This window comes from Panthera tigris, chromosome X, assembly GCF_018350195.1.
Source record: "Panthera tigris isolate Pti1 chromosome X, P.tigris_Pti1_mat1.1, whole genome shotgun sequence".
Taxonomy (NCBI): Eukaryota; Metazoa; Chordata; class Mammalia; order Carnivora; family Felidae; genus Panthera; species Panthera tigris.
In genome coordinates, this window is record NC_056677.1 from 33401902 (window position 1) to 33529806 (window position 127905).

The 127905-nt window shown below is 40.1% G+C and overlaps 1 protein-coding gene and 1 pseudogene across 2 annotated transcripts; both read left to right on the forward strand.

The window, feature by feature from the left end:
* Positions 1–14530: 14530 nt before the first annotated feature.
* Positions 14531–76553, forward strand: OTC (ornithine transcarbamylase). 2 transcript variants are annotated; one of them, XM_007085475.3, is made up of 10 exons: positions 14531–14692; positions 26637–26775; positions 28486–28567; positions 37819–37906; positions 56294–56447; positions 58523–58645; positions 64459–64512; positions 64589–64738; positions 68081–68218; positions 75218–76553. In XM_007085475.3, exons 1-10 carry the CDS (start codon positions 14616–14618, stop codon positions 75275–75277), a joined length of 1065 nt encoding a protein of 354 aa, XP_007085537.1. In that variant the 5' UTR covers positions 14531–14615; the 3' UTR covers positions 75278–76553. The 2 variants fall into 2 exon arrangements, with proteins under 2 accessions (XP_007085537.1, XP_042830233.1); XM_042974299.1 differs by lacking the exon at positions 64459–64512.
* Positions 39215–41578, forward strand: LOC122235515 (annotated as a pseudogene).
* Positions 76554–127905: the final 51352 nt, after the last annotated feature.

Genomic DNA, 127905 nt, shown 5'->3' on the forward strand with positions numbered 1-127905 from the left:
GTGGCTCAGTCAGTTAAGCATCTGACTTCAGTTCAGGTCATGATCCCTCAGTTTGTGGGTTTGAGCCCCCACATCAGGCTTTGTGCTGACAGTGTAGAACCTACTTTGGATTCTCTGTCTCCCCCTCTCTCTGCTTCTCCCACTCTCTCTCTCTCCCCCCAAAATAAATAAACATTAAAATTTTTTTTTAAAAGAAAGGGATCTGGTGATCTCAGGTGGCTCACAGACTAACTCAAGAGCCAGTTCCTAAAGAAGAGTTGTAAGGGAAATATGGCAGGAGTTCTATGACAAGGTACTTTCCTAGATGACTACTTTGAAGGATCATGTAATGTGATGATAATGGCTTGTACTCTTAGCTTTGTCAGATATCGGTCAAAGCACTCTATGTATTAATTATCTAGATCTGCATATTGTAGACGAGGAAACTGAGGTACAGTGAGGTGAAGTTATCCAACGTCTCTCGGCTAAAACGTGGTAGCTGGGGTTGGAACACATGCAGTCTAGCTCCAGAATCCATCCTCCTAACAACTACCCTATACTGCCTTTTGAGAGGCGCAGAGCAGTGGTCTTCAAACCTTTTAGATCGCACATCATTTATAGCCAGCCAGAAGCCAGAAGATGTGAGAGCTCACTGATGTGGCCGATGCAAATCAGTTTTCCTGGGTTTATACCTACACTCGACGCTACCAGCTGGCATGCAGAATCAGTGAGAAGTTTGAGGAATGAAGCTCAGAAAATACAAAGACAAAGATCAAGGAAAACTACCCAGCAGAAGAAATACATGTGTATTTACCTATTTGTCTGCATGTACTGCTGTACTCATATATTATTATGTATATTGTAAAATATGCACAAAAAGATTTCAGATAAGCTGATGAAAATGAAACAGAACCGAAAGTTCTAATATTTGGCTTGCTCCACCAAAATGGGTTGTCTCGAGCATCCCCTGGGGGCCGCGCACCTCAGTTTCAAAGCTAGGCTTGGACTAGCACGGCTGTGAATTATGGCTTTACCACTTGTTCCATGAATAATCTGGGAAAGTTGCTTACTCTGCCTTTGATTCTTCACCTGTTAAATCAGGAGAATAACTCCTAATTTGCAGGATTGTGCGGTTTAAATGAGATTATGTGTACACAATCTGTGGTGCCTGGCTTTCAGTAAGCTCTTCACATATTATTTGCTTTCTCCCATAACTTGAATTCCCGGTTTTTGTTTCACGATCCGTGCTTTTAGAATTTCATTACTTTGTACACAATGAAGCTGGAGGCAGCCCTGCAGTTAGACTTGGTGCATCTAGATGGAGCTAGATTAATAGCTTTTTCACGCTCATCATTGCAAACATGGCGCTGCTGTGTCCCTCTGACAGAAAAGAAAACTCTAGAGGAGACGTGTGGAAGAACCTATGTGCATTTTCCTTTGTGTAAAACACCACAGGAACTGGGAGGGAGGGAGGGCAGACTTAATGACTGTCCAGACACTTAAAAATGAATGGCCTGACTATTCAGCAATTGTACGTTTATGAACAGAAGCTTCCTTTTACATCAACTGTGAGCCATTGCCCTATGTGATTAGGGGTCAGGCTTGAAGACTGTAAGTGGATTCCGAGCTATTTTTATCTATGCCTTTCCATGGGTGACTTTTTCCTAACAGAGTCCCTTGGCTACATTCACTCTCATTTATTACCATTCACTGAAAATTTCACCTTTGACCCCAACTCTAGGCTTTTGCTCCTTCTCTATCCTCTTGTCAGAACGCTAAGTCTGTTGGGTTTCTTTGGCACAAAGTTAACCAGAAAATGAAGGTACTTGAAGGCATATCAGCTTGCTGACAAACAGATGGCACTCTCTTATTAGGATAATTGGAGAAAGGTTTATTTACAAAGGAACTAATTCCAAAGGGTCGGAAGGGGGTTAGGGCAAACACAAGGCATAGTGCTGACAGCAATAGAACTGTTACTATCCCTTGGCCCCAGAAGTTGAAGGCATGGTGAGCTTACTAGAACTCGGAAGGATCTCTCTCTCTCAAAAATAAATAAACATTAAAAAAAACTTGGAAGGAGAGAGAGTTATGTAGAGTAGGCCACCTTGAGAGGAACAGTTCATTTCTGTTAAGGAACAGCCAACCCAAGGTGACCTCATGGGAAGCCAGAAATATTACGTATTACATATCTAAACACATAAATATTCTGACTTCATTCTACTCTCTCCCTCCATTCTCCAGCTGGGGTTCCAATGGCCAAATCCAACCAGAAGCTAGAAGACCTGAGAGCTCACTGATGTAACCCATGCAAATCAACTTTCCTGGGTAGATAACTAGCACCTGAGGCTATCAACTAGTGCAGAGAATCAATGGAAGACTGGGGAATGAGGCTTGTGAAAAAAAAAAAAAAAAAAAAAAAAAGGCAGAGATCAAGGAAAGCTACCCAGCAGGAACAATCTGGCTAGGATTTCACTGCTAGACAAAGCCACTGTTTTCACCGTTCTTCTAATCTTGTCCCTTCGTCTTTTGGTCACACTCTTGAGAGAAAAGTCCTGGGTGGAAGCATCCAATTGGTTAGGGCTAGTTCACCTACTAGTTAACCCTTTTCGCCGAGGGGAGGGAGAATAGGGAATATTGCTTCCTTTGGTTTCCTTGATGGGAACCGGGCTGCTGCCTTCTTTCAAAACTCACACACCTGGGGATTTCTAGGTATCTGGAAAGAGCTCACAAGACAATTCTGTCTCCTCTTTAAAAAAAAAAAGACAAATCTCAATTAAAAAATGACCTCTTATGTATCATTTATTAATCTGTAACAGTAAGACTATCAGCGAGAGTATATGGATTTGGTTTTTATTTCCAGTTCTCTGTTCTCTCTCTCGCTCTCATTTCCTTCCATCCCTCATTCCCTGATCTTAGGAAGTTCCCTTTATGTCTCCAGATCTTTACACAAGAGAGTAGGAAAGGAACAAGATTTTTAAATCTACTTGAGGGTTCAAATGCTGGGAAGCCAAAAATATATATTAGTCCACACAATAGAATGCACTAATCACTGTTTTCCTAATAGAACACGTAAACCTCTTGGGCTGTTCATACCAAAGCTTCAATGAACACGTATTTCTCTCAATACAATTTTGGTGTTTTTCAGCTGCTCTTCATGTGGAAAACACTTGTCTTCAGTCTTTTTTTTTTTTTTTTCAACGTTTTTTTATTTATTTTTGGGACAGAGAGAGACAGAGCATGAACGGGGGAGGGGCAGAGAGAGAGGGAGACACAGAATCGGAAACAGGCTCCAGGCTCCGAGCCATCAGCCAAGAGCCCGACGCGGGGCTCGAACTCATGGACCGCGAGATCGTGACCTGGCTGAAGTCGGACGCTTAACCGACTGCGCCACCCAGGCGCCCCTTGTCTTCAGTCTTTAATCTTGTCCCTTCCATGTGCTTAATCATCTGGCCAAACCATTAACCACTGCTTATGAATGCGTATAGATCCATGCCTCAAGGCTTCTCTCCCTCCAAGTGAAATGCAAGTCAAGGTATACCACTTGAAGTTTTGCCCTTTGGGAGCATTTCCCTTCTTTATTCCTGAGAGTCAATATAGCTGCTCAATCCACAGTGAATCTTCAGCTGTTGGATCCAGATCAATCCAAAATTACCCGTCTCATCCTTGATCAAGCATACTTTTACTCTATTCTCATAGTCACTTGCCAGAGTTTTTCCAATATAAACTAGATCCACAAGTTCTTTGCCATTCTTTGCTTCAGACTTTGTCACTGCCATCCCCCTCCCAGAATTATGATGAGATCTGATGATCTTGGGGATTGGTGGGGGTGGATGAAGACAACTGCCTTCATCTTACAAGGTAACTCTCCTCAGTAAAAGAGCATCTTTGTAGCACCTGGGTGACTCAGATGGTTAGGCGTCTGACTTCGGCTCATGTCATGATCTCATGGTTCATGAGTTCGAGTGACACATTGGGCTCACTGCTCTCAGCACAGAGCCCGCTTCAGATCCTCTGTCCCTCTCTCTTTCTGCCCCTCCCCTGCTTGTGCTCTCTCTCAAAAATAAGTAAACATTAATTTTTTTTAAGTTTAATAAATGCATAGTCTCAAGTCTTTCCTTTTGTCTAATGAGTAGTTCTAAGTGGTCATTTTGACCCAGTTTCTCACTGTACGTGAAACTTCAACATATATCAGCAAGTCATAATATTTACGGAATTCCTCCTATGACTTTTTAATGTTTACTTATTTATTTTGAGAGAGAGAGTACAAGCTGGGGAAGGGCAGAGAGCGAGGGGGAGAGAATTCCAAGTAGGCTCTGCACTGTTAGCACAGAGCCCAGTGCGGGGCTCAAACTCACGAACCATGAGATCATGACCTGAGCCAAAATCAAGAGTTGGATACCTAACCGACTGAGCCACCCAGGTGCCCCAACATTTCATGTTGATTTTAATAGCTTCCTCAGTATCTCCCACCCAAGTTAAGAGGCACATAAAAATCAAGGTGAACCTTAGGGATAACAGTGGAAAAACAAGTTAATATTCTGGGAAGCCTTAGGGTCTTATCAAGGTTGATGCATCAGTTTTACTTTAAATCTCTTATCTATCTAATTATTTCACCACTTTGATTAGATGAAGCTAAAATTGGTATTGATGAAAAGAGAAGGCACAATCAAAGAAGCAGATAAGCAAATAATTGAACGTAAATAACTTTTAATTATACTTACTTAATAAAGTTAAGGAATAGTGTCAGATGCCAACATTACTTTGTTAAATGAAAGGGTAGTATCAGGATGAAGAAGAAAAAAATAGCACAGAATGTTCTGAAAACCGTGGTCAATTTCAAAATTGTTCCACACTTCTATAGGAGTTTGGTTCCAAAATAACCCTGAATTCTGGGTGGTGAATAGATCCAGACCCTGTAATGGAAACCCAATTCTTTGGATCCTTTGCTATGTCTTAATCATTTGTAGAATCATACTAAGGTCCCCAGGCTTCCCCAAACACAAAGAAATAGGTGGCCTTCCATGTATGGTGGCACTTACACCTAGCAACTCCAAAGTGCTGTCCCATTTGGAATTACAACAGGAAACTAGCAAATAGCTTTTACTTCAAGCTGATCAAACAGTTTGTTCTAAACTCAATAATGCATTTACTCTTTGCCCCCTACCTAACCTAAAGTTACCTGGATTATTTATCCTCTCTGTCCAGTGTCCTGTGCTATGATGCAAGGTGCATAAAAACACCTGGTAGTGATGTAAATTAACTCATAGGAGAGATGAGATGTGAACGGCACATTCACTGCAGAAAAAGAGCTTGTGGGTAGGTGGGGGGGGGAAGAGTCAGTCATGTCATTGAAAACCGAAGGTGATCATGATGTGTTATTATCACGTGAACTTCGCAAAATGTATTGCTGATGTCTCCAGACTCGTTTGTGTTCAATTGCTTGGGGACACCTGCTTCAAAATAGTGACTGGCTTGTCTTCATGTCCCTCGTTGCTTTGAACAAACAGGCAATAATTATAAATTTTAACTGGCAGAAGAGTAGTGGCCATGGAAGCAAAAAGATGTAATGATCCATTTTTGTTCCACTGTTTCATTATACTGGAAAGCAACACTGACTATTGGCATTTACAGAGTCCTTTGTATTAATCATTAATTACTTTATCTCATTTCCATCTCACATGGAATAGGTTGGTGAGCATGGCAGGGTACAGAAGGAAAATACTATCAGACAGTAAAATATTAGAAACATGAAAAGTCAGTCAGTTGAAGTACTGAGGGAGAACAAAGTCCCTGGTTTTCCCATCATTTAAGGGGAAAAGGAAAGGAGAGAAGAAAACACATCATAGGTCCTCACGGAGAAACATGTTTTGCTTCTTTCTTAATTTTGATTAGTTTAGAGGATAATGTTGGGGAGAAAAACCAGGACACCTCTCTTTTAGTTCCAGGAAAGTGACTACAATAAACCAACAACTGGGACAAGGTGTGGGGGTTCTCACTGCATGTTCTAATGCCAGTAACGAATAAAAGCCAACATTGCTGTTCAGTAAAGCCAGGTACAGTACTGTAGTATGGTATTCAGTAGCATATGTACTCTACATCCATTATCACATATTCATCCCCATCTCTGGATTAATTCTTTATATGGCTTCCCAGATGATTTCCTTATCTTAAAAACATTTTTTCCAATGTTTATTTATTTTTGAGACAGAGAGAGACAGATGATAACGGGGGAGGGTCAGAGAGGGAGACACAGAATCCAAAGCGGGCTCCAGGCTCCGAGCTGTCAGCACAGAGCCCGACGCGGGGCTTGAACTCACGGACCCTGAGATCAGGACCTGAGCCAAAGTCAGATGCTTAACCGACTGAGCCACCCAGGCACCCCTGATTTGCTTATATTTTAATGGGAACACACTGGGTAACAATTGAGGATGACCTGGGAACCCACGAACTCCTTGATTCTTTGGAAGAAAGGATGTTGGAAGAATTCTGGAGGCTGGAATTGGTCATGGGGAGTGCCTAATCCCCATGACCCAGACTCCAAATAGTCAACAAAGCTCCAGGGAAAGGACTTATTTCTCACTTTTGAGACAGGATTCTCAGAGTTTCTCTTCTGGACCCTGGTTAGGTCCTAGCTTTATAGGCCACAGAATTGTTACCAGGAGAGCAGCCTTAAGAGAAGAAGGCTGGGTTTCGCTTGTCGCTGAAGGTGAGAGCACAGCCCCTACTTAGAAGATGTGGTCAAATAAAACAATCATGAGCAGATAAAGAGGACTTCACAGGTTGTGTCTGGGGAGAGACACCAACCACAAAGAAGATTGTAGCTTTCATCAAGAACCAGAAAAGGGTGGGGAAGGCATTCACCACACAGTGATTTTTGAGGACATCCAGGAAATGTGTCCTGGGCTCAAGTGAGAATATTGCCATGGAAATTACTATTGGGACAGTGCTTCTAGACTAAACACTGGGCAGCGGGAAGCAATGCCAATAGCCTCTCAGGGCCCCCATATCACTCAAACTCTAGAAGTACCTGGCAGTCCTAAGGAGCATCAGGTACTATTGTCGAGGCACTTGGTGAACTTTCAGCCTCTGTGATTTCTCTGTTTGTTTAATTCCCAATAGCCCTTGCTCTGTTAATAAATCTTCTTTATGCACAGATTGACCTCTGTGCTTCCAAGGGGAGGAATTAGAATCAGCCTATGGGGAAACAGATGGCTCTAGGATTCTGGGTGGGAGCTTAAGCAAATAAAAGGGCACCCATGAAAGATAAACTCACCTTTTGCATCTCATGTGCCTCTGACACTAAGGTTGGATCATTAATCATATTTATTTGTCCTTCTCCTACCTCACAAATTGTGTGTGCATTTCCTAACATTGCCAGCATTTACCAGACCGCAAAATGAAGAGCACCAGGTAGGAAAACTTGAGATTTTTGTCCCTATCCAAGCTCTGAAAAATGCTAGGTCCTGCTTAAAATCACCAACTGCCAGAGTAAATGATTAACAGAAGACTGACTTCAATGGAAATGTGATTTTATGACAAGAGAAAAGAGAGATTACACTTGAATTTGATAATCAGCATTTCACGCTCTGGTTCAGAATTTTGGTTTTCATGGAGGACCCTGTCTACCTTCTTCACATGCCTCACTTGAAAGGATATGGTGGGAAAAGAGGTGGAGAGGGGGTCAGAGATAATCTCCACTGATTTCACAACCTCCCTTAGGGCCTGCATGTTTGAACAAATACTTAGTAGTGGTGCAGCAAGAAAACACCCCTGAATCAATATTTTGACAAAGTCCTATTACTATCTGTTAATTACAAAGTAATATTCCAAATTTGCTGTAAAGCAGGAACTCGGGGGGGGACATACATACAAGTGGAGAGAAAAACAGTAGCCAGCTGATAGATGATTTCCTCCACAATCATAATTCTAGCTTATTTTCTTTTTAAATATTTAGTTATTTATGTATGAGAGAGCACATGTGCACAAGAGGGGGAAGGGCAGAGGGCGAAGGAGAGAGTGAATCTTGAGCAGGCTCCATGGCCAGCTCAGAGCTGGATGCAGGGCTTGATCTCACGACCTGAGATGATGACCATGAGATCATGACCTGAGCCAAAATCAAAAGTCAGATGCTTAACTGACTGAGCCACCCCGGTACCCCTCATAATTCTAATTTATTTTCTCTTGTCAATTCCCATGCAGATCCAAACAGCATAAAAATACATTCTTACAATAGGACATAGCTTTATAGCTCATAGAGCATTCCAGGGACATTAACATAAATGGAGTTTTTGGATTCTTCAGCAAATTGGATATGACCTAGAACATAGAAGACTTTTAAGGAAAGGGAAATTGGATATCTAGATGTGTCCCACCCCCCACCCCTGCAAAAAAAACCCTCAACCTAAACCTCATACCTCAGACAAAACTTAACTCAGAATGGATCATAGATCTAAATGTAATTTGTAAGGCTGTAAAATTTTCAGAAGACATAGGACAAAATCTTTGTGACCCTGGGTGAGGCAAAGAGCTCATAGATACAGCATCAACAGTGTAGCCCATAAAAAGAAAAACCGGTTAAGTTGAACTTGATCCAAATTTAAAACTTTTGTTCCATAAAACACACCATCAAGAGAATGAAAAGACAAGCAGCGAACTGAAAGAAAATATTTGCAAATCACATATCCAATAAAGATCTTGTGTTAAGAATATATAAAGAACTCTCAAAACTAAATAAAAAATCACTCAATTAAAAAATAAAGTAGGCATTCTATATGAGATGTAGAAAAGTAAGAGTTCTTATCACAGATAATTTTTTTCCCTCTTTTATATTCTTTTTTTAATTATTTCTCTTTTTTTAAAATGCTTATCTATTTTTGAGAGTGAGAGAGAGCACGAGCAGGGGGGTGGGTAGAGAGAGAGAGGAAGAGAATCTGAAGCAGGCTCTGAGATGACAGAGGCCCAAACTCACGAACTGTGAGATCGTGACCTGAGCCCAAGTTAGACATTTAACTGACTGAGCCACCCAGGCGTCCCTCTATGCTTTTTATTGTATGTGTATGAGAAGATGGATGTTAGCTGAACCTATCGTGGTCATCATTGCACAACATATGTAAATCAAGCCATCATGTTGTATTAAATATATGCAGTGATGTATGTCAATTATTTCTTAATAAAACTGGAAAAAAAGTAGGCAAAAGATTTGACAGATACTTCAGCAAAGAAGATATGTAGATGACAAATAAGCACATGGAAAGACGGTCAACATCATCAGCCTTTAGAAAAATGCAGACTAAAACCACAATCAGAAGTGACCACACACTTATCTGGATGGCAACAATGAAAAATGCTGACAAGGAGGCAACGCAATTGGAGCCCTCATGCATTATGAGGGGAATAGCAAACAGGCAGAGGTGCTCTGGTAAATATTTTGGCAGTTTCTTCAAAAGTTAAATGTATACCTGCCATCTAATCCAGCCACTCTACTCCTAAATATTTACCCCAAGGAAAGTAAACTTATGTTCACACAAAAACCTAAATATAAATGTTTGTGACAGCTCTATTTGGAAGTTCTAAATGAGGAAACAACTCAATATCCTTTAGTGGGGAATGAATAAACAAACTGTGATATATACATATCCATGTGTATTTATTGCTGAATAGTATTCCATTGTGTGTGTGTGTGTGTGTGTGTGTGTGTGTGTGTGTGTGTGTGTGTGTATACAATAGTATTCCATATGGTATATACAATGGAATACTATTCAGCAATAAAAAGGAACAAACTACTGATAAACACAGTAATACAATCAATCTCAAAGGCATTACCATGAGCGAAAGAAGCTAATCTCAGAAGATTACATACTGTATGATTCCATTTAAGTTACATTCTAGAAATGGCAAGAGCATAGGAGAGAGAGAAAAGATCGGTGTGCCAGGGGTTGGGGGTGAGAGAAGGGTATGACTACAAAAGAATTTAAGGGGGAATTTGGGGGGGGGGGAGATGTTCTGTATCCTGACTGTGGCAGTGGTTACATGAATCTATATAGGCACTACAACTCATAGCTCTGTGTGCCAAAAAAAAAAAAATTAAGTTCACTGCACGCTAATTAAATTTTTAATTACAAAATATATGAAGTACGTGCATTTAACCAAAATTTAAAAAAATAAAGAAGAGAAAAAGAGTATTGTTTTTGTTTATAGATAAGGAAACTGACTTGCCCAAGGTCATTCCATCAATAAATGATTGGTTCTGAACTAGAACCCACGTCTTTGAAGGACATTATTCTTTCCCTATTGTTATATGAGAAATAAACCTTTAAAAACCTAAGCCAAATTGTGTATGAGTTAGCATGCGTTTAGTTGCAAGTAACAAAAACCTCAATTCAAAGTGACTTAAACAGTGGATGGTGCTAGAATGTATCTGCCAAGTGAAAGAAGTCAACCAGAGAAAGACAAATACCATATGATTTCACTCATATGTGGAACTTAAGAAACAAAACAGGTGAACATTCGGGAAAGGAGGGGGAGAGAAGAGAGGGAAACAAACCACAAAAGATGCTTAATGACAGGGAACAAACTGAGGGTTGGTGGAGGGAAGTGGGTGGGAGATGGGCTAAATGGGTGATGGGTACTAAGGAGGGCACTTGTTGGGATGAGCACCAGGTGTGGTATGAAAGTGATGGATCACTGAATTCTACTCCTGAAACCAATATTGCACTGCATGTTAACTAACTAAAATTTAAATTAAAAAAACCCAAAGTGGCTTGAACAAAAAGGGCATTTATTATTTTATAGGACACGGTGTCTAGTGGTAGGGAGGGTCATGAGGTTGGTTGATTTTGCAACTCAGTGATGTCATAAATGACCAAGATTCCTTCTTTCTTGCACTCTGGCAAACCACACTTCATTCTAAGGCTGCTCCTCCTCACGGTCACAGGATGGTTTCTGGTCTCACACAGGGATACGTGCTTTTTTTTGTTCTTATCTAGTGTGAGAGCACCAGTGACAATTTCATAGGGCTTGTAACTCAAGTGTGTACTGCATGCAAATGCTTTACATTTCCTAGGATTCTAAAGATTCCATACAACCAGCTATAAAAAGTATTTATGTAATTACTAACACTGAAATAAACAGAGTTTCTCACTGCAGTCACAGCCATATGTCTTATTTGTACAGAGCTCAAAGTTGCACTAGATCTTTGGCAATAGCTATGCTGAGGTTGTTAGACACTGCACTTCATGTCTGGTTATCATGTTAAAGTTTAGCAAGTAGTGTAATAGCTCACTTTATAAAACCTTTATTTAGACAGGTGAGGACCCGGAGGGTGAAAGGGCAGTCAAGTGATTGATTTAGCCAAATTTGCTATCTGTTAGCAACCCAGCCAGAGATGGCATTTGATCTTCAAGCAACCTTCCCATAATTCTTTACATCACGTTGATTCCCCCTTCGATGCCTGAGCTTCACTAGGGAAACAGTAGCAATTTCAAAGGAATATTTCAAGTTCATACATGATGCTTATAAGCTTTAAATGTCAATAAACTAACAGGGGTGCCTGGGTGGCTCAGTTGGTTAAAGCATCTGACTCTTGATCTTGGCTCAGGTCATGATTTCATGGGTTTGTGAGTTCAAGCCCTGCATTGGGCTATACACTGTTGGTATGGAGCCTACTTGGGATTCTCTCCCTCCCCCCCCCACTCTGTCCCTCCCCTGCCCACACTCTCTCTCTTTCTCAGAATAAATAACCTTAAAAAAGAACAACTTTTTAAAAGACATCAAGAAACTAACATTCTTTATATCCTCAATGGAACCATTTGGCCATTTGGAATTTTAGGCTCAAATGTCAAATGACAGGATACACTTGGAATCCTGGAGTCTCATTAACTTTACCATTTCCCTTCCCTCCACATCCTATCAGTTGTTCTGATAGGTGCATTCTAATCCCTAAATCTTTCTTGCACCCATCCTCTGTTTTCTATTTCCACATCCCCAGTATGTGCTCACGTCCTTGTTCTAACACAATAACCTTTGTCTCTGCCTCCATATTCTCTCCACCATACTTCTTACACAATGCTGCTGGATTCATGTTTTCACAATATGGCGCAGATAGTAACATATGTCCCCTTGTCTGCCCCAGCTCTAAAACTTTAATAATCTTCCTTATTTGACTATAGATTAAATTCTTAACCCCATAATCTGGCTTTCAAGGCCCTCAACAATCTGGCCCCAATATTCCTTTCCAAATCTAGAGAGAATCCTTTCCAGATAGGAGTTGTCGGCAGTGCTGTGCTCACAATGGCTTGCAAGAGCCCATCCTACACCTCTCCCCCAACTCCGCGTTCAGTGATGTCACTTTGGGAGCTCGGATCTGGCCGTGGTGGGAGCATTTACACGACACAAATCCATCAATGCCACAATGCAGAACTTTTTTTTTTTTTTTTCATTTTCTTTTCTGAAGCAAGGAAGCAGAGAACAAGCCCCTCCCCCTTGGTTAGAATGCCTGGCGTCAGAGCACAGAGACAAAATGGTTGACTCCGAGTGGGAAAGGATCGATGACTCCTATTTATCACTATTTCCCTCAGAGCCCACCTGGTACAGAGACCCAGTCTGTGATCACTGCACAACTGTTGGTGGTGGAAGAGAAAAATGAGTGCATGGAGGGCTGGGTGGAGAAAGGGAACTAGGTAGGGTGCCAAACCACGCAGTTGAAATGGAATTAGAGGAGTCATGGTGTGGGTCAACGAAAGCATGAACTCTGAGGATGAATGTCAAACCCTCTATGGTGCTCTTCCACATGTTACCCAGATACCGTCTTTTGAGGTTCAATGAAATTGCCTCTGACCTCATCCCACGTGTGGTGCACCTTTTATCTTCCAATCTCGCTAGGGGTTGTGGGTGGTTTCAGTTTTCTTAGTCTCCTCTGAGGGACTGAGCTCCTACCTCAGTAGAATTAGAAGGGTTTCTGAGTCGCTTTGGCATCTCAGAAATGCCACCTACTTTCTACACCACAGCACTGCAGACACTTGATTTCTCCCCAAGCACTGCTAACACGAGTTGTTTGTGTAGGTAGCACACTTGACTGGAGATATGGGCTTTACACTAGCATACAGTTTGACCTCTTTTCCCTCAATCTCACTGCAAACATTCAATTTCCTTCCTTGTATTACATAGAGCAATTTCACTGTCTGAAACCTATCCAACAACTGGCCTCTTTTGCCTCTTCAAAGATGCTTTACAGTCTTTTCCAACAAAGCAGACTTCTATTCTCCCACTTGGAACATTCACTCTATACCTTCTTACTCTTGTACCCTTGTGAACACTTGCCTCTGCCTGGAATATTCTTTCTGGAACAGAAGACTTAGTAAAGGTTTGAACAGTTCAGTCTTTCCCTCCCTGTCCCGCATCATTCTTTGTAAGTAGAAGGGAATAGCAATAAGATTTATTTCCCTGCTGACATTAATTATGACATCATAACCATTCCGGTTCCTGAAGTGGCCATAATTAATTTTTAAATAGCATAATTTTTTTTTGCATTGCATAAACTTCTAGCAAGTGTTTACCTGGGTTTGCTAAAGTCACATAAATTGATCAGAAGATGCAGCCCTTTCTTTCCTGCCTCCCACCCTTCCCAGCTTAGAGTACTTTTTCTTCCCTGTGATATGGTAGCGCTTTATCTGGACCTCTCCTACGGGCTTGTGTTATGTATGCTTATTTACAAATATTATCACACTTACTGAACTGTAAACTCTGTGACAGTGAGATCATCTTCTTTCACTGAAGTTCCAGCCTAGTCCAATATCTGACACAGAACGGATTTTGAAAATATCTGATTTATAACTGTGGATGAATGAATAAATGTAAAGCATTGGAAGACCTCTTAGTGATCTGGAGAGGCTACCCGGGGAGGAGCGTATGGTACCCCCTCCCCACTTCTACTGATTGTGGGTTCCTGCTAGAATTAATAAGCAACTACTTGCTTATCGAAGACCTACTATGTGCAAGGCACAATGGGAGCTCCAGGACTGAGATCTTTTTATTATACCTCCCCACTCCAGCTTTTTGCCACCAAAAAAATAGCTCCGGGGCATTTCTTTCTGTTTGCTTTTGCGGGAAAGCTGAGACTTAGAGTTACAAATGAAATACCGTTGGAAATACTCCGGGTTGTCATGTCTACATCTGGGGTTCTGCACTGACGATTCACATTTTCTCAGTGGCTTATTTCTACGTACCTTCACAGCAGCCAGCACTGAAACGCCCTGCATATATTATATGCCCAATGAGTACTTGTCAATTGATTTTGTGCAAGTATGTGACAGCATAAATATATTATGAAAAATGAGGAGTCTGGTCACCAAAAGAATCAGGATTCCTTCTAAACAGACACACACACACACACACACACACACACACACACACACACACACGCAGTGGTGGAGCCTGGCTTAAAGTGCAGGCATTCCTGTACCCTGACCTGCAGTATCTCTAACCAGGGGAATTTGATAAGGTAGTTGAAGGGTGATTTTACCTTTGCTCTCTCACTGCAGTTGAAAGCATTCGTAGCTTTTAGGTGGAGCCCACTGTCTGTCGACCTTGGTGAGGCGTTTTCAAGAGCATACAGTCATCTTTTTCATTATCAAAAGAAGATGCTGTTTAATTTGAGGACCCTGTTGAACAAGGCAGCTCTTAGAAATGGTCACAATTTCGTGGTTCGAAATTTTCGGTAAGTGATGGCCAGAGATTGGAGTCTGACTTAGGAACTATGGTGATAACTGAAGTTCTATTCTGCAAAGGAGCACAGCCTCGAAAAGGCGTCGTTTTGGAGGGTTTAGTGCCAGGCTCCACCCTTATTTGAGACAGCTGTCTCTAATTCCAGGTGAGCCTTCATTTCTCAGTCCCCTCTAATCAGACTTCAGAGCAGGCTGGGAGCAGGGGGCGCGGGGGTGCGTCACTAACCTCCTAGGGTGTAACAGGCTAAATGTTCTTGACATCTTCCATTTGTGTATGTTCTAAACGGGATCCTGGCTGAAGAAAAATTAGAACCAATTTACACAGGGTCTTCAGCTTGTGTTTGGATTTGCTTGAAAATAACACATCATTCTAGGGAGTGGGGATTAATCAGTTCTTAAAAAAAATGAGACCCCAAATAACAACCAGATAAATATTTACAAAGCTGCTGCCAAGGAGCCTTATGTGTGATGAGGATAATGAAATTTTTAAAACAAAATCCATGTTTGGAATCTATCCCTGAAATTCTTGGTAGCATGTTAAAGGCGGCTGTTTCCAGTGAATTCTTTATATGAGTTACATCCTGCTTTATAGTTATTGAGCACGCAGTGGGGGTGGTGTGGGGTGTGTCTGTGGGGAAGGGGATAGGGGCAACTAGCTAACTGAGGAAGCAAGGCCATCAAATGTGCACATCGTTGCCAGAAAGCTTCTAGAGTAACTGCATGTTAACAATCACATAGAATTTTCCCAGAGACTCTTTCCAACCAACCTCAAAACAACCTCATTGACTTCCTAAAAGGAGAAGCTTCTAGTCTGACGTTGTCTGAAGTTTTCTCCCACTGTGACTAAGTGGGTCTTTGACAGTGGCCCTGAGTCCCTCCTCTGGGCCACCTGGCAGCTCTGACCTCTCTGGACTGTATCATTAGCACCATTTCTTTGGTGAATAGAAGACTCTCAGAAGCCAGAATGACATTGTAAATGATACTGTAAATTGAGCTCATAGTATTAGACCTAGGTGGGACGTCAGAGCCACAGAATATTATTAGCCTTCTCTTATTTTACAGAGAAGGTTTATGAGGCCCAGAGAAATTCTGGGGTTTACCAATTAGTACTAGAGTTTGACCACATAACCCAAGTATGTGGAGGAAATCTCAGGTTTTGGAGTCTAAAGAACGAGATTCGAGGCCTGGTACCACCACTTTCTGGCTCTATCACCTTGAGCAAGTCGTTAAACTTTTCTGTAATGTTGCTTCCCCTATAAAATGGGAAAAAGAGTAATACCTGCTCTGCTTACATCACAAGGTGGTTCAACCATTCGTTTAATAAATACTTACTGAGCACCTACTTCTGAGCCATGCTCCTTGCAAGGTGTTGGAGATACAGTGGCAGAGAAGGTACTTCATACCAGACACATGAAGTCACAGTCTAGTGATAATCAGCGAGATAATGCGTGTGAAAACTGTAAAGTGACAGACCAATGTTCATTATTTTATTATTCCATGTCACTGCATTACATCAGATAACAGTTTGATGACATTTTTTCCCATAGTTTTTAACAAAGAATCATCACTGAGCTGAAAATAATCAACTGAATGAACAGCCAAAGCTTGAAACTTAAACTTCTACTCTTTTTTGAAAATTACAGTGATTATTGATTTTTAATGTTTATTTTTGAGAGAGAGAGAGAGAGAGCAAGTGCAAGCAGGAGAGGAGCAGAGAGAGAAGGAGACACAGAAGCCGAAGCTGGCTCTAGGCTCTGAGCTGTCAGCACAGAGCCCAATGCGGGACTCAAACCCACCAACCACGAGAGATTTTTTAAATAACGGTCACAAATTAAATGTTTGGAACTAAAACATCTGCCAAATGTTGAGGCTTCTTTGGTATTTACTAATATGCTATCATCTACATCCAGTAGTCAGACCATAATTCTCAAAGTCCTGGCTAGCTGTCTCTCACAGTGAATGGGGCTGAGGCTAAAGCCTAGCTAAATCAGCCCAAATCTGTACCTACTATTTGAAAATATGAGAGCCTCGAATCACTCATGCCATTAGAAACTTAAGAGCATAAGCCTCTCATGAAAATGGGCTGACTTTGAAACGGTGTTGTTCTCATGTGGCGTGGGTATTTTTCTTTCCAACTCTTTTCGTTAGCCGTGCTACTTGCCAGGTAGATGAATTCAGATTTGCTGAGGTCCAGTAAGACCTAAGGCCTTTGATGACCTCTCAACAACAGTGAAAACTCCCAGTCAACTCTGCCTGTATTGTACTTTGACTTTCAGCCTTCCACAGGGAGTCGAGTTCTTCCCCCCACCCCCGACCCATATCTCTTGGGAAGGGTGGAGGGACCTTGCTACAGAATATACCATGTGACCTTAACACCAGAGACTGATAAGAAATGTGTGGTCGGTGTTTGGCAATGCCATAAAACGGGTACCGCACCGTTTTGAAATGAGCAGCCATATTGCCATGGACAGGATAAAAATAACAGCTTAAGTGAGGCTGAAACCATTCATGCAGCCTCCTGAATCAATCATTTTTCGTCAATTATGATTTCTTTTTTTCCCCCAAATCAATAGGATCAGACACCAAGACTGCCGAGAAGACCCAATCCATAGGCTTTTCATCTCACAAACAAGGCTCTAGAGCCTGGCGGTGTTTGGATAATAGACAGTGTCCTGTGATTTGTTGCCTATTAGGGAAACCACTTAGAGCTTTTAAAGAAATCACTAAAAAAATCTCTTTCTTTATCAGAGAAGACCAATTTGTAAGTGCAGTTCAATTTCATCTCACAAATAGAAATTTCTTCAGAGAATATTGAGCTAAGCCACCCAATTTTGTGGAGGTTATGGATTGGAGCGGAGGTGACTGGTTTTCAGGTATTTCATTCCAGACCTCTCTAAGGGCTTACATAACTCATTATGTTCCCTTCATCCCACACCCATGCTATCTGTACGCGTGTGGACACACCGATGAAGTGATTACAGGCCATCCGTGCTCTTGCCTAGAGGAGAGAAAACAGTCCTCTGTGATTAGTCACGTCTTCTGTCCTAACTGAAAATGAACGCCCTGTTAAAAACATACTTCCCGGCTTCACAAAACTATACAGGGTCTGAGATCAGGCATGGAAGGGGGTCATGATATTTCCCTTGGCCAACAATAAAATTTGGGTTTATTTCCGGTTTGTTATTTTTAGTAATGTAGTGATTTAACTAAGATAGACAAAGTAAGGCAGCTACAGATTTTCAACAGTGTCAGGGTTCCAGACCTATAATAGCAGGTCTGCACAAAGCGAGCCTGCTTCGTTTTTCAGATGAGCGGAAGTTGCACCATTTTAGAAGGCTTACGATCTAAGATATCTTAGGAACCACCTAGTCCCCCCATTACAATAGTGATTTATACCACATGTGAGCATGTGGCAACAGTGAGAAAGGTTGCAAGTCAATTTTTAGTAATAAACTATTATTGTTAATAAAGTAAAGAAATTTGGACCGTTGGTGCTTTTTTTTTTTTTTCTTCAAATCAGTAGGATGAGATTCAAGGGTTTTGTGAAGGTAAAGTCAGTCTCCCTTGCATGCATTCCAATACTGAGATGGCAAGAAAGGGATGAAATTAAAGGCAGGCCACTGAGAATTCGGATGGCTCCAGTACGGCCTATGGGAAATCTTGTGTTTATAAACTTCACGAATGTTGCGGAAGACAAAGACAAGACAGATCACTGATTCTGAGTTCATTTTCTTAATTTTTCAGATAAAGAACTGAGGCCAAAGATGGAAAGTGATCGTCCCGAGGTCAAAGTTTGACTAGGACTAGAATTTGAATAATTAAAACCACTGCTGTTTTTATTCCACTGCTTTGATTATTTTGATCCTTCCAAACTGATAAAGTTGGCCATTCTACCCTTACGCAGTATCCTTTTTTAAAACACAGCCAAGATATCTTAGTAAAGAAAGAAAAAATAAAACCAAGAACATACACCTTAATGGTTGCATCAATCTGCCACATTAAAGAAACACAAAAATCTCAGCCATACGGCCCATTGACCACCCCCTTATGCCTCCAGAAGATAAAGTCTTCATCTCAAATTTTCCATGGGGATCAAAATATCACTTAACACTGAATTTTTTTTCCTATTCTGGCAGTCTGTTTCTGACTGACCACATTTTACTCAAATCAAGCACTTTCTCTTCCAACAAAATACAATTATACAAGGGAACACATCCAGGTCTCCTCCCGTGCTCCAAACAATTTACCAGAGTTAGAAAACGCAGACTCTTGCAATGAAAGGCTTTATTCTGCCAATACAGAATATGCTTCCATTTTCTAGCTAGGAAGATATTTGGGTAAAGCTAATACAAAGATCTACTATTACCTTGGCTTAACTTCTTAGCATTCAGTGATTTGGGGCTGAGAAATCTCTGTAATTATTTCTTCCAGGGATACAATTAATGTAAGGAACTAGTCTTGCCTTTTTCAAAAGCTCTGGCTTTAACCAGACTGCAATGACAGTTTTGACAGAAAATCTGTACGTGGTTCCCATTGTTTCATCCAGTATTGGATCGTCCCTATTATGTGTACGAGAAAACCAAGTATTTTTATGGGAACACTAAAATAGTGATTCTGGCCCTGGTTCAGGCGCTCGAGAACCAGGGTAGGCTGCCTCCAACTGAAGCATGAGGTCTCTATAAGTAGCCATTTATGCCAGTGGTTTTAGCTGGATAATTTGTGTGTGGGTTTATCACCAGAAAGCCAGAAATGCTTGATATAGACCAGGAAAAAAGCGGGGGGAGGCCTACGGCAGAGGTGTTTCCACAAAGGTACAACTGTGGACCTCTTCTGCTTTTCTCTACATTTTAAGCAGCTTAGGAAAGAGGTGTGGCAGCTCCATTTCAGAGCCAAGAGGAGGTCTATGAGGAGACAGTAAACAGGATAGGAACTTAAACTTGAACCATTGTGTTTGCTTTCCTTCCAGTGATAAATTTTCCTGGTTAGTTCCTGATATCTATGAAAAGCAGCAATTTTTCCTATGGGAACACTTCCTGCCCCACCTCCCGGATAGAACAGAGAAAGGCGGTGACTAGTCTAATGATTTTTCAATGGTGTAAACAGTATGACTCCCCTTCACTGGTTGAGATGCAATTAAAAAACATCTCCAGTTAATCACTCACATACCATGATAACCAGATGTACAGTATCTACCTCTCTACCCTTTTTGTCCCCAAGAGCCCTGGGGACTTAGTATAAAAGGGGCTTGTGGCGAGAGGGAACCAAAGTATTGGTATAGTTCACTATTACTGTACTTTGGGTTTGGCTCTCAGGGTGCCGCGGGCAAAAGTTTGTCCCACCAGATCCTCTCACCAGTCCTCCAGGTTTTTGCACTTGACTCAGACTGCTGTGCCTGAGTTCCGAGGTTATAATGCTTTTGCTTCATGTGCGCACGTCCAACTATTGTTCCCAGGAGTGCAAATACTACACCAGAGTCGTTGAGCCCTGGGGAATTTCAGCTTTAGCAACACACTAGGCCACAATCAGTTTTCCTCCATGACACTCAGGCCTTGTGCTCAGCCTAGGCTACAGCCCACACTTGCTCTTCCCTCAACATGAATTCTGTTTTGGGGGCTCTTGGTGTCTTTTTTTTGTCATCAGACTTTGATAAGGACATTGAAAACCCATCATGGAAAATCTCTCTAAATTAATTCTCAGAAATCTGCTGAATTCATTCTTATACAGATTGTTTTACTTTTGTCCAGACACGTAATATCATTCATTCACCCATTTACCTAGGAAATATTTATTGAATACCTACTATATCCCAGACATTGTAACAAGCGCTGGGTATACGTTAATAAATAAAACAGGCAGGATCCCTGCCATCATGGATCATATAGTTTAATGGGAAGATAAAAAGTAAGTAATATAAACAGACATATAAATACATATTTAAAAATTATGATAAGTAGCATGAACAACATGAAGGCAAAGTGGAGATTACTCAATACTGTCAGGGAAGGAATCTCCCAGGAGGTGGTGTTTAAGCCCTTGGCCTAAGGCTGAGAAAGCCAGCATCAAGAGCTGAGGGGAGAGTGTTCCGGACAGAAAGAATGGTATGTGAGGAGTTCTACAATGAGAAAGCCTTTGGAGGACAGGCTGTCCTTCCTTTGCACGGTCCCAATATGCAGGGATTTCAATTAGCACAGTTGAGTCAAATAACACCAGTCTTTTGAGTACACTGTTGATTTCAGCTGCCATAGTATATTAATTGTGAGCAGTTGCATAAAGGAAAAACTTCACTGCTCGCTCTTTTGTCCACAAATCACTATGTAAATAAGAGCTGCACATCATGATCAATGACCAATCGCATGACTTCTTTCAAAGTTTTGGTGGTTGCTCACTGGGCATCCGTTATTCAGTTTACCTACAAACAGCAACGAGTGTGGTTGTGATGGCTTCTTTTTTCCCAATGATAAGCTTATGTGCCACTTTATAAAAATGAATAATCGAAAGGAGGAATTGTCTGGCAGAGATCAACGTACAGAAGAGAAATTAAAAAAAAACCCACAACACTGGCAGTAAAATTTGAATCAAATGGGAATGCATTTATAGAAGAAATAGTTTATGGTGGTATTGTTGACCCTGCTAATTGTTTGAAAGGCTGCAGCTATGCAGCCAGAGGAACTTAGTGAAGACAAACTTACCAACATAAATGAGGAAAGCAGTTGTGACACCGAGTGTAAAGATGTTCCAGAGGAAGTGACACCAGCAAAGCACTTCACACTAAATGAATTCTCAGAGATAATTTATAATATTGAAAGTGCAAAGGATAAAATGTTGGCAGGTGATCCAAACGTAGAGAGTATGGCAATTCACCAAAGCATAGACAAGATGTTTGCTCTATAACATATGCTATATAATAAGACAGCATGCATGGTTCAAACTACTCTTGACCATTTTTTACAAAAAATAAAACACTATAATTCTCAATGCTTCTAATGTTTTAAATTATGGCATAATAAATATATTTCACTTTTGCTAATTTTTTCACTTCCCTACTCATTTATAACGGACAAAAGGAGAGTACTAAATGTTTTGACAAAAAATTAAAAGTCACAGAACAATTGTGATATTTCCCACTTATTAATAAAGTTGCTTTGCATGGTTGCAGATTTAATGGTCATTTACAGTCCCATACTACTATGCAAAGCCAGAACTATCTGCGTTTTATGGTTTTTAAAAAATGTTTATTTATTTTGAAAGAGAGTATGAAAAAGAAAGAGAGAGCGTGTGCGCACACGCAGGCATGAGTGGGGGAGGGGTAGAGAGCGAGGGAGAGAGAGAATCTGTGCTGATAGCACAGAGCCCCATGTGGGGCTCGATCTCATGATCGCACGAACTGTGAGATCATGACCTGAGCTGAAATCAAGAGTCTTAACCTACCGAGCCACCCAGGCACCTCATCTGTATTTTTTTAAAGCTTATCTGCTAACATATATTGGAGATGCTATCCCAGGACAACAAAAGTGAAGGCAATATTATCAGTGGCTGCCGTATGAAGATTGGAGTCACAAAGAGTTATTCTTCTGATTACTTGTGCTCTAAGAAAGAGAATTTGAAATAAGGTTTCTGTTGCTATACACATTTTTAAATGAAAGGTCCGGACAAAAAGGGAAGATTCCAGCAGGATGTTGGTGTCTTCTTTTTATTTTTAAATTTGAGTCTGTCAATGGAGAAATAACAAGAGATGCATCTCACAATGCAATCCCAACAGTAGAACATTAACCCATCCCTAATCCCAACTTCTTCGAGTATAAGGACAAATCTGAGAAAGACCCCGAGACTTTTTACTTCTCCTAGTCTGTCTTCCGTTTAGAGAGCTGAAAGTTGGAGCTTTTCTGCAGTAGTTGAAGGTGTTGTTGAGTCTCCTCTTTGACCATTATTTTCCTGCTTCCTTTCATGAGAACCCAGGAGAAAAATTAAGTTCCATGCATAATTTCTTTTCCTTTCTTTTTCAGTTCTTTTTCTCTGAGATTCAACACCGCCACCAACCACTACCACAATTCCAAGATCCGTGATATTCTCTTGAATAAAACTTGTAGTCCCGAGAGTATTTAGAAGGAAGTAGATTGAGGGGTGCCTGGGTGGCTCAGTCAGTTAAGTCCGATTTCGCCTCAGGTCATGATCTCACAGTTTGTGGGTTCGAGGCCCGCATCAGGCTCTGTGCTGACAACTCAGAGCCTGGAGCCTGCTTCAGAGTCTGTGTCTCCCTCTCTCTCTCTGCCTCTCCTCACCTTGCACTCTGTCTCCCTCTCCCTCAAAATAAATAAACATTAAAAAAAATTAAAAAAAAAAAAAAGAAGGAAGTAGATAGACACGACACAAGCCTGCAAAGGCTGAGAGTCGGGGAAGGTGTTCAATCCTTTAAGTTTTGCAGTTTGGAGACTCAGCTTTTGTGGACTCTAAAACTGCCAGAAGTCTGAACTTAAGCTCTAGGCAAGAAGTCCTCAAAATTAGCATACCAGTGGTTTCTCCTGTTGTCAATGGATGTGAGTTTACCAACTATAGTGGTGTTTCACACATTTCTTAAATCCTAGGGAGCAGGGGTTTCCAGCAAAGTTTTTTTCTCTGTTAAAAATAATACTGGAGGAAGTCTTAAGCCATGGAATATTAATGCTTTATTGTAAGACACACAGTCAGGAGAGTTTATCTTCTGTGATTTTATCTTACTTGGACCTCATTCCAGAAAGAAAAAAATATTTTCAAACATGCCCTAAATGTGAATTGGGAAAGTTTAAGCTGCCATGCCTCCATTTCAGGCCAGACATGATAAACTGTTTACAGACCCCAGATCCAGTTGACTCTAAACAATTCATCAATATCAGTCAAAGGGTTTACTTCTTAACAATATCGGTACTTGTATATTCCAAGTGTTGCTTAGTATTATCACTAATTAACATCAGAACCAGACATATAACCAAAATGCAAATGTAAAAACACATTTTCTGCCTAAAGGCCATGTTTTTAAAGTTCTCAGATTTCTGAATACTATCATCCAAGTCTTGGACATAGTTTTCTAAGATTTTTACTAGAGTTCTAATGGAAGGAAGAAAATGAAGGTCTATTCTAAAACGTCTTTAGCCAGCAAGATATTTTTTGTATATTTACGAATTTATTTTTAAAATTTTGGTTCTCCTTGATCTAAACGTTTACATTTTTTGTGTGTTCTGTTTTTTACACAATCTACCAGGGTAGTAACACATATACAAATAAGCAAACATACCTTGTGGATCCATGTTCAAAATGTTTTATGTTATGGGTCTATAATAAAAATAAATTGCGGACCACTGCCTTAAAGAAATTTCCATTTAGAGAGTAGATGAATGACATATTTTTACAAGTTGAAGACTATGGTACATCTTTGAAGCAGGAATGTTGACCAAACTTTTGATCCACATACAAGCTGAAAACACTAATTTCTACGGATTGAATATGGTATTGGTATCCTACATTAAATCAATCAATCAATCAACCATTAGCCAACTAACTCACAAAACTTCGATCTTTATGGAAGTTCCTTTCCTTACTAACTAGAATCTCTGAAGGGCTTAACATCACAAAAAATCAACTGAAAAAAAATACTCATCTGTAGAAGATGAAACGAACCAGTCAACTCTGCCAGAAAGTTGGGGGTTTAGTGAACGATTCTTTTGTCTACGTTATTTGATGTCATGCAGTGGAAACAACAAATTGAGTGAATTTGTGATTTTCCTACCTATCTTGTCACCATTGCAAAAAGACATATAGAAATTCCCACCAGAGAATTTACTCTTCATCTCAAGTAGCACAAACTCTTTTCTTAAGCTAGAATTCAAGCATGATCATTTTGTGACAATGGTTCTGCTTCTAGTAAAATTAATGTTTAGCCCATGTGGTGAACCACAATTTGCCCTTCATTATTCACAATTTCTAATGGCATACAATATAATTATTGTTAAATAGAGATAACACTAGGAATGACAAAAGAATAAATGTTTTCAATTTTAGATACTGATTACCCCCCAAAATAATTATTGCCATTACAATGTAACAAAGTGTTAAAATGGGACTCTTTCCGTCTCGGTTTCTGCTTAGGCCCAATAGGTGTTTTCTCTTCCCTCATTCCAAAGCGAGATGCTATGCCACTAAAACAGGAGCAAAGGAGATACACAAGAATTAGTCTTGCAACCCACTGGTGACCACTTCCAGCTTCTAAAATGTATTGCAGAAACCAAGAGATGGGCGTAGATTGGAAGAAGATTTTGAAAGTCTTACCATTGTATATGACAGGGAGAGGTACTCTTCCCTCAACTCAAGCCTAGGGAACGTGGCTCCAATGGCACTGATAGGTTCAACAGGAGAGCTTGGGGACACTGCACACCAATTTCAAGTCTCTACCTAGGAAATCTAGAGTAAGAGGGACAGGCTGCCTAGCTGTTTTGATGGCAGAATAAGAGATGCGTTCATACTGGAAAGAAACGGACTTTTGTCAGAGCAAAGTACATGAAGGGATTCCCATGAACCAATACAGATTGAGAAAGAGACTTAGCATGGTGTTGTTTCACATGATGGCCAAGAGACCTCCCGAAGGGTGGGGAGATCTCTGAGAAAGGAGTCTGGATGTGTTCCCTTGGATGGCAGGAGAAATGTAATTGTCCACCACCAAGGACTATTGTGAGAAATTTCCAGTGATGACAGAGTTCTCCCAAGGACCCTCAAAAGCACCCCAGAAGATGAAGTGTCAGCCTTAAGCACCTAGGTCAATGCTAAATTGCTAGAACAGAATCAGACTTTGCCTGACCCTTAACTCCTCACTTTCCCTTGGCTTTACTTGGAGCGACTAAAGGTGGGAAATAGAGGAAACAATTCATGGTCCCTCGTCCCTTAAGAGGAGGCCGGCTTGAATCAGGCATGAGGTGGAAGGAAGAAGGGTGTTAACTTGCAGTACATTTCTTAGAGTTAAAAAATCATTATTATTATTATGCATTATTTTACTAAGACTCTTTGGAGGGAATAAAGTAAGCACAGAGTTTTTTTTTTTTTTTTTTTTTTTTCTGAAAGTTACCAGAAAAGCCACAAGGCCCATTGTATTTGGCCAGGGACAAGTAAAGAACAAATCTCCAAAGAAGAGATTTGAAGGGTGGTAGAGGAAAAAGAATGAAAATGTTTTCTATGGTATGGACATTATAAATTCTGTTCATATAATCTAATGATTTCAATAATAATAGCTAAAATTTATCAAGTGCTTATTCTATGCCAGACACCGTCTGCTTTGCATGTATTAGATCATTCCATCCTCACAATGCTATAAGATTATTATACTCATTTTCTAGGTGAGAAATCGAGGTGCAGAGAGAGGTTAGGCAACCTGCCTGAAGTGGCACTACTAGTAAGTGGCTAAGCCACCAAGAGGGCTATTCCCAGCAAATAAGAATTCAACCTCTTTCCTCAAATTTTTCTTTTCTCTCCACATCCAAAATATTGGATATCAAAAATGGAGGGGCTCCTGGCTGGCTCAGTCAATTAAGTGTCCGACTTCAGCTCAGGTCATGATCTCACGGTTCGTGAGTTCGAGTCCCGCGTCGGGCTCTGTGCTCACAGCTCGGAGCCCGGAGCCTGCTTCGGATTCTGTGTCTCCCTCTCTCTCTGCCCCTTCCCTGCTTGCACTGTGTCTCTCTCTGTCTCAAAAAGAAATAAACATTAAAAAAAATTTTTTAAAAATAAAAAATAAAAAAAAAAAAGGAAACCACAGCCTTATCAATTTTAGCGCGTTAGCACTTTGCAGGAACACATGAGGCTACATGTGATTTTCTATGCTTTGTTTCAAGAATCGAACACCGAATCACCCCAGTTCAATGGGGTCTTTTTCTTAAATATCTATTTCTCTTGAATTTTCTTTTTTCTTTTGTGTAGATGTGGACAGCCACTACAAAATAAAGTACAGCTGAAGGGTCGTGACCTCCTCACTCTAAAGGACTTTACAGGAGAAGAAATTAAGTATATGTTATGGCTATCGGCAGATCTAAAATTGAGGATAAAACATAATGGAGAGGTATGTAGCATTTTCATTTTACCTTCCCCTACTACCAGCCCTTTTAAAGACAGCCTTTCCAAAGAAAGAGGGAAAAGAAAATATATTAAAATTCCTAAACAGTAGCTAAGTAATGAAACCACACAGTCAAGGTAATTGATTATCACTGAGTGTACAGGCATATAAAAAGCATAAAAATCAGTTATTCAATGACAAGTCATTGTGCTTCTCTCATGCGGAATGTTGAAATTCATTATTAATTGGATCAGAACCTAAGGAATCATTTCTCTGGAAAGATTTTATTTTTATACCTTCATTCTTTTCTCTGTGTGTTTTCTATCAAGTTAAAAATAAGGACAATACTTTTTTTTTTTTTCCTGGCAACAAATTTCAATTGTGGATGAATTTCAGATATATGATTATTAGGATAATGTCCAAAAATTCACAGTGATGTTACCGTGTTGAAAATAATTCAGATTAGCAAGGAAACAATTAAGTGGTAACCAAGTAGGAGAAGAGATGGGATATGGTGCTTAGCTGTAAGCATTATTCTGCATTTTGAGCAATTTATGTTTGAAACACGCTTAATTCATGCAGCAGTCTCATTTAGACTGCTTAATTGTGAAAGCATACGCGTTCCAAGCTTGTTCAAAAGCACTTTAAAGAGCTGGTGCCAGGCCAAGAAAGGTTTACACAACCTTGATTTTCTTAATCTAGTTCACCAGCTCTCCAAGTTCTGAGAACAGGAGTGACGCCAAGTGCTATGGGTTGACATTCTCATAGAAGACCTGAAATAAGCAGAAAAGGTCCCCCAAGATCCCAGGCCTGTTCTTCATACTTCATGTGTAAGAAGAGTTAGCTGGCAGGAATCTATTTGTTCCAGAACTCACCCTATCAGGAAGTCCATCTACAGAAGAGGAAGAAGGAAAAGCCCCACCCCACACCCAAACTCTCCAGATTGTTTCCAAAAGACTTCTAGAAACAAAGCCTTTGCGCTCCCACAAGGATGCATGAGAAAAGTGTAGCTGGGGCTTCATCCTTAGGAGTCTTAATGCCCCATGTTGTGACAGAGCAGCATTGTTTCTAGCTGAGAAAACACTTCTGAACCAAGCGTCTTCAAGGTCATTGAACATTGATAGGGATTTCCATGGATTTAGGTAAAAAGACGGTTCCAGTAAGAAATATTAACATACTTCAGAACAAGTGTTCAGGTTGAACCCAGAGCAACTAATATTTTGCAATTACATGCCCATAATCTGTAGTTCTTGTTCCCTTCCTCCTATTTGTACAGAACATGACAAAAACCACTTTTTAAAAAATTTTTAAATGTTTTTATTTTATTTTTGACACACACACACACACACACACACACACACACACACACACCAGTGCGAGCAGGGGAGGGGCAGAGAGACACAGAATCTGAAGCAGGCTCCAGGCTCTGAGCTGTCAGCACAGAGACTGATGCGGGGCTCGAACCCAGGGACTGTGAGATCATGACCTGAGCTGAAGTTGGACACTTAACCAACTGAGCCACCCAGGTGCCCCATGACAAAAAACACTTTAAATGCACTTTTACAATAACATTTTGAGTGCTTATTTGGATGGAAGCAGTGATTAGTTATTCTACATTTTCTGATAATGTAAGGAATAACTTTTGAAACATAATCTTTGATACTGGATATAAAATATATTTTTCATTTTAATTATATTCTTGTCCTTAATTTTCAGTATTTGCCTTTATTACAAGGGAAGTCCTTAGGCATGATTTTTGAAAAAAGAAGTACTCGAACAAGACTGTCCACAGAAACAGGTGAGTCCACCGACAAGGCCACACTTGTGCTGAAGAGGGGGCCAGAGGGCGAGGATCTGGGAGGAATCATCCAGTGGGGGAATTTGTGTCTCTTTAGCAACCACAAAGGGAAAACACTGTCACTGGGAGTAGCAGGGCAAGCCTCTGAATGCTCTTTCCAATTCTCAAAGAAGCTGTAAGCAGAAAGGTTAGTGTCATCTGTAGGAATCCCATGAACACTTGATTAGAAGTCTCCAAGAGCTTTTCATGTTCAGTAGAAAATGTGAGTGGACGCAAATTCTCAGCCTTCAAACTCACGTGGGCAAGAAATGTGTATTTTCCCAACACGTAAAGGATTTTCTCTAGCCTGTACCAATTTTGCAGGATGGTGGAAACCTAATCTTCGCAATGTTAGGCAATCCTCAGTCATTTCGGGGTTTACTTTGTCAATTTGGGTTCTCCTCTCCCTTTCCCCACAGTCATGGTTAAGTCCCGGAGAGTACGCGAGTAAGACATCTAGGGCTGTGGGGGTCTGGTCATTGGTCAGCAGGACATCATCATCAAATGGCCACACTGGAGTCTGCTGAGACTTCCGTATCCCCACTGGACCTTGGCTGTCTCCCATTCACTGTGGAGTCTGCTGCACTTGGATCATCACAAGACGTGAAATATTTCTCGGTTTGACTCTCCCAACCTCTTGGCAGTTCTCCTTGCCATCCTGTGTACAGAGAAACTGCAAGGCTTTCTCAACCCTTCCTTCCTCAATCTGGGCGCCACGGAGTACTATAACATGTGTTGCCTCCTAGAACTCTGTCTTAAAGGCAAGACACACATGTATCAGCTCTGGGGTTCCCCAAACTCATCTGAAATGTCCATCATGCATCCACCCTTCAGTACGTGGCCTGGGAGGACAGACGACAGGTACAGTGCCAAAGGTCCACCACTTTTCATTTCTTCTGCTGCTTCTTTCTCTTGCTACTCTTTTTCCCCTTCCAGTTCCCAGTATTGGAGGCTAGGTGATAAAGCAGGAAGAAAAAACTGGCTCTGACTCGCCAAGATGCCTTTCAAATCTACTGTTTGTGCCTGGAATTGTAAGCTATTAAAACTCAAAATTTCTCTTTTCTTAAGCTATTATCTCTGTAATGTTTCAAAAAAGTCCATTTTTAAACTTATAAGCCACACACCACCTCTTTTCTTTCTCTCTGCATTTCTGCTTTATCAGACCTCCCCCGAATCAATAAAACGACTGCCCAAATGGACAAATGGATAGGATCAAGTAGGAGGAACCACAAACAAAAACATTGGTTGTTTCTTCAAATAGCTCATCCCATCTACAAGTATCAGAGCTTTCTAGGATTTAGAAGCAAACAACTACTTCATGCAATACTTGCCTTGTAATGGCCAGTAATGAGGTTCATCAAATATGTAACAAAATAAAGTTCAAAGGGATTAAGTGACTTGGTAAATTCACTTACTTAACAAAGAGCACCAGGATTCAGATCTAAACTTCATTGTTCTTACTAATGCACTCCCCTTGCCCCTTGACTGAAGAAAGGAGGGTGAGGGGAAACACGTAAGGTGTCACCTGGTCTTTAAGTCCCAGGAAGAAAACAGATGAGAACATTTTGCTCTTTTAAGATGGCCCCTTTACAAAATATGTTGACATCTGACATATAGCAAAGGAAAAATGAATATTGCATAAACAAGTCAATAATTCTCAAATTCGGCTCCTTTTCAACAGCGGTCCTCTATGAGTTGGGCAGAGTTTATTTTGTCAGAACTTAAGAGAGGTGTTCTTTTTTGAAGTCATCAAAATAATTGATTAGTACATGGACATTTATCAATTTTAAGTTTTTTTTAATTAATTTTTCTTAGCTGTTGGTGTTTTATACAACTTTTCTCTGCTCAAATGCTATTTTTGATATCAAATGTCCCCGAATAACTGATCCGTTTTACCACTCATATATATTATATGGTAGTTAAGCTATTAATAAAACCAAGAGTGAAGGCTTCATAAGCCTTTGGGTGCAGACCTTGTGCCAAATGCTCTACATTAATTACATGGATTATCTCACTTAATCCTTACGACAATTCCGTGAGGGTAAGACCATTGAAGAAAATAGTCTGAAACTGGTTCAGCAAATGGCCCACAGACACACAGCTAATAAATGGCAGACCGAGGATCGGCAGCTATTATTAAATGTATTTTTTTAATATCTAATTTAATTTGAACAGGTAATTATCATGTTTTGTTCCAGCAAAATTGTTTCTGTGGATGGCATTAAGCATTTTGTTAAATGATGGCTTCCCATACAGAAGTGCTCTGAAACGTGCACAAAATTGCAACCTGTTATGACGAATACATGAGAAAAGGAACACGTGACCGTAAAAAGTTATGGTTCACAGAGTATTCATCATTAACCTCACAAACAAAAAAGTATCCATGGGTCTAATTGTATATGGCATCCTGCCAAACTCAACAGTAGGAGAATCAGAGTAAGTAGTTGCTTTAAATGCTTACAGAAACAGTAAACCTCAACCAAAACCATGGCAGGGCATTTTTATAATGTATATATGCATCTTATGAGTTGCCCTTCGGCACAATTTTCCATCAAAACCTGTTACCTTGGTATTTAAATTTTTTTTAATTTTTTTTTTTTATTTTTGAGAGAGAGACAGAGAGACAGAGAGAGAGACAGAGAGAGACAGAGCATGAGCAGGGGAGGTGCAGAGAGAGGGGGGGAGCCACAGAATCTGAAGCAGATTCCAGGCTTTGAGCTGTCAGCACAGAGCACGATGTGGGGCTCAAACTCACGGACCACAAGATCATGACCTGAGCTGAAGTCAGGCACTTAACTGACTGGGCCACCCAGGAGCCTCATGTTATCTTGGTATTTAGAACGAAAATGGGATGCAATTAAAACTGTCTATTATCGCCCCAGATTTGTGCCAGTCTCCTCATAGGAAAGTCCTTGAGGATCCTATCCCAAGCCTGAGTTGCAGAGATACAACAGTATTTCTGCTGATCTGAGGGAACAGAATAAAATTCATCACCCAACTTAAGCCATATTAATTGCTCATGTAATCTTTTTATTCAGTGTAAAACAGTTATAGAAAAGTGCACAAATCATTATGCACATGTAGTTCGATGAATTCTTACAGTAAACACATCCTTGTAATTAATACCCAGATAGAGAAATAGGGCATTAATAGCACCCTGGAGACCTCCCTTGTATCTCCTTCCAGTTGCCATTCCCCTTACCCAAGGGTAACCATTATCCTGGCTTCTAACATCACAGATTAGCTTTGCCTGTTTTCGAACTTTATATAAATGGAATCATTCAGCATATGTTCTTTTGTGTGTGGTTTCTTTTGCTCAGCATTATGTTTGTGAGATGTACCAACGTCGCTGTGTGTAGTTGTAGATCATTTATTCCTCATCCACTCTTTTGTGTATGCCTGCCAGGCAAGCTGCACAATTCTCCTGTGTGCCTACTGATGATTATATTCTTTTATTGCAAATTAATTGAGCAGATAGACGGATACATTTATTAATCTCGGTAAGTGCAGTAGCCGATAGAAAAAAAATGCACAGGGCATCCTAAGAGATGGTTCTTTTCATTATTTAACTTTGGTATCTCACTTTCAAGGTGACATAGAAGCTGGCACTTTCTAAGCTATTTCAAATGTATCATCTTTACAAATATAAAGGTGACAATATAAAGGTGACAATATAAAAAATGTGATGCTATTCTGCAGGTATGAAAGTAAAGCACAGAGAGGTTCACGACTGCCTTAGTTCTACCAGCAAGAACCCTCAGAGCCCTCATATTTCCAGTGCATGAATTCTAATTATACCCTTCTTTCAAAGCTTGCAGCGATCTGTGAGGAAAAGGGCAAAATCAGATGTAGTCTTATTTTCCCAGGAAGAAATTAAGATATTAACAGAAGAAACGCTTTGTCCAAAAATATCCAACTTGAGTGCATGAACAAATGACAGATCAAAGCAGGCTTCTCTGGATGAAGGGTAAAGAGAAAGGAGAGCCCTGTCCCTCTACCCTCCTCTCCTCAGCAACGGCAGCTCCTGGAGGCTTCTCTGAACCTCTGACCCCCTCCTGAAGCGCTTATCACCAGCCGGGTCCCGTGAGCTGGCAAATGCTTGAGCTGTGCTCTTACACTGGGGTCTGAGGTTCCTTTGTGACCAGAGACCACAATTGCAGAGGAAATTCCTTCTCGGAAGCAATGTCGCGCCATCTCATCTCCTTTGAGAAGTGCTGAAGGCTCAGACTCCTATTCTTAATGTTTTCTATAATCCCTCTTCCTACCCCTACCTCATCAGTCCAGGCTTGATGTGAATCTTCTTTATAGCACAGAGACAGAGATGAAAAGGCAGGAACCCAATCCTGCATTGTTATAGCACAATGACTTCTAGTCACAGCATGACTTGGAGCAGACCTGCCAGGAGGTCTTAAACTTTGTCTGAAACCTCCCTCCATAGTCTCCAACCCTCAGCGACATTCATCTCTGTGCGAGGCACATAGTAGGTGCACAAGGAATACGTTCTTGATGAATGTGCAGTATTCACCTTTGCTTAGGTGACGTTCCCTATATAGAAACAGATTTAGTACTCAAGAGTGATTAGTGATTATAATCATCACTCAATTCCATTAGCTCACTTCACACATAATAGAAAATTCCATTCTTTCTGTTAACAGCATTAGATGTTTGCAGTCAAAATCCCTCCTACATTCACTCAGTAAGTACTTGTTGAGCACTTACTATGTACCAGCATTTATTCTAGGTTCTCGAAAGTGATACACCAGTGAACAAAACAGAGGAAAATTCCTGCCTTCCTGGAGCTTATGTTCTAGCGGGGACACAGACAATAAACGATAGACATACTAAATAAGTGGGTGATACAATGTGTTGGAAAGAAGGAGAACAATGTTCCTGGAACTGAGGGCAAAACATGTACTCCCTTATTTGGACTTGGCTTTTACTCTGAGTGAAATGAGGAATTTTTGCAGGGTTTTGAACAGAGGGACATGATCTAACTTGCATTTTAAAAGGCTCTCTCGGACTGCTCTATGGAAAACAACCTGCAGGGATTGGGGGTGGAGACAAGACAGAAGCAGTGGAATATAATACATGGAGGCTAGGGCCAGAGTGGCAGCAGTGGAAGGGGTAAGAGGGACAGATTCTGGATCTATTTTGAAGGGACAGCCAATAAGATTTCTGATGTAGCAGGTAAGAGAGAGACACTAAGGATGACTTCAAGGTTTCTGCCTGAGCAACTGTGAGCAGGATGGACTAGGTGGAGCAGGAGAGAGGGGGACATTGAGAGTTCAGTTCTGGCAGCATTGAGTTTGAGATGTCTATTGGACACGTGAACAAAGACGATGAAAAGGCAGTTGGCTATTAGTTTGGAGTATGGGAGTGAGATTTGCCCTAGAGATATTTGCGAGGCATCAGCATATAGATGGTATTTAAGGCCAGGAGACTGGATACGATTATAGAGGGGATGAGTATAGATTGAGAGAAGAGGACCAAGGACTGGCCCTGGAGCACATCAACGTTAAGAAGTCCAGGAAAAGAGAAGGAACCGTCAATGGAGATTGAGAACGAGCAAGAAGGTGTGGTGTCCTGGACAGTGTTTGAAGAAAGTTTATCAAGCAGAAGGTGGTGAACAACTTTGTTTCTGCTAATTCAAGAAAAATGAGAACTGAAATAGCCACCTGATGTATCATTGGTAACCTTGGTGAGAGGAGTTTTGGTGCAGTGTTGGGAGGGAGGGGAGCCAAAGCTCTATGGGGATAGGTTGGAGGGAAATGAGAAAAGAGAACTGAAGAGAGAAAGACAAAACAAAGCTCTGCTGCAAAGGGAGCAAACAGTTAAAGGGATACTTAGCAGGGGGAAATAGGGACGAGAAAATGTGCCTTTTTCGAATGCGTGAAAAATGAGAATAGAAATGAGAATAGCATATTCATGATGAAGGTAGTGTAAGGGAGAAAGGGAAGAATTACTACAGCAATGTTCTTGAGTACACAAGGGGGTGTGGCTTCTAGTAGGCGGGGCATGACAAGTTCATCTATGCTTAAGAGGAAGGGAAGTAGAATATATGGGTACAGATGCTGGCAGGTAGGGAGGCAGGGTGGTGGAATCTAGAAGTTCTCTGATTGCTACATTTTCCAGTGAGGTATGAAGCAAGGTGTTCAGTTGACTGCTGGCTCTGCTTTCAAAATATAGCAAGAATCCAATCACTTTGTCATCATTTCAGCAGTTACCATCCTGGTCCAAGCTATCAATTCTCACCCAGGTTTTTGCAGACAGGTCTAGTGACAGGTCTCCCTGCTTCCACCCTTGCCCCACGACAGATGTTATATTAACACATAAGTCCATCATGTGACTCCTCTGCTCTAATCCTCCCATGGCTTTCTATCTTACTCAGACAAGTCAAAGTTGTTTCTTCCCCTCTACCTTCCTTCTGCAGTCTCAACTTGTACTGCTCTCCTCCTTACACTGTACCTTCCATACCAACCTTCTTGTTGTCCCTTGAACCCGGCAGTCATGACCCTTCCTGAGGACCTCAGGACATGCTCTTTCCACTGTTTGGTGTGTTTCAGTGTGGCTTCCCTGACCATACTAAAATTACAACTCATTCCTTATATCCCCTATCTCCCCTCCCTGTTCTATTTTTCTTATGGCACTTCTCAACAGCTAACATACAACATACTTCATTTATTCATTCAGTTTATTTTTTATTATTTTTTTATTTTTTTATTATTTTTTTGAATATATGAAATTTATTGTCAAATTGGTTTCCATACAACACCCAGTGCTCAGTTTATTTTTTAAACGTTGATTTATTTATTTTGAAAGACAGAGAGGGAGAAAGAAAGAGCATGGGTGCATGAGTGGGCAAGGGGCACAGAGAGAGGGAGAGAGAATCCCAAGCAGGCTCTGTGCTGATGTGGGGCTTGACCCCATGAACCATGAGATCATGACGTGAGCCAAAATCAAGAGTCAGGCACTTAACCGACTGAGCCACCCAGGCGCCTCCTCATTCAATTTATTACTTCTCTCTCTCCCCATTGGAATGTAAGTTCACTCGAAGCAGGCACTTGTACCCTGTTGTTTATAATGCTTTTCCCAGTACCTAGAATAGCACCAGGCACATTTTGTAGAATGAATGCATAAATTTCAGAACGATGCTGTGATGCCAAGTCCTAGTGCAGTCACTCCACAGAGGCAAAACGTGCCCTCCACAAAAATTTGGTTTGATTATTGACAGTGAGGATGCCACACAAGCACCAAGAGGGTATGAAAAGGTTTATTAATCACATAATGTGGCTTCTTGGGTAGAGCAGGACTGACTCCCATGCTGGTCTCAAAGTGGCATCAGAGTATGGAAAAATGATACCGTCCTGGGCTTTGTGGTTAGGAGGTGGGGCTGGGGTGAAGATTCCCATGCACTGGCCAGGTTTTATTTAGTTTGAACCTCCCGCTAGTGCCAAAGGAAGGAGTGTCTGTACATTCTTACCAGCTTGCCTAGGTACAGGGCAGAAGGAGAAGAGAGAGTGGTGGTTGGCTTGAAAGTTGGTAGCAGTTAAACATCATAAATTCAGTCAGACTCTTTATTACAGGACCCATACCAAGTAAGATTGTTAGCGTGTTTCATGTTCTCTGATTCTACCTGGGACGTAGCACATCACATCCGCAAGGGATCTTAAGGGCTCTAGGCAAATTGCCTCATTTTCCAGATGAAGAAGACGGAGTCCAGTTCCACTATGTTGTCTTGTCTTTGCAAATTCCTTTGTAAGTTAGCTCAGGGGCTGGCTCCCCTATGGCAAGCCCTGGGGCTATACATAGGCTCTTAAAAACAATCTTGAACAAGTTTTTAAACTCTTGACTCTCAGAACCCTTGTCTATGAAGTTCTTATAATAATATCTACTGTGCTCCTATTAGAGTAAAGTTTTCAATGGAAGAATGTTTATAAAGTGCTAGGACATGGTAGTGCTCTGGGAATAGTCATCGCGAGTCAGAACATAGTACCCTCTAGCTAAAATCCTAGTCTGGGCATATTTAAGTGAACACTCTTAACTAGCATAAAATAGGTAGAATAGAATTATTTCATTCCATTTCAGAAGCAACTACTTACTTTATTTTCAATTTTTAAAAAAATTTTTTAAATGTTTATTTATTTTTGAGAGGGGGGGGGGCGAGAGGCAGAAAGAGAGGGAGACACAAAATCCAAAGCAGGCTCCAGGCTCCCAGCTGTGAGCACAGAGCCTGACTCGGGGCTTGAACTCACAGACCGTGACATCATGACCTGAGCCGAAGTCAGATGCCTAACCGACTGAGCCACCCAGGCACGCCTCAACTTTTATAAACCTACTAACTCTATCAAAGTTTAAAACATTCCTCTTACCCTAGAAAGTTCACCAGTGCTCCTTCCTCGACAATCACCTTCTCCAGAAGCAACTACTCTTTTAATTTCTGCCACTCTATGGTAATTTTGCCTATTCTATGTCTTCATATAAATGGAATTATACATTATCTACTCTTCTGTATCTAGCTTCTTTCACCTAGCATAATTGTCGTGAGGTTCATCCATGTTGTATTCAGAGTTCATTCCTTCTTATTCCTGAGTAGTATTCCATTGGAATCCATGATATCCCACACTACATTTTATTTTTCCATTTTCTGGGATGGACATCATTATACATTTTAAAGAATCAAAACCAGGCATAGCCTCCAGAAGGGAACAATGCCCCATTATTGAAAGGTTCTGAACAACAGGGTAGATAAATGGGCCCCCATCTGAAGGAGTGTTGAGTGTCTTTACAGAAAATTTTATCTACCTCTCGCAGTCACTCATTTTGCTCTGCCTGGGAATTTCCTAGCAGAGACATTAGAGAGCTTTAAAAATTTTGACTTTTCAATTGGGATGGTGCCAATTCCTTATAATTCTGGGGGTTTTTTTTTTGAAAATTTTTTTTAACGTTTATTTATTATTGAGAGACGGAGAGACACAGAGCATGAGCAGGGGAAGGGCCGAGAGAGAGGGAGGCCCAGAATCCGAAGCAGACTCCAGGCTCTGAGCTGTCAGCACAGAGCCCGACGCGGGGCTTGAACTCACAAACTACGAGATCGTGACCTGAGCCAAAGTCAGTCGCTTAACCAACCTGAGCTACCCAGACACCCCAATGTTGTTTTCTACTTTAGTTCTCTTTTTCAAAATGCTTTCCCCCCCTTTTTTCTTTTATTGTAGGCTTTGCACTTCTGGGAGGACACCCTTGTTTTCTTACCACGCAAGATATTCATTTGGGTGTGAATGAAAGTCTCACGGACACAGCTCGGTTTGTAAATCTTCTTCCCTTCAAAGCTTATTTCAGAATTGATAAATTTCAAAAAGGAAATATGCTTCTCTTTAAATAAGGTTTTTCCCCCTCAGCATCCTTTGTACTGTTCTCCGTTTTCCTCCTCTCTTTACCTGATGCTCTGAATACCTCTCTCCTCATCCTCTGGTCAGTTTCTATGGGTTAAGATAATTTTCTTTTCCTTAGCAATTTGAAGAGGTTTCTGATTATAAAAATGTCAAACTTAGGGAAACTTGGAAAACATCAAGTGTGACTCATATTTTACAGTTGAAGAAACAGATGTCCAGGGAAACTGACATGTTCAGTGACTCATAACTAACTAGTTAGCATCAGAGCAGGTAATAATATTAACAGCTAACATTTACTGAGCATTTATTATGTGCTAGGCATTGTTTTAACTTATTTAATCCTATAACGAACCAAATAGATTGGCATAAAGAGGTGCAACAATTAGGAACGTACTAGCTACTATGACACAAAAATTTTATAATGTCAATGGCTAACGTAGTGTGGATGTTAGCCATTAGTAAGTAACTTAGTAAGAGGGAAATATTCATTATTTATGTGGCTTTTCAGGGACTCCAAATGAGAATGGCTCTACCATTTTCAATGTGTGGTGTCCAAGGTCATCCTGGGTGTCTACATCCAGCCAGGAGCTAGGGGAAGAGAGTATAGAGATGGGATACTTTATTCAAACTCACCTTAGCAGGGAAGTGACACAATCACTTGCACACACATTCTATTGTCAAGCACTAGTAGCTCACCCCTATCTAGATAGAAGTAGAGGTAGGAAAAGTCTCTTAACCATTATATTATGAAGACTGAAATATAGACCCCCCCCGACTCCCCATGAAATGCTGTCACCATTATAGTATGTTTGAATGAGAACTACAGAGCAAATGTCTTTGTTTAAATATTTCACCCTTGATATCAAAGACTAATGACTTTTTCCCGAAAATGATATGCCATAAAGTGTCCTTGCAACACTACTTTTTATGGAAGCTACCCTAGTATGTACTGGAGAATCTACCTCCTCTGAATTGCTAGATTTGAAATAACTCATCTTTAGACCTTTTAGCGATATTATATCAGATAGGACAATGTTAGTATTAAGAAGCATTTGTGTTCATCTTCTGGATGCATGGAACAAAAAGAATAAATAAACCTAAACAAGTTTTTCTTCCAAATATGCTGCCGCTGACTGGGATTACATTTGCCTAATAATTCTGCTTCCACAAAAGTGACCTATACTTCATTCCTAAGCAAATATTACAAGCTGGTTAAGGGATGAAGCCAGGGGCACATCCGGGGAGAAGTTTCAGTGGGGATCTTCCATATAGAACCAAGCGAATGATGGTAAGTCATGTGTGAAGTAGTGGTTGCAAAAAGGATAAACTTGGAGGAACAGCTGAACATCCAATAAAGAGTTAAGGGGTGCAGACTGACAGCCAGAAAAAGTTCAGGACCCGGAAATGAGTGGAGTGGGCAGGAGCCCAAAAGCAGGAGACAAATAACCAAGCGTGGGTTGAAAGCTGAGAATGAGTATAAACATGTTCTTTGCTGTGTTTGCTCTCCACACAACAATTCCCATGCAAGTCCTTAGAGGAGCTCTACGCAGATCCCGAGAACAACAATCTGCTCACAAGTTCCAACATAACTGGGACCTTTTAGTCTCTGTAATTAGTTCCATTGCTACGTGGCTATATGGATACATAAAAGTGGATCCATAGAATTCATTCTGATCATTCCTTCTTACCCAAAAGACTCTGAATAAAAATAATAGCTCCTCCCTAAAGGGTGGCCCTCTTGTACATTATCTCTAAATCTTTGTAAAAGCCTTACACATTAAGTATTATTGGTCCAATTTTATAGATGACAAAACCATGACTTAGAGAAGTAATGGAGCTTCGCACTGAGGTCAGCATTTAAATCACGTTTTGTTTTGGTTTTTTTTTTTAAAGGCCATGCTATTTTGGCTACCCCTACTGCCTCTCATATATAATCCAGGAGAGAGACGGTGAAATACATTATGGAAAGCATTGACTTATGTGTCTTGAGGTCCCCAACATCACCCCCCGTTTGATGATTCACTGGGAGGATTCACGGACTCAGCATACAGTCACACTCACAGCTGTGACTTATTACAGTGAAAGTACACCAAACACAATCAACAAACTGAAAAGGCACATGTCGCGAAGTCTAAGGGAAACCAGATGCAAGATTCCAAGAGTCCTTTTCATGGAATCACTCAGGGCCCGTTTAATTCCCTTAGTAACAAGTTGTGACAACAGGTGTGAAATGTTCCCAGCCAGGGAAGCTCCTTAGAGACTCAGTACCCGGGATTTTCACTGGAGGCTGGTCACACATTTGACATGTACCCAAATCCAGACTCTCAGAAGGAAAGCGGGCATTCACTTTAAACCATATTGTTTGTAAAAACAGAAACAAAAACATTCTAGGCACAGTGGGCCACTCTTATCAGTCCTGGAAACCCTCCCCAAATTGAAGTTCCCAGATGCCATCCAAGGGCCAACATTCCATGCAGGCCTTTAAAAGGCTAGCAGTCAGGCATGGCTTGGAAATCACAAGGCTCGAGACCTAGTCCAAGCTTTGCCACTTACCTACTGTGAGTCATAGGTGAAAACTTCCCCAGATCGTAGTTTCCTTTTCTATAAAGTGAGGGAATTCTGATCCTTAAGGCCCAATTTATATTCTCAAGTGCATGCAAATATATTAGATTATGAAGTGGTAGGCCTTCAACAGAGGCGTGTCCCAATGCAGACAAATGCAGAATTCTGGGCCCAGACTCAGAAATTCTAACTCTGCGGGTGAGAGCTCAGATAGTTTTGAGGAATTTATACTTCAACAAGCCCCTCAGATGATTCTGTTGCCTGGGTGGCTGGACCACACTTTGCAAAACCCCGAATTACAAGGTTGTGTAGTAATCCGGGGCTGTTGTGCTGTTAATCTACTGTGCTAGTGTGTGAGTTAAAGGAATGGTAAGGAAGGGACAGTTAATAAGATATTTCTATGGTTTCATGATAACCGATTGTGAAGGGTACGTTGATAGTGGAGGCAAAATGATTTCACATTGGTTATTCTTAGAATATCTGTGGATACATTAGCAGAAGCAGAAAAATGAAAGGAGTGTCTGCTTTGGAGAGAGGGTGCTAGATTAGGTATTAGACATAATGCATTAAAGGTTGAACTTCCAATATGAATGTCCACAGGCCACTGGAGATAGACCTTGGGGGAAGTTGAATGCTGGATAAATAGAACTATAAGCTCAGTGGTAGAACTGACTGTGGGAGAACTGCATTGTGGGAGAACTGCAGAAGGCTGAACCTTGTGGACAGGCACAGTTAGGGAAGGGCAGGAGGAAATACTTAGGTACAAGGAGACTGAGGATAGCGCAATAAACAGAAGAGGCTGAAATACAAGGCGGGGATGTCAGAAAGGGGGGCAGGGTAGCTACCGTGGCATCTGACTTTCTTCTGTATACCCCGTTCCTGCTTCCTCTGCCAAAATATCTGACAAACAAGATATGGCTGAGATTCCGAAATTCAATGAATCTAAACTGAAGAAGACAGGAGAAGTCCACTGCCTTTCACAGAAGCAATTGAACAGGAGAAGCAAGGAAGTGAATCTTAATGACATCTACCCTGCCAATATGCACCGTGAAATCCATAGCAATTGCCTCTCCTTGCTTTTTGTCGAAGTTAAACTTTGTAAGATGCGAAGAGATGGGATGATGTTTAAATGACAGTGCTGGCCTTTTCAAATCAAGAGAACAGTGCACACCTGACACTGACTGATGGCCTTGCCTCTCCATCCGCCTGTCTGGCTACTTTGGGGGCCCGGTGGAATAAAACAAAAAAAGTGACCGCCCGTTGGTGAGAGAAGAACCAAAGGGGGAATACAGTGAATGTGGCAACAGAAAAGAAAAAGGCAAAACTGGGCTAGCCTCCCGAAGGCTGTTAAGTGCAATTTCCAAAGTGTCAATTATTTAGTCAAATGATTTAATTATTCGTTTATTCAAAAATATTTTTTGAATGCCTAGGTTTTCTTCCAGGAATTGTTTTAGCACTGAGAATGAAACGCTGGTCAAATCAAACAGAATCCTTGTTTGCATGGAAATTATACTCTAGAGGGAGGGGGCTTTCACTATACAAGGAAAGCGTGACGAGACCAGCAGGTTGGGATGAGTGTTAGGACGAAGCAAAAGCAGGGTCATCCGTGGGGGTTACTTTAGATTGCGTGGCACCCTCAGCCTAGCATAAACCCAAGTTCTGGACTCCCAGGAGGAAGGGAAGTGTTCAAAATCATCCATAGTGTTTATACAATTTAGGCAGTGAACCATCCTTACTATTTCTAGGACTGGTGGAAACCCTCCCGAAGTCTAAGTTCCCAGACGCCAGCTGAGGGCCAGCCCTGTCAGTAGGCCTTTCGAAGACAGCCATGTCAGAACTGCTGTGTTAGCTCATTTTTGCACAACTGAGCTCTCATCTCTTCTGGAGTTTGCTAAATATCCTTTACCTAGATGCACCCTAACTGGTAAGGGAGCACATATTGCACCCATAGGGGGACAGCCTCAAGATCTGAACTGTTTCCTCAGTTCAGTGTGGATCCCTGTAGGGCCAAGCACCCATCAGAGAGAATCAAGCATTGCTCAATTCCCTCTTTTGAAAAGTCTCTCTCAGCAATTCTTTCCCACCCCGTAACATACCAGAAGACACAACAGATACGTATTTTTTCAGGTAAATTTACTCCAGCTGTGAGGGTGTTTTCAGATTGTGTCAATTCTCTGGTGCTCTCCTGGGGTTAAGAGTTGGCTAGTCTATTTTTCCCTTCACTGTGGGCTTGTCCTTTTAGATGTGACACCAGAAGTGACACCTTAGCATGACTGAGATGATGCATCCTTCAGAAGTTTGAAATCGGATGGAACTTAGCAACAGCAGTGGGGCATTATCACTCCAGTTTCAGGGCTTTCTCGTTCTTCCATAATCACAGCTGTTTATGCCTAATGTTCTGAGTCCATCAGTGAAAGGGGCATAATAGCTCCACAGTCATCTCACTGTAATACGGCACTTAGTCATACAGCTGCAGGAACCATGAGTACGAAAGGCTTCCTGTAGAACCCAACAACGTGATGCTGGTTCCACTCTACTCACTTTCCCTATAGCTGTAATTTACTTATGGTAGCAATCGCTAGAATGTGTTCTACCAATGGAAAAGTAGTAGAAAGGAAAAGCAGCATAAACCACTGTATTAGTCTCTTAGGGCTGCCATACAAACGAGCACAAACTTAGTGGCTTAAAACAACAGAGATTATTTACTCTCTCACAGCTCTGGAGGCGAGAAGTCCAAAACCAATGTGTCAGCAAAGCCATGCTCCCTCTGAAGGCTCTGGGTAGAATCCCTCCTTGGTGTTCCTTGGCTTGTAGCTGCATCACTCCAAACTCTGCCTCCACCGTCAGGTGGGCTGCTTCTCTGTATGTCTTTGTGTATCCCCTCCTCTTTTTATGAGGACATCCATTACCGGATGTTGGGCCCACCCTACCTCAGTATTACTTCATCTTAACCAATTACATCTGCAAAGACCCTACTTCCAAACAAGGTCACGTTCTGAGTTTCCAGGTGAACGTCATATGAGTTTAGGGGACACCATTCAACCCACTACATAATCACATATCCGCATGCCCCTGTAACAACACAGAAAGCTTTCAAATCGTCATTCTGACAGTTCAAATATTGGAAGTTATAGAGGGATTTGTGGATGAGACACAGTCCTCAAGTGGAGTGAACCGCTGTCATATTGAAAGGAATGTTTTTAAAAAGCTGGAATACTACTATTAAAGGTATTTATACCAGTGATATCAAGCCTGAAAAAGGCAATCTTTCTTAGGTTTCTTACTAAAACGTTTTAGGGGCACCTGAGTAGCTCAGTCAGTTAAGCATCCAACTCTTGATTTCAGCTCAGGTCATGATCTCATGGTCATGAGATTGAGCCCTATGTCAGGCTCTGTGCTGAGCATGGAGCCTGCTTAAGATTCTTGCTCTCCCTCTCCCCCTGCCCCTCCCCTTCCCCCTCCCCCCTCTAAAAAATGTTTTAAAATATTGGTACCTAATTAGGAACTAAGAAATTGGTGTGTGTGTGTGTGTGTGTGTGTGTGTGTGTGTATAGTGGAAATATGATATCTCCATGAATTTTTACAGAGGTCACCAAAAAGCTAGCAGGCATGACATTTGTATATCCTTGGGTGAATGGTAACAAAAGCCAGTCCTTCACAACATGAACTATGACCATTCATAGTATACAGGCAATTTGCCATACTGTAAACTGCAGAGGCTTTGAAGCAGAGCTGGGCTTCAGTTTATGTGACAGCTCGTACCACATTGGTCTTGTGGTTTAGACCAGTTGCCTCTGACTCTTAGGTTTCTCAGCTAGCAAATGGAGGTACAAATACTGATCTTAATGAGTTACATGATGATACATGAGATAATGTTTATGAAGGACAGGCACACAGAATAAATTCAAGTAATACTGATTGAACCAAATTATGGCCTAATTCAATCCCAGGACAAGCTCTGATTTAATGTGAGACATCACTCACTGTGGTCCCCTAGTCGGCGTACGGTGACCCAACACTGAAATTCCTATAGCACATTTTGAGGAGGTCATTCTCAATGCCATCATGCCCTACCCATTTATCCCCGAGGTCCTCAACACAAGGCATAATATCCAAGTCAAAATAATCTGGCCATTATAGAAGCTTTCATGAGTAAATTGCATGTGGCAATTATTAAACATCCCTGGGTTTCTTCCCACACCAGACCATTTGAGAGGAGCCCATCTAGGTTTGCTAAAGGTATTATTTTGTTTCCTCATTATCCTTATATTGATACAACTAAAATTATAACCTGGGTAGAGATATCAGAGCACATGGAATGTTGTCTCTCCTGGAGGGAGACTCTGTTAACAAGTTTATTCCTTGACCAATTTACATTGGGGATAAAGTCTATGTCTCCTCTAAGGCCTTGGCCTGCTTCACTAAAAAATAAAAATAGGAAATAATCCATTTTGTAATAATTACAGAGTTCTCAGTGGTGTCATGCACAGCCAAAAATTCCTCCCACTGTTTGCCGGTCAGCTATTCAACTGATTGGAGGTGTCACTGGTAACAAACTGGAATTCAGGGGGCACACCGCCTGATTTAAGGCAGGATAAGGACAAAAGGAAGAATGCATGGCAGGACCCTATGAGAACACAAGTTATGTTTGTCTCTGGCTTGTGCAATGCATTCACCACATTCCAATAGTTTAGGAACAACTCGATTTCTGACAGCATCAGGATGGTTATGTGATTGTTCATCTCATCAATATCCACATTTGCTCTTAAGATCTGGCCCAGAACACTATATATTGGTGGCTTTTTTTCCTGTTTTGTTGTTGTTGTTTGTTATGTTTGTTTGTTTGCTTTTTCGTATCTGTTCACCCGACCATACAGACTCTGCATCAGGCCTTCCTGGGGCCATGGGGGACTTTGCTTATAGTATTTTTTGCTTTGTTTTGTTTTGGCCTTCTGAGCATTTCAGTTAATTCATTAAAAAGTTTTGATCTTATACCAAAGGAAAAAATGTCAAAGAATAATAGAAATCCAAAGTCAGAAAGGTCTTTATGGGTTATTTAGATTAGCCATCCTTTTCATGCTGCCTCTACGCCATTTCCTCAAAATTGTCCTTGAGCTTGCATGGAAGCATCTGCTCTCAGGGCACTCTATACCCTGGGCTATCTTGTTTCATTCTGATGCAGTCTGACTGTTCTGATGAGAGTTTATACAAACCACCTGAGAGTTCTCTTCTACATTGAGTTGAAATTGGTCTTGTTATGACTCTTGTCCATGTTCTTCCGTTTTTTAGTATCTTTGGAAAGTCATGTATTTTAATATATTTGAAGGTTTCAATTCACTGCCGTCATTGTTCTTATTGGTGCTCAAATTATCCCCCATTTGGCCAATGTGATCTGTCCTCAAATTGGCTACTGGGTCATTTTGACATAACTCTATTAGCCTTTGATAACTCCCTTGCTTTTTGATATGGCACGATGTTCCAGGCTCATCTTGCTCATTTCTTTACCAAGGCCAAGAATTAGCCATTGCTCTAAGAAGCTCTAGTTCATTTTCAATTACTTGCAAAATCATGTTTGGAGGGAATTTTCTTTTTTGAAAGATAGGAGGTTTTTTGTGGTTATTACCGTAATACTCTTTTTGGTAGGAAATACTAAAAGAGATTTAAAAATATAGATAGAACCATCAATACTGCCATCAGTCTGAAGTAATCAATGTTAACATTTTATCTCCTGAGTCGTCTTTTCATTTAAAGTCCTATGCCATGTTTCTCCTTGTTCTACACAGTAAGGAAAGAGATGATGAAGGTGGGGAGGTGGGGTGGGGGTGTGGAATAGACCACATTTTAAACATTTAGGTAAAATCAAGTTGAATACATATTTTAACTTGTGGATTATTTTCAGACCCTAATATTGGCTATCAAACCTCCAGAGGAAAATGATATGTATGAGAAAGTTTAACGTTGGGTAATCTGGATTTTGCAAAGGCTGTTTTGCTACCGTTGTTGACAGATGCCCAAGATTGTCTACAAAACTGCAGGAATGCAACAGAAGGCAGACAGAACTCTATATAGGCAATGGAAATGAAAACAGACAAAAATCAAGTCATTATAGAGCCAGAGAGTATTTTAACTTGTCAGCCTTTCATTTGTAGCACATACAACACAGCTCTTACAACGTTTAAAACTGGGGTTTTCAATTGATGGAGAGCTACCAAAATCCCAGATTACTATTAATGGGCCCGTAAATCCAGCTCTAGGTATAGGTTTGTCATTGTTTCCAATGAAAAGTTTTTTTTTTTTAAAGATCTTTAGTAGCTTGGAAGAAGAAAACTAAGAATGGTGATTTCTTTATGATTTATCGTAACTTTAAACATAAAGTAGAAAGCAGCATTATTTGCAAAATAAATACGAATTGTCTACTTAAAGGTCTTTAACATCTTTATTTCCAAAAGTGATTCCAATGTGGAAACAATCTGGGAGTGGCTCCTTTTCCCCTGTGTCATTAATTCCACTTCACCATCAGCTTCTGTGGTGGAAGGATTGAAGTGGAATTTTCTTTACTTTTTTTTAATGTTTTATTTATTTTTGAGAGAGACAGAGCACAAGTAGGAGAGGGACAGAGAGAGAGGGGGACAGAAGGTCTGAAGCAGGCTATGCATTGAGAACAGCAAGCCCGAAGTGGGGCTTGAACATATAGACTGCAAGATCATGACCTGAGCTGAAGTCGGATGCTCAAAGGCTGAGTCACCCAGGCACCCCTTTTAGTTTTTTTGAGAGAGAGCAGAAGCTGGGGAGGAGCAAAGGGACACACAGAGAGGGAGAGAGAACCTCAAGCACAGTCAGCATGGAGCTTGATGTGGGACTCAATCTCAAGACCCTGATAATCATGACCTGAGCTGAGATCAAGGGTTGGATGCTTAACCGACTGAGCCCCCCAGGTGCCCTTGAAGTGACATTTTCTATCAAGCTTTTTTGCACTCCCTTTTGCCCATAGATGCTTTAATGTCCAGGGGCTTTTTGTGCCTAAAGGAATGGACCTACTTTTTGTACCTTGGTTACTGTCCAACATATTAGTCTCGTGAATTTATCAAGCATTTAGCATTCCTTGAAACATAAAATAGCTAACATTCCTTTGTGGTTCTTGAAATGTGGTCCCCAAACTAGCAGCATAAGCAGTACCTGGGGGTATGTTAGAAATGCAAATTCTGGGGCACCTGGATGGCTCAGTTGGTTAGCGTCCGACTTCAAGTCATGATCTCCTGGTTCAGGAGTTTGAGCCCTGCATCATGCTCTCTGCTGTCAGTGCAGAGCCCGCTTCAGATCCTCCGTGCCACTCTCTCTGTGCCCCCCTCACTCTGTTCTCTCTCCCTCTCCAAAATAAATAAGCATTAAAAAAAAAGAAATTCAAATTCTTTGGGGCCCCAACCCACACCTACTGAGAGACACAACTGGCTGTTTTCCAACTAGCCCTCATGGTGATTCTGATGCGCGTTCAAGTTTCAGAACAACTTCTTTAAACATTCACATACTACTTAACCAATAAATGAAATACATGTCAAATGAACAAAACAAGTCTCCTCAACCATTTAAACACTAATTGCAAACATAATCAAATGCTTTTAAACATTTAACGTAATCATAATCCTAGCATTTCAGATTTCCTTGAATGCTCTATACATTTTTAAAAGGAAAAGATATAAATAAAATGGCATATTGATTACAGAGCTGATTAATATTCTAACAACAAAACTGGCCACACCGCTATTGACATCATAGGTGTTGTTTTACATTCTTATCCCTACTTTTATTCTTTAAAAATTTTTTTAACGTTTATTTATTTTTGAGACAGGGAGAGACAGCATGAACGGGGGAGGGTCAGAGAGAGAGGGAGACAGAGAATCTGAAACAGGCTCCATGCTCTGAGCTGTCAGCACAGAGCCTGACATGGGGCTCGAACTCACGGACCGTGAGATCATGACCTGAGCCAAAGTCGTATGCTTAACCGACTGAGCCACCCGGGTGCCCCATCCCTACTTTTATTCTTATCCTTATATGGTCCTGGAATTTAAACTTCTATCAATTGCTGATTTGTCAGAAATTCTACAAAAGACTACTTTGATACCTTTTCAGAACTTATGTATGTAATTTTACCAGGCTCATCTGGTAAAAAAAAAAAAAAATCATCTCAGGAGGCTAGGAAAGCAGGTTGAATGGGTTGCTAAATACTCAATTTTGGTAGGTTCAAGATGAAATAAACTCAAGCTGCTAACCACTAGGCTGAATATATTTTTTATGACATAGTTTTCACTTTTTATCGTGGATCTATATGGGTTTCCTGTCGGTGCCTTAACATATTTAGTGACTTAAAACAACACAGATTTATTATCTTACACCTCTGGAGGTCAGATGTCTAAAGGTTCCATGGGGTTATGCTCCTTCTGGAGGCTCCAGGGGAGAATCCAAGTCCTTGCCCTTTCCAGCCTTCCTCTACCTTCAAAGCCAGCAGCCCGGCTAGCATCTTCTCTCTTTTCTGACATCTTGCCTCTCTCTTATGAGGACCACTGTAATTCTGTTGGGCCCACCCCAGGATAATCTGTCTCAAGATCCTTAATGTAATCATATCTACAAAACTCCTTTTGCCATCTAAGCTAACACAATCACAAGTTCTGGGTATTAGGGCATGGGCATCTTCGCGGGGCGGGGGGGGGCATTATTCTGTCTATCATAGGATCTCGATTTTCATTTTTCATATAAATTCTGACTTTTTACAAAAACCAAAAATAAAGTATCCTTTAAATTTGATTTTCTTTGTTTTTAATCTCTGGCAGACCCACTGTAATGTTTTTATGACATATTAACCTAGCCTGGTTGTGGTATTTTAAAGTATATGCCTTTCTTAATGACACTGTTTTAGAATTAGTTGGGTCATCAAGAAGTTTTATTCCCAGAGACACAGGAGGTGTCTGAAAATTTAGACTCTTCTTTAGGACAGTTAACTAAGTTATTTTGGAATAAATGGTTGTATCATCTTTCTAATTGGAAATTGAATATTGTAACTGGTGCTAGTTAACTGTTGGGCTCTTCCTCACTTTATATAAAACCACAAATGCTGAGGGCATCTGTCCATTTATTGTACAGTTTCTACTGTCTCTAGGAATTTGCTTTATAAGTTAATGCAATTCTTTGTGATTTACACATATTAAAAATGATATGCATCTATGCTTTATAAACAGAAATATACTTAACAATAGCCCACAAAATATCTATCTTTCTATCTATCTATAGTTATATAGAAGTTATATAGAAGTACTTTCTTAAGTAAATAAATTGAAGCGTACGTGGTAATACTCATTGTTCATTGATACTACAATTATATTTTTGTACATTTTCTTTATATTAACCCTTTTCTTAAGCATCATGGACTTCTACAAGCACAACTTGTTGTATTTGATGATTTTTATTACTATTAGTGATCACAACTTGACAAATAGGAGCTCCTTTAAGTAGATTCTTTTCCCTTTTAGCACTGCCTCTGCAATTTTACAACTGCTTTTGGGGGGCACCTGGGTGGTTCAATTGGTTAAGTGTCCGACTCTTGGTTTTGGCTCAGGTCATGATCTCCCAGTTCATGAGTTTGAGCCCTGCATCAGTCTCTGGGTTGACAGCGTGGGGCATGCTTGGGATTCTCTCTCTTGCTCTCTCTCTCAAAATAAATAAACTTTAAAAAGAGAAAGAAATATAAAAGACATAAAAATAAATAAAATTGCTTTTGCTTCCTGGAAACAACAGGGTGTTACAGACATATATTGATTTTTGTCCAGTGCAAGGACATAGAATTGACTATCCTGTAATAGTTTCTGGTTCCTTTTTTTTTTTTTTTAATAGAACAATATTAAGACCAAATTCTAGGCACTAGGGATACTTACAAGTGTTGAGAGGGAAAAGATTATAGCCACTGCTGCTGCCACGGGACTGTTCTTGATAGTGACTGGGCTAAAAGGAAAATACTTCTATAAGTGTATGAGATCTTGTTCTTTCCAGTATAGCATACCATGCTGTTACCCGTTACTTATCTTATAGTTTGAGATTTCAGCAACTACTAAGACTTTCCTCCTCCACATTGATCCATAGTTCCATCCAGCAGCAGGATATCCCACCGTCCCCCTCCTTCTCTCTTTGAGGACATTGGTTCTTAGTCTTATCTTCATACCGGAATGACTTGGAAACCTTCAAGAATATTCATGTGAATCCCCCACCTCATCTTCTGCTTTAACTTTTCAAAGGACAGAAGGTGGCATCAGGATTTTTACAGCTCCATAGGGAGTACTGACAGGTAGCCAAGGTCAAGAACCTCTTTTCTAGGAGGTGTTGGGCAACCTCAATAAAGCAGACCAGGTGCTTTCCCATAATATTAGGCCATACGGTTTCCAGGGATACCAACTCTGCATTATAAACAGGGCAAGTAAATTCATGTTTCCCTTTTGGCTGCTTTGCTTCGAGAGCTCTTGGGATTGTTCAAGGGAGGGAAGGAACTACAACAGCCCTTTTTTGATCTTCTTGAAAAATTCGTATCTATAGGGCATTGACTCCTCCAATTGCCCCCTCATGTCTCCCTCTTTTAGCCTCATCTTTCTTCATTCTTTTCTAACCTTGCTCTAACTACCTTGAGGTTTGCCAGGACTTGGTTTCCTCATCTATATGTTTAAGGTAACAGTTACATGCAATACCACACTAAATCTAACAAAACTCAACAATACACTGTAAAGTTCTTGAAACCATAAGAGGTTGGAGACCCATGGTTCTAGCTCCCCAAAATTATTTGAGAAGCTACAATAGAAGTAAAATCCCATTTTCCTTCCATGAGATTCCAGAAGGTCAACTGCAATGGTTAATCCAGATTTTTTTTTATCCTATTTGCATACACTTTTTAGGAAGTGATGTATATTTAAAGAAGTCTTTTCCAGTCAAACACTCTGCTACCTCTCTCTCTCATAGGATTTTAGGTATAATAAAATTAACTAATTCATCTGAAATAAGGAATTAATAATTATAGTTATAGGCCTTAGTGGGATATCTATCTCCATCTAACTTACTCCATCATGATAGCGTTAAAAGCCTGTATTCTATAGTATGAAGCATCAGTATATCTGTACTGTGGAAGAAATTTGTATTAAGATCTTGAAGAAAAGGAAGAAGACCTAAAACTCTTCTATTTTAAATAGAAGCCTATGCCTTAGAAGAGTGGTTCTCAACGTTTTTAAGGTTATCTGTGTTACCCAGGAAACTTGGTAATAGTACAAAGACCCAGATTCTCCCCTATTTCAGGAACGTGGGTCTCTGTAGTTTATTAGTTCTTGATTTAGTTCTGATACACACCAAAGTTTGGGGACCATTGCCTTAGGGCATCCGATGGGAAAGGGCAGCTGGTTATTCTAATGAGGAGGCTTTAGTGGAGTGGATTATTCATTTCTCAGGATTTGAGATGCTCTTTTTCCTTCAGTTGAACTAGAAAGCACTCCCTGCCGCAAGATTATGGACAAAATTCTCTGTTTCTGTGAGCTGCCATCTCTTGATTTTTTTTTTTTTTTTTGGCCTGGTTAGGGTTCCAAGAAAAGAATGGTACTTTTAAAAATATGGTGGCCTCAATTCTGTCTTTATTAGGCATCTCAAACTTTAATATGCAAATTAACCACCTGGAAACCTTGCTAAAATGCGGATTCTGATTCAGTGAAACTGAGTGGGGCCTATGACTCTGCAGTTTTAACAAGTTCCCAGGTGAGGGTGATGTTGTTGATCTGAGGAGTGAGGTGCTAGCTTTGGTTGTCAACCTTGGATGCGCACTGGAATCTCCTGGAAAGTTTTAAAAAATACCTATCCCTAGAGATTCTATTTTTCTGACAAAATTGATAAAGATTATGGTCTGGGCACCAAGAATTTTAAAAATTTTCCAGGTGACTTTTATATGCAGCAAATATTTGAAAACCTGCATCTCAAGTCAACCATCAACTATCACCTATTTTGCAAGAGAAAACTCTAAAGTGGCTCTTTCATTCACCTCTTTCATGTTACAACATACAATGTGATTAGATAGCTCAGAGCACTGGTTTCCAAACTTGACCCCTCCACTGATGCCCTGCCATGAGAAGTTTTTATCAGAAGTGGTAAAATAGGAAAAATAAAGACAATATAGTGAATTTCATAAGCTAAATTAATTCAATTCCAAGGATCATTCTTTGAGATTAGGTCATTCACACCTTTTTGGGTGTTAAAATGTCCTTTCTTTAATTAAATGAAGATATTAACATATTATATGTATATATTTGCTTCCTGTTTCATGCCCCTAATTTACTAAACAAAAAGTTGGGAATCTTATGTTGATCTCCATATTGCTTTGGAAATTTTGCTGATCCATGAAATCTGAAAATCTGGGAATTATGGATATGAGAAATCCATGAAAATTTGAAAAAAATCTGAGTCTAGGAGATATTGTTATAGGAATATGATTTTCAGTATTTGACTCTCTAATCTCTGGGGTCAAGGAACTTTTTTGTGGCCCTTGAATTTTACAAGCACCAATAATTTTCTAAAGATTGAGCAAAAATGTCTCAGATATATAAGAGGGACTAATTTCCCAAATATATGTGATAATTAAAATACAAATTTATGAAGACCATACTGAATATATACTAGCTTTAGTTTTTACGCATTTAAAAAGTTTTGTTTTTAATTTTTTTATTCAAGTATAATTAATAGTGTTATATTACTTTCAGGTGTACAATATAATGATTCAACAATTCTATACATTTCTCAGTCCTCATCAAGATAAGTGTACTCTTATCCCCTTTATCTATTTCACCTATCCCTCCACCCACATCCCCTTCTGGCAGCCACTAGTTTGTTCTCTGTATTTTAAGAGTCTGTTTTATTACTTGTCTCTTTTTTTCGTTTGTTCATTTGTTTTGTTTCTCAAATTCCACATATGAATGAAGTCATATGGTATTTATCTTTTTCTGATTTATTTCATTTAGTTAAACCACTAGGTCCATCCATGTTGTTGCAAATGGCAAGATTTCATTCTTTTTTTTTTTTTTTTGAGAGAGAGAGAGAATGGAGTGGGGGTGGTGAACAGAGAGGGAGAGAGAATCCCAAGCAGGCTCCACACTGTCAGCACAGAGCCTGACATGGGGCTCAAACTCACAAACCAAACTGGGAGATCATGACCTGAGCCCAAATCAAAAGTCGGATGCTTAACCAACTGAGCCACCCAGGTGCCCCTTGATCTCATTCTTTTTTATGGCTGAATAATATCCCATTGTGTATGTGTATACCACATCTTCTTTATCCACTCATCTATGGATAGATACTTGGGTTGCTTCCATATCTTGGCTATTGTAAATAATGCTGCAATAAACACAGGGGTACATATATATTTTTGAATTCGTGTTTTAAAGTTTTGGGGGTAAATACCCAATAGAATTACTGGATCATATAGTAATTCTATTTTTAATTCTTTTTGAGGAACTTCCATACTATTTTCCATAGTGGTCGCACCAATTTGCATTCCTGCAAACAGTGCGTGAGGGTTCTTTTTTCTCCACATCCTTGCCAACACTTACTGTTTCTCATGTTTTTCATTTTAGCTATTTGGACAGGTGTACAGTGATACCTCATTGTGGTTTTTATTTGCATTTCCCTGATGATGAGTGATTTGAGCATTTTTCCCGTGTCTGTTGGCCATCTGTATGTCTTTGGAAAAATGTCTCTTCAGGTCCTCTGTCCACTTTTAAATTGGACTATTTGATTTTTCAACTGTGTTGAGTTGCAGTTTCTTTTGACATGGTAATAATATCTACCACTTTTTGATCTCTTACCATGAATAAGCCATCATACTACATACTTTAAATAGGTAATCTAATGTAATTCTCAGAATAACTCAATAGGATAGATATTATTATGGTTTTACAGATGAAGAAACCAAGTCACAGAGAAATGAAATAACATGTCCAAGGTCACATAGCTAGTAAGTTATAGAACCAGAATAGGAACCCCAAACCAGATACTCTATAATTATGACTATATTTAACTACTATCATGAGAGGTTTTCCAATTTTTTTTGCCATTAAAAAGAATTCTTTAAAATTCAAATGGTTAGAAACCTTTGGATTTTGTTAAATGTTTATTTATTTTTGAGAGAGAAAGAGACAGAGTGTGAACTAGGGAGGGGCAGAGAGAGAGGGAGACACAGGATCTGAAGCAGGCTCCAGGCTGGGAGCTGTCAGCACAGAGCCTGTCGTGGGTCTCAAACTCACTAACTGTGAGATCATGACCTTAGCTGAAGTCAGATGTTTAACCGACTGAGCCACCCAAGCACCCCTGGTTAGAAGCCTTTATTGTGCGGGTTTCCCTTTAAATAATAAGAAACCAAGATTTTAAGCCAAAGGCTATCCTTGCTAGTTTGTTAGCTTTAGCTGAGGAACCACCATCACTCTGACACATGGAAAAAAGTTAAAATCTGGATCCAAGGCTCTCCTTCCAGATGTTTTCATGTGCAAAATTGAGGCAATGTGTTGTAATGGACTTTAGAGTTAAACTGACTTTAATTTGAATATGAGCTCCTCCAACTTGATTAGCTGCATGATAACGGGCAAGTTACTTTACCTCTTTGTGTCTTAGGTTCTTCTACTATAAAATGAGAATAATAACATCTATTTTTCTGTGTGTTGTTTGAATTCATGGCTACAATTTGGATTGTCTTGCTTTCTTGGTGGATTTTTGTGTTTACGATATTGAGTGCTTTCTGATATTTTCAGAGATGCCAATAGCTATGCAGAGTGCAGGGACAAGGGCTGAATACCTCCTCAGGCTCAGCCCCTGCAGGAATTTATTGTGGGCTGTGTCAGTTCAAGTTCATGGAGGAGCAGACTGCAAGATGGAATGAGACATGCAAGAGATCTGTAGGGGGAAACAATTGTGAAGGATCAAGGAGGGAGGAAGCAGGAGTAGGCAGGGAGAGCCTTCAGAGCACGATGCAGGTCTGACCCCAGTGAAAGAAGAGGAAGGAGGGAGTAGGGTATAAAGAACCAGAGACTGCAGCACAGCTCTGAGAAAGTCTCAGCCAGGCCAGTGGGGGACCTTGGAGCAAAGAGTGCCCATTGGAGCTCAACTCTGGTGCCCCCACTGGGAACAGCCTGGGGGGAGTGTGGCCTTAGTGGGAACACTGCAGTGTATCCCAAAAGTACAGCAGCTGGAGTTTGTCAGCTAATGGGACTCCTCCCAGAAGGTTCTCTCTTGTGGGACAATGTGTGTGTGCACCTTCATGGCTGCCACACTGGTACTTTCAATTTTATAGTGAATATGTGTATTTGTCTCTGGGATAATGCAAAAGAAAATTAGCCACATGCAAGGTCATTAATGTACCTTGTTTTTAGCCTTGTCCCTTAAAACTTTACCAACTGCCACTTACCAATTATAATTCATCATCATGACTGTTAGGCCCACGATTGCTTTGTAAAAAATAGTAAAATTAGCGGTCGCTGGATAAGACCTTTGGAACACCATCTGGCTTCTGTAATGACTACATGTTTACTATTAGCTTTTAAACCTGTCATGTTGATAGGTAGCTGTAACTTAGTAGAAATTCTAATTTATTAGCGTTTCTTATTCCTGTTTAAGACCATGTATTAAAGAAGGAATTAATAAGCATAATTAACTTAGATTATCTTTTCTTGGTTTGCTACAGCGTGTTGTCAAGCATGACAGATGCAGTGCTGGCTCGAGTGTATAAACAATCAGATCTGGATATCCTGGCTAAAGAAGCATCCATCCCAATCATCAATGGGCTGTCTGATTTGTACCATCCTATCCAGATCCTGGCTGATTACCTCACACTCCAGGTTGGCTCATTCTTTGCCTTCCACAAGAGCAAAATCATCAAATTGTTCCTGACTAGTTCTAAATAGAGCCATTTAAATCATGGTATTGATGTTTTGTTTTCAAATATCATCTTGGCAAAGAATTATAGCATATGTGTGCATACCAAATATCCAAGGATGACAGGACATTGTTAAAAACAGATCCGAAGATCCTTCTGTTCTCAACCCAACTCCCAACCTCTTTTAGCCCCCCTTTCATCCCCTGTTCTCTCAATTACTTTGCTTTTTGGTGACATATTTAACACAATGGATGAACAGAGAAGGCTGGAGCATGCAGAATGGAAAAGCTTTATGTAATCCAGCATACATCAGGCTCTGTGGCTTGGGAATGAAGACTGGTAGAGTATGCTTTGAATATTCAAAGTGGTCAACTACTAAATCGCTTTCTGAGAAGGAGGCCATTTTCTATCATTTTAATATACTGATTGTTTAGGAGTTAAAAGCATGTAGAATTTAGAGAACTGAGGCGAATTCAGCTATGTCTCCTTAAATTAGAAACTTGAATAACCTGGAAAGATTCATCTCTTTTGGGTTGCCACAGCCAATCTACACGGGCTTGCCACCAGGAATCCTGACAACCATGGTTTCCGTGTTGATGGACTATTCTGGGAAGACAGGGAAAACTGGATAGGTCCATATTCCTCCTTATTTGGATAAGCAACGCACATATGAATGTGAAGTTAAACTCGAAACTCTTTGGTGATGGGGATAAAATTCATCCAAAGATGATACAACAATGTAGGATACCAAGTGGCTGTTTGCAGGTGTGGCTTTACATATATGCCAGATAATTTAATGCTTCTGCCTGGGGCTTTATCCTTACTAGATTACAAATGTCCTATCCATCACACTGTCCCCTGTAGAACCTGGTGCAATGCCTTCATATAGAAGATACTCAAAGCAGGAGTTGAACGAAAAAACAGCAGCTTATTAAGAACACAATCTAAATCAGATGGGCTCGAATTTAAATCCTAGCTTAGCCATCTAATAGTTCTGCGGACTCCAAATTGCTTTGCCTTTCTCTTTTTTAAATATTATCTTTATAAATATATAAAATATGTGAAACCTACAGACACTTCAAAAAAAGCAAACAAACACCTTTGGGCCCATTACATAGTTTTGTCAAATGTAACTTCAGAATTTTTTAATTTTTAATGTTTTTTTTAAATTTTTTTTAACGTTTATTTATTTTTGAGACAGAGAGAGACACAGCATGAACGGGGGAGGGGCAGAGAGAGGGAAACACAGAATCGGAAGCAGGCTCCAGGTTCTGAGCCATCAGCCCAGAGCCGGACGCGGGGCTCGAACTCGCGGACTGCGAGATGGTGACATGAGCCGAAGTCGGACGCTTAACCGACTGAGCCACCCAGGCGCCCCAGAATTTTTTTGTTTTTAAATAAAATATTTCAAGTAGAGTTGAAGCCTACTGTGTAACTCTCCCTGATCCCATTTCCTCTCACCCCACAGAGAAATTATTATCCTGGTGTTTGTTTTTATAATTCCCAGGCATGTGTTTATACTTTACACATCTGTATCCATAAACAACCAAGAATATTGATGAGCATGTTTTTTAACTTCGTATAAATGGGAACACAGCCACCATGTTCCACTGTTCCAGGTGCATTGTATTTCCCCTTTCTAATACCAATGAATGTAAGCTCCACAAAGGCAGTGATATTTTTTTGTCTCCTTTCTTCATTGTTCTATCTCCAGGACCAAGGAAAGCCTCTAGACATTGATGGCACTCAATTTGTTGAATGAATGAATAAAAAAATACAACAAAGATTCAGATTTGAAATGTATGAAAATAAGAGTCTCTGTACAAGTTCATATGATGTCTTGGTTTAAGATATTAAGTTGTTTTGCTATTTCTTGGGATTGCACATTCATGTTATTGAATGGCCCTGTATAATGCAAAAAAAAGTTTATTCATTCCAACAAAGTATTAAAAACTATGTTTCCTTCATTTTAGCCCTAATAATTGTTTCACATAAGTGGACTTCCTCCTGGATATAATCTTCTCGCTTGCCTTTTAGGAACACTATGGCTCTCTGAAAGGCCTTACCCTCAGCTGGATTGGGGATGGGAACAACATTTTGCATTCTATCATGATGAGTGCTGCAAAATTTGGGATGCACCTTCAGGCGGCTACTCCAAAGGTAGGGAAAATCTCTTTGCTGAGACTAACTCTCTCTTAAATCATCCCAGATGCAATTACCCAGTGAAAGCAAACCTCTCTTCCATTCAAGGCAAGCACAGGTGAGGCCACGAAATTTAGTTTACGTTACCAACCTTACTATTACAGCTATCTGGCCTCTTGAGTGCCCAATTTCCCATCTCTACACTAAGAGATAATCTTGGCTCATGCCTTTCATCCCGTGAGTCTTTTTTAAAAGCCTGTCTGAATTATCCCTTTGAATGCCCTAAAACCAGCCATTATGATGACTGGCATCCTTGTGCATTGCTACCACAAAGACTGAAGAAAGCAATGAAATCCAGACAGCATACAACTTCCAAGGCATGGAGAGGATGTTGTCATTTTCTAATACTGCAATTTAGTAGAAAAATGTCAATCTAATGTGAAGGTCACAATGATGGCATCTACATCAGTTTAGTGTTTCAAACTCAACTCCAGGAGCCCTTTAGCTTTTTAAATCTGAGTCCTTCATGGCTGTGACAGTGCCCTCCATATACTTCCTACCCTGCTGCTAATCTCACACAGAATGCAGGGGAAGCATGACTTCTTTCATAGGTCCAAAGTAACCCTTCTGATATGTAAGAAGCTTGTAACAGTAGCTGCCTCTGAGAAGGGGAACTGGGAGGTTCAAGGACAGAGAAAGGAGGGAGACTTTATTTTCATGGTATATCGTTTTACATGGTTTGAATTTCTTTTTTTTTTTAACATGGTTTGAATTTCTTTTTTTTTTTAACATGGTTTGAATTTCTTAACGTGCAAATGTTTTACCTACATAATGACATAAATCTATAAGTAAATACACCCAAATAAAAAAGTGTAGATCTCCCAGGAGAAGCCCTCTGTTAAGATACCCCCAGCCTCATACAAAATAAATAGGCCTTTTAGAGGGTAAAAAATAACCCTACAAGAGACTCATACACAAACCAGTCCTGAAGGATCCCCACAGAACCTGTTAAATACCCCATTGCTACTGGATATTTCCCCCATAATATTTCTGATTGGCTACTAATATCCTATCAGGAGTCTTGGAAGGGAAAACTCTCCAAAACAGAAACCATTTCAGAAACAAAGTAAAAGATAGAACTGGCCCTCTTATTAAGAGATGAGTATTCACACTTAATGTGCACTAGTGTGCTTCTAACCAGGCATGTGTTTGCTGTTTGTACTCAGTGTGAGGGTTCACTTGGATAAGCTAAGGTATCCAGAGGGGAATGTGTGAGGCCTAAAAATTACTCCCTGCTTCTCTTTTTGAGTTTGAGATGTTTATTTGCCAATCACCAGGAACATGAGTTACACAATGTGGATTAATGGCTGAATTTCTCCAATAGGACATATCCAAATCCCCAAGGTTTTTTTGCCCTCTTCACCCCTTCCTGCACCACTGTCTTGGGCCAGGTTCCCCACGAGGCGACCCTGTGATGAGGATTTGGGTACAGGGGACTTATTAAAGAAGTACTCCAAAGGGAGACGGACAGAGAAAGGGAAGAATCTAAGCAAGAGGGCCATTTATAGTGACTAACCTATCCCGTTTGCCTAAGACTGAGGACTTTCCAGGGACATTGGACCATCATTGCTAAAAGTGGGAGACTGCCAGGCAAACTATACGATTTGCTCACTCTAATGCCATGTTGGGCACTATCCCACAGAAGGAAGCTTCCGCCTGATCCCATGGGTGAGCTCGGGAGTGTAACTTATGCCCCAGCATTGTCTCAACCCCAGCAAGGAAGGTGGGCCTTCATCCTTTGAATCAGTCACTGGTCAAGGGCAGCAGGGGGAGGTAGAGTGGCAAATGCCCTGGTGATTTTGGCAGGACATGCAGCCGAGAAGCCAGAGCGCTGTCTTCCAAAGAAGGGCTGCAAGTGCTGTTCCAAGCCTACTGAAATGGGGAGAGGGGGGAAAGCTGTAAAAAGGGATCCTAGGATGGCATTTGGGTACAGCACCAGCATCGTCTGCTGCATCCTGCCAAAGAAAAAGAAAACAAGATGCTTTTCCCCAGTGTTCTTGCTGAACCAGTTTGAGTCAATGCGCCCCACTGCCTTCATTTGCAAGGGCTGCCATGACAAATTGCCACAAACTGGGGGGCTTACAACAACACAAATGTATTATTTCACAGTTCTGGAGGCTAGAAGTCCAAAAGCAAGATGGTGGCAGTGCCATGCTCTCTGAAGCCTCCAGGAGACGATCCTTCCTAGTCTCTCTCCCCACAGCCCCAGGCCTCCTTGGCTTGTGGCTGCATCCCTCCAGTCTCTGCCTCCACGTTCTTTCCTTTATGTTCTCCGTACAGATGCCCCTCTTCTTATGAGGACGTCAGTCATGTTAAATTTAGGTCCACCCTAATCCATCTGCAAAGACCCTCCTCAAAAAGGTCACATTCTGAGGTTCTGACTGAGGATGAATTTTTGGAGGATATTGTTCTACCTAATACACTTGCCATAGAAGCAATGTCAGGCATGGACAATGGCATGTATTAGAAGCTGCCCTCTTATAGTCAACTCTGGGGACTCAGAGAGATCACTCTCTTTCCTTCAGCATAAACTGAAATAAAGGGTCAGATCTGACACGGGCTTAAGGCGGTTCCTGTTCACATTATGGAAAGAGCACACACTCTGGCTATAATTCTAATTTGAAGAAAGGCTCTGTATTAATGCAAACTATTATTGTATTTAGTTTTTACAGATAAAACGTATATTAACAATAATTGTTCCCTGCTAGAAGATGTTTCTGGAAAGGCTTTATTCTGTCAGAGAACTATATGATTTAAACATTTCATTGCATGTCAAAGATGTTTTATTAACACCAAAGGAAAAAATTCTAATATTACAAAGTGATTTCAGTATTGTTCTCATGCAGAAACTCATTTAAATGATAAAGAGTACTAAAACTTGGCTAAATTTCGGTGGGAGTAAGAGTTTTAAAAAACCTTCAGGAAAGTCTGATAGTACAGAAGTTGTTCCATTAATTTATAAGTAGGCCTATTTCCTTTAAAGATAAAGCTAGGAGATTTATTGTAAATTTAGGAAGCCCTTGAGGTGCCTGGATGGCTCAGCCCCTTGGGCGTCTAACTTCAGCTCAGGTCACGAACTCACGGTTCATGCGTTCGAGCCCCACGTTGGGCTCTGTGCTGACAGCTCAGAGCCTGGAGCCTGCTTCAGATTCTGTGTCTCTCTCTCTGTCTCTGCCCCTCCCCCGCTCATGCTCTGTTTCTCTCTGTCTCAAAAATAAATAAACATAAAAAAATTTTTTTTTAAAAAAGAAGCCCTGGAGTTCCCAAGGCCATAATTAATCTATTTCCCCATTCTTCAGCCTAGAATAACTTACATGTTCGAGAAAACATAATTTTGTCCTTGATTGTAAAATTGCTCCATAAACTATTGATGGTAATGATTTTAACATTGTTCTAAGTGAATTTTAGACTGAACTGGGTTTGTTAATCACCTTCTTCCTCTGGTTTTAAGATTTATGTAAAAGCCAATGAGTGATTTCGTATTGAAGGCTGAGCTGTGAGTAAAGAATTCTTCTTTGTATTCTCAGTCATGGCCCAGTGCGTGCAAGGTTGGGTGATTTTCTAATTCCCAAACCTCTCTGTTGGTTCTCTAAGTACTTATTGATTCCTTCTGTAAGAATGATTATATGTAAGGAGTATAAAACCTGCTGTCTAAAGGGAAGGCTAAATTTTCAGGGCAGGAGGCACACAGGGTATTGGCTAAGTCTCTTCATTTATGTTTACCAGTATGAATGGTCACGATATTAGTTACTAAATCAGCCAAGCCTTATTAATTACCTTCCTCAAATCCTGATAAGAAAAACCTCCAGAATTTATGGGTATTGAGGAGGTTAATAGCTTCTAAAATGTCTGCAGCCATCATCATCAACATCATGCGTAGCTGCTTTCACGAATTCTGTAATGAGAGAAGGAACTATGGTAGACAATTATGTGCAAATAGAAACCGGTTTCAAATGAATAAACCTTAACGTGCCTGCTGCAGGTTGAGGTACTCAGGAGTAGACTCTGAGACAGAGTCTCAGACAGAGTTTGGTGTACAGGGTATTTATTAGGACATGCTCTGGAGATCAACACCTGCTGAAGGGCAGGGAAGGAAGCAGGAATGGGCAGGGGAAGAAGCCGAGCTGCAGGGCAGGCCCAACAGCAGCCTCCTCTGGCCTTACTGAGACTTCTAGATCTGAGATGGCCATTTAGAGCTGCTCTGAAGTTGGGAGGAGGGAGGAGGGTTTCCATCCCCTCCTGTCAATCAGTCATTGAATGAAGGTCGCCCCTGAAGGGTATGTGACCTTGGATGAGTCTGCTATCTGCAGCTGAGGCGGTGCCCCAAGAGGGCTGACGGCTGAAAGCCACCTTCTGGCAGCACACCCAGCAGCTGGGGGAATAGGTCCTTTATTCATGAAGCGGGGATCCGAGTGGCATATCACAGTGTGCACCACAATGCTCTGCTGAGAATTTATAAAAACCAGCTCATAAGAAGTGCTAAGATTTGAGGAAAATGAGAAGGATGGAGGGGGCGGTGAGAATAATTGTGGTGTTCGGACTGAAAAGACCTCCATACGGAGGGTCTAGAGGTGAGGCTGGGCTAGAGGTTTGATGAAAGAGTAGCTGACATGTTCCAATGAAGACACCCAGGAGGGGACGGGGGCGGGGGGTGTTCAAGGGTGAAAGGCTGAGATGGCAGAAAAGGGCAAGGCATGTACAGGGATAACAATAAGATTGGCTTTCCTGCAGCAAGATGTTGAGGAGAATTAAAAGAGACAGAAACAGGGAATGTTGGGGTTGGGGTGGGGGGAGCCTTGATACTCTTAATCAGCTTTGACTTCAGAAACAAGTAGTAAACATTGCAGGCTTCAGAGAAAACAATTCTTGCTGCTGTGTACAAAGCAGATGGGAGGGTGAGGAGGGAGGAAGCAGAGTATCTGTGGGGTCTAGAATAGCCTGGGGGGCTTTAGTGCCCCCGCAACGTCCCCTCACCTGGAGTTGGGACTAGGCTAAGTAAGCAAAGCTCTTAGGGTGCACCATTTGTCCCCGCAAAGACCCTGACAGGCCTGCTCAGACTTTGTGTCCCAGGCATCTCGCTTGTCTCACCCAGGCCCCGACCCTGCTCTCACCAAACCGTCCCATTCACATATATTTGAGCAAAAGTAGTGTACTTGCTGTGTAAATGCCACTTCTAAGCACGCGCCCTGCACTCAGAACACTTGCTAGTGAGTACAGAAGAATAAGGGGTGTGCACTTGGCCTGTTAGTGCCTCGCTGGGGTGCTCTGGGAATGTTCTTCTGAGGTGGAAGTATTTGAGCTGAGACCCGAAAGCGTTTATCCGTAAGAAATGAGTGGGGAAAAGCACTCCAGACGAAAAAGCATTAAAAAAAAAAACCCACACAGCTCAAAGTGGAAAGACTGAGATAAAATTTCATTAGCATAATTAGTAGAATTATGTATACGATCCTCTTAGGCTATTAGAGGGACAAGAAGAGGCACTACCAAGAGCTGGGAAGCGCCACGCCCTGTTTATCTTGATAATTAAAGCTGTCAAAGATAATAAAAGAAAGATGGGTTACCTATTCAGTTTACCAATTTTTTTAAATTCCAAAAAGCACTATTAAGCTTTACATTCTAGATGTAAATTCTGCCGAATGCGCATTGAGCTACAACTTAAAGCAACAAAGGGAAGGAGAGCGAGAATATTGTCGAAAGGAAAATAACACATATATAAGACAGCCTAATACATTACAATTGCCTAACAAACGGTTGAATTCATCCCCCTGCAGGGTTATGAGCCGGATCCCAGTGTAACCAAGCTGGCAGAGCAGTATGCCAAGGAGGTATGGTCCTTATATGTAAAGTTACAATCGCCTTTCTCTGCCCCAGTTGTTTAACTGGCACGCTTGTGTATGCTAGAACGGCACCAAGATGTCGCTGACGCACGATCCCTTGGAAGCGGCTCGTGGAGGCAACGTGTTAATTACAGACACTTGGATAAGCATGGGACAAGAAGAGGAGAAGAAAAAGCGGCTCCAGGCTTTCCAAGGTTACCAGGTTACAATGAAGGTACAGATTGATGCCTCTCGGAAGGTTCATTAATTCCATTCAGAAAGGCCAGCACCATCTAATCACTCATTCACTCTGGGGAGGGCAGACTGTTCTTTCATTCCCTGTAAAGGACTCGCTGACTGTATCCTCCAGGGATTTCTCTCCTCCTGAAGATTAGCTATGTCCTTTGGAAAGACACTTCTGTCCTGGGTGAAGGAATCTGAAACCCAGGCAGAAGGAAGAAGCAAGCTTTTCCCTCTCACAGCAACGGAGGCACGGAGGCATTTTCTCTAGAGACACTGTTACTTCTTGTCGCATGCAGTTTCTTCGGATTTCTCCTCTAAGAGAAGCGGCATAATTATGTTCTTCAGGCTAGTCCTTGCCTCTAGTAGTTAAGGACTCTCAAGTCCAGTTTGGTTTTGCTTACTCCTTCCAGGGCATTCCCAGGGGGATCCTATCTAATCTGATGCCTTTCATTAATATCTGAAGCAAGCCTTCTCAATCTTGAAAATGCCTCAGAATTGCCTGGAGCTGTTAATACAGAGAGAGCAGGACCCCATTCCCCAGGGGGTTCTGAGTTAGTAGGTCAGAGTTGGGACCCAAGAACTGGCATCTGGACCAAGTTCCCCCGTGATACTGTTCCAGGGTCATACTTTGCGAACCACTGTTTTGGAGGAATACTCTACAAGGCAAGTGGACATTGGGATTTTGTCAGCAGAGCAACTAGTCTGTTTTGGTGGAGAAAGGGGTTGAGCAGTTGCAATAGGTATTTTATTGATAAAGCAATATATAAATATAATTTTTTTGATGTTTTTATTTATTTTTGAGACAGAGAGAGACAGAGCATGAGCAGGGTAGGGGCAGAGAGAGAGGGAGACACAGAATCTGAAGCAGACTCCAGGTTCTGAGCTGACAGCACAGAGCCTGACGCAGGGCTCGAACTCACAGACTGTGAGATCATGACCTGAGCTGAAGTCAGACACTTAACTGACTGAACCACCCAGGCGCCCCAGCAATATATAAATATAGAAGCTCCTTATTTATCCATGTCAATAGAATGAAGTTTGAAAAATAAAAAGTGAAAACGTCTTTCCTTCATTCCTTTAAGTGACTATTTCCAGAGGTAGCCGCTGTTCAACAGTTTCATGTGCCTCTTTGCAGACCTTTCCTGTGCATTTAAAAAATATATTTTTTAAGTAGGCTCCACACCCAGCACAGGGCCCAATCAATGAGGGGCTTGAACTCACAACTCTGAGATCAAGACCTGAGCTGAGATCAAGAGTTGGATGCTTAAGGGGTGTCTGGGTGGCCCAGCTGGTTAAGTGTCCGATTTTGGCTCAGGTCATGTTCTCACGGCTCGTGAGTTTGAGCCCCGTGTCGGGCTCTGTGCTGACAGCTCAGAGCCTGGAGCCTGATTCGGATTCTGTGTCTCCCTCTCTGTCTGCCCCCTTCACTGGCTCACACTCTGTCTCTCTCTCTCCTTCAAAAATAAATAAACATTAAAAAAAAAAAGTTGGATGCTTAACCGAGTCATCCAGGCTTTTAAAAATTAAAAAAAAAATTTTTTTCCTGCGTATTTATATATGCCTACACACACACACACACACACACACACACACTCCTACTGATTTCTCATAAAAGGCATATTAGATATATTATTCTTACTTTTTCCACTTGACAAATCTTAGATTTTCTTGTCCATTTATTTAAACAATTCTCATTCTTTTTAGTGGCTGCATAAAATTCCAAAGTATGAGTGGACCATGATTTATGTTGATAAACTAGGCTATTTCCAATTATCCCAACTACAAACAATGCTGCAATGTATATCCTTATACAGATTTCTTCGTTCAGGTATTATTGGAGAATAGATCCCTGGAAAAAGAATTTCTAGGTAAAGAGGTATATACTTTAAAAAATATGGTAAATGCTGCTAAATAGCCATCCAAGAAGAATCGATAATTTATACTCTCTCTGCACTCTTTCCATCCTTAGTTGTTACATACATTTTTTCATTTTTACAATCTATATCTCATGCTTTTAGAATTTTGCATTTCCCTGATTACTAATGAAGTTAAACATCTTTTCACGTTTATTGGCCATTTCCATGTGTTTTCCTATAAACTGTTATCATACCCTTTGCCCATTTCCTATTTGTTTTTACCATTTTATTATTGGTTATAGGAATTATTCATATATTATGGTGAATCCTTTGTCATATATGTGGCAAACAGGTAAACAGGTTCATGGAGAAATTCTAAATTCTTTGTGGTTTACCTCGCACTTGCCTTGACCAGCCTTAGGCATTTTTGTGGTGCTGGGACTGCAGGCTTGAAGAACATTCATCCCACTGATGTATGACTGGTTCAAATGTTATTCGTTTTCCATGTTCCTCTGCCATTACTTTAGAAATTCAGAAGGTTCTGAACCTAGAATAAGTATGGGAAGTAAAACAAAATTTTAGTATATAGGCAGTAATTTTGAGGTAAGAAATTATGAGGGAATGCAGTTTTGAATCTGTACGTGAACAATGGAAATGGCTGAGGAAATGCAGCTTTCAGGAATTAGTAGCTGGAGAAAATTAAAACTGTTAGGACTTTTGCATTAAGGAAACATCTAGTGCATACTACCCATAATCCTGCTTTGTGCACTCCTATCTCAGCATTCTTTTTCAAAGGTGTTTTAATTAATGATGAAGTATGCTTCAGCTGCTAAAATCCATAACTTGGAGATGAGCTCAAAATAGAACACAGTCCCTTAAGGGCGACTTTTAAAATATATTGGGAGTGTAATGGGTGACTTTTGCTATCAGCCACATACTGTACCAACAGGGCTCTTTACTGAAATGTCCGCAATCCCTCTAGACAGAGAACCATAAAATGAGTGAGTGGTTTAATTTGGAGTGATGATCTCCCAAATCAAAGAAAATGACGACAAAATTCCCTATGTTGAAAGTACCATTTACATTTCCCTTCCGTGCCTTGAGGTTAAACCATCACTCTGCCCCTTTGTCTCTGCCTTTGCATTTGGTCTCTGACTCAGTGCCATATGTATATCTAAATACTGAAGAAGACAGGGGCACCTGGGTGGCTCAGTTGGTTAAGTGTATGAGTCTTGATTTTGGCTCAGGTCATGATCTCACAGTTCCTGAGTTCCAGCCCCGCATCGAGCTCTGTGCTGGCGGCGCGGAGCCTGCTTGGGATTCTCTCACTCTCCCTCTCTCTCTGCCCTTCCCCTGCTCGTGTTCTCTCCCCCTCTCTCAAAATAAATAAATAAACTTTAAAATAAATAAATGACAAGACAAATTTGATAGCCACGTATTATAGTCAAAACACGGTCTTATCCCATCTCTTCTTTTAGACTGCTAAAGTTGCTGCCTCTGACTGGACATTTTTACACTGCTTGCCCAGAAAGCCAGAAGAAGTGGATGATGAAGTGTTTTATTCTCCACGATCACTAGTATTCCCAGAGGCTGAAAACAGGAAGTGGACAATCATGGTAAGCAAGCAATAGGGAACAGAAGCTAAGAAGGGGTTCTCTGTGCGGCCCTAACTTGGTCATTCATGCCTTTTGGTAAGTAATTTGCAACCAAGATTATCCACCTACCTGACTTGCTCATATGGCATCTATTTTTTTTCCCCAGGAAGTTCATAATAGATTATTATTGCTTATTAGCATTTATATTGCATTTTTAATGGTGTACAATTGATCCCCTTCCAAACAGATTTTAATAAAAATTCTGACTGCTCTTGATCAGCCTGAACACCAGCCACCATTGCCTGCCAACCATTATACTGTATAATTCTTATTTTACATTCCCCTTGTTAATGTTTACAGAAGCCTCTAATTCAGTCCTTGGCACAAAATGGGCATTCAAAGAAATCTTATTTCCTTCCTCTTCTCTTTCTTCCTTTCATGAGTTACCTAGGTAATTGTTTTGGTTCTCTACTTGACTTGGCCACATGGATATATTTGTTTTAGGTATTGAACTTTTCTCGAATTGCAACAAAACTAATCTTAGAAAACACTGGTCCCTTTAACATAAGTTTCATCTTCATTACTGCTATTCAAGGAAATATTAACCCCACATCTCTGCATTACAATACTATAAACATCACCTTCTTCTCTGGAAAACTGAATATCCAAGGGCCATAATTTCGTACCGCTTGTTAGTTTTTAGCAATTTAACTGATCTCAATTACTGGGGTCTCACTGGCAAATAGAGTCCACTTTAGGAAAGATAAAAAGGTAATACAGGAATTTATTAAAAGACATTTAGCAGTGCCCAGAAGCTCTGGGGAAAGAAGGTGCAGTGAATCATTCTCAGATACCACTTATTCAGAAACAACACAGGCAAGACAACTGCCCAGCAACATTGTGGTTTTTTAGTAGCTAACCACCACTGACACAGCCACCCCAAAGCGGGGCACCTAAGGGCCCTGAAACGAAATGCCAAACACTCCATTATAGCCGCCCCGGCTGAACCAGATACCCCCACCTGCATACAGAGCAGAAGATCCAATGTCCCAGAGGATGGCTTCCATTGCACATTGCACCCTTATGGCTCTAAGACTCGAGTAGATACAGTTGGGTGGCATGCCTGCACCTTAGTTTCTGGGAAATGTAGTTTTTATTTTTTTTTATTTTTTATTTTTTTCAATATATGAAGTTTATTGTCAAATTGGTTTCCATACAACACCCAGCGCTCATCCCAAAAGGTGCCCTCCTCAATACCCATCACCCACCCCCCATCAGCCCTCGGTTTGTTCTCAGTTTTTAAGAGTCTCTTATGCTTTGGCTCTCTTCCACTCTAACCTCTTTTTTTTTCCCCTTCCCCTCCCCCATGGGTTTCTGTTAAGTTTCTCAGGATCCACATAAGAGTGAAACCATATGGTATCTGTCTTTCTCTGTATGGCTTATTTCACTTAGCATCACGCTCTCCAGTTCCATCCATGTTGCTACAAAGGGCCATTGGGAAATGTAGTTTTTAGCCTTTAACCTCTGGAGTAGAGAAAAACAGGCTGGAAAAGACTACCCGGTAATTTTTTAACTGATCTATCAATGGGAATAGATAGGGTTATTGTGAGCATTAAAATAACACCTGTAAAGCATTTAGTATCATATCTAATACACTATAAATTTATTGTAATTATTATCGTCAACATCATCCTCATTGTTGACCTAATACAGTGACCAGCAGAGATTCAAGCTCCACTGTGGCTGCTTAAAAACCAATTATGACTCCCTTTGCAATGGAAAGTTATGGATCAGGCCTAAATTTGTCATATCTAATAAGAGGGATGATTTTTTTTTTACTGTACCTTCCAGCTTGCCACCTCAGGACACTAGCTTTGGCCAAAATGGCAATTGCTATGTAATCTAGACCAGTGCTTTTAAAGCTTTAATATCTATTTGAATCACCTAGGGATCTCGTTAAAGTGCAGATTCAGATTCAGCCAGCCTGAGATGGGGCCCAAGATTCAGCATTCCTAACAATCTCCAAGGTCATGCAGATGCTGCTGTCCTGGGGCCCACATTTCAAGTAGCAAAGAACTACACAAAAGAAAATGTGAGCTCTCCAACCGTACACGTCAGGAAGAGACATGGCAAGAAATGTTTTCCAAGCTCTAGTCTTTCTCAGAAGATGATTGAAGTTACAAAGATAAATCAACCTAAATCTGTTAAAATATGACCTCTGTAGAAATTCAGTGGGAAAAAAAAACTAAAAGAAAGGTTTCTAAAATATCATTTATGGAGATGCTCTGCACTTCTGCATTTTTGAAGAGCTTATTAAACCGCATCTTGAAATTGAATTCACTTTAAATCTTTTGTTTAAAAATTTTTAATGTTTATTTATTTTTGAGAGAGATTGAGAGACAGAGCATGAGTAGGGGAAGAGCAGAGAGAGAGGGAGACACAGAATCCGAAGCAGGATCCAGGCTCCGAGCTGTCAGCACAGAGCCCAACATGGGGCTAAAACTCTCGAACCGTGAGATCATGACCTGAGCTAAAGTCAGATGCTTAACCAACAGAGCCACCCAGGCGCCCCTAAATTGAATTTACTTAAAAAAAATTAAATACGTCTGTATTCACATGGTTGAAATGCTTACAAGGACATACACACACACACACACACACACACACACACACACACACACACACAGTGAAATCTCATGCCTACCTATTTTCCATCCATCTAAGTGCTACCACCATCTCTCCATATCCCACCTTCCTGAAGTGCCACTATCATTAGGGGAAAATAAATTTTATTTTATTTTTTTAAATATAGTTTATTGTCAAATTGGTTTCCATACAACACCCAGTGCTCATCCCAACAAGTGCCCTCCTCAATGCCCATCACCCGCTGGGAAAATACATTTTAAAGCAAACAAGAGGCATAGCCATGTTAAAATGAACACAGAGCATCTAAAATAGAAAGAATACTCACCTGGGAGTGAGAAGACTTGCACCCTGGTTGCATTCCTTATATACCACATACTTTATATACTTTATATAGTCTTTCATACTAGTCAGCTGTGCCAGCTTGGATAAGTATTACTTCTGTAGGTCATGGTTTCCTCATGTATGAGATAAATAAATCAAGCTATACAGATGGCAACTGGTTTTTAATATTAGGTCCTTAATCTCACCAACAGGCTACTTGGAGTCCTATGTTCAGAAGATTCTAAGCCTGCCTGTGGTCTCAGAAAGAAAGGGGCGTAACTGACTAGTGAAACTTGACACGGAATCTGGAAGGGAGGTAGTGATACACATGCTGCACTCTTCATGCCTCTGAACTAGATGATTGCGGGCCCCACTGAGTGAAGTTCATTTCGGCAATCATATACTGGACACCTATTGTGTGTGCCAGTCCCTCCGCTGCGCACTGGAGATTGTTTCAAAAATGAATAGTGGGCAGCCCCCACTCAGCCTGTATAGTTCATAGTAGTATGCCATGTTCAAGAGAGAGGAGATCCTAGAGATTGTCTAGTCTACATGCAAAGAAATTATTCTTAGATAGCTTATTTAGAATGGTGTTTGGGCTCAACACTGCTGAGATAGATTTCTCTGGGATGTTCTAAAGGCACAATACTTGTTTTCCTCTAGAACGTCCATATCCTAAGCAGTAACCACTAGGCACAGATGGCTATCTCAATTTAAATTTAAACTAATTACAATATAATACAATGTGGGTACCTGGGTGGCTCAGTCAATTGAGCACCAGACTCTTAATTTTAGCTCAGGTCATGATCCCAGGGTTGTGGGAATGAACCCCATTTTGGGCTCCATGCTTACTTAGCATGGAGCCTGCTTAAGATATTCTCTCTCTCTCTCTCTCTCTCTCTCTCTCTCTCTTTTTCCTCCTCCTCTGCCCCTCTCCCCCTCTCTCTCTCTCTAAAAAATAAATAATAGGGTTGCCCGGGTGGCTAAGTCGGTTAAGCGCCTGACTCTTGATTTCTGCTCAGGTTATGAACTCACGGTTCAGTGAGTTCGAGCCCCGAGTCGGGCTCTTCATGCTGACTGTGCAGAGCCTGCTTGGGATTCTCTCTCTCTTACACTCTCTGCCCCTCCCCCACTTGTGCTCTTTCTGTCTCTCTCAAAATAAATAAATAAACTTAAAAAAATAAATAATAAAAATGTAAATATAAAAAATAAAAATAAAATATAATACAATGTAAGAGTCAATTCCTCAGAAATACTAATCATATTTGTGCTCAATAGCCACACAGGGCTGGCGGCTATAATATCTGTATTTGACAGCACAGATATAGAACATTTCCATCATTGCAGAACATTCTGCTGGACAGGACTCCTGTCTAGATAATGATTTCCACACACAATTTCATTTAAAATCAGGATGGAAGAAGAAAGGAAAAGTACAATCTAGCCTCAAGTTCTAACATGTCCACAATGACTGATGGCAGGTATATAACTAAACAGGGTGGGGGGGGGGGGGCTTGTCCTAAAAGCACACAGCATTTTTAAAGCAAATGCATACTCTTTCACTACTTACTTAGAGGAGCTTTTCAAGGTCCCCATGCTGGGTGATTTCCAGCCATGCTGTTCAGAACACTCCAGTAATCACATTGTTCTCTCCATAGTGCACAGGCCTTTGAATCCCTTTGTTTTGTTTTGTTTTTAAATACACCCCCTCCTTCCCACAAAGCTTTTGTATTTTTCAATAATTAGTAAGGCTGTAGGACTCATAAAACGTCAGGTAGCTTTCTTCCTCTGCCTACAGCTTTTACTGTGGAGCTAAAGTAACCTAAAGGGACCAGGCAACAGAGTTGATGCTTCAAAGCACTGCCATCAGGACGGTCCTTAGATGCACAACACCCTTGCAAATGTAGTTCACAGTATTTTAGTCCTTTATTTCCACGTTCGGGGTGCCAGATCAAATACAGGACACCCAGTTAAATTGGAATTTTAGGTAAGCAACCAATAACTTTTTAGTATGGGTATATCCCGTGTAATATTTGGCACATACTTATAGTTTTAAAAAATGTTATTTTCTGAAATGCCTATTTAATAGTATTTATTTATTTAACCAAATCTGCCAACTCTACTCCAAGTTGACTTTCTAAAGTTTGACATGTGAAAAGAAATTTGACACGTGCAATTACCATTAACAATAAAACAAAACCTGAGATGTGTTCCTAGAAAGCCATAGAAAAGTGTAAAATATTTTACCTGGAAGATGTTTTTATCCCAGGGTTTGGGCTTCCTAGTTTCTTCTTGTCATTCATATCCCAATGTCATTCATTTTACAAGGCCTTTCCTGGCCACCCACTCTTTTTTTTTTTTAATTTTTTTTAACGTTTTATTTATTTTTGAGAGAGGGAGAGACAGAGCATGAACAGGGGAGGGTCAGAGAGAGGGAGACACAGAATCCGAAACAGGCTCCAGGCTCTGAGCTGTCAGCACAGAGCCCGACGTGGGGCTCGAACTCACGGACCGCGAGATCATGACCTGAGCCGAAGTCGGCCGCTCAACCGACTGAGCCACCCAGGTGCCCCCTGGCCACCCACTCTTAAGAGGTTCTCCAGCCTCTTTTATCCCATTTTTTATTTTATTTTCTAATGACATTTATCATGACTTGATATTTTCTTATTTGTTTGTTGCCTGTCCCCCTAATGAAAGTCCTTCGTAAGAGATTTTTTCTTATCTATATTCTTCATTATACCTAGAATGGTGCCTGACAGCCTAAATATGTGTTCAATACATTTTTGTAGACTAAAGGCAGTACAGGGTATTGCTTCTAGAACAGACTTTGAAGATCAAATTAAAATTCTGGCTCTCTGTGTGATCTTGGACAAGTACCACAACTTCTCTAAGTCCAGTTTATTCGTATGGAAATGGAGATGAAAACAGACCTAATTGCATCACTCAGGAAAAACCTACACCTTCCTCATCTGTATTTTATATGTCTTACCACCTCATGCAGTAGGGAAGGATATTAAATGGTATGATGCCAACATAAAGTACTCAGTACAGGGCCCGACACATGGTAACTGCTCAATGAACACCTTTAAAATATAAGGCTTGCACTTCTGGTATAGGCTAGGGACACGTGGACACTATGGTCAACAGGAGATAGTAAGTACCTGTAAGGCAGTAAAACTACCTCCTAAGGGTGGAGTCAGAGAAACCTGGATCCGAACCCAGTTGTGTACTACCTGCTGTTTCCAGGATGGATTTTCCCATCCATAAATTATAACAACAGAAGCTACCTTAGAAGACTGTGGTATTAAATGAGATAATGCATCGACATTTCTCTCTAACTCACCTAGCAGCACCTAGCACAGTGCCTGGCAAATATTTCTTAACTGACTAACACGTGATAAGGCACTTAGTCTGGTACATGGTAAGCACTCGATAAGCATTTGTCATGGTTGTTTCTGATACTATTACTACAGTCATTGTGGAAGTTGGGGAGAGTAAAAGTGAAAATTACCATTTGTGGGTGACAGCTTAATGGGAAGCTCTACCCTTGGTCATCAATATTCTTTTACGAGGACCCAGATTCAGGGAGACATTATTTGTTAGCTGAAACGATTTACTTTGATTACTCTACATCTGATTGATTCTAAACTTCTCTAGGTTACAAGTGACCAAACCACAGTGTAAACACTAGGATGAGAGGAATTATATTGCTCTAAAACCAGCCAATATCTAGGTTTCACTTATAACTGGAAAATCCAATCATGGCTACCACCATGGTATCTCATTCCAACTCTCTTACCCAGCAGTCTTGGAATGAGGCCCAAGTAAGCATGGTGTTTGTGCATATACTTGGGTCAGCCTGATCCCTCCTGACCTTCCAAATAAAAATAAATATTAGTTCTGAACTGTCCCTTTATCATTTTCTTGGGAAAACACATTTTAACCACAGGTCTTCAAAGCTGCAATCCAGTTCCTCTTCGCCAGGTCCCTAAACAGATTCTTGCTAATGTTTGCCCATTTCTTTCTTTCTCTTCCTTTGTTGTGTCTTCCCAGGCTGTCATGGTGTCCCTGCTGACAGATTATTCACCTCAGCTCCAGAAACCAAAGTTTTGATGCAGTGACGTTTGTCAAAAGAGAAGCAACGTTCTTCAGTGACCAAATGAGTCCGTTTATATGGAGGAAGGAGAAGAGAATCTAAGAAATAAACAAATCTTGATTCACAGTATAGGTGAATGATATGATATTGCTCTGCCATCGTGAAACCTTCCTGAAGGCCTTAATTTAAGGGCCAGTGCACTATAATACATGGATTGACTCGGTTTAAACTCTCTAATTCACAATTTCTGAGTTACATTGAGTATCATATTAATAGTCATATACATTTGCTTCAACTAAATATAAAATACTATGTTCATAATGCATAATGTCTAAGCCATTAAATGTAATCTATGCTTATTACCTTAATAAATTATCACCCATGCTAATTTATAAGTAAACATTTACCAGGCAGTCAGCCGCTGGTAGATCTGTGGGCTGTGTTTATATCCCTCAGGACCAACAAGGAAGCCAAATGATCAATCTTGCTGATGTAGTACAATTTTCAGGCAAATGAAGTAGACAGACATTCACTTATGGAGGCAAATGATGAAATTCTCAGAAAACAGTGATAACAGTGCCCAAACTCTGGAGTTTTTTCCAGGCATTTGTAGGAAGGAGGATTTCTCAAGAGAACACATTTCTTCTCTGTAACAAATACTTAATGTCAAAAGTCTGAAGAAGCCTTTGTGAACAAGTGGTAAAACCATGGAAACCTAGCTAGGAACATAAGATCCATTAGAGAGTGATATTTTCGTAGGTTCAAATTCCCCAGCAGGAGCGATTTAATTTTTTCATGTTTCTGCTTATCATGCATCTACTCACACCATACACTGGATAGGTCTATAAACCCACTGCTTGCCACATCTTAGTCCATTCTTTTCTCCCCAATTTCTGTTCTAGATAATAAAAATTTGCATCACTGGATTATTATAACGTAATTAAAGCTACATGCTTTTGTGGGTGACCCGAATATGTATTGTCCAATTATTATGATACAAATGGAAAATTTTTACTTAAAATGCTAAACAATGTAAATGGAACTGTAAGAAAATAATGTATTTTGCAGAAGACGAAAAAAAAAAAAAAGTAACTATATTTACATTCCACCTCCACTATTAGAAGAATGCTTCCAGGCTGGTTGACAGATACTCTTCAGCAGAGAGCTATGACTTAAATGAGTAAGAGATGAATTACAAATTAGATTTGCAATGAAGATGCAATAAAACATTTTCAGGGAAAAGAAGCCTGGTAATGTTACAAGGGAAAAATCAAATTTTCTAATAAATGTCAAGGTTGACTTTCTCGTCTATGGTAATTTCTTGGGAACACTTAAGAAAGAAAGAGTGGAGTTTCATGGACTATCTTCTTTCAGCAGGGTATAGGAATGATTTAACCAGAAGCTGCCATGTGGACTGTGGAGGCTCTCCCTCAAACTGCCTACATACAAAGGCCATAATCCTGAGTATCCTTCCACTCTCTAAATGGTAGCCCATGGTAATGACTTCTCTTTACTAGCTACTCTCTGAACTACATGGAAGGTATAATCTTCTTCCCTCAATCAGAACTTCTAATCATTTTCTTGTCAAAATGTAGTCACTTTACCTCAAAGAGCCCCAAAGCATTCTTTTTTTGTGTGTACACACGATTTAACATCTTTCTCAACCCAAACTGGTAGGAATTTATTTGCTTTCTTACCTTTTAATCTTAAGAAGACATAATTTATAATATTAAGAATAATGAAAACAGGGAAGGTTGATCTAGCCTTAATTTTTCCAAAGCCACTTTTTTTTCCTCACAGCAAATTTGTCATATTTTATTTCCCACTGCCTTCTAAGGAAAGTAAATTCTGGTATTTCAAGGAACTTCTCTTTATTTTTCTCCCTGTATTGGTCATTTATTATGACTGCCATTGATGTGTTTATTTTTATTTTATTTTTATTTTTTCATATTAAATATAATTTATTGTCAAATTGATTTCCATACAACACCCAGTGCTCATCCCAACAGGTGCCCTCCTCAATGCCCATCACCCGCTTTCCCCTCTCCCCTACCCCCCACCAACCCTCAGTTTGTTCTCAGTATTTAAGAGTCTCTTATAGTTTTCCTCCCTCCCTCTCTGTAACTTTTTCCCCCTTCTCTCCCCCACCATGGTCTTCTGTTAAGTTTCTCAGGATCCACATATGAGTGAAAACATATGGTATCTTTCTCTGCCTGACTTATTTCACTTAGCATAATACCCTCCAGTTCCATCCATGTTGCTACAAATGGCCAGATTTCATTCTTTCTCATTGTCAGGTAGTATTCCATTGTATATATAAACCACATCTTCTTTATCCATTTGTCAGTTGATGGACATTTAGGCTCTTTCCATAATTTGGCTATTGTTGAGAGTGCTGCTATAAACATTGGGGTACAAGTGCCCCTATGCATCAGCACTCCTGTATCCCCTGGGTAAATTCCTAGCAGTGCTATTGCTGGGTCATAGGGTAGATCTATTTTTAATTTTTTGAGGAAGCTCCACACTGTTTTCCAGAGTGGCTGCACCAATTTGCATTCCCACCAACAGTGCAAGAGGGTTCCCGTTTCTCCACATCCTCTCCAGCATCTATAGTCTCCTGATTTGTTCATTTTAGCCACTCTGACCGGTGTGAGGTGGTATCTAAGTGTGGTTTTGATTTGTATTTCCCTGATGAGGAGCGACGTTGAGCATCTTTTCATGTGCCTGTTGGCCATCGGGATGTCTTCTTTAGAGAAGTGTCTATTCATGTTTTCTGCCCATTTCTTCCCTGGATTATTTGTTTTTTGGGTGTGGAGTTTGGTGAGTTCTTTATAGATTTTAGATACTAGCCCTTTATCCAATATGTCATTTGCAAATATCTTTTCCCAATCCGTCGGTTGCCTTTTAGTTTTGTTGATTGTTTTCTTTGCAGTGCAGAAGCTTTTTATCTTCATGAGGTCCCAATAGTTAATTTTTGCTTTTAATTCCCTTGCTTTTGGAGATATGTCGAGTAAGAAATTGCTGTGGCTGAGGTCAGAGAGGTTTTTTCCTGCTTTCTCCTCTAGGGTTTTGATGGTTTCCTGTCTTACATTCAGGTCCTTCATCCATTTTGAGTTTATTTTTGTGAATGGTGTAAGAAGTGGTCTAGTTTCATTCTTCTGCATGTTGTTGTCCTGTTCTCCCAGCACCATTTGTTAGACTGGCTTTTTTTCCATTGGATATTCTTTCCTGCTTTGTCAAAGATTAATTGGCCATACTTTGTCAAAGATTAATTGGCCATTTGTGGGTCTAATTCTGGAGTCTATATTCTATTCCATTGGTCTATGTGTCTGTTTTTGTGCCAATACCACACTGTCTTGATGATTACAACTTTGTAGTAGAGGTTAAACTCTGGGATTGTGATGACTCCTGCTTTGGTTTTCTTCTTTAATATTACTTTGGCTATTCAGGGTCTTTTGTGGTTCCATACAAATTTTAGGATTGCTTGTTCTAGCTTTGAGAAGAATGCTGGTGCAATTTTGATTGGGATTGCATTGAATGTGTAGATTGCTTTGGGTAGTATTGACATTTCAACAATATTTATTCTTCCAATCCATGAGCATGGAATGTTTTTCCATTTCTCTGTATCTTCTTCAATTTCCTTCATAAGCTTTCAATAGTTTTTAGCACACAGATCTTTTACATCTTTGGTTAGGTTTATTCCTAGGTATTTTATGATTCTTGGTGCAATTGTGAATGGGATCAGTTTCTTTATTTCTCTTTCTGTTGCTTCATTATTGGTGTATAAAAATGCAACCGATTTCTGTAGATTAATTTTGTACCCTGCAACTTTGCTGAATTCATGTATCAGTTCTAGCAGACTTTTGGTGGAGTCTGTCGGGTTTCCCATGTAGAGTATCATGTCATCTGCAAAAAGTGAAAGTTTGACTTCATCTTTGCCCATTTTGATGCCTTTGATTTCATTTTTGCTGTCTGATTGCTGATGCTAGGACTTCCAACACTGTGTTAAACAACAGCGGTGAGAGTGGACGTCCCTGTTGTGTTCCTGATCTCAGAGGGAAAGCTCTCAGTTTTTCCCCGTTGAGGATGATGTTAGCTGTGGGCTTTTCATAAATGGCTTTTATGATGTTTAAGTATGTTCCTTCTATCCCGACTTTCTCAAGGGTTTTTATTAAGAAAGGATTCCAAAGCCATTTTTTTTTACCTCCTTTCTCTTTTTACACTTTCCTCCTTGTTCACCTTTCCTATGTAACTACCACCTCAACAAAGAATAACAAAAACTCCAGCAATGATCCTTGGGTCTCTGGTGTACATAATAGATCCTATCTACCAAATATAACTAGCCAAAGAGTTCCTTTCTTCCAGTCTTTCTTCACTGTAACATTGGAAGTAAAACAAGAAGTAATTGTACAGCAGTAATTTCAGTGTCAGGAAGAATCAACAGGTTTTTTTTCCCAATGAGAAGTTTCTAGGAACTTTTATTTCTAATGTTTATTTATTTCTCAGAGCATGAGTGGGAGTGGGGCAGAGAGAGAGGGAGACACAGAATCAGAAGCAGGCTCCAGGCTCTGAGCTGTCAGCACAGAGCCCAATGCAGGGCTTGATCCCACGAGCTGTGAGGTCATGACCTTGAGCCAAAGTCGGACATTTAACCAACTGAGCCACTCAGGCACCCCTGGGTGAATTCCTTTAGACAAGTAATTCAGTATCAGATATTTCTAATGGATAGTGCATGAATGATTTGACTATTGTAAAACCACCAGGCAGATGGCACAAGCAAGTGACCTTAGAACCTCAGTTAAAATGGCAAGAGCACCAGTGCCAAAGTTTCCAGGCAAATCTCCTCGGGTGATAAAAATGAATGAATAATACATATAGAAAAGGTGTCCAGAATATATTCTTTCTTTGGGCCTTTCTGTTTTGGAAGCTCTCATCAATGCCTAGATTACAGAGATGGTTGAGGCACCACTCAGGAATTTTGATGTCTTTTGACAAATATAAAAGGTCACATCAAAGAACAGAAAACCGCTTCAGTCACAATCGTCAGACTCCTACAACTAGGAACACCATATACTGACGTGAAAGTTACGTTCTGTGCAAAGGTCTCCGGTGAAAGGTGTGAGTAGTGCTGAAATATGATTTGCACTTCAGTTACCGAGTCTTGTGCTTCTTTACAGGCTGGAGAGCCAGGAGGAAGGAGTGACTTTTTAATAAGTTGTTCACCCAGAGGGGACACTTCTCCGCATTTCATAAGCCTGAACAGGTGTTTTATTTTAAATCACACAAAGGGCCAGTATCTGGTAGGGGTGGCCCTACCATCAACTATTTACATTAAATTTTTTTTTTCGATATCACCTTGGACTTGATTGAAATAAGACACCTAGGGACGTTTTGGTGATGGTTTTGGTATCTTGCCTGGGTTTCTGCCCAGTTTCCTGATGACTTCACAATGGAAGTGAAAGTGTCTGTTTATCTTTGTGTGGCAAATACATGACAGAGATCACTGAAGCAGGAGTTTGAAATCAACTCTGCAGTTCTTTAATCTTTTGAAAAAAATTCATCCCTAATAATTATCCAGTCAGTTATTGTCAGTCAATTAATCAGAAAAAGAATCTTGGTTGGAGCAAATGGAAGGGAATTCCTAATAAGGATGAAATCTTTTTACGGTTTTAAAAGTGCCTGAATTATATCAATGACACCAGTCTTAATTTTTAATTAATGTTTTTGTAAAATTCATTCCTAAACAACAACTGCCTTCGGGAGCAAAACCATCAGGCAAATGAATATTTATGTATGTATGTATGTATGTATGTATGTATGTATGTATGTATTTATGTTTATTTTGAGATAGAGAGAGAGAACATGAGCAGGGGAGGACAGAGAGAGAGGGAGAGAGAAAATCCCAAGCAAAGTCTACACTGGCAGCACAGAGCCTGTTGTAGGGCTTGAACTCACAAACCATGAGGGGCACCTGGGTGGCTCAGTCAGTTAAGCGTCCGACTTTGGCTCAGGTCATGATCTCATGGTTCATGAGTTCGAGCCCCGCATGGGGCTCTATGCTGACAGCTTAGAGCCTGGAGCCTGCTTCCGATTCTGTGTCTCCCTCTCTCTCTGCCCCTCCCGCACTCACACTCTGTCTCTCAAAAATGAATGCTAAAAAAATAATAATAACAAAAAATGAATTCACGAACAGTGAGATCATGACCTGAGCCAAAACCAGGAGTCAGACACTTAACCGACCGAGCCACCCAGGTATCCCCAGGCAAATGAATTTTTCAATTGGAAGGAGGTTGAGAAATAAGCCAGATTATTCTTTCATTTTGCAGAGGAAGAAAATAGGAAATAACAACAAAAATGTTCCTAGGATAGAAATATATCCTATAAGGAGGGATAATACATGTATTCAACTCCCTCTGAAAATTGTCAGGGATCCCACAAATGTAGCCACTTGACTTGATTTACCTTTTAGGCTGAGTGGGGAATAGAAAGCTGGCCGGTCCAGGATTATGGTTCTGTGAGGTCAAGGGATAGAGAGGAGAGTTCACGCTTGAGGCAGGCATGGATATAGATACCCAGGGATGTGAACAGAGACCCAAAAATATTGATGTAGTAAATGCTGTTGGTGCCCCATCCAGGCCCTTTTACCACCCCTCGGCTGCTGTCAGGGGTGGCTGCTAATGGCTCACAGCTGCCCCTTTTTCTGAAGCGTCATCCTCAGCTACGAGCAACCACTTAGCTTGGGAGATTAGGCTCTAACCCTCATCCCACCAGCAGCCCACAGCGAGTGGCTGACAGAGGGGTGTACAAAGACTTGGCTCCCCTCCCTCCAGGTAGGACCAACTCTGGTAAAACTCATGCTCCAGAGCTCCCCATGGGATCAGGCTGAGGCTAGTATCCGCTTAAGAACACATCCTTAGGCAGCTTCCCCTGCTATGTAACCTGTGTCCCTTCTCCTGATAATGCTTCCTCAATAAATTACTTGCACAAGAATCCCCATCTCAGGCTCTGCTTCTAGGGAATCTGATCTAAGATCATCCCCAAAGAAGGTTTCGCAGAGGTCTGTACTATACTGCTCATCCTTCAGGCATCAAGGGACAAGTAGAGAGTTAAGAAGCCGTTGGAAAAATAGTGAAGAGGTCATGCTTAGCAAGCAAAAACTTTTCTGGTTATCCGGATCAGCCTTCCTTAGAAGGAAACAGAACATTATACATAGTAAATATTCTTTTTCTGCCACATGTTCAAATTCATAATAAGGAATTTATTAGCTGCACGGAATAGACCAATTTGCCTTCCCCAGAGAAGAGTGGAGCCGAGCTAATGGACATGATATTTCTGGTTTATTTCTGTCACATTTTAGTCTCTTTATAGATTGAGTTTAGTTGGTTGCCCTTTGCGTTTGCTTCTGGACTTCCCCCAAAGCTTATTCAGCAGGTCTGGATTGGGGCCTGAGAATCTGTTTTTAACAAGTTCCCAGAGATGCCGATGCTGCTGGTCCAGGGACCACACTTTGAGAATCATTGGCCTGAAGCTATCATAAAGACTTATTTGAGGTGTTTTCATCACCACATCGATAAAGCGCCACCATAAAGCATTTGACACAACCCCGATCCTCTGTTAAACTGTCTTTGGAGCCACCGCAGCCTGGGTTTCATCCCTCCTCTGCTATATAACAGTTATCTCCCTGATCTCCTTATCTGTAAAATGGGAATAATAATGCCCACCTCATAGTCACTGGGAGGATTAGATGAAGTAAAATATGTAAGAGTATTTGGCTGAGAGCAAGTGCTAAATAAATATTAGCCCCCTTTTTTTGATCTATTTTTTCTAATACTTTGTATTTTTCTTTGGCCCTTCACAATAAAATTATATTCCACTATCAGAAATATATTGAGTAGAAAAGTTGGTGTCCAAAACAAATTGCAAGGAGTGAGCTTGCCTCGTGAACTTGGCAGAGCGCAGCAGAGGATGCTTCAACTGAGCTATGTATCTCTAGGAGCCAGTTTGTGAATATGTTACCCAGATGAGCAACCTGGCACTTTGCCAAACCAAATCATCGACGCCCACAAGTTCAAACATCTAATCAAAGTAACTAAACTCTTTGCTTAGGAAAGCACAATGGGAATGTACATTTATGTGAAATAAACCAGAGTCATTTGGCGATCGTTGGACTTGGGGGCTAGGTGATAAAAGGAGAAAGGGACTAGGAAGAACTCATCAGGGTTTATCCATCTCTGAGGCTAAAATTCCTCAAAGAAACAAGTTTGCAAACCTGTTAAGTCAGCAGTTCTTGAACATTTTGGTGTAAGCCCTCTTTATGCTCTCATAAATCATGAAGATATTAAAGAGCCTTTGTTTATGTGGGATACACGTATCCCATATATACAGTAGAAACAGAAGCAGAAATTTTAGAAACAATTATTTAGCAATTCGTTTTAAAATAACAATAGTAAACCCATTACAGGTTACCATAAACAATGTATTTTTATTAAAAAAAAAAAACATGTTTTCCAAAACCAAGTTAACAAATAGAACGGCCGACGTAGAACGGCCGACGCTGTGTTGTACTTCTGCACATGTCTCTGATGCCTGCCTTAATGAAAGCCAGCTGAATTCTCATATCTGCTTCTGCATTCCATCTGTGGTGCTATGTTGGTTTGAAGTACAGGAAGAACATCCAGCCTCATGCAGATAAGTAGTTGGAAAGGGAGGGCTATCTTAATAGCATTTTCAAATAATCATGGGTATTCTTTGATGTTACTCTGAAACTCTTCAAGTGATAGCTCCTTAAAGATTAATTGCAATTTGGAATCTAAAACCACATCAGTGAACTTTTCTACACTGTTACATTACACTGCATGCCTATCTTGCACTTTAAATAGGTTTTTACCCATATGTGATTCCGCATTGGTCATTTGGAAAATATCAGTTTACTGAATTATATAGCTCTTCCCAATGATGGTATATTATATTACATAAAATATAAAAAATCACATTTGTTGGGGTGCCTGGGTGGCTCAGTCAAGGGTCCAACTCTCGATTTTGGCTCAGGTCATGATCTCACCATCATGAGATTGAGCCTGGCGTCCGGCTCCATGCTGAGCATGAAGCCTGCTTGGGACTCTCTCTCTCCTTCTCTCTCTGCCCCTCCCCTGGTTGCGTGTACTCTCTCTCTCTCTCAAAATTAATAAATATTTTAAAAATAAAACTAATTAAAAAAAATCACATTTGTTAATATCAACACTACTATGGGCTTAATGTGTCCCCACAAATTTCATGTTGAAGTCCTAACCCCCAGATTATGGTATTAGGAGGTGGGGCCCTTGGGAGGTGTTTAAGTCATGAGGGTTCTACCCTCGTGGAATTAGGTGTCTTATAAAAAGAGACCCCACAGAGCTCCCTAGCCCCTTCTACCATTAGGGCACAGCCAGAAGTCAGCTTTCTATGAATCAGAAAGTGGGCCCTCACCAGACACTGAATCTGCCAGCATCTTAATCTTGGACTTCCCAACTTCCAGGACTGTGAAAAGTACATGTCTGCTGTGTATAAGCTTACCCACTTGTGTGGTGGTTGGTTACAGCAGCCCAAATGGACTAAGATAACCCCCTCTCTCATTAGAAAAATTTTTAAGAATTGCAAAGCAGATACAGACTTTACACAAATCTAATTTTCTCTTGAAAGCTCACATTTTTTCTTTGGCAATAAGTACTGTCACTTAGTTTCCTTGAAGTGACAGGTTTATCTCATTCATTTTCAAGGCATCTGCCAAATATCCAAGACCTAGTGACCATAGTTTGTCAGTTGTTGTTTTTTTTTCCCCCAATTAAAACTGGTGTACCATTCAAAAGGCAACTAGTTTAACACACAACTCAAGGAATTGCACAGGTGCTTTTCCTCAGACAGTTACAATATTTCATAATGTGTTTGTCTCATGACATCACACAGAATATTAAAGAGACATGTTCTCAAGGGTTGACATTTAATATTAATAATATCTACTGATTCACCAAGGACCTTCATAAGTGAATCTGGCCTTTAAAAAAACCGCATGAATGTGCTAGTGAAGAATAAAATGACTTGTAGTTCTGCTGCTTTGATTTGTGCTAAGGTGTCAGCAGTTTTACCCAGCATTCCTTTTGTACCATCCATTGATGCTGCCGGTCCAGAGACCACCCATTGTGAAGCAAGGTCCTATACTGCCTTTGGGGATCCAAGGGAGCCCAAGTGGGAAGAACTCTGGAACACTCGCTCCTGATTAAATCAGAACAGCCGACCGTGGTCTGATTTTATCTGTAATTAGTAGCATCCCGAAAAAGATTCTGGTGGAAAATAAAAAGTTTATGACTCACTTCTGTAAAGCAAGTCTGGGTTGTGCTAACTGTGGATAAAATCCACATTGAAATCTCTTTTTATTAATCTTGTGCATAACAAGCCATCTATTGTTATGATCCCCCCAGCTTTGTGGCAGGCACTGTGTTGGGCACTGGGGATACAGTAATTGACAAGAAGGACATGGTGTCTGCCCACGTAGTGCTAATGGTCTAGCAGGGGACACAGACCACCACGTGTAAGTAGATATTGTGATAAGAGCTGAAAGAAACAAATGGGATGCTCTAACAGAGAATAAACGTATGAAAGGATGGATACACATTTGAATCAGTAGTTCTCAAGCTTTGGTGAGAATCAGAATGACCTGGAGAGCTAGCTAGTAAGAATACAGAGGCCCTGACTTATTGAAGTAGGGAGAGGCTGGGCCCCTGTAGTTTTACCAAGTGGCTTTCTAAAATTTGAGCAGTGCTGCTTTAAATACAATGCCCAGAGACAGCCTCTCAGAGAACGTGATGTTAAAACTGAGCCCTGACTGAGGAGAATAATTGGCCGCGGGGGGGAGGGGGCACAGGCTTTTCTTTGGATTTGAATCAGATTTGTCTGAGGTGATGCCAGTTCTATAGCTGTAAGTTGAGCATTAGGGCTGGTAAGTTCATTTATTGCTTAAATGAGCGCATTGCATTTCTTATTACAAAAATATGTGATCACTTTAGTGGACTACAAGTTCCTATAACAGTTTTATGAGCAGAAGTGGTTGCACTAGACATTTTGTATTTACAAGCCTTGTCATAGAACATCTCACTGAAGATCTTATCCCATTAACAAGGGACAGAGCACATATCCTAATTTCAATAATTTATGCCCCTACTGGCTATTTTCCAACAGTGCCTTTTGACGTGGTCACTGGAATGTAAATGTCCTCTGACTTCTCTTTGTTATCTTCCTGAGACTTGCACAATCATCATGACACTTGGAATTAATTCTCAAAGTACTTATGCTAATAAGATTATCTCCCCTCAAGGCTTTTCATTAAATATAATTGTAAAAATTACATTTCTTTAACTAAAATCAGTAAAAGAAATTAAAGTATTTAATTTCTGATCCTCATATAATTAAGGGAAAAATGGAGGATAAGAGTATTCTAGCTAGAGGGAATAGTACACAGGTTTGGCCCTGAGGGGAAGGAGGGCTTGGCTTCTTCAAGGAACTGGAAAAGGAGGAGTATAGCTAGAGTGGAGTGAGCAAGGGAGAGAGCACAAGAAAAGTCTGGAAAGTTTAACAGGGGTTAGCCCATGTAGGCCCTTGAGGCCAAGGCAAGGATTTTGGTTTTTATTCTAAATGCCAATGGCAGGACACATCCATTGAGAGTGTTCTGTGATGACAGCTGTGAGTTGAACGTATTGTAAAACAGTGTCATTGTACATGAATACACTGTTACCTGGTTTAGCCACCAATCTCTTAGATATTTGGTAGGTATGAGTTAGTCCTTAAAAGTCTACTCAACTATTGACAAACCAATAAGATGGCAATCTACAGCTTTAAAGCTAAGAACTAAATATCTGTCTGAATTCGAGCCATTGAAGAATCTACAACAGATCTGCTTCTAAAAGGAGGACCCTGGAAGACAAATGTTGACAGAACCGCTCCAGGGTCCTAAACTTCATTTTATTGGCTTATGGGTCACTCCATCTTTTTATTTCTCCATTGTTAATTCTTGCCCTCCTCTGCTTCTCTGTATTCATCTTCCCATTAGTGTTTCAATGGGTCACTTCCCCCAATCTCCCTTTCTTCCTCCCTGAGAACACATCTTAAGTGCACCATAGCCTGAGGGATAAAATATGGACTATTCAAATCCTACCTCCCCTCTTATTAGCTGGATGACCTTGGCTAAGTCCTATAACATCTCTAACCTCAGATTCCTCATCTGTAAATAGATTATGATAATAGTGCCTACTTATAGATACAAATGTGCAAATTCAGGGAAAATAGTGTATGGTCTGCTGCATAGCACATACTCAAAAATGTTACTAATGTATCTTTAATTGTTTCATTACATTTTCCATCTATATTGTCACCTCACATTTGGAGCTCTTTCTGTTCAAGGAGTATATAATTTATTTTCAGATCTACCATGCCACCTTTCATTTTGTTGTTACTCTGGAAATAATTTGCCGTCTGCTTAATACAACTGTGCAATGCCACAAGACTTCAGAGAAGGGAAAAAATACCTCCCTTAGGACTGATCAGAAAACGTTCAGGTCAGTGGATGGATATGATTCCATCCACTGAAGGACTGGCAACATTTGGACAGACAAAAAAAAAAAAGGCATTCAAGTTGGCAGGATTGTGATTGAATGTGTGAGATGGGAATGTGTGAGATGAGAATTCTTATTTGATGGTCCATGAATAGTACATATTGTCAGAAATGGAGGATTTGTGTGTGGATGTATTTGGAAAAGTATGTTGGTACAAAACTGAAGAGCACCTTCATCAATAAAGTACTAAGTCTGAAAAATTTGTCTGTAGACTTTGGAGAGCCATTGAACAGTTTGACATGAGAGACAGACATCATGAAAGCAGTCTTTCATCAATAGGGATTTGATGATATTGTATAGATTTACTTAAGAAACTAGTTTCATGGCTATTTTAAGCCCTAAACTGGAGTAGGAGCTGGGGAAATTGGCGATTTGATCCAGGAGAAAACTGACAGGACTTGGTAATCAAATCTAAAAGTTAAAGAAGAAGAATAAACAGTTTGAACTTGAAATTGTTATGAAACATATACAAGCAGGTCACTTTACCTCTGTGCCTCTGTAATTCTATATTTAAAGCAGTGTTGATAACATATAATCTCTTAGCTACTCAGGATGAGAAGAACTTAAGTGAGATACTCAGTGTGAAGTATGAATATAATAATAATAGATGCAAAGATCCGTAGCCCCTTACCTATCACAAGGAAAGCAATTAATAAACACTTGTTCATTTTTAATTATGCTGATACCTTGGAAATAGAGCCCCATAGGCAAATCAAGGAAGTTTTATAAAGTAACACTAGATAAGGGAAAGGGTTAAAGGAGGTGCCGGATCTGTATTTCTTGTCTTCAAGTCGTGATTTACAGATTAATAGATTAAACAAACATATTTCCTGCCCACGGGCCTAAGAGTACAATAAGGTAGAGAAACTACTTAGTTATAATTATTAATGGCTTCCCAGTCCTTCCCCTTTATCATTAAAAGCTCAGTAACAGCAGAACCTTATGGATGTAAACATCTGTTGCTCTGACCTAACAAAGTCTAAATTTCTTTGATAATTAAATTATTAATCCTTTAATTGCCATTGAGAAGAAGTTGTACATACTTAAGTAAGAGTAGACAGTTATTCTCAGTAATAAAATACAGGATCCATTCCTTCCTTGGAAGACAACCACTTCTCTGATCCCTGAAGTGGCCATTTTCCCCTCATCCCACTTCTATTTGGACCATAGACTCGACTTTCAGTTTCCAGGAATCATTTCCATTGGCTTTTCTAAGAGCCTTTGTCATTGTAAAACTGTTATTTCTAGAGGTCTGCTTCCGAAGGACCAAGAATACTGTCATAAATAGTCAAGAAAATAAGTCCACGTCAAAACCCTGTGTATCTACCAGGGTAAATCCGTGCCAAACTGTCTAAGAGGTTCTGAGAGCACTGATATGCCTTTTTCTTGCTAGATAATAGCCCAGTTAGTCTTACTTAAAAGTGGACTATCTCTACCGGAATGACTAAAATTTAAAAGAATTACAATACCTATTTTCTATGAGGCTAGGGTAGGAGAAGGAATAACTAAAACTCTCATACCTCGCTGATGGGAGTGTAAGTTTGTGCAACCGCATTACAGAACTATTTGACAATATCTAGCAAAGCTGAACATACATATGTCCCATGACCCAGCAATTTCACTTCTGGATATGCACTCAAGAGAAATGAGTGTTCGTGTCCATCAAAAGACATGTTCAGCAATCCATAGCAGCTTTTTTCATAATAGCCCCAAACTGGCAACAATCCTAATGCCCATCAACAGTAAGATGATAGTATACTCATGCAATGGAATACTACACAACGATGAAAATAGATGAAGTACAGTCACCTATAGAAACTTAGATGAAACTCACAGACATAATGCAGAGTAAAAGAATGCAGGCACTAAAGAGCTCATAAAATTAAGGGACAGGCAAAGTTAATCTATGGTTACAGAAGTCAGAATAGTGGTTATTTTACATGGATGGGTACTGACTGGGGAGGAGCATGAGGGAGGCTTGGGGGTTTTGGAAATGTTCTATATCTTGATCTGATTGGTGGTTACCTAGGTGTATGTAGAAACTCACTGAGCCATTCCTTTGATATTCGTGTACTTTGAAGCATATAAATTTGATCTCAATTACAACAATAAAAAAATAAATAAATGTACAGTATTTATATTTTTAAACATTAAAAAAGGTAGGGGAATCCAAAGCACAGGAATTAAATGAGTTGCCCAAGGTCATCCTTTGTCTGGATTTAGACACATATTTCACTGCGTTGCTTCAATCTACACTGCTTACCAAAGTGGAATTACATTTTGCAAACATTTTATTTGATTACAGAATTTGGGCATTGTCTTCATTAGAATGAAAGCCTGAACCTTCTGCAATTGGTAGAGTCACCAACTTTCTGCTCTTTCAAACCACGGAACAAGAGAGGGCTTCAAGATGGAAAAGCCGCTGCTGCTTCCCAACCCTAGGGCTAAACCTATCCCCAAAATGGGACTATTTTGGCTGGGATCTTTATTGGGTACCCATCCAACATATTCAGATTATCTATAATGTATTTAGTACTGTACCTATATATTAAGGAGGATATAGGCTCTTTCCTTTTTTTTTTAAATGCTTATTTATTTTTGAGAGAGACAGAAAGCATGAGCAGGGGAGAGGTTGAGAAAGAGGGAGACAAAGAATCTGAAGCAGGCTCCAGGCTCTGAGCCATCAGCACAAAGCCTGATGCAGGGCTTGAACTCGCAAACCATATCATAACCTGAGCCGAAGTCGGAAGCTTAACCAACTGAGTCACCCAGGCTCCCTGGCTCTTTCCTTTTTAATGAAGAGGTTATAATACATCCTTAAGAAATTTACAGCGTTTTTTGAAGATGTGTTGTTTCAGATAAAGGCCCACAGAAGATTCTTGTTAAATGAGGTCAGCCATAAATTCTGTAAACAGGTGGTCTTAACCATCCATGTGGTCCAAGAAACGGACTTGAAGGGGTCTGTGAACCCCATGAAATGACACACATTTCCCCATGTGTATATTAGTATTTTTCTGTGAAGGGTTACAAAGTTTTTGTGGTAGCCATGAAAATGGACCTCTCAAATCCACTGCAAGGACCATAAGTGACTGGTGGTCCCAGCTGTTGTACTCTGAAATTTATCATTGTTTTGATGCCAAGGCCATACTTCCCACAGCCTGCTCCAAGCCAACAATGCAGGACTTCTCCAATGGCACCCCTGGCTCAAGGGCTCTCTGATAGCTTTACAGAATGCCTTCAGAACCACAATGCAGTCTAAGATGCTTCCACCTAACCTTCCTATCTTCCTCCTCCCCTCTCTCTCTCTTTCACCCAGAGTCAGATCCGCTTTGAGGTTCCCAGCCCCTTCTGGCTCCCTCCCTATACCTCTCACAGGCATAGTCCCTAACAAATCTCTTATATGGCTAGTTCCATTGTGGCATCTACTTCTCATTAGATCTGGACTACATAAGTAGTACTGAGAGTCTGAGAATATAGGCGGTAAGATATGCAATTGAAACTTGGTCCTTCACTGCCCTGCAGGTGAAGATGACGCTGTCCTGGTTGGTAGATGGGGCATAGCCAGTCCTTGGCACCAAGTAGTGACTTAATTGCTAAAGATTTCACAGGTGGTTATTCCAGTAACCAAGGGTCAGGGGCATGCTGGAACACTCTTTCCAAAGTAAAAAAGAGTGCTGAATCTTATGTCCCTTACCACAGAGAAGCACAGCATCTGGTAGGCCTCTTCGGGTTCTGGAGGCAGCACAATGCCCTCCTAGGAATATTCCTCTGCCATGGAAGACTGCCAGCTTTAAGTAGGGTCCAGAGCAGGAAAGCGTTCTGCAGCAGGTCCAGGTTATTGTAACACCATAAGGTCTGCTGGATTGTATGGCCCAATCCTTATGGTGTTATAAGTGTCAGTGGTGGGAAAAGATACAGTATGGAACTTATGGCAAACTCTAGCAAGAGAAAAGCCACGCAGGCCCTGGGAATCAGAAGCAAGGGCCATCCAGAGCAGAAACTGATATGCCTTTTGAGAAACAAGTCCTGGTATGTCACTGGGCTCCAGTAGAGACAAAATGTTTGACTATAAGTGCTAAGTGACCATGTAGCTGGAACTGTCCATTCAGTTGAGTTCTTTCTGAACTGTCAAGCTATAAAGTCAGATAATCCTAGCATCAGTCCATAATAATATGGAAATGGTACATCCAGGATGGGACCTGAGCAAGACCAGAGGACACAAATAAACTGCATGAGCAGTCATCCCAGATCCCCATGTCACCCATATGAGTTGCACCAGTGCCCCACCAAGGCTTGAACCTATAGCCACATGGGGGAAAGTTATACGAACAGCTGAAGGAAAAGAATAAAGCTCTTGCTTGGTTTACAGATCGTTTGGTTCAGTGTGTGAACGAAAGCTGAAAATGGATGGTGGCTATATTATGCTATGCTCGGGAGTATCCATGAATGACAATGAGAAGAAAAATGTTCCCAATGAGTGGAAAGTAAGTGTTGCATTTGGTCATCCACTTTGTGTGGAAGGACTGATGGTCTGAGATGAGAATATTTAGATTCATGGGCAGTGGCCAATGACCTGGGAGGAAGACTCAAAGATCAGACACCAGAAGTTCTAGGGTAGAGGAATGTGGATGGAAATAGAGGAGTAGGTACAAAATGTGAAGATCTTTGTATCACGTGGAAATGTCCACCAGAAAGCACACACCACAGAAGAGGCACCAAACAACCAAGGAGGCAAAATGACTCAGCTACCTGACATCAGCTAGCCTTTGTCATTAGCCATCTCATAATTGGCATGATAGACATATTCATGAAGTGGCCATGGTGACCAAGATATAGGCCAATAATATGGATTCCCACTTACCAAAGCTGATCTAGTTACTGCTGCCTCTGAATGTCCATCCTGTTGGCAACAGAGACCCATACTGAACTCCCAGATATGGCACTATCCCTTGGTTATTTGGTGTTAAGTCAACCCATCTTGAAAGGATTGGTGTGGGTTCATCTTTTCTGCCCGTAGAGCTTCAGTCAGTATCACTATCCAGGGGATTAAGGAAGGCCTGATCCATAAGCATGCAACATAGCAACTGACCAGGGGACTCAGTTTATAGCAAAGGAGGGGTGGAAGTGAACCCATGACCATGGGATCCACTGGTTGTATCATGCACCACACTATCCAGAAGCAATCAGCCTCACAGAACACTGGAATGGCTTTTGAAAGGAATAAATAAAGTACCAGTTTTGAGGCAACATTCTCAAAGAAGAGGGTGCCCTTCAGGACACAGTGTATATATTAAATCAGAGACCTCTATCCGGTGTTGTGTCCCCAGTAGAAAGAACAAATGGATCCAGAGACTAAGGAATAAAAATATGAGTGGCTCCACTTAATACTGGAGGACTCTGCTTCCAGTCCCATCGACTCTGGGCATGACAGGGTTGGTGGTCATGGTCCTCAAAAAGAGTACATTTTTTACAGAGGATGCAGGAAGAGTCCCACTGAACTATAAGCTATGGCTAACACCAGGACACTTTGGACTTCTTGTGCCCAGGGATCAGAAAGCAAGAAGAGAAGTCACAATCACGGCAAGAGTAATTGATGCTGATCATCAGGAGGAAGCAGGGCTGCTTCTACATAATGGCAGTAGGGAAGAATACTTCCCACTTGGGTACCTCTTGGTATGCTCTTACTCAAGTATAACTATGAACGGGCAAGTGTAGCAATTCTAGCTTCAGAAAAGTATGATTCCCAAAGGCATAGATATCTCAGGAGTGAAAGTTTTAGTTATACTATCAAGTAAAGCCAAAGACCTAGAGAGATAATTGAGGGTGAGAGAAATTTAGAATAGACAGTAAAGGAGAGAGATGATGAATTCTAATTGGAGCTCCAAGACCAACTGTAACAACGGCGGTTACAATTTGCCCCACTAACCCTATTTTTCTGTGTTTTCCCCTCAGGAAAAGAAGCCCATGATAACCATGGAGGGTCTGTTCCCTGAATTTGTGGGAGGTAGATCTGTGCAGCACAAGAAGTAGACAAGCAGCCATAAGAATGCCCCTTTTAGACCTCTGACTGTCGGGAGTGTAATTGACCCTATAGCCCAGTGGCTCCCAGCCAGTGAATGAGTATAGTAGGAATACAAAGGCATGCATATTCCTGGCAGATGTAGGATTCCTATGACAGGCCAACTTTGGCTCAAGGACTCCTGGAGAGCCTTGTTGAACTCTCTGAAAACTGCACTGAAGTCTAAGACACTTTCACCTAACCTTCCTTCCCTTCCTCTCTCCTCGATAGGGGGTCAGATCAGATATCCTCAGTCTGACAGCTCTCCTAGCCTCCCTTTTTCTGCTCTCCGCACTCATATTCCCTCACAAGCCTTTCTCTCAATAAGTCTCTTACACAGCTAATCCCACCTTAGAGAACTTGAATCAACATAGCTTTCATCAGATACTCAAAATTTTTGTGACCTAAAAAAGGTTATGACCCATATGTCTGATGATGAGTTTGCATTCTGGCCTTGGAAGAACCAGGAACAGGATTTGGAAGAGTCCTTGACTCAGATCAATGGTCTCATTCTTGCCATGTCAAGGTGAGTAAGATTGTGCTGATGCATCTGGGAAGATGAGTCAACACTAGGAATAAATTTAGGCCCAAGAGTGATTTCTCTTCTCTTTGGCTGGGCAGGTCACCCTTCCAACAGAGTCACCCTTATTGTATAAACTACAGGGATTCAGTGGAATGTCACAAAAGCAATTAAACTAGAGAAATAGTCTGCTTTAAATTTACTTATTAAAATAATATATTAAAGAGAATAAAATCCTTCCCAAATCATCCAACTAGCAATGCTATCAGTCATTCCAAGAACTTGAAATGTACTACGAACACAATGGCTTTCTCCATCTTGAAAAATGCAGTGATGAGGGAAGATGATCACAAACCATTTCCGGAGAAAATTAAATACATACATTTTAGGTTTTAGACAGTTAGCTTTTTTATAAAACGTGTGCTCCCCAACCATACTTGAGCTTTCTCCATGACATTAATTGTGTTTTGCTGGCAGGGAGGGGGACAATGTCTACTTAATAGATCTGTTACCCATGGGGGAGTGTTTCACAGTCTGGCAACATCCTCTTCTCTTATTTGTGACAAGACTGATTCAGAGTATGCTTCCCTGACCCATTTATTCATGGGTATGTTATCAAGAATAATCTTAAGCTTTCTAGTTCACAGCATAATAAAAAACAAATGAACCCAAGCAAAATTCATACTCTGTCTGATTTCTGTCCCACTCTTGTCCTGCTAATATTTCCTGGGTCTTTGCTCCTCAAAACAGCAAAATAAAAACTTTATTTTCAAAGATTTCAGTCTGAAATCTCTTCGGATGTCAGTCCAACTTAAAGTAGCTGAGAGTATGACTCTTCTAGGGTAACGTGGAGGAGAGGAGAGGCTGAAGATGGGGTCTAGGACATAGGTGGAGTGGAATCTTTTTCAAAGCACAAAAAGTCCCGGAGTGCCCAGGTGGCTCAGTTGGTTAAACATCTGACTCTTGGTTTCAGCTCACTTCATGATCTCATGGTTCGTGAGTTCAAGCCCTGTGTCAAGCTCTGCGCTGACAGCGTGCAGCCTGCTTGGGATTCTCTCTCTCTCTCTCTCTCTCTCTCTCCCCCCGCCCGCCCCTGTCCTGTTCATTCATTCTCTCTCTCTCTCTCTGTCAATAAATTTAAAAAGAAAAACATTCCACAAAGCACAAAAAGTCCCAAACGACCCTTCCTCAAGAGTAATGTCACCGTGGGGGGTGGGGGAGCATCCTGGGATTCACAGAAGGATATTAGGATGAAGAGACTGCTGGAGTGTCAGTAGCTTGATCCATAGCTGATCTAGTTGCCAAAATCATCTGGGCATTCTCTTAGGGACAAAAACACACCGGAGGTACGTGCCATCTCTGCAATTTAATTAATCAGAAGACCCAATTCACCAAGTGACCCTAGTGGGAGCATCCAGTCTCTGGCACCTAAGATCATCCATTTGTAGACTAAGATGGTGTTACTTATCTCTTCCTTATTTCATAGTTTCTCATGAAAAGGAAAGATACCTTGATTTTAATTCAATCAGGTTATAATGGCCAAAACAAAGTGTCAAACATGATTCATGGGAGTCGTTCAACATTAACTATGTTGGCTTTGTATTCACCAAAAGCAAACTTAGTATCCCTATCAAAATACTACTAGTATTTTTCACAGAATTAGAGAAAATAAGCCTAAAATTTGCATGAAACCACAGAAGACCTTGAATAGCCAAAGCAATCTTAAGAAAGAAGAACAAAACTGCATGTATTACAATCCCAGATATTACAAAGGGGTAGTTACCAGAACAGTAATGATACTGGCACAAAAATAGATGCAAAGATCAATGGAACAGAATAGAAAACCCAGAAACAAACTCATACTTATATTGTCAATTAATCTGTGACAAAGGAGGAAAAAATATCTCTTCAATAAATGGTGTTTGAAAAACTGGACAGCTACATGCCAAAAGAATAAAACTGGACCATTTTCTTACTATATACACAAAATAAACTCAAAATAAATTAAATATCTAAATGTGAGACCAAAAACCATAAAACTCTTCAAAGAAAACATAGGCAGTAGTCTCTTTGACATCAGCAACATTTTTCTAGTTATGTCTCCTCAAACAAGGGAATAAAGGCAATAATAAACTATTAGGACTCAACCAAAATAAAAAGCTTTTGCACAGTGAAGGAAACTATCAACAAAACCAAAAGGCAACCTGCTCAATGGGAGAAGATAGTTGCAAATGATATATCTGCTAAGGCATTAATATCCAAAATATATAAAGAACTCATACACCTCAACACTAAAAGAACCCCGAATAATCTAATTTAAAAGAGGGCAGAGGACCTGAATAGACATTTTTCCAAAGAAGACATGCGGATGGCCAATAGACACATGACAAGATGCTCAGCATCACTAATCATCAGTGAAATGCAAATCAAAACCACAATGAGCTATGACCTCAGACCTGTCAGAATGGTTAAAGTAAAAAATGCAAGAAATAACAAGTGTTGGCAAGGGTGTGGAAAAAAACAAACCCTTGTGTACTGTTGATAGGTATGCAAATTGGTGCGACCATTATGGAAAACAGTATGAAGTTTCCTCTAAGAGCTAAAACTAGAATTACCATATAATCCAGCAATTCCACTACTGGGTATTTACCCAAATAAAATGAAAGCACTAATTCAAAGCAGTATATGCACCCCTATGTAGCATTATTTACAACAGCCAAGATATGGAAGCAACCCAAGTGTCCACAGATAAATAAATGGATAAAGAAGACGTGGTATATATACACAATGGAACATTACTTAGCCATAAGAAAGAATAAAAGCTTGCCTTTTTGCAACAACATGGGTGGATCTACAGGGTATAATGCTAAATGAAATAAGTCAGAGAAAGACAAATACCATATGATTTCACCCATATGTGGAATTTAAACAAAACAAATGAACAAAGCAAAAAAGAGACAAAAAACCAGACTCTTAAGTATAGAGAACAAACTGGTAGTTGCCAGAGGGAGGTTGGTGGAGGGATAGGTGAAATAGGTGAAGGAGATTAAGAGTACCATTACTGTGGTGAACACTAATGTATAGAATTGTCAAATCATTATATTGTACACCTGAAATTATTACACCTTACTATAACACTGTATGTTAATTATACTTGAAATACACATACACATGCACGCACAATAAAGCAGTGCTACTGAAAATGTGCTTTATGGACCAGAATTGGTCCCTGGCCTGTGAACTCTTTTGTAACCAGTCTGCAACAAGTACACAAACTGAGAATATGTATTTATAATCTTTTATAGAAATTTAACATTGCCATATTTTTTAAATTGCTAACGTTTATTAATTTTTGAGAGACAGAGAGAGACAGAGTGCAAGAGGGGTGGGGTAGAGAGAGGGAGACACAGAATCCAAAGCAGGCTCCAGGCTCTGAGCTGTCAGCACAGAGCCCAATGCGGGGCTCGAACTCACGAACTGTGAGATCATGACCTGAGCCAAAGCCAGACACTTAACCGACTGAGCCACCCAGGCGTCCCATCATTGCCATATTTTTTAAGCTCATGACCACTGTACTTATCTTGTTGAACAGGGAAAGACCAGACTGGGTGCTGAGCTTGCTGGGATGAGTCGTATATAGTATGAACTGTATACTTGTGCTGGGCAGCAATACACAAAAATAAAAAGCTGACATCTTACCATAGAGGGTTTGAGAAGCACTGCTCTAAATCAGGAGTTGGCAAACTAAGGTCTGTGAGTCAAAAGCTACTGGTCATCTACCTGGTTTATATAACCGTTATTGAACAAGCCTTGTCCATTCGTTTACTTATTATTTATGCTGCTTTCATCCTACAGAGGCAGACTTGAGTACTTGTAGCATAGAATCATGGCCGTCAAAGCTTAACAAATTTGCTATATGATCCTTTAAAGAAAAGGTTCACTGATCCTTCCTCTAAAGCTATATTTTCTTGAATTTTATTTGACTATAATCAACACAAAGAAATGCATTTTACTACAGAAACAAGTAGACATATATATATCTACGTATCTGAGACAAAAGTTTTACAAACAATATTCACTCACACTACATTTGATGCAGTCTTATATGTGTATTCTGTTCTGCTTTGCTCTATTTTTAAATGTTTATTTATTCTGAGAGAGAGACAGCAAGCACACAAGCAAGGGAGGGGCAGAGAGAAAGGGAGAGAGAGAATCCCAAGCAGGCTCCACGTTGTCAGCACAGAGCCTGACATAGGGCTTGATCTCACAAACCAGGAGATCATGACCTGAGCCAAACTCAAGAGTCAGATGCATAAGTGACTGAGCCATCCAGTTGCCTCTGCTCTATTTTATTTTAAAAACACTGGATGCACATAACAAATTAATAATACAACCCATTATAGATTTTCACCCATAATTTGAAAATTACTGCTTGAAATCCCATAGCACGTGCCTGGCACAAAGATGGCACATAGAAAATATTTACTGAATAGTTCATTGGTATTTACTCATATCAGAGTTATTTTTCCTCCAGGTCATATCGGGTTTACTGATATTTGGTAGGATCTCCAACTTCTAAGTTCTCCCTCGTACCACAGGATGCAAAGCCTGGAAACTATTTTCCCAATTCCTTTGTCCCAGTTAGATTTTGCTATTACAGAAATTGAAGGTGGAACTAAGGAGGAGCTATTATTCCCTAACAGCAGGCAGCAGGCACATGGGTATCAACAGATGCAGTAAGCATAGGATTCTGCCACGCTTCCAGTCATCCACCTGAGAATTATTCTCTCCAGTGCGACAGTCAGTGTTACCTGATTTCATGTACATTGTTGGTTCATTAACATTGAACTAATGGCCAAAGCACTGTAACTCATGCCTGAATGAAATTTATCCAACACGGATATTTTCCCCATAAAGCACATCACAGCCTTCTTGCACTTAGAAACACTAGCCAGAACTTCAACACTATGCTTGAGGGCTATTTTAAACCACAAAATCACTGACAGAAGCACAGAAATGGGGAAAACATGGTATTACATAGGCTGAAATGAGGATGTCTCTTTATAGTATGAGATCTGAAACAAGAAGGCAGAGCATTGCCATGTCCAACCTCAGCTAGGAACATGCACGCCGAGAGAGCAACTTAATATTTTCACTGCTCTGCACATGTCTGTGAAAGACAGCAAATGCACCACCAGAATTCATTTTGGTGTTACAAATAAATTTTAGTGAGTAGGCAACTTCTTTAAATTTTTTAATGTTTATTTGTTTTTGAGAGAGAGAGAGAGAGAGAGAGAGAGACAGAGAGAGAAGGAGACCCAGAATCCAAAGCAGGCTCCAGGCTCTGAGCTGTCAGCACAGAACCCGATGGGGGCTTGAACTCACAAACTGTGAAATCATGACCTGAGCCGAAGTCAGACCCTTAACCGACTGAGCCGCCCAGGCACCCCATGAGCAGGCAAATTCCTAAATGTGGAATCATGAATCCATTTGTGAATCATGAATATCAACTATATATTATGGTCACACTAGTTATTAAGTGACAAAAATAATTAGGTCTTTTCATGGATAGTAAGAGCAAGAGCTCTGGAAGAATTAGTTGGAGAGGAAAAAAGATTTGGAAGTTGGACAAGATTTTGTTGAAGAAGATTGTTTAAAATCAACTTAAAGGAACTGCAAGGGGCCAGACAAATTAGATTTGTTACAGGGTTTATCTTTCTCTAGAGCCCCAGGAGCTCAGGATTCTAACCAAATCTTGACTCTTACCATAGATGTTTTAGTCTGCCAGTTGGCAGATGGGATGAACAACAGGGTCACTACAGCCTTCATTCTGAAGACTTTATTGGAATTCACTGCAACATGAACCTGCTTCTTACTGGTTTTCAAAATGAGGGAGAACTTGAGAAATCCTGAATTCTGGGAGCATCCTTATGAAGTCTGATCTTTTGTTCAGGTCTATTAAAGAATTAGACTGGTGCCTCTGGTTCTACTCTCCACTTTTCTCCATCCTGCTGTCTGCCCTAGGAGCCAACTTTTATAGACTGCATCAACAATCTCCTTTGTCCTCTGGGTCCTGGTTATCCAATGATAGGCACCCATAGATCGTAGAATGGTAAGGGAGTAAAGTCAAGGTATTTATCCCTCTGATGGCTTCCCTGCTGAGTTGCCCCAGGTTGACAGTGGTTACATTTCATTATCCAAAGGGCACGGCTGCCATTAGGTGGCCTTCTCTTGCAGCTCCAGCTCTCTTTTTAGGTTCCAGGAACTGCTCTCTTTACCCCTCTAGGCCTAGGGTTAATGGTCCCCTGCTCATACAAATTCTTGAGTACTTCATTATTCTGTGTTGCTTTTCTTTAAATTTTTTAAAGTTTTTATTTATTTTGAGAAAGAGAGAGAGAGAGAAAGAGAGAGCACATGCACACACACTAGAGCAGGAGAGGGGCAGAGAGAGAGGATACAGAGAATCCTAAGCAGTCTCCCACTGTTAGTGTGGAATCGGACGCAGGGCTTGAACCCACGAACTGTGAGATCATGACCTGAGCTGAAATCAAGAGCTGGATGTTTAACTGACTGAGCCACCTAGGTGTCCCTGTGTTGGTTTTCTTTAACCATGCCCACACCTCAGTAAATAGTCCTTTCATTAAATTATCCTCATTATCTTTTTTGGCCTGTATGACAGTAAGGTCATATTGTTTCCTTCTGTGACTTGATTGATGACAGTGGGTTCAGGTGCTGTCAGCCTGAGCCTTCCATTGTCAAGGTCCCTGTCGACTTCCACCTAATGATTTCTTACAACTTTGTAAGATCGTGGGTAATTATATATTTGGTGTGCTTCATTATTCTTTCCGATGCTCAAATTGTCCCATATTTCACCAGCAGGAACCTTTTTGTCATGACTCCAATATACTTTGATAGCTTCTTTGCTTTCTAGAACAACATGATGTCTCTGACTCCTTTTATACATTCCTGCCCCAGACTTGGAACTAAACATTACTCTAAGGAACTCTGATTCCTTTTTGTGGAAAATGCTATTTAGAGATCATAAATGGAATTTTAGGGGTCCTCATTCCTACTGGGTTTTCATTGCTCCTATACTTTTTCAGTGAACAGAATTAGGAAATAGATGCATTTTCAGAAGGCGAAACACAAATCATGAGTTTATACTGCCATTTCCGAGTAAAATCTAAGGTTACAGGGGTCTTAACTTGATTTTATATTTGTATCCCTTTTCTCTTACAGTGAAAGTATTTCTTTGTACTTAACATAATTAATAATTTGACTTACACTATTTCACATATCATTGTCCCCCAAACAACAATAGTTTAAAAAATAAGTCTATTGAGTGCAGTATAAGATTTCTTTGGGGGGTTATTTGGTCTTTATAATATATCCCTCAAGGAATGTAGAAGAAATGCATTTTAAGTCACTTGAAATATTTCTGCGGTTAAGCTACCATATTAATCTATAACTAAGTTCCATCATTAAAGTTTGTTTTATATTTTTGAGGTGCTTGCTTTTTATTTTAATTTAATTTTTGTTTTTCTTTGTATAAAAAAAAAAATCTATGATCCCAAAGTCAAAATGATAGAATAAGGTACATTCAGAGAGTTCTAGCTTCCTTCGTGGTTCTTGCTCATATATTCCTTCCCTCCTTCTGTAAGCAAAACTCTTCATTAGTCCCTTCACTGAGGGACATTTGGGTTATTTCCATTCTTTTTGCTATTGCATAGAGTGATAAAAGGAGCACTTTTTTTTAATCATGTCAACTTGTGTTTTTGTTAGATCTAGAAGTGGGACTGCTTGTACAAAGGGTAAGTGCATATGTAATTTTTTAGAGATGTTAGAAATTCTTCTCCAAAGGAACTGCATTTCCAATAGCTCCATAATGAGAGTGTCTGTTTCCCCACAGCCACACCAATGGAGTATGTTGTCAAATCCTGAAAGTTTTTGCCCCTCTCACAGGTGAAAATAGTATCTCAGTGTAGTTTTAATTTTCATTTCTCTTATATGATCAAGGTAGAGCATCTTTGCATACACTCGGGGGCATTTGCATATCTATTTGTGTGTGTGTGCGCGCGCGCGCACACACACACACACACACACACACACACACACACACATATATATGTCTTTTTGAGAGAGGAGAGATATGGATGCTCTTTAAATTACATAACACGTGTGTCTTAAGTTAGGTTGCCCAGAGGTAGACCTTGAGACAAGGATTCATGTGTAAGTGAATTGTTAGGAGGTATTTCCATTAGACACATGGAGAAACAGTACAAGGAAGGAAAGGAGGCCAAGCCAGGGTGTGATAGCAAGCAAAATTCCAAGGAATATTTCTTTGGGTCAATCTCAGAGGGGAGTTATGGAGACAGTATAAAACACATCTAAGAATTGTCCCCATCTGGGGGCAAGGTTGCTATAATATTAATTCTCCTCACTGTTAGTTACTGAGTAAGTGCTACACTCAGGGGATATAGATTCCCAGGCATTTCCAGCTTTCCATGTCTCCAAGCATATCTAGCTCCAGCTGCCTAAGGGTAGTCCGCCAAATAAGAGTGTTAGCTGCAAGTGCTGGGAACAAAAGACTACATAGGGACAGAAAGCACGAAAATCGTAAATGGATTGGAGGAATTATGGGCAGAGCACGGGAAGTATCTGCTTCAGTGAATGATCACCCATCCCACATTCGGGGGGGTGAGCAGTGTACAAAAGGGACACTTATCAGGCATGATTTCAAAATCAACACTGGTGCCTATGATAAATGAGAGAGCATTGCTGGCATTTTATTTACTTGATTTGCCTTCATAACTGTTGGCTAATAACATGTGGTAAAAGAAAAACAGTGTATTTTGTACACCCAGTTTTCCCTAGTCACACAGTGTTGAGTCAGGTGGCTCCTGTGAGGCTGCCTTAGAACTTCCACAGACACCTAAGCTAATCCCTTTGTGTGAAATCAACACTTAGACCTGTGTTGGAATTAAACCAGGGTCCCCCTGACAATAGCATGAGAAATAAACAGAGCCTTGTTTTCCAAGCTAATGAGAGCAAACAGCTCTATCCCAGGTGGCCTTCCTTAGAGGTTTTGCAACTGTATGATAATCGTACACAGGCCAGAGGTACAGTTCAACAATCCTGAATGAGAAGAGAAACCAGAAAAGGAATAGAACAAAATGTCTTGCTTGACACTATCTAGTGTATTAACATGTGGCAAGAAGTTTACTGACAAAGCAAACAGAGTTTACCTATTAGGACTCTGACGCTGGACTCCAGGTTTTGATTTGCAGGAGGATATAAAGAGCTGTGAGGTCTCAACATCGCAGAGAGCAGAGAGCTGTTCCTAGTTTCATCTATTTTCTTAAAGCTTAAAATGAGTGAGTGGGAACATAGTAATAGACTCACAGTGTAATTTCTCCACATCCATTTTTTTTTCCTTGTCAATTCTAACGTTGAACCTAGGTCAATTTTAGGGTTCCTAATTTGTCTCAATTTGCCTGGACTTTCTTGGTTTTAGCACCAAAAGCCCTAAGTCCAGAGTAATGTCTCAGTACAGAGTAGAAGGGGATAGCTGGTCACTCTAGCAATTTCTTGAATAATTTGGGTTACACTGAGGGTTTAAAACAGGGATTCTCAAATTTAAAGCACATCCAAACTCCTCTGGATAACTTGGTAACATGCTGATTCTGATTCAAAAGGTCTGGGGTGGGGCCTGGGAGTCTGCATTTCCAGTTCCCAGGTGCGGCTGATACTACTGGTCTACAAGTGGACCACACTGAATGGCAAGGGTCGAGAGCAGGCAAAATATTGATGCTAAAGTTTTGCTACAAATCTCCAACGTTGGGAGAAATTTTAGTTTATCTCTGCTTTTAACTTAAGGAAAGAAAAGTGTGTGATAATGTTATTCCTTTATGAATATTTGTAATAAAGAGAAAGAAGTTAATTTATTTTCCCATAGTGTAGCTGTGTCTATGAAAAACAGTTTCAAGGAGGGGTGTTCAACTTACAACAAAGCAACCTTTAACTGATACAAACATTAGAGATGATGGTTGTTGCTCTACTTTTTGTGCTGTACTATTCACCTTCTATTTAGTTCCGTTTTTTGGATTTTTAACAAATTTTAAACATGATATTTTCAGATAATTTTAATTTCATTAACATATCTGTATTGCCCATTCCTATCACAACCACATGTGCGTAGCACCTGTACCTTCAAATGGAGTTGTATGTTTTTAAAGTGATTTCCTTATTCTTACTTTACGGGGACACATTTCTTAATAAATCATATACATTTCATATATAAGGTAGGAGAGTGCTTAATAAGGATTATTCCTAGATTTATTTCATCAACTCCTTATCTAAAACTTCATTTATGTACTTTTATTTGGGCACACTTCCCAATGAGAAATCTCCTCTGAACAACACACTTCATTGATGCCATAAGACAGCTTTGATTACAGGAAATAAAAGCTTATTTTGAGGATTCCTAAATATCACAGCAGCAGGGCTTGCTGTTATTAATCTCCATTTCCATCATTGACATGATAAACAATACCTAAATCTATACCATGCTCTTCCAATGAATTGTCTAGAATTATGTCTTGCCAGCTTTCTCAATTATAGGGTAGTCACTGTTAGTCATATTTGGTCAAGTTTCTATTTATTTTAGGAGAGGAGTCATAGAAAACCTCAAGCATTATCAGCCCTATCACAGTTAAGAGATATACTCTCAAATCCACCAACTTTATTGGATTTCTAAATCTATTAATGGTCAGTAATTGTGTGTGTGTGTGTGTGTGTGTGTGTGTGTGCTAATACGTGTACAAGTATAGTGAAGTAAAAATACACACTACTCTGATTTATTTCACTTAGCATAATACATTCTAGTTCCATCTATGTTGTTGCAAATGGTAAGATACCATATGATTTCACTTATATGTGGAATTTAAGAAGCAAAACAGATGAGCATAGGGGAATAGAAGGAAAAGTAAGATAGAAACAGAGAGGAGGCAAACCATAACAGACTCTTAAATACAAAGAACAAACTGAGGATTGCTGGAGGGGAGGTGAGTGGGAGGATGGGCTAAATGGGTGATGGGCATCAAGGTGGGCCCTTGCTGGGATGAGCATTGGGTGTTATATATAAGTGATGAATCACGGGGTTCTAATCCTGAATACAACACTGTATGTTAACTAAGTTGAATTTAAATACATAAATTTTTAAAAATAAATTTTTAATTTAAAAAAAAATAACTTTTGTCTATAGTAAGATAAGCCCAAATAAGTTTATTTTAATTTTAAAAATTTATACTCTACCTTGTACTAGAAATGACTTAACATAACTTGCATGGGTGCATTTCAACACAAATAAAATAGCAACCATTAAAAATGGGGTGAAAAATAAAATATATCAGAGGATAAAGTGAAACTAGGTAAATGCAGAAGATGCCATAATATTCACATCTACCGTTTAAGTTTCTAGAATAAGATACAATAGTGTCAAAGAGATAAAAGCAAGGCAACTAACCTATATCTCGCACAGGACTAGTTCAATATAATATTTCATCTTGTTCCGCTGGCATCAGTGCCAAAAACCAACTGTTTGTCCTAAGAAAATGAAACTTCTCAATCAACTAAATTGACATGCTGTTTACACCCACTAAAATGTACCTATTTTAAGTATATATTTTGATTAGTTTTGACAAATTTACAAACCTGTAAATCACAATCAAGATGCAAACATTTCCAAAAGCCCTAAACACTCCCTTGTGCCCCATTCTAGTAGAGCCTCGGCACCTCTAGGTCTGGACAACTACCGATCTGCTTTGTTAATATGGATTAGATTTGCCTTTTGTAACATGTCACATAAATGAAATCGTAGAATATATGTTCTTTTGAGTTGGACTTCTTCCCTTCAGCATAATATCGCTCAGATTCAGCCATGCTTTTACATGTATCCAAAGCCCATTTCTTTTTATTACCGAACAGCATTCTATAGTGGGGATATATGTTTTGTTTATCCATTCACTAGTTGATAGACAAAATGCTGTAAGAAAAGGATATATGAAACAAACAAAACTGTACACCTGTCACTTTCGCTTTATGAATAACAGAAGATAGAAAGAGAGTAGGATTCTTGCTAAAATATTCTTTAACTCAACAACTAAACTTCTGCCTCATTTTCTCTCTCTAGGCCTGTTGCTTTTCTAATAATCAATACTTTCATTATACAAACGTAAAATACTTTAGATTTATGTAAATTGTCACTGGCAGAAATCAAAGCATGCCATTATTGATCAACTTTGGCTCACATATCATCCCTGAGTGGCAGGCAGATGGCAGAATCTATTATCCTCCCTCAATTGAAAAGGAAACTTCTGGAAGTAAACTAATATTTTGGGCTGTAACAGAAATTTGGGACCAAAACCAGGTCCACAATATTGAGTTCCCAAGCCCAAAATTATTCCTCTACTCTCTTCCTGCACCTGAAATGTCAACTGAGAAAAGAGGCAGAACTGAAATCAAACAAAAGCATTTATTTGGGGTCTCATAACTGCAATTCAGGAGCACAGATTTGGGTGGCACCCCAAACTGTGTCCTACTAGGGACACAAAACACAAAAGTCAGTTTTTAAAGACAAAAGAGAATGTTTGTATATGCTGCTTACAAAGAATTCTGATTGGTATTGGTGGCAGAAAACTAGTCTTGCTTAAATATAATTGGTTGCTAAGGCTGTCACTAAGCAAATGTCTGTTACCATAGCAAGTTGCAGGTGTTTGTGCAGGGTCCTTGGAATATCTGCAGTTTGACCCAGTTCGAAAGTTCATGGTTCCACCCAGTGAGGACGAGCATAAGGCCCACATCCTTAATGGCCTCCTGGCTCCATCTTAAAACCCCATGGACAGAAGTGATTCCATTTAATTTCACCTTATACATTATCCTGAAAGGGGTGAGGGATTGGACTGAACAGGTGAGGCATGGCCCCCTTCCCCTCATCCTCACTCCAATCACCTCTTCTCACTTCAACCCAAGCACTGGTCTTTAACTTGTTTTATCTACTGAATTACCATGTAAGATTTCATATGCTAAAATGGTTCTCAGGTGAAAAAAAATTGAAAACCCATTGAACCAAATCATCCTAGGAAAATAAGGATTCTATTTTTTTAAATTTTTTTTTAAAAGATCTTTATTTATTTTTGAGAGAGAGACAGAGTGTAAGCAGGGGAGGAGCAGAGAGAGAGGGAGACACAGAATATGAAGCAGGCTCCAGGCTCTGAGCTCTCAGCACAGAGCCCGACCTGGGGCTCGAACTCACAAACCGTGAGATCATGACCTGAGCCGAAGTCGGAAGCTCAACCGACTGAGCCACCCAGGAGCCCCTAGGATTCTATTTTAAAATACAAACTCTCAGTGATAATCATAATGCCTTCCACTTATGGGATACTTCTACTTCTTTAAAGACCTTGCACAGACATTTCATTTGGGCAGAAGAACAACGTTAATCAATAAAGGCAATCAATTAAGAGTATGCATTCACAAATGTGTTAAGTCCAGTTAACATTTAATTATCTTTGTTAATAAGAAATGAACGCAGTATGTGCATGCAAAATCCACACACAAACTAAAAACTTAATTAGAACAAGTAGTTTCTAACGTCTTTCTCATTAAACTTTGCCTGGAAGTCTTCTAAAGAGTATCCACAGTCCTCCCCCCACCCCACCCCCCACACAAAAGGCAATGTATGTGGGTTTCATTTCCTGTCTGTCCTGCAAGAGTGCAGTGGTGGTGAAGTGAAAGAAGAATCTTGGGAAAGCAGAATTTTTTAAACCCTCAAAAATGACTTTCCAAAAACTGATTGCCAAATCATTTGACATGATAAAGGCATGTTTTTTAAAAAGTGACTTAAAAGTCTTCCAACAGGCAAGTATTAAAACCTCAACAACAGCATGGCTTAACTTTGGGCCTTTACTGAGACCAAGAGGAGAGGCAGGCCATAGCAAGAGCAGAGTAACAACTGATTCCAATTTGCCTGGACAGTTACAATTAACAACCATTGTCCTGGCATACCTGTTAATAGCTCCTTCTTCCACTCTCACAAGTGTCCTGATGTGGATAAATTCTACGGTTACCCTAGCTATAAGGAAATACCTAGTGCTAAGCACGAATGATGCAAGTGGGGACATTCCCTACGTTTTTTTTTTTTTTCTATTTCTCCTTCCCCAAAAGATGCTCACACTGACATCAAGCATGATCTAAATTACAGATACAATGAGACTTCCTCTCCCTCCTATTCATTTCCACCATCGATTCGCAGCCCTGTGTGTTTGCTGGAATTATTAAAAATACTGATGCCGGAGAAACATCTTGGAAACTAAATCAGTGTCACTGGAGGCGGGCCTAGTCACCATTACTGTCTCAATGCTTCCCGGATAATTTTAATGTGCAACCAGGGTTGAGAACCACTGATTCTGACAGATATCAAGCAATTATTTCTATTACAAGGCACCTGATAATCTCAGTGATGTTTGAAACTTATTATCTCCTTCGGGAAGAAGGATGCCCATGCCCACCACTCTTAACCAAGGACCATAGCTCACTCTCCTTTGCTCCATCCTCTGGGTGGCCAAAGGTCCTGTTCATTCTTGTTATTCTCTGTTCACAAAAGAATAAATCATTCTACTTTTTCCTCCGAAATCTTCAATGCCTGCAGTGACAACATAACAAAGCTTGAATTGTAAAAGTCCAAATGAAGAGCCGTTTCCCCTGAGATAAAGCTCCTGAAGTAATAAGTGATAAAAGCATTTGAAGGCAACTTCAAGTTGGCCACTCATTATTTGACGGAACCTCTGACATTCTGAAAGCCTAGCAACTGAAGCTAGGTGGCAGTCCTGCTTAGGCAATTAAAGACGACACCATTAAGACAATTAGAAAGAAGATCCACACAGACGAAAACCAAAAAGAAGTTACCACTGATCTAACACCAGCATGGGATCAACAGGGCAAAATGAACTTGCTAACACCGTGCCTTTAAATATAATCTTCCTTATCAAAGTTGGAAAATTTCCCTAAAACTGTGGACAACTCTTGAATTTTGGGGATGCTTCTCAATATTCTCCATAACTTTTTTACATTCCAGTTTTCTGAAGATGCCCTCTCAGGCACCATCGCTCAGGCATGTCTCTACAAATGGACACTGGCTGATACTTTATCTTCTATAAAATGAAATAATGTGAAGAGATTATGGAGAATATTGAGAGGCATCTGAAATGGTAAGGTACGTTATAGATAGCCAAAGCAGTGGCAAAATGTGATTGTTTTAAAAGAACATTACCTGTATGTCTATAAAGATGTTTACCAAAATATGAATAGCACTTATCTCTAGGTGGAAGGACATTTTTATGTTCTTCCTTGTGCTTTTCTGTCTTGTTTAACTTGTTTTATAATAAGCACATTTCCTTTTACCCTAAAAGTTCACTGTTTTTATGAGTCATAATGTCCTTTAACTCACCAATGTCCATTAGTGATTAGATAATTAGCAGATCATGACTGTTTTCTGTCATGTTTATTTTCAGCCCAAGGCCTGCTTTACTTTAATTGATGGCTCCCCTAATTAGAGTTGTTAATGGATGATGCCAGTGTGTGTTCATCCCAGACAATCAATAGATTGTGCTTGTACTCACTCTAATTTGGAAAGCTAACCAGAAGTTGATGTTTTTGTTTACTTGCTGCTGTTTTGAGGACTGCCCAATACGTGGCTAGGGTATATTGAGTTGTGTAAATTTTACACATCCTAAAGTGTTTAACAAGCTGTTTTTCAGAGCACATGTAATTTTAGAAATTAAAAAACAAACTGCTGTATCAAAACTAAGATCTCAAAAATATTTTGTGATTCTCCTAAACACATATGCATTTAGTTATTTGAGTTAAGCACAGTACATTAAGAAGTACAGTTGGGAATACAGCTGATAGGAATGCCTGATCAACCTTTCTCAAAAATAATGCTTTGATGTATAACCAGATGTTGAGTTGTATTTTTCTGTTGCCCCGGCATTACAGCTAAGGCCCAAGGTTGATGACAAAAGGCTAATTAGTATCCTAAATCTAAGTTCATCAAGCCATCTAGAGTTGGGGCTAGCCACACCCATGCAAAGAATATAAACTGGCGATGTAAAAACAGACACTCTCATCACCCACCCTACCCCATCCTTCTCCTAGTCAATATAAAGGGAAAACTCAGGGAAGAGCCCATGGGCCTTTAGTCTGTGAAAAATAAGCTGTTTTGACCCTTCACCATTACCATACACCCTTTCTCTGGGTTAGGGCAGGATACTTCCCTTTTTCAAAGCCAAGGTGGGGGCTTCAAGAGAGTTATTTATAAAGTTATAGATGATTTCTAGAAAAGGAGACTGGAATTTCACTCTCTTAGTGGATGTCTCCTTAGCCAGAAGATTTGTTGAACTGTTGTGTACTATCAGAGGAGGGAAATGAGAATTGGGAGGAGATGGAAAGTTAGGGGACTACCAATAGAGTCTATCAAGCAGGAACAAACTCCATTTAAGTTCATGTTTCCAGAGAGGAATAAAAGATGGATTCCACACAGACAGAAAGAAGATGAAACTGGGAGTTCTTGTCCTACAGCATGGAAGGAAAGAGGCTTGGCCACTAAAGAAATTGTCTAGAATGTAGCCCAGAGACAGGAGATAAAACCTATAAAGGAAAGATTAAAAGACAAGGAGGAAAATAACTAAAGAGATCACGGGTGAGAATTTTCTAGAATTGTTGAAAAACACTAAATCTCATTATTAAATCTTAATAAATCCCAACAGGATAAATAAAAGGAAATCCACACCTGCATATGTTCTAATGAAACTATGGATTAACAAAAACAGAGAAAATATCAAAATCAGGCAAAGAGAAAAGACTAATAATCACTTATAAAGGAATGGCTATTAGATCAATAGCCACAAGTGAAGTCAGAAGGCAATAAAATAATATCTTTAATATTCTGAGGGTCAATAACTGTCAAGTTAGAATTTTGTACCCACAGAAACTATATGTCACAAGAGCACACTTTACACACCGTATGTTAGCCAATTTGACAATAAATTATACTAATAAAAGGAAACTATATTTCAAGAATACAGATAAAGTAAAAAAATATTTTTAAGCAAAAATTAAAAGGTTTTTATCAACAGATCCTCATTAAAGTAAATCCTAAAGGACTGTCATTCAAGCAAAAGAAAATAATCTCAGATGTGAAATCTAAAATGAAAGAAGGAAAGATAATGAGTAAGATCCAAATTGAATATACAAAATAATAAAACCAATTCAATATATAAAATAATAAGACAAGTGAACATATATAGATAGTAATATCTAACATTTAAGCACATAGGGAAGCTAAGAGGAGATGCACCTCAGTTCGTTTGATGACTACAGACGTAGTCAATATATACTCATGATCATACCACTCAGCAAACTCAAGATAAAAGGGACATTCTCTAACCTGATAAAGGACAGCTATGAATATTGATAGCAATTATTGCACTTAATGGTGGCAAAATGAAGGGATTACCATTAATATGAGAAAAAAAAAGACAAGGGAGACTTCTTATTACCACTCCTAGTCAACATTCTACTGGACATCATAGCCAGTGCAATAAAACCAAGAAAAATATTTTAATGTACAGGAATTGAAAAGGAAGAAAAAGCTGGCTTGATGGCAGATGATGTGATTATCTGTGTAGAAAAGCTGACATAATTTATAACTTATTAGAGTGAAGAAGAGTTTAGCAGGTTTCCTAAATTAAAAAAAAGTATAAAAGTCAATTGCATTTTTACAAACAATCAACAATCTGTTAGAAGATGTATCTCCTCTACTTCTTGAGTCTTGTTAGGAATTTTATTGCTTTGTTTCCGTATTTTACAGTTGCAGTCTACCATCGTACTTTAGTCTGAAGTTAGTGCCTAGTGCCAGTTCACTTGCCATAAAATCCCCATTCATCTTTTGAGGAAATTTCTTATTTTAGTTTCATCAAGAAGAGTTCAAAGGACTGTATTTCCTGAATTCTTGTATATCTGAAAATATTTATCTGTTGGCTCTATACCTGCACAAAATTTTAGATGGTTATAATCGTCTCAGGATTCTTTTTCCTTTACAAGTTTAGAGACATTACTGTACTTACTATTTTCTAGGATTGAATATTACTGTGTAAAAGTCAGAAGCTGGGCGTGTGGGTGGCTCAGTCAGTTGAGTGTCTGACTTCGGCTCAGTCATGATCTCGTGGTTGGTGAGTTCGAGCCCTGCATCAGGCTCTGTACTGACAGCTCAGAGCCTGAAGCCTACTTTGGATTCTGTGTCTTCCCCTCTCTCTGCCTTTCCCCTGCTTGCACTCTGTCTCTCTATCAAAAATAAATAAACATTAAAATTTTTTTTAAAAAATAAATAAAAGTCAGAAGTCAACCTGATTTGTTTCCCTTGTAGCTGGCTTTATCTTTATGCTTTAAGGCTAAGAGGACACCTCTTCATTTCTGAGGTCTACAAAATTTGCTAGGATACGTTTTGTTCTTGCCCACTCTATCAGTCAGGGTCCAGTCATTAAAAGAGACCTCATACCAGGTACTTCAATAGAGGGGATTTAATACAGGGAACTTTTCACAGGTGTGAGAGAGCTGACAGAACAAAAGGAGAATGCTGGGGGAACCCAGAGATAATACCTGCAGGAAACAGCTATCCCTTCTAAGACTGAGAAAACAAAGGGAAGTCATGATCAGAATCTAGAAGCTTGGAGGAGGGGACTCCAATCCCCAAGGAAAGGGTGCTGCCTAGCTGGTGCTGTCACTTCAGGAATTTGAAGAGACCATGCATAGCTGAACTTCAGACCTCTGAAGAGTGTGCACTCTGCTGCTGTTATCTCAAAGGAACAAGACCAGTCAGTTATGTGGATGCCAAAAGAAGCTGGAAACAGGAACCAATAAAGTACCTTTTCTGGGTCTATGCAATGGAGAGTATCATGCAAATAGAAGGAAAGATGTCCCCTATTCCTGCCCCCTTTTGGCAGAGCCTAACAAGGAACAAGCTGGCAAATGCAAAATGTAATTTGCAGAGCTCTGGCCACAGCATCACCAAGTGGAAAACAGAAGGGTGTATTTGGAGCTGTGAGATTAATAACTGGCATGCTCATTAAATGTCAACTTTTCCTGGGATACAGTATGCCATCCCCATCAATATATTCAAAACTCCTTTATTTCAGCAATGTTTTCTTAATTTCAATTTGTGAATTTTTTTATTCCATTGTTTGGTCCTTAGGTTTTCTTCTTGTGGGCTACCGATCGGTGAAAAGAAACCCCCTCATGCAATTACCATATGGTTAAGTTAATTCCCAGTTTGCTAACCATAACATATATAAATCTAGCAGGAGGAAAGTGGCTACACAGGGCAGCGTGGCTTTGCACATCTTACAGAGGTCACCGCCACCACCCCAAACACTAAGCCCAAACACAGGGAAACATAGGTGCCATTGTCACTGTCTGCACAGGGTAGGGCCTTGCTGCCTCTAAGAAGCTTAATTCCATGTTTGTCATCCAGGACGAAACTCTAAAAAAATACTCATAATTTCACAGAGATAGTTTCACTTCCTTCTTTCCCAGACCCATTTTAGAACCACAAAGCCCTTCTCCTGGGGTCTGAGAAAAGAAATCCAAACAATAGAAACAAAAATATATGGAAGATAAAAATAATATGGGCACTAGTTTTAAGATTCTTTCATTTCTTATTCTATATACAGCTTGTGACCAACAGATTCCTCCTCAAATCCTCACCTTTAGAGGTATCAAGAGTGACTGGCACATAAAATTCAATTGAAAGATATTTTATCTGCGTGCTAATGTAACCTTTAGTTAACACAGAAACCAAAGATTAGATGTGGAAAATGCATTTTGTTTTAGGGTGATTGCTTTCCTCCATAATGATGAGTGTGGTGGGTGGATTTGTGAGCTTTCACTGCTAGTCAGGCATCCGCTATTCCTCACCCCGATACAGTCATCTTTTGCAAATTACTCTCCCAAATGGCAAGCTTCATCTGAAATTAGACACTTTACTAGAGACATTTGAGTAACGATTTGAAAGATTATAAGCTTAAAGGGAATGGCGGAGGGGTGGGGGGAAATAACTACACCAACCATAGGAAGCTGTAATGAACGGCTTTAAACCTGACCTGGGCCTGCAAGGACAGGAAGAATACTTCTTTTCTCTTGACCTCAATCTCTTCTGGTGACACTTTAGATCTAGCTCCATCAATTTATACTTTTAATTACTCCATTTTACTGTTCCTTCCCTTTGCTTACATTTTTAGGTCTACCCAGTATTAAAAATAATTATATCCTACCTCCCACAAGCTGTCAAACTTGCTGCAATCAAACTTCTTGAAAAAAATTTCTCGTAACCTGCTTATTGCTCATCTCCTTGAAGTGTGGATTCCAGTTTTGCCACCCCACGAAAACCACTCACCAGTGTCACAGATGGCTTGCTAGCTGTCAGTCTCGTTGCTGTATCCTTTTCCCTGTTCCTCTCCATCTCTCTCCATCTTGTCATGTTGCTCTCCCGTAGTCTTCCTCTTCTCCTAACTTTTATGACAGAAGCATTTTGGTTCTACTTCTGGATGCTGTCTTCTGCACTTTCTTCCTCCTCTTGCTCTTAAAGGCTTTCCAGGACTTTTCATTTTTCTCTTGAGCCTTGATGAGCTCATCAATGTCTGTGGTCTCACCTTATGAAACCTACAGCTCAATTCAGTTATTTCCTTAAGCTCTATTCCTATGTTCAGAACTTCGTCATGGACGTCACTCCCTGGAGAATTCAACAACATCTCAAACTCTGCAGATCCAAAGGTAAATTTGTTACGTTCTCCCACAAATTATCTCCTTTCCCAAAGGCTGGAAGCCTGTTCTTTGTTCCTCACTACATCTAATCGAGTACGAAATCTGTAAGCTCTCTGCAACATTTGCATGTGCCCCTTACACTCCGTCTTTTTTTTTAATCTTCTTCTTCTCAATTTACCTTTCTAATTTGAGTATAGTGGACACATAACGTTACATTAACTCCAAGTGTGCGACTTAGCGATTTGACAAGTTTATACATTATGCTATGGTCACCACAAGTGACCATCTGTCCCATTATGCCATTGTTACAATATTATTGACTGTATTCCTTATACTCTGCTTTCTATTCCTATGACTTATTCATTCCATAATGAAAGGCCTGTATCTCCCCCTCCCTTTCACCCAGCCCCCCCCCACCCCTCTCCCTTTTGGCAACCGTCAGTGTGTTCTCTGTATTTATAGGTCTGATTCTGCTTTTTCTTTGTCTACTCATTTTTTTTATATTCCAAATCTGAAGTATTCAAAATAGTATAGTCCTGGCACAAAAATAGACACACAGATCAATAGAACAGAATAGAGAAACTAGAAATAAACTTACACTTATATGGTCAATTAATCTATGACAAAGGAGGCAAGAATACACAACGGGGAAAAGTCAGTCTTCAATAAATGGTGCTGGGAAAACTGGATAGCTAAATCCAAAAGGATGACATTGGACTACTTTCTAACACTCCATACTCCATTCTTAACACCACTGCCCTGCTCCTAACCCTCACAATCACTCATATTGTCTTTTGTAATAATCTTCTAATGTCCTTCCCCTACCCTTCCTTTCACACTCCAATCCATCATAGTCAGCAAGGTCAAATTAATTTCCAAAACTAGAGCAATGGTCATTTACTTGCTTAAAAACCTTCAATAGCTCCCTAGTTCCTTCTCAATTACGTGCAAATTTATCATCCTTACATTCATGCTTCATCTATGCTTGGCTTTCCCTCCTCTACTCCTATTATACATTCCAAGAAAACTGAATTACTTGCTGTTCCCTATACCTCTCCCTAGATTCTCCACGCCTTGGTTCACACCACTTCCCTCATCTCTGCTTATAAAATCCTGACCAATACTCAATATCATTTTGGATGCTTTCTCGTCTATCTTCTCTTGTAAACACTTGGTTGAAAATTCTTCCAAGACCCAATCTGAAACTTCAATTACACCAATTATTACATCTTGCAACTGATTATAGATTTCTGTGAACTTGTTTTATCTCTCTACTCAGACTAGGACCTTCATTTTTTAATTGGGTAATATATTGGACAATATCAGTGATCACTTTTTGCCATTTTACTATTATGTGCCCTCTCTCCACCAACATCAGTGTTCTTTAAATGGCCAGGCCAGCACCTGTGGTGGCTCTTCTTTAGAGAGTTGTCCTCAGGCTACTGGAGCTACTTTACCCACAAGGTCAGAGGGCTAGGGCTGGGAGTTTCCATCCTCCCACTGTACCCTGAGGTGGGTGGTTGTTACCCAGTGGATATAGATCATAGCCGTATGAAAGCACAGCTGCCTGACCTCAAGATGATATAACCAGGAAGGCCAACTCACACTAAGAGTTCCCTGCAGGATCAGGCTGAAGTTCCCCCTTGTAGGATCTTTGCTAAGATTCCACCTTTGCTTGCCTTCTTCTCCTTCTCTGCTCCCTGACCCATCTGCTTGCCTCTTAGGATGCTGCTAGGCAACCCTGGCTAAGACAAGTAACATTTTCGAGTACCTACCACATGCCAGGAACCATACTAAATGTGCATGTAAATAATTTCATTTAAATTTAACCCTCACAATCCCTCTGAAAGCTAAGTACTATTATTCTTCTGAATTCACAGAGGAGGAAACTAAAGTTCAAGAAGTTACTTTTCCAAGGCTATATAGCCAGTGAGTGGCAATATCAGAAATACAAACAAGGAATCAGAGGCAGCTTCGTCACTTTGCTTTGCTCCTTCCAAAACTGTCGAATGGAAGAGAGCTATCTAAGATGGCTCCCCACGATTCCTCCTTCCTGGTATTCACACCCATATCAATCCCCTCCCCCTCAGTGTGAACTGGACCTAGTGATTTGCCTCTAAGAAATATAATATGGCAAAAGTGATAGATGACACTTTCATGATTAGTTATGTAAGTCTGTGACTTCCCTTTTGCTAACAGACGCTCTCGCTGGCTTTAATGAGGCAAGCTCTCACACTGGGGAGGCCCATGTGGCAGGGAATTCAATGTGCCCCCCATCAAGAACCAGCAAGGAACTGAAGCCCTCAGTCCAAACACCTGCAAGAAACTGAATCTTGCTGACAGCCACAGGAGTGAGCTCAGGAGTGAATTCTTCCCCAGTGACACTCCAGCAACAGTCCACATCTTGACTGCAATTCCTGAGAGATCCTAAGCCAGAGGGCTTAGCTAAGCTGGGCCTGGATTCCTGGCTCCCAGAAACTGGGAGACAATACATGTGTGGTATTTTAAAAAGTTTAAAAAGACCTGCTGCCTGGAAAGCAGAGAAGGAGTCAGTCTTGCTATTTTGTGTAACACTTGCAACTTCTGCCTCAGCAACCAAAAGAAATGCTAACGGATAATCTATCAACTGGGGTGACTTTACAGTCCAAAAAACTTAGCTAGGTGGCAAAGCTTACGGTGGTGGCAATAAAGTGCTTGAAAGGCATTAGCTTTCCAGTGTGATCGGTACTTGGTATCCTCAGAACCAAGTAAACAACGAATAAATTATGACTGAGGATGTGGTAAAGCATTTTTTTAATGCATCCAAAATAAGAGTTTGGTTTGGGGCTTATTGCAATCAATTAATCAATCAATAAGGGACAATGCAAATCAGGCACGAGCTGGCTCATTGCATAATAGGTTATGTTCAGCATCTCCCAGTCATCATCATGTTTTCTAACATGTGCCTCTCTCTGCCCCTGCCTCTCCACCCACATATAGCACAGTTGTCATGTAAATGGATAGCAGCCAAGGATGCTTTCTCCTACTCTTTATTCCCCGTGTTGCCAGGGGATGAAAGACTAAAACTCAGAAAAGACAGAAGTAAAATTGAAAAATATGCAGCCCTCCAACTTTCACAGCAAGGAGAGGTAATAAAACGTAATGGATGACACTGAGGCACAGCCAGCCACTACATGATGGCAGGAATAGAAAAAGTCCGGAAGATAAAGGCAATTGCATAATAGCCCGCAGGGAAAAATACACACCTTGTCCACAATTCTCTTCATCTTTCTAAGTGGTTCGACAACAACTGTCCTGATTTGCCTGAGATTTGCCTGATTTGCCTTGTTCTCGTTTAGCACTGAATGTCCTGTGTCCCAGGAAACAGCTCAGTTACTGGCAAACCAGACTGGTTGGTCACCCTAGCAACCACCATTAATTCCCAAAGGGCTCTGCTCCCATTGACATTTGCTTTTTAATTGGGAAGGGAGGTCAATATAAAGCAATTTTCTTCAACTTCCTCTTTGAAAGCTGTAAGTATTCTATTCGCAGGGCTTATTTTTTAAGGTAGTGCCACAAATTCTATTTCTTACACTAAAGAGTGATAACAACATTGGAAAGATATTTTTACCGATCTCACCCAGGTGAAGTACTTGAACTGAATTGTGTGTGTGTGTGTGTGAGTGTGGGGGGGGTGTTATAAGGGGGGGTGTTATAAGGGGATGGATTTGGAAGACAGAAACAGAAATAATGGATTAAGAATACATTTAAATTATCAGTATATTATTGATGGAATCACGTGGCTGAATACAAAGTTAATTATGTTGGTAGTCACTCTTCATCCCTAGAGATCTGGGCCTTACGATGTAAGTTGTATAGCCAGAAGCTATCCCAGAGGTAATCCAATTCAAACCTCTACTGCTGAGATAGCCTTCAAGGAAGCCTAAACTTGTATTTTGCTGCCTGTTACTGACACTGGTTTGGGTAGATCCTAACAGGTATTATACGATAAAAGGGTTCCTTGGTCACAAAAGTTTGGGAAATATCAAGGTAAGCAGTATCAAATAAGTTCCTTGATTGCAGACGTTTTCTAGGCATTTTATATGCTCACAGTGACTCTCATTAAAAAATATACATTAGAATCACCTGGGGAACTTTTAAAAACTACAGATGCTCGGGCCCTACCCAGATCTAGGGAATAAGAGGGAAAAAACATCTCTCTCTGGATAGTTCTGATGTTCACCTAGTTAAGAATCACTGGCTAATGCATACTGTCAATTTACAAGAGTAACAAAATATCTGCAATATTGGCCGTCACAATATTTTCCTAGCTGTGTCTCCTCAGGCAAGGGAAACAAAAGCAAAAATAAACTACTGGCACTCCACCAAAATAAAAAGCTTTTGCACAGCAGAGGAAACCATCAACAAAACGAAAAGGCAACCTACTGAATTGGAGAAGATTCTCACAAGTTATATACACAATAAGAGGTTAATATCAAAAAATATATGAGGAATTTATACAGCTCAACACCAAAAAAGCAAATAATCTGATTGAAAATGGGCAGAGGACCTGAACAGATATTTTTCCAAAGAAGACATACAGGTGGCCAACAGACACATGAAAAGATGTTCAAAATCATTGATCATCAGGGAAATGCAAATCAAAACTGCAATAAGATATCACCTTACACCTGTCAGAATGGCTAGTACCAAAAAGATAAGAAATAATAAGTGTTGGCGAGGATGTGGAGGAAAGCAAACACTTGTGCACTATTGGTAGGAATGTAAATTGGTGCAGCCACTGTGGAAAATCATTTGAAGGGTTTTCTAAAAATTAAAAATAGAAATACCATGTGATCCAGTAATTCCACTACTGAGTACTTACACAAAGGAAAAAAAACCCACTAATTTGAAAAGATATATGAAATCCTGTTTATCGCAGCATTATTTACAATAAACAAGATATGGAAGTAATCCAGTTGTCCATTTATAGATGAATGAATAAAGAAAATGTGGTGTGTGTGTGTGTGTGTGTGTGTGTGTAAAATTAAATATTACTCGGCCATAAAAAAGGATGGGATCTTGCCATTTGCAACAACACATATGAAACTAGAGAGTATTACGCTAAGTGAAATAAGTCAGACAAAGAAAAATACCATTTCACGTATATACGGAACCTAAAAAGCAAATGAACAAACAAAAAGGAACAGACTCTTAAATCTTAGATATGGAGAACTGGTGGTTGCCAGAGGGGTGGAGGGGTGGGGGAATGGACAAAATAGGTAAAGGCAAGTGGGAGGAATAGGCCTCTCGTTATGGAATGAGAAAATCACAGGGATAAAGGGTACAGCATAAGGAACACAGTCAAAGATATTATAATTGTGTTGTATGGTGACAGAAGGTAGGCACACTTATGGCGAGTATACCATAACACGGAATTGTTGAACCATGTTGTATGCCTGAAACAGTATAGTTGTGTGTCAATCATACTTCAATAAAAATAAATAAGAATAACAAAAAATAAAAACAGGAAAAATATCTGTAATATATTCTGATTTTAATTATATATATACTTATATATTTTCCTCCCTCTCTCCCTCCTTCTGTCCCTCCCTTCCTCTTTTCTTCCTCTCTTTCTTTTCATTTTGGTCTTGGGAAACACTGATTTACATTCTGAGATTTTGTTTGTTTGATCAATTATTCTAAAAGAAGAAAACAGAAAATTATAATGATATCTGTAAAGAGAATTATCACTTATTTAAAAGCAGACTATCTTATACTTTAACTCTTTAATGTAAAATTTTAAAAACATATAGGAAAGTTCTTAAGAAGAGTAGTATAATGAACTCCCCTTATACCGTCACAAAGTTTCAACAGTTATCAACACGTGGCCATCTTGATTCATATATGCCCTAAACCACTTCTCCCCTCTCCCCACCACTAGATTTTTTTGAAGCAAATCCCAGATAATCATATTATTTTATTCATAAGTATTTCAAAAAATATCTCTAAGAGAGAAGAATTATTTTATTTTATTTTATTTTATTTTATTTTATTTTATTTTAACTTTGAGAAAGACAGCTTGAGTCGGGGAGAGGGGCAAAAGGAGAGGGAGAGAGAATCCATGCTCAGCGTGGAGCCCGACTTAGCGCTCAATCCCACAACCCTGAAATCATGACCTGAGCTGAAATCAAGAGTCGGACCCTTAACTGACTGAGCCACCCAGGCGCCCCAGAATTCTTTTAATTGCAATATCACTCTCATATAAAAAATGAACAATTCTGTAACACTATTGAATAGTCAGTATGCAAACTTATAAGTTAACTTAAGATGAATTGACACGTTAGTGACAATAAATTTTTCTAACCCAGAACACAGTATGTCTTTTTATTTGTTCATGTGTATTTTTGTGTTTTTCAGAAGTGTGTTATAATTTTTTTTCATATAGACTTTGGACTTTTTTTAATTTTATTTTTTAAAATTTACATCCAAATTAGTTAGCATATAGTGAAACAATGATTTCAGGAGTAGATTCCTTAATGCCCCTTACCCATTTAGCCCATCCCCCCTCCCACAACCCCTCCAGTAACCCTCAGCTTGTTCTCCATATTTATGAGTCTCTTATGTTTTGTCCCCATCCCTGTTCTTTATATTATTTTTGTTTCCCTTCCCTTATGTTCATCTGTTTTGTCTCTTAAAGTCTTCATGAGTGAAGACATATGATTTTTGTCTTTCTCTAATTTCACTTAGCATAATACCCTCCAGTTCCATCCACGTAGATGCAAATGGCAAGATTTCATTTTTTGTGATTATCAAGTAATACTCCATTGTATATATATACCACATCTTCTTTATCCATTCATCCATCGATGGACATTTGGGCTCTTTCCATACTTTGGCTATTGTTGATCATGCTGCTATAAACATGGGGGTGCATGTGTCCCTTCGAGACAGCACACCTGTATCCCGTGGATAAATGCGTAGTAGTGCCATTGCTGGGTCTGGGGTAGTTCTATTTTTAATTTTTTGAGGAACCTCCATACTGTTTTCCAGAGTGGCTGCACCAGCTTGCACTGCCACCAACAACGCAAAAGAGATCCTCTTTCCCCGCAACCTTGCCAACATCTGTTGTTTAGGCTTTGGACTTTTTTTTTTTTTTAATTTTTTTTTTAACGTTTATTTATTTTTGAGACAGAGAGAGACAGAGCATGAACGGGGGAGGGTCAGAGAGAGGGAGACACAGAATCTGAAACAGGCTCCAGGCTCTGAGCTGTCAGCACAGAGCCCGACACGGGGCTTAAACTCACAAACTGTGAGATCATGACCTGAGCCGAAGTCGGCCACTTAACCGACTGAGCCACCCAGGCGCCCCTAGGCTTTGGACTTTTTAAAAATAAAGTTTTGCCTAGGTATTCTAGTTTATTTATTTTGGCTTATTCTCTGTTTTTATTTTCTTATTTGAGTAGTTGACACACGTTACATTAGTTTCAGGTGATATAGGCTTCCAGTTATTATTTGCTGTTTTAAATGGGGTCTTCCCTTCCGTTATATTTTCTCACTCGTTACCACTGGTATATTTCAAGTTTATTAATTTTCATCCACTTTATTAAGGTATAATTTACAGGCAACAACATGCACATATTTTAAGTGTATAGTTCAATGAGTTTTAACAAAAGTTTATGCCCATTTACCATTCTCATTATTGATTTTTATATGGTGATTTTATAACCTGGTAATTTACTAAATTTGATTTTTAACATATATTTTAAAAGCTCTTACTAACGTTTGGCCAGTCATTTTAAAAGGCTTCATATTCCAATTTCTTATTTTTGTTTTACTTCTCATTCTATCGCATCATGCCACAAAGATGTTCCAGTCAATGCTGTTACAGGAGCAGATTTAACGGCAAATTTTGACTGCTCCTAGAGATTTAAATTGTTTTTACAGGCCTAAAGAAACATGATCCTCTTTGCAACAGGTGTCATGCTAAATACAAGTTTACTGATGTAACCAGCTAATAATAATTGGAATGTGAGCTGACTCAAGAATAGAAATCCGGCTCGTTAATATTTGCTTCAGAGAAATAGGCTCAAATGTTCTTCTCAAGTCTCAGTGTGTCCATGACCTGGATGTTTAGAGGAATAAATTTATACTTGATTCCAGTACTAATGTTGTCATTAGTCAGAGAATTCCAAGTGACCGCTGTCTGGAAAAATGTGTTTACCCAGCCCCAGCTGTTGTATTTATGAATATTTAGGAAGTGACAGTGACTGGTAATGGTCTCAGTGCCCCTTCCCACATGTGACAATTTATCTGAAAGCTGAAAGGCAGCCAACTCGCTTGCCAAGCTGAGACCAGAAGAGCAGCATTTCTGCACGGCGGTCAGGGCTTTCCAGGCTGAGTGTTTCCTGGAGCTGTCACACCGCAAGGATAGACTGTAACCTAGGGGCAAGGTAATGAGCAATGGAGAGAGCAAGGGAGTCTGAGAAGAAGAGTGAGGCATGCTGGTTGGAGGATAAAAGCAGAAAATAATGCAATTGTCCAGAAGTTCCTAGAGCCAATAGAGACTGTAACACATGAGTTATTCCTTTACTTTTGTCTTAGTCTGTAGTTGTGAAGAAGTAGACCTTGAGCAAAGGTTTGGGTACAAGCAGTTTATTGAGAGAAGAGGTATGATCTCCAGAAGCACGGTGAAGGAAGGAAGGACAATCAATAAAATGTGTGTAACTGAAAGGGTTACTGCTGTGGGAAACCCAGGGCTCAATTCACTGGGTCCTTCCTGAGATACTTTGTAAAACATGTCTCAGAATTGTGCTACTGAACACTGAGGACACTGAGATATTTGTGTGCTAATTTCCATCTCTTACCGGTTCAAGGTCGCTATGAGGGAAGGGGTGAGAGTTAACGCTTGGGCCCTTCTGAACACTCCCACATACAGACCAAACAGAGTGCCCTTTGGCAAGGGGTTGTATGGGAATTATTTGCAAGCAATTTCCAGGGTAGACAAAAGGATGTGGGTGCTATAATTCTATATCACTGTGATTGTTTTTTTAATGTGTGAGTTTCATTTCACCAACGGGAATGTAAACTCTTTGAATGCACGGGCTGCAGCTTCTATTTGTATGGCTTTCTCCATAAATTCTGACGAGTTCTGTGCTACAGTGAAATAAAATCCACTAAGCCCACCATGACCTGGGGTTGTCCAGACTTCCTCTCCAGACTTTTCTTTGTGGTCTACTTTCTCATTTCAAGCACTCGAGTCATTCCATTTACCTCAAGCGCCTAGAAGAGCTCTTATTCCCTTGTCAACACTGATCATCTTTCAAGATGAGCTAAGTTACTCTTCTTTCATAAAAATATTCCACGTTCCACCCAAGTAGAGTAATCCTGCCCTATTTTGCAAACCACTACCTGGCTCTCACCTCTACTATACAACTTATCATGTTGTACTGAAGTAATATTTTTATATGTTAGTCTTGACTACCAGAGTATGAGTTCATTGAGAAAGTAAACTGTGTCACACATTTCGTTATCTGCAGTACTTAGCTCACTGCCTGGCATAGAGTAAATGCTCAACAAATATTTTTTGAATGAGTAAATGAACATGACCAATAAATACTTCTTGATTATGTGAAACAAGAGGCTGGACATACCTGCTTTGGACACTTCTAATAATATCTCTCAAATATCTGTAGATTTAATACAGAATATTCTCCCAGAATATTGTGTCATTGCCCTTCAGGCAATGATGACCAAGACTACATCTGTAGTACTGGTACAAAAATAGACACATAGGTCAGTGGAACACGATAGAGACACAGAAATAAACCGATGCTTATATGGTCAATTAATCTATGACAAAGGAGGCAAGAGTATATAATGGAGAAAAGACAGCCTTTCCAATACATGGCACTGGGAAAACTGGGCAGCTACATGCAGAAGAATGAAACTGGACCACTTTCTAACACCATACATAAAAATAAACTCAAAATGGACTGAAGACCTAAATGTAAGACCTGAAACCATAAAACTCCTACTAAAAGAAAATATAGGCAAATAGTCTCTTCGATGTTGGCCTTAGCAAATATATTTATGGATATGTCTCCTGAGTCAAGAGAAAGAAACAAAAGCAAAAATAAACTAGCAAAAATAAACTAGCAGCAATGGAAACTATCAGCAAAATGAAAAGTCAATGTACTGAATAGGGAAAGATAACTGCAAATGATAAATCTGCTAATAGGTTAATATCCAAAATATACAAAGAACTTATACAACTCAACAACAAAACACCAAAAAAAAAAAAAAGAATAATCCAGTTTAAAAATGTACAGAAGACCTGAATAGACATTTTTCCAGAGAAGACATCCAGATGGCCAATAGACACATGAAAAGATGCTCAACATCACTGATCATCAGGGAAATGCAAATCAAAACCACAATAAGATATCACCTTATACCCATCAGAATGACTAGAATCAAAAAGACAGGAAATAAGTGTAAGCAAGGATGTGGAGAAAAAGGAACCCCTTTTCTGTTGAGTGTTGCAAAACCCCATGCACGATGCAAACTGGTGTGACCACTGTGGAAAACAGTATAGAGGTTCCTCAAAATTTAAGAACAGAAATACCATGTGATCCAGTAATTCCACTGCTGAGTATTTACCCAAAGAAAGTGAAAACGCTAGTTTGAAAAGCTATACGCACCCTAACGTTCATTCCAGCACCATTTACAATAGCTAAGATACGGAAGCAACCTCAGTGTCCATTGATGGATGGATGGATAGAGAAGATGTGGTGTATACATACACACACTGAAATATTACTCAGTCATAAAAAGAACGAGGTGTTGCCATTTATGACAACATGGATGGACCCAGAGGGTATTATCCTAAGTGAAATAAGTAAGACAGAGAAAAGACAAACACCATATGACTTCATTGTGGAACCTAAAAACAGACAAAGAAAAACAAACAGACTTATAAATAAAAAGGAACTGGTGCTTGCCAGAGGGGAGAGGGTGGGAGGATAAGCAAAATAGGTAAAGGGGATTAATTAAGAGATACAAATTTCCAGTTATAAAATAAGTAATTCATGGGGATGAAAAGTATAGCATAGGGAATATAGTCAATAATATTTTAATAGTGTTGTTTGGTGACAGATGGTAACTATACCTATTATGGTGAGCACTGCATAATGTATAGAATTATTATCACTAGTGTGCCTGAAACAAATACAACATTGTATCTCAACTATAAAACAACATTTTTTTAAGTTAAAAAAGAACACACCTGTAGTTAAGCAAGCTGGAATTTTACTCACTGCAGAGAGAGAACACACATCATGAGGGCCTTTGGGGTATTTAAATAAGGATATATTTGAAAGAAACTACGCTAGGATTTGGGCTTTTGACAGATGATTTTTGGGAGTGACCAAGGAAGCAGAGATTTGCTCTAGATTAGATGCTGTCAGAAAGCAAGGGCAATGCTATGACTATTTTGTGAGAAGTATGGTGACTGATTTGGTCTGTGCTTAGGCAAAATTATGAAATGACCTCATTTTGTTTCATTTTATCATGATCTCAGAGTAACTCTGAGTTTGGTAGTCTGTGAGATTGTTTATGTCCAACACGACAAAACAGCCTGGCTGGGAACATCATTTGACCAGCTTGTAATAATATTGAGGTCTAGTTATAAACATCAGATAAGTTTTGAACGTCAGAGAATGCTCTTTTTTTGTGTGATGATGAGTGGAAAGGAAGGCCCAAAAGAAAGGTTGTAAGTGCAGGTGCTGAGAGTATTCACGAGTGTGGAATGAGAGTTGAAAAGAAGGGAATAAAAATGAAAGTCAAACTGAATCTTCCATCCTGTTGTGTGACCTTTCAGGTTGACAGGAGTTTTAAATCCTGAAGCTCTGCATAGTATTAAAAGGCATATAATAGCTGAAAGGAAGAATTTTTTCACCAGAAAAGCAAGTCATACAGATTCTCCTTTGAAAAAATAAAACTGTAAGGTCTGAAAAATTAAAATATTTAATCCAGCAGCAGTATCACTTGTGTAGTGATAAAATAGTAGGATTTTCTTTTCGTTGCCTCCCTGTTTCGGCCACTCTCTTAAAAAAATTGTTGACATCCTTTTTGGGGATGAGGAATAGATAAAAAATCCGTAAATATGTAATTTATATTCAGGAAGAAGAAAACAACTTGGAACTTTCTGGTAGTTAAATTGTTTCTGAAGCCCTGTGACTAGAAATCTAAGTTCACAGGGTCATTTGAAAGCCATTACAGTATTTATTCAACAAATTATTTTTGAACAGTAGTTATAGGTCTAAATCATCTGTGACTGATATCTTTTGTGGGATGAATTTTTATTAGATATAATTTCAAACTTACAGAAACACTGCAACATCAGTTCACCCTTCATACAGACTCGCCAGTTGCTTTTCTTAACTATATGCAAGTTGGAGAAATTGTGCCCACCTACCCCTAAATACTTTAGCGAGTGTCTTCTAAAAGGAAAAATATTCTTCAACCTAACCACCATGCAACTATCCAACTGAGGAAATTTAATGTTGATGT

Excerpts from the sequence above, each read along its gene's own strand:
- OTC (XM_007085475.3), top strand. The coding sequence starts at position 14,616 with ATGCTGTTTAATTTGAGGACCCTGTTGAACAAGGCAGCTCTTAGAAAT. Across the intron at positions 14,693-26,636 it reads TTCGTGGTTCGAAATTTTCG|ATGTGGACAGCCACTACAAA; the intron begins GTAAGTGATGGC and ends TCTTTTGTGTAG. Across the intron at positions 37,907-56,293 it reads AGTCTCACGGACACAGCTCG|CGTGTTGTCAAGCATGACAG; the intron begins GTTTGTAAATCT and ends GGTTTGCTACAG.